This window comes from Populus trichocarpa, chromosome 1, assembly GCF_000002775.5.
Source record: "Populus trichocarpa isolate Nisqually-1 chromosome 1, P.trichocarpa_v4.1, whole genome shotgun sequence".
In the NCBI taxonomy this organism is placed as follows: Eukaryota; Viridiplantae; Streptophyta; class Magnoliopsida; order Malpighiales; family Salicaceae; genus Populus; species Populus trichocarpa.
In genome coordinates this window covers 988,348-1,125,866 of record NC_037285.2, presented here as the reverse complement: position 1 = coordinate 1,125,866, position 137,519 = coordinate 988,348, and the positions used below count along the sequence as shown (strand labels likewise).

At 34.3% G+C, this 137,519-nt stretch overlaps 9 protein-coding genes and 2 pseudogenes across 11 annotated transcripts; 1 reads left to right on the top strand and 10 right to left on the bottom strand.

Moving 5' to 3' along the window:
• Window positions 1-20,808: 20,808 nt before the first annotated feature.
• Window positions 20,809-25,706, bottom strand: LOC7496049 (linoleate 13S-lipoxygenase 2-1, chloroplastic). 2 transcript variants are annotated; one of them, XM_024607557.2, is made up of 10 exons: window positions 25,309-25,706; window positions 24,772-25,043; window positions 23,581-23,818; window positions 23,165-23,293; window positions 22,970-23,065; window positions 22,807-22,892; window positions 22,550-22,660; window positions 22,163-22,464; window positions 21,758-22,024; window positions 20,809-21,663 (listed from the first exon to the last, which is right to left on the bottom strand). In XM_024607557.2, exons 1-10 carry the CDS (start codon window positions 25,643-25,645, stop codon window positions 20,904-20,906), a joined length of 2,598 nt encoding a protein of 865 aa, XP_024463325.1. In that variant the 5' UTR covers window positions 25,646-25,706; the 3' UTR covers window positions 20,809-20,903. The 2 variants fall into 2 exon arrangements, with proteins under 2 accessions (XP_024463325.1, XP_002299250.1); XM_002299214.4 differs by having other exon boundaries at window positions 22,970-23,293.
• Window positions 25,707-46,877: 21,171 nt separating this feature from the next.
• On the bottom strand, window positions 46,878-51,524 carry LOC7487049 (beta-glucosidase 24). The gene is made up of 13 exons (XM_052445132.1): window positions 51,258-51,524; window positions 50,836-50,905; window positions 50,448-50,506; window positions 49,779-49,854; window positions 49,493-49,570; window positions 49,301-49,388; window positions 48,924-49,179; window positions 48,577-48,692; window positions 47,939-48,156; window positions 47,797-47,828; window positions 47,588-47,690; window positions 47,372-47,483; window positions 46,878-47,277 (listed from the first exon to the last, which is right to left on the bottom strand). Exons 1-13 carry the CDS (start codon window positions 51,465-51,467, stop codon window positions 47,100-47,102), a joined length of 1,596 nt encoding a protein of 531 aa, XP_052301092.1. The 5' UTR covers window positions 51,468-51,524; the 3' UTR covers window positions 46,878-47,099.
• A 12,844-nt stretch (window positions 51,525-64,368) lies between these two features.
• Window positions 64,369-66,682, bottom strand: LOC7487050 (uncharacterized). Its single transcript, XM_002299216.4, has 2 exons — window positions 66,274-66,682; window positions 64,369-65,086 (listed from the first exon to the last, which is right to left on the bottom strand). Exon 2 carries the CDS (start codon window positions 65,036-65,038, stop codon window positions 64,625-64,627), a length of 414 nt encoding a protein of 137 aa, XP_002299252.1. The 5' UTR covers window positions 65,039-65,086; window positions 66,274-66,682; the 3' UTR covers window positions 64,369-64,624.
• A 5,307-nt stretch (window positions 66,683-71,989) lies between these two features.
• On the bottom strand, window positions 71,990-74,693 carry LOC7487051 (pentatricopeptide repeat-containing protein At5g59600). Of its 2 annotated transcripts, none has more exons than XM_024607667.2 (2): window positions 72,814-74,693; window positions 71,990-72,334 (listed from the first exon to the last, which is right to left on the bottom strand). In XM_024607667.2, the coding sequence occupies exons 1-2, from the start codon at window positions 74,504-74,506 to the stop codon at window positions 72,330-72,332; spliced, it is 1,698 nt and encodes a 565-aa protein (XP_024463435.1). In that variant the 5' UTR covers window positions 74,507-74,693; the 3' UTR covers window positions 71,990-72,329. The 2 variants fall into 2 exon arrangements, with proteins under 2 accessions (XP_024463435.1, XP_024463430.1); XM_024607662.2 differs by lacking the exon at window positions 71,990-72,334 and adding an exon at window positions 72,354-72,625.
• A 1,507-nt stretch (window positions 74,694-76,200) lies between these two features.
• On the bottom strand, window positions 76,201-79,177 carry LOC18094300 (G-type lectin S-receptor-like serine/threonine-protein kinase LECRK1; annotated as a pseudogene).
• Window positions 79,178-79,499: 322 nt separating this feature from the next.
• LOC7487052 (G-type lectin S-receptor-like serine/threonine-protein kinase LECRK3) lies at window positions 79,500-82,311 on the bottom strand. Its single transcript, XM_002299218.3, has one exon. It carries the CDS (start codon window positions 82,273-82,275, stop codon window positions 79,837-79,839), a length of 2,439 nt encoding a protein of 812 aa, XP_002299254.1. The 5' UTR covers window positions 82,276-82,311; the 3' UTR covers window positions 79,500-79,836.
• Window positions 82,312-84,902: 2,591 nt separating this feature from the next.
• LOC18094299 (G-type lectin S-receptor-like serine/threonine-protein kinase RLK1) lies at window positions 84,903-130,225 on the bottom strand. Its single transcript, XM_024581529.2, has 2 exons — window positions 130,052-130,225; window positions 84,903-87,388 (listed from the first exon to the last, which is right to left on the bottom strand). The coding sequence occupies exons 1-2, from the start codon at window positions 130,139-130,141 to the stop codon at window positions 85,064-85,066; spliced, it is 2,415 nt and encodes an 804-aa protein (XP_024437297.2). The 5' UTR covers window positions 130,142-130,225; the 3' UTR covers window positions 84,903-85,063.
• On the bottom strand, window positions 90,535-91,726 carry LOC127905920 (probable cytokinin riboside 5'-monophosphate phosphoribohydrolase LOGL10). Its single transcript, XM_052456949.1, has one exon. The coding sequence runs from the start codon at window positions 91,614-91,616 to the stop codon at window positions 90,963-90,965; it is 654 nt and encodes a 217-aa protein (XP_052312909.1). The 5' UTR covers window positions 91,617-91,726; the 3' UTR covers window positions 90,535-90,962.
• On the bottom strand, window positions 103,236-109,844 carry LOC7487053 (G-type lectin S-receptor-like serine/threonine-protein kinase LECRK3; annotated as a pseudogene).
• Window positions 122,645-125,247, top strand: LOC112326474 (uncharacterized protein At2g29880). Its single transcript, XM_052456944.1, has 4 exons — window positions 122,645-123,195; window positions 123,283-123,508; window positions 123,597-124,601; window positions 124,704-125,247. Exons 3-4 carry the CDS (start codon window positions 124,269-124,271, stop codon window positions 125,223-125,225), a joined length of 855 nt encoding a protein of 284 aa, XP_052312904.1. The 5' UTR covers window positions 122,645-123,195; window positions 123,283-123,508; window positions 123,597-124,268; the 3' UTR covers window positions 125,226-125,247.
• LOC18094297 (G-type lectin S-receptor-like serine/threonine-protein kinase RLK1) lies at window positions 127,584-130,045 on the bottom strand. Its single transcript, XM_006368495.3, has one exon. The coding sequence runs from the start codon at window positions 130,028-130,030 to the stop codon at window positions 127,727-127,729; it is 2,304 nt and encodes a 767-aa protein (XP_006368557.2). The 5' UTR covers window positions 130,031-130,045; the 3' UTR covers window positions 127,584-127,726.
• Window positions 130,226-137,519: the final 7,294 nt, after the last annotated feature.

Here is a 137,519-nt window from a genome sequence, read left to right as displayed (position 1 = left end):
AATCTAAATTGCTATATTCAATTTATCTACTAAGTTTTTTTAACCTTCATTTTTGTTTCTCTCCTGTGTAAGACTTGCTAAGGTTTTATTTGCTATAGACTTGAAGCCAACTCTCATCAAATATATATTTGCATGAATATTTATTGAAAGAGTTTTTTGATGATTTGTGAACGAAAGAATCATGGCCATAATTTCCATGGATGAGTAGTTTAGGCAAAGGTAAATGAGTTATTGTAAAGTATCATTGGGTGATTAAGCTAAGGTTTCAGCATTGTTTGCTCATGAGAGGTGATAAAATTGGGTTGTGGTTTTTGAAGGCCTTTTGGGAGTGCTTTGTGTTGATACTATATGTGACTGTGAAATTAAATAGAGTAGGTCCAGTGATTAAGAGAGTTTATCGTTTTTTTTTTTATAAAAAAAATTAGATTCAAATCTTAGGGTTAATCTCAACTGACACACCAGCTGCTCTCAGAATATTCTTAACGTGGAATAAAAAATATATTTAAAAGCTGAGTACCAATTTATGTTCATTTATATTAGAGAGGATAGGCAATGGTTGATGTGTAATAGAATCCTTCAATTTCATTTATAAAGCATTGCATGTTTTATCATGGTTAATTTGCAACTTATATGTTACAAATTAATTATATGTTAGTAAATGAAAATTAATCATGCACATTTAATTGAAATGGAATAACAAAATTAAGAAAAAAACTAAATTCAACAAAATAATGCAAAAATTATTACAATAACAACAAAATTTGAACTCAATTATTTCTAAGTGATAATATTTTTAATCATAAATTTACAAAAATTTGTTCTAAATGGAATAAATACAAAGTAATTAATAATTAAAATTAAACCTACACATCTAATTGAAATTGAACAACAAATTTGAAAAAAAAAATAACTAGAACTCAACAAAATAATGCAAAAATTATTTCAATAACAACTAAAATTCATGTCATTTATTAATTCATAAAATTATTAAGAGCACAAAATTGAACAAAAATAATGACAAAAAAAAATAATGCAAAAAAAAAAAAAAACACAAAAAAGAATGAAAATGAATGAAAAATTATTACCTTAATTGTGTGCTTTATTTCAGCTCTTAATTAAAAAAAAACAAAAGAGAAGAAAAGACATTGTGAACAAACCAAAAAAATAAAATAAGAAGAAGAATGAAGAAAGACAACATACCTTAGGATGAGAAGAGAAGAGAATGCTTGATTTCGGGCCGGCGAGAAGGAGAGAGAAAGAAGAGAAGAGAAAGAGAGAGAAACGGGTGTGTGAGAGAAAAAGATAAAGCCCCGTCTATCATGATTCTGGTCTTTTAATACCCTCATGTTCTATACTCGGTCACCTCTATATTTTCAAGATAGTACAACATGTAGAAATTTTAACACGTGTCAATTTTTTGGTATCCTAGACCAATGACTTTCATCATGGACTTAGCATCATAGAAGTTTTCTTTTAGCCTATTCCCTTCACGTAAAATGCTTCTCGTCCATTCGACAATTCTATCATAACTAGCCTCACTCAACCCATGATCTGACTTGATGTTGAACACAAGTGCAACGACCGATAATTTACTGTGATTTGTGCAACCATCCTATAATGGTTTGTTAGAATCTTGCAAAAGATCAAAAAATTTGGTCGCGTCTCCATTAGGTTTTTCATCTATGATTGGACATTGACTAGCATGACCCTGATTCATTCTCATCGCATCCATAATCATATTCCTATAATGATTACTATTATCATATACAACTCCATGCACGTTGCTAGAACTAGAAGTGGACGCAACTATCCTTTCTACCGTGGTATCTCGAGGAACATATAGTTCTCCGTGTGCATACCAACACAGATGTTTATCCATGAACTCCTTTTGTAGAAGATGCATTGTTACAACATCTAAATTGAGGAACTTTTTATTTTTACACCTCTTGCATGGACATCTAAAATCTCATCCAACAATATTTCTCAGATTAGATAGTGTATAATCAATAAGACCCTAAACCCCATTACAATAATCCATCCTCCACAACCCTTGGGATGAATCTCTATACATCTATGAACGATCATCCATTACTTATGTTGTAACCTATTTTTGGGTCCCCACAAAATATATATAAAAATATATAGCCAAAAGAGGTTAGAAAAATAACAGGAGGAAAAAGCGCTCAGAAAATGGTTGGAAAATTGGTCAATGAGGTTAAAAATACAAAGATCGAATTTTTGATAATATATTCTTGAAGGAGGAGAGCCCTGTTGAGAAGGAAAATTTGAAATTTGAGGAGAAAAGCCCGAATTTGGATGTTTATGGACTTAATTGGATTTTTAAATGAATTTATAGGAGATTTGATTGGAAGAAAAATTGATTTTTAAGTCAATTTGAGCTTTAATTAGAAGAAATTTAAGTTCTGGGGCCAAAATATATTTTTTAGGAATTTATTAGGTCAAATCAGGGGCTTAATTGCATAAATATTGAAGTTTAAGGGCCAATTGGGGACTTAATTGAAGGAATCCGAAACCAAGGACCAAAGTAAAAAACGCGGCCAAATATAGGGACGGGGTTCGAATTCGGCAGGGATGCAATTGAAGGGACAAAAGATAATTGAGGGCTGCTTTGCAAATTGACGCGTTTTGGCGTCTTGCAGGATTTAAATGAAACGGCGCGTTTTATCCAAAACGACGCCGTTTCATCCATTCAAAAAAAAAAAAAAAGGAAAAGGGCAGAACGGTGTCGTTTTGAACGACACTGTTCATCTTTCTTCTTCCCCCCCGAACATGCAGCGGGGAAGAAGGGAAAAATGGTGCTTTTTTTTGAAATTTTTGCCGGCCCCTCTCTCTCGCCTGGAGCCCACCGACCGAACACAATGGCCGACCACCCACCGCGCACCTGCCAGAAAGCCGGGGAGGGGGGCCGAGCGTTGGCAGTCGCGCCCAATGGCCGACCGGCCGGCTGCTCCCCATGCTCCACAGCGAAAAGCCACTCACTTGGCTCTATAAATAACAACCAACACGACAGCAGAAAGGATGAGGGAGGAGAATTGACGGGGGGAAGCAGGAGAAAACGAAAAAACAGAGGAGAGAGAGAGGAACGGAGAAAACCGAAAGAGAGAGAAAGGGGAGAGGGAGAAGAGAACCGAAAGAAGGGAAAACAGGGGGAAAGAAAACCAAAGAAGGAGAAGAAAAGGGAAGGAAACAGAGGAGAAGGAAAGAGGAAGAATCCCTCTTTCCGCCGCTTGAGACAGCAGCGCCGCTGCTTGGAGTCGCCGCCAGGGAGCAGCGACACCGCTACCAGCCTCCACCACAGAACCGCCAGAAACGCAGCCAGCCACCGCTTCCGCCTCCGCGCCAGGTAACTTTTCTTCCCCTTCTCCCTCACGTTTATTTTCTCGTTTCATTCCCTGCATGCAGAACGAGTAGCGTTCTGCATGCAGGGGTGGGGGGAAAATAATTCCCCCCCCGCCCCGTTTTGGCTTGGGCCAGGCGGATCCTGGCCCAGCCCTGTCTTCTGGGCCGGGTCTGGCCCAGAAGATAATGTTTTTTTTTTGGGCCGAGATCGGCCCAACCCATTTTGGGCCGAGATCGGCCCAACAATTTTGGGTTGAGTCCGGCCCAGTGGTTTGGGCCGGCCCAGCCCGATTTAATATTATATTTTATATATATATATATATATATTATATTTTGTATTATTTATATATATATATATATACATGAAAAATTATAAAAAAAATTATGCAAAAATTATAGAAAAATATATGTGATTTTGTTGTAATTTTATTACTGTATTTTGATTAATATTGGTTGGTATTTTATACTGTAAAGATACAAATCCGGTATTAACATACCCGGTTTTCATCAAAACATCAAAGATTTTCAAAATAAAAAATGTCTTTTGCTTTCAAAATTTTTCTAAAATATCTTTGAAAATATTGTTGATTTTTCTGCATTTGCTTTATCAAAGTAGATTAATATTTGGTTGTATTTTTGTACCGCAAGGATACAAACCCAGTATTAAAATACCCGATTTGCGTCAAAACGTACAAAATACATATTTAAAAAATGTTTTGTTTTAAAATACGGCCTAGTCTCTCCAATATATATATATAAATATTATAACATCATATTTTCACACAACAAAAGAAATTTCAAAACAATATATGTATTAGCATGCATTTTGGCTTTAATAACCAGTTTATTCAAGCCATGAGAACTAGGCCAATATTCCAAAAATTCTAAAAAATCTTTTTGTCCTCTGTTAGTATATGGGATTACGAATTTATACGTAAAACGTATTCCTGAAATTAAAAATATGTTTTTTTACATAGACGCTAGAACGGTTAGGTTTTACCCGATAAAATAAGGACCTCCTTATTAAGGAGGACTTTTCTTGAACCATAGACGGACCAACAACTAGGAAACACAACGAAAACACCTTAAATTTTATCAGACAATTAAACGATGCAGCTTACCTTAGGTAGGGCGTATTTGGGGTGCTAATACCTTCCCTTTACGCAACCAGTCCCCGTACCTGATCTCTGAGACCAGTTAGGGTTCTTAGTGACCAAAATACTAGGTGGCGACTCCCACACCATTTTTCACTGCTAAGAGACAACGAATTCCTTGTCTCCCTACATTGACCAGATATATATCCCCCATATTACATTTTTTGTGGGTGGACGATCGCCGCGACGTCGCTCACGTGCGACAACTTATATCAAACCTATATAAAATAATGATGACAACATGCATTAATTAACTACGTTAACTAAATAATTTTCAAAAATATTGATTTAGCTTAAACGTATTCAATCTATTTTAATAGTACTCTTAATTCATTATCAATTATATACATAAATTCAAATTTCTACACATTACCAAAAATTTCAACTTGACAATAAAATTGACAAAATATAAAACAGACGCGTTAATAAGCCATTATTTATTTCATCACAAAACACCTAAGTAAAAAATTCAACATAAGTTTCATCAATTTACAAACAACTATAATTTTACAAAATCTAAAATAAACCCTAACATGTACAAATCATAAATCCATACAACAAATTTGTATGAGAAAAAACTATAAAACAACACCCAAACAAAATACATATACTACAAAAAATACGAAAAAAAATAAATATTTTAAAATTGAGTTCAAATAAAAAAAGGGTAGATTTACTAAAAGTGGAGTGTTGTTACCCATTTTGGCTCCTCACACAAAAAAGAGAAAAAAGAAAAAAAATCAAAAAACAATTGTCGGAAGAAAACAAAAAAATATATATAGCAATGAGCAGGGGACACAGGGATACCCAGAAAATGACCAAAGATTGGTTGAGAAAGTTCAAAAATACAAGGATTGAAATTTAACAGTATATTTTTGACTAATGAAGGCCCTATTGACAAAGAAAATTTAATTTGAGAAAGAAAAGTCCAAAATCATGTTTAAGGACTCAATTAGATTTTGTTGAAAGATTAATTGAGTTTATGAAGGGTTTGATTGTAAGAAAAATTGATTTTTAATTCAATTTAGGCTTTAATTGAAAGAAATTAAAGTTTAGGGGTCGAATTACAATTTTTAAGAGTAAATTTGGTCAAATCAAGGGCTTAATTCCATAAATATTGAAGTTTTATGGGCAATTAGGGATTTGATTGAAGAAATCCAAAACACTGGAAAAAGCACGTAAATAGGGCTGAAATTGGCTGAATGAGGGGTGAAATTGAAGAAATTGAAAGTTTGTTGATCAATTGAGAGTAAAAATGCACAAATTCAAAACCAAGGACCAAAATGGAAATGGCGGCCAACTTCAGGGATGACATTTTGATTTGGCAGGGATGCAATTGAATTGATTCTTAAAATCAAATCTCAATTGAGGACTTGATTGAATAAATTAAAAATTAAGGACTAATTTGGAAATAAACACTTTGGGTAGTCACCCATACAATGAGACCATCATTTTTCTTGGGTTAGTCACCCATACAATGAGACCATCATTTTTCCTGGGTAGGTCACCCATACAATGAGATCATTCTTCATCTTTTTTTTACCTGGGTAGGTCACCCATAATAATGAGGCCATTCTTCCCCCTGGGTAGGTCACCCATAATAATGAGACCACTCTTTCCTTTTCCCATTCGGGCAGGTCACCCGTCATAATGAGACCACATACGTGTTTTTGTATTTGGTTATGGGTAAAGGAATCGCCAGATGGGATTCCAAGTTGAATAAAGGAGATCGCCAGAAGGGATCTCGTATTTCGTTATTTGGAGGTCGCCAGATGGGACCTCGTATTACATGTTGGTTAAAAGGAATCGCCAGATGGGATTCCAAGTTGAAGGAGATCGCCAGAAGGGATCTCGTATTTCGCTATTTGGAGGTCGCCAGATGGGACCTCATATTTCGTTTGAATAAAAGGAATCGCCAGATGGGATTCCAAGTTGAAGGAGATCGCCAGAAGGGATCTCGTGTTTCACTATTTGGAGGTCGCCAGATGGGACCTCGTATTTCATGTTGGTTAAAAAAAAAGAAAAAAAAAGAAAAGAAAGGGAATCGCCAGATGGGATTCCAAGTTGAGTAAGCAACAATTATAGATTTTGGTTTAAAGAGATCGTCAGAAGGGATCTCAAGATGACTAAATTTTGATCATAGTTTTTTCGGGGCTGAGGAGGATTGCTGTAAAAAAAAAAAACAAGTTTCAGATCAATCAAGCTTCGACCAGATCAGTTTTGGGAGTTCCGTTTGGGGTTTATCTTTATAAAACTTACTATGCAAAAACCCTGCTCCGTAAGCATTATAAAGAGGGGGCATCTGTTGTAACCCATTTTTGGGTCCCCCCACAAAAATATAAATATATAGCCGGAAGAAATTAGAAAAATAATAAAAGGTGGGAGCGCTCAGAAAAGAATCAGAAAAATTGATGAAGGAGGTTCAGAAATACAAGGAGTGAAATTTTTTACAGCATATACTTGAATGATGAGAGCCCTGTTAGAAAAGAAAAATTAATTTTGAAGAGAAAAGGCCAAAATTGGATGTTTATGGACTCAATTGGATTTTATTGAAGGTTTAATTGAATTTATAGAGGATTTGATTGCAAGAAAAATTGATTTTTAAGTCAAATTAGGCTTTAATTGGAAGAAATTAAAGTTCTGGGGTCGAATTATAATTTTTGAGAGTTGATTTGGTTAAATCAGGGGTTAAATTGAAGAAATTGAAAGTTTGTTGATCAATTGAGGGTCAAATTGCATAAATCAGAGACCAAGGACCGAAGTGAAACACACGGCCAACTATGGGGGGCGGAGACCGAAATACTGTTCCTCTTTCTTCTTCCCCCGAACATGCAGCGGGGAAGAAGGAAAAATGAGCTTTTGTTTAAATTTTGTCGGGGCCTCTCTCGCCTGGAGCCCACCGACCAACCCGAGGCCCCATGCCGTTGGAGCCGAACCTTGACAGTAGCACCCAATGGCCGACCAGCCGCCGCTTGCCCTGCTCCCATGCGCAACGGTAAGAAGCCCCACTCACTTGGCTCTATAAATAGCACCCAACACAGCAGTACAGAGGGAGGGGGAAAACGGAAAAAAAAACAGAGGAGAGGGGGATTTTGGAGGGATGAGAGAGGGCTCTTTTGAAACTGAAAAGGGAGGGAGAGTTTGAACGAAAGAGAAAGGAGGAGGAAGGAAACACAGGAGGACAAGACAGATAGAAGAGGGGAGAGACAGACAGAGGGGGAGACGATAGAGACAGGAGGCAGGAGGGAAAGGAAAGCACAAAAAAAAAAAAATAAACAGAGAAAGACACAGAAGAAGGAACGAAAGCAGGGGAACCTTTGGAAAGTTGAACGAGAGAAAAGTGAATGGAGAGCAGAGAAGGAAAGGATTTCTGAAACAGAGGGAGGAAAAATACAAACGCACCAACACTGCTAGGGATATTCGTTTTCTTGCTCACCTGCTTCTCCCTCCCGCTGCAGCACCACAACACCACTGAAAAAAAAAGCAGCAACAGCACCTCTGCAAGGAGAAGAAGAACTGAGCCTCACTCCTGGAACCGCTGCCATTCCTCTTCATCAACACTGCCCACCTCCTTCCTCAGCTCATCATCTTCATCCCAACCGGCGCTGCACCATTGGAAGAAAAGGCGGCACTTGCTCTGCACGGGGAAGAAGAAGGAGTAAACAGCTGTTGTCCTCAACCTTCCCAGCCACTGTCATCTTCCTCCCACCCGTTGCTGCGCCATTTGAAGAAGGGCAGCGACCTGCACCTCTACTCAGACGAAGATAGCAGCAGCAAGACACTGCCAGACACCAACTCACCAAGGATAGCTCACCATCTTCATCCCAGCCATTCCCTACCACCTGCACCTCCATGAAGCTGCTGTAGAGAGGGAAGAACAGCGTTGACAGAGGAAACAAAGGAAACCAAGAGAAGGAGCAACGCCTCTGCAGAGGGGAAGAGAAAACAGCTGCTGTCCCCGGCTTCCACAGCCACCAACCAACATCCAAGCCACCCCCGGTCGGCCACCATCATCACCACCTCCAGCTGCCACCATTCTCTCAGTCGGCAACAGCACCATGAGAAATGGAAGGAGAAGACAGAAACAGAGGGAAACAGAGTAGAAAAAAAACACAGAGAAGAAAGGAAGAAAGGCCGACCACCCTCCCGGTCATCCTCCGGTCAGCAACTGCCAGCAACACCGCCTTCAGAGCCACCACAGGTCAGCCCTCTGACCCTTATCTCTGTTTACTGTTCATCGTCTTGCATGCAGAACGTGCACTGTGCACGTTCTGCAAGCAAGGAAATAATTACCCAGTTACTGTGTGCACAGTAACCGGCTAATTAATTAACGGGTTACTGTTCACCTGACTGTGTGTACAGTGAACAGTAACCAGCCATGTGGTTTTGGGCTGGGTTGAGTCCAGCCCTGTAGAAACCAGGCCCCAATTTATTTCGGGCCGATTTTGGCCCAGTTTCCTTTTGGGCCGGGTCTGGCCCGCTCGAACAAAAATTCTTCAAAAAATTATTTCAAAAAATGTGATTTTCTGTAATTTTATTACTGTATTTTGATCAATATCGATTTGTATTTTTATACTGTAAAGATACAAATCCGGTATTAAAATAATCGGTTTTTGTCAAGTTTTCAAAAAATGTTTTGTTTTCATGCATACGGCCTAGTCTCTCCAATATATATATATATAAATATTATAACATCTTATTTTCACACAACAAAGGAAATTTCAAAACAATATATGTATTAGCATGCATTTTGGCTTTAATAACCAGTTTATTCAAGCCATGAGAACTAGGCCAATATTTCAAAAATTCTAAAAAAACCTTTTTGTCTTCTTTTAGTATCTGGGATTATGAGTTTATACGTAAAACATAGTTTTTATATAGATGTTAGAACGGTTAGGTTTTACCCGATAAGATAAGGACCTCCTTATTGAGGAGGACTTTTCTTGAACCATAGACGGACCAACAACTAGGAAACACAACGAGACCTTGAATTTTATCAGACAAATAAACAATGCAGCTTACCTTAGGTAGGGCGTATTTGGGGTGCTAATACCTTTCCTTTACGCAACCAGTCCCCGTACCCAATCTCTGAGACCAGTTAGGGTTCCTAGTGACCAAAATACTAGGTGGCGACTCCCATTCCATCTTCCACCAATAAAAGACTAGATTTTCTTATCCCTCATATTGGCCAAATAAAGATAGATAAATAGGGACACACATCACATTTAGATTGAAGTGGAATCTTCGCCGCGACGTGCGGGTGACGTGCGACAGAATGGCGACTCCACTGGGGACCTTGTGGACTTAGCTTTGTTTTTGTCTGATCTATTGGTGTTTTCGTGTGTTTATTGTTAATATGCCTTTCCTTTTTTTTTCGTCTGCATATACGCTTTAATTCTTTACACATATTGTTCATGCATTTGTATAGAATTGTCTCATGCATCTTATATAAATGTCACATGCATCACATACTTTGATTTTGAGAAGCACACACAAGCTTTAAGCTAGGAGGGGGATTAGCGATCTGCCCTATGACTATTGGTCAGGGTTCAGATGCGTGAAACACCCAACTCATATCTGAGTGCCTGCTTGGTAATGGTGGGTATACGTACTTTAACCGTTCCTTGCAACGCCCCCATACTGTCTTTACGAAGAACGTCACTGGGCAGATATGAGACCCTTTTAAAGACCAGATAGAAAACCTACCCATTCTCACCTAATAAATAGAACTTGTCCTTAGGATATCTATCTTACGTTCATTTGCATCATGATTAATAATTCATCAATCCAGGTTTTTAAGCCGAAATCTTGCCTAAAGGATTACGAAAGTCATGAATCGACTTTAAGATATACATTTGCACGAGCATCATATTTTCATCACGCATTTGTTTTTAATTCATCATATGCAAGACAGATCGTGAAACATAGGTCCCACATCCAAAGTCCACAACACCCGGTCTAGATCGAGAATGGAGAACGAAGAAAGAGCTCACTTAGAGTCACATTATCAGACCGAGTTGGAGTCCGTAAAAAATGAAGTTTCTCGACTAACCGACTTACTCGAGCAACTTTTAAGAGCTAAGAATGGGGAGGGAACATCAGCACAACAGCCTGAAGGAGCGCCAGCAGCTCACATCCCTCAAGCATCTCAAAACAAGGGGGCAAACTCGGCCAATGAACAACATTTTGTGCCTGTCGCCCCTATCCAGCCAACTCATGCTCCAGTCACTGTGGACTTAACAGCGGAGGGAATCCCGGATAATAGGTCTCCCGGTTTGATGGACCCAGACAAGCTATCTGCTTTGGAAGAAAGATTACGGGCAATTGAGGGTAATGATTGGTTTGACCCTATGCGAGCAGCCGAAGTATGTTTAGTACCAAACATCGTGGTGCCAAAAGATTTTAGGATACCAGAGTTCATTAAGTATACTGGTTTGGAATGCCCAAACACTCACCTTCGATCCTACTGCAACAAAATGGCAGAAGTAATCCATGATGATAAATTACTAATCTATTTCTTTCAAGATAGCCTAGCAGGATCCGCTTTGAGCTGGTACATGAGGTTAGACAGTGTCAGGATCAGGAGCTGGAGAGACTTGGTGGAGGCTTTCCTTAAGCAGTACAAGTTTAACATGGAAATCGCTCCTGATCGAACAAGTCTAATGTCAATGGAGAAAAGGAGCCAAGAGTCGGTAAGGGCCTATGCGCAAAGATGGAGGGACGAGGCCACTCATGTGCAACCTCCTTTAATAGAAACGGAGATGGTGACTTTGTTCGCCAATACATTCAAGGCACCCTACTATGAGCATTTAATGGGTAGTTCAGCTCAGCATTTCTATGATGCTGTACGCATAGCTGAAAGAATAGAGCAAGGGATTAAAGCTGGACGTATAGCTGAGCCATTGGAGACAAAAGGTTTTATTGGAAGAAAAATGGAAGGTCACATTTACGACTTTGAAGGTGGGTCCAAGGGCAAGATAGTGGATTCGCTTAACCCACAAATACCTACCTCTCATGTTGCCCACATAAACTTTAACCAACCATTTTCCTCTAATCGAGCAAATAACCAGTCAAACAACCAAAACAACTACCAAAGACCAAATACAAGGTACATCTCAGAACAACTACCGCCATTACCCATGCCTTTGAAGGAAATGTATGCCAAACTATTGAGCATTGGACAAATAGCTCCTATCCCTACATTACCACTACAACCACCATTCCCCATCTGGTATAAGCCCGAGTTGACTTGCGAGTACCATGCTGGTATTCCCGGACATTGTCTTGAAACGTGCTACGCTTTCAAGAGCATGTTGTTGAAGCTCATCAAGATAGGATGGGTGTCGTTTGAAGACACACCCAATATCAATTCAAATCTATTGCCTAGTCATGACAAAAGTAATAGGGGATAAAGGGTTGGAAAACCTTGGTCAAGAATCGTCAATAATGAAGAAGGCGAGATCGAAAGAGTAGACAAGGAAACGCAAATGGGGAAGGAAGATGAAGCATTGCCTCGGTTGACTTTCCAGAACGGGTTGACCCAAGAACTTCTCGTAGTTTTCAAAATGTAAAACAACTTTATTTGCCTTAGCATGTTTTTGTCATTTGCTTTTGTCATTACTTTTATTTTCTCTATTGGGCAGTCAGGGCTCATGTTTTCAGCCATATTTTATGTTTGTCTTTGAGCCTACCTTTTTTTAATAAATGATGAGATTATGCACTTTTTGAACAAGTTTGAGTGGTTATAAAATGGTTTAATATGAAATTTAAGAAAAGCTAACCCTAAAGTACATCCCTACCTCTGATAGCGTAATGAATGATTAAGTAATCACTTTATAATCATCTGTAATTGTCTTTATCAACCATAACAATGTGCATTTTGAAAAAAAAAAAAATCATCATCCCTTCACGCACTAAAAAAGTTTATCATTGGCTGAATGAATTTCTTCTCTATAAAAGCCCAGACTAGGATCGCACCCCTACACTGGGGGCAAAATGAGTTGTTTTTTGAAAAGTTTTACGTGTTTAAAATTGGTTGGAAGCCCATAGATTTGAAAACCAAGCTAAAGCATTTGACAAAAGCATGACAAAGAGGCAAATACAAGTCATACATTTTGAGAAAAGGACTACTTGGAGAAAGTCGAAGACTTCTTCTCAAAGATATGAGAGGCAGCACGAGAAATGAATCCAGCATACGACTTCAAAAGCAAGCTCATATCAAGAGAGAGTTTCATGAAATAGAAGAAGATGATGGGGCCTATGTTTCAAAACCAGGTACAAATGCATGCATGGCATCTAATCATAAATCATTGCATATATGTTTTTTGGATCATTACAGGAGGAGACCTTAATGCATTCCAACAAAATTGGAGATGAAGAAAGAATCATTGAGTTGATTCTAGAACAACGAGAAGAGAAGATAATAATTTTCAAACCCTGCCATCAGGAAGAACGACATCGAGCAATCGGTTAAAGGGAATCGCCAGATGGGATTCCAGGTTGACCGATTTACAAAATAGATTTTTTGGTTTTTGATTAAAGAAGATCGCCAGAAGGGATCTCATTATTTCAGCTTCGAATAAAAGGAATCGCCAGATGGGATTCCAAGTTGTTTGAGATTGCCAGAAGGGATCTCGTATTTCGATATTGGTTAAAGGAGGTCGCCAGAAGGGACCTCATATTTCATATTGAATAAAAGGAATCGCCAGATGGGATTCCAAGTTGTTTGAGATCGCCAGAAGGGATCTCGTATTTCGATATTGGTCAAAGGAGGTCGCCAGAAGGGACCTCGTATTTCAGCTTTGAATAAAAGGAATCGCCAGATGGGATTCCAAGTTGATGAAGGTCGCCAGATGGAACCTCATATTTCATGTTGGTTAAAAGGAATCGCCAGATTGGGATTCCAAGTTGATTAAAGGAGATCGCCAGAAGGGATCTCGTGTTTCGCTATTTGGAGGTCGCTAGATGGGACCTCGTATTACATGTTGGTTAAAAGGAATCGCCAGATGGGATTCCAAGTTGTTTGGATAAAGGAGATCGCCAGAAGGGATCTTGTATTTCGATGAAGGTCGCCAGAAGGAACTTCATGTTTTAGCTTTAGTAAAAGGAATTGCCCGATGGGATTCCAAGTTATTTGAGATCGCCAGAAAGGATCTCGTACTTCGACATTCATCAAGGAAGGTCGCTAGAAGGGACCTCGTATTGAAACTATTTCTTAGAAAAGCATGGAGTTTACTAAGAATTCTTCCCCTGGGTAGGTCACCCATTATAATGAGACCGCACTTCACATTCTTTCCATTTGGGTAGGTCACCCATCATAATGAGACCGTTTTCCACATTATTTTTCTTGGGTTAGTCACCCATACAATGAGACCATCATTTTTCTTGGGTTAGTCACCCATACAATGAGACCATCATTTTTCCTGGGTTCGTCATCCATACAATGAGACCATCATTTTTCTTGGGTTAGTCACCCATACAATGAGACCATCTTTTTTCTTGGGTTAGTCACCCATACAATGAGACCATCATTTTTCCTGGGTAGGTCACCCATACAATGAGACCATTATTTTTCTTGGGTAGGTCACCCATACAATGAGACCATTTTTTTTCCTGGGTAGGTCACCCATAATAATGAGACCACTCTTTCCTTTTCCCATTCGGGCAGGTCACCCGTCATAATGAGACCACACACGTGTTTTTGTATTTGGTTATGGGTAAAGGAATCGCCAGATGAGATTCCAAGTTTTTGGGGTTAAAGGAGATCACCAGAAGGGATCTCGAGATGACTAAATTTTGATCATAGTTTTTGGGTTAAGGAGGATTGCTGTAAGGACAAAGTTTCAGAGCAATCGAGCTCCGACTAGATCAGTTTCGGGAGCTCAGTTTTGGTTTATCTTTATAAAACTTACTGCGCAAAACCTCTGCTCCGTAAGCATTATAAAGAGGGGGCATCTGTTGTAACCTATTTTTGGGTCCCCACAAAATATATATAAAAATATATAGCCAAAAGAGGTTAGAAAAATAACAGGAGGAAAAAGCGCTCAGAAAATGGTTGGAAAATTGGTCAATGAGGTTAAAAATACAAAGATCGAATTTTTGATAATATATTCTTGAAGGAGGAGAGCCCTGTTGAGAAGGAAAATTTGAAATTTGAGGAGAAAAGCCCGAATTTGGATGTTTATGGACTTAATTGGATTTTTAAATGAATTTATAGGAGATTTGATTGGAAGAAAAATTGATTTTTAAGTCAATTTGGGCTTTAATTAGAAGAAATTTAAGTTCTGGGGCCAAAATATATTTTTTAGGAATTTATTAGGTCAAATCAGGGGCTTAATTGCATAAATATTGAAGTTTAAGGGCCAATTGGGGACTTAATTGAAGGAATCCGAAACCAAGGACCAAAGTAAAAAACGCGGCCAAATATAGGGACTGGGTTCGAATTCGGCAGGGATGCAATTGAAGGGACAAAAGATAATTGAGGGCTGCTTTGCAAATTGACGCGTTTTGGCGTCTTGCAGGATTTAAATGAAACGGCGCGTTTTATCCAAAACGACGCCGTTTCATCCATTCAAAAAAAAAAAAAAAGGAAAAGGGCAGAACGGTGTCGTTTTGAACGACACTGTTCATCTTTCTTCTTCCCCCCCGAACATGCAGCGGGGAAGAAGGGAAAAATGGTGCTTTTTTTTGAAATTTTTGCCGGCCCCTCTCTCTCGCCTGGAGCCCACCGACCGAACACAATGGCCGACCACCCACCGCGCACCTGCCAGAAAGCCGGGGAGGGGGGCCGAGCGTTGGCAGTCGCGCCCAATGGCCGACCGGCCGGCTGCTCCCCATGCTCCACAGCGAAAAGCCACTCACTTGGCTCTATAAATAACAACCAACACGACAGCAGAAAGGATGAGGGAGGAGAACAGACGGGGGGAAGCAGGAGAAAACGAAAAAACAGAGGAGAGAGAGAGGAACGGAGAAAACCGAAAGAGAGAGAAAGGGGAGAGGGAGAAGAGAACCGAAAGAAGGGAAAACAGGGGGAAAGAAAACCAAAGAAGGAGAAGAAAAGGGAAGGAAACAGAGGAGAAGGAAAGAGGAAGAATCCCTCTTTCCGCCGCTTGAGACAGCAGCGCCGCTGCTTGGAGTCGCCGCCAGGGAGCAGCGACACCGCTACCAGCCTCCACCACAGAACCGCCAGAAACGCAGCCAGCCACCGCTTCCGCCTCCGCGCCAGGTAACTTTTCTTCCCCTTCTCCCTCACGTTTATTTTCTCGTTTCATTCCCTGCATGCAGAACGAGTAGCGTTCTGCATGCAGGGGTGGGGGGAAAATAATTCCCCCCCCGCCCCGTTTTGGCTTGGGCCAGGCGGATCCTGGCCCAGCCCTGTCTTCTGGGCCGGGTCTGGCCCAGAAGATAATGTTTTTTTTTTGGGCCGAGATCGGCCCAACCCATTTTGGGCCGAGATCGGCCCAACAATTTTGGGTTGAGTCCGGCCCAGTGGTTTGGGCCGGCCCAGCCCGATTTAATATTATATTTTATATATATATATATTATATTTTGTATTATTTATATATATATATATATATACATGAAAAATTATAAAAAAAATTATGCAAAAATTATAGAAAAATATATGTGATTTTGTTGTAATTTTATTACTGTATTTTGATTAATATTGGTTGGTATTTTATACTGTAAAGATACAAATCCGGTATTAACATACCCGGTTTTCATCAAAACATCAAAGATTTTCAAAATAAAAAATGTCTTTTGCTTTCAAAATTTTTCTAAAATATCTTTGAAAATATTGTTGATTTTTCTGCATTTGCTTTATCAAAGTAGATTAATATTTGGTTGTATTTTTGTACCGCAAGGATACAAACCCAGTATTAAAATACCCGATTTGCGTCAAAACGTACAAAATACATATTTAAAAAATGTTTTGTTTTAAAATACGGCCTAGTCTCTCCAATATATATATATAAATATTATAACATCATATTTTCACACAACAAAAGAAATTTCAAAACAATATATGTATTAGCATGCATTTTGGCTTTAATAACCAGTTTATTCAAGCCATGAGAACTAGGCCAATATTCCAAAAATTCTAAAAAATCTTTTTGTCCTCTGTTAGTATATGGGATTACGAATTTATACGTAAAACGTATTCCTGAAATTAAAAATATGTTTTTTTACATAGACGCTAGAACGGTTAGGTTTTACCCGATAAAATAAGGACCTCCTTATTAAGGAGGACTTTTCTTGAACCATAGACGGACCAACAACTAGGAAACACAACGAAAACACCTTAAATTTTATCAGACAATTAAACGATGCAGCTTACCTTAGGTAGGGCGTATTTGGGGTGCTAATACCTTCCCTTTACGCAACCAGTCCCCGTACCCGATCTCTGAGACCAGTTAGGGTTCTTAGTGACCAAAATACTAGGTGGCGACTCCCACACCATTTTTCACTGCTAAGAGACAACGAATTCCTTGTCTCCCTACATTGACCAGATATATATCCCCCATATTACATTTTTTGTGGGTGGACGATCGCCGCGACGTCGCTCACGTGCGACAACTTATATCAAACCTATATAAAATAATGATGACAACATGCATTAATTAACTACGTTAACTAAATAATTTTCAAAAATATTGATTTAGCTTAAACGTATTCAATCTATTTTAATAGTACTCTTAATTCATTATCAATTATATACATAAATTCAAATTTCTACACATTACCAAAAATTTCAACTTGACAATAAAATTGACAAAATATAAAACAGACGCGTTAATAAGCCATTATTTATTTCATCACAAAACACCTAAGTAAAAAATTCAACATAAGTTTCATCAATTTACAAACAACTATAATTTTACAAAATCTAAAATAAACCCTAACATGTACAAATCATAAATCCATACAACAAATTTGTATGAGAAAAAACTATAAAACAACACCCAAACAAAATACATATACTACAAAAAATACGAAAAAAAATAAATATTTTAAAATTGAGTTCAAATAAAAAAAGGGTAGATTTACTAAAAGTGGAGTGTTGTTACCCATTTTGGCTCCTCACACAAAAAAGAGAAAAAAGAAAAAAAATCAAAAAACAATTGTCGGAAGAAAACAAAAAAATATATATAGCAATGAGCAGGGGACACAGGGATACCCAGAAAATGACCAAAGATTGGTTGAGAAAGTTCAAAAATACAAGGATTGAAATTTAACAGTATATTTTTGACTAATGAAGGCCCTATTGACAAAGAAAATTTAATTTGAGAAAGAAAAGTCCAAAATCATGTTTAAGGACTCAATTAGATTTTGTTGAAAGATTAATTGAGTTTATGAAGGGTTTGATTGTAAGAAAAATTGATTTTTAATTCAATTTAGGCTTTAATTGAAAGAAATTAAAGTTTAGGGGTCGAATTACAATTTTTAAGAGTAAATTTGGTCAAATCAAGGGCTTAATTCCATAAATATTGAAGTTTTATGGGCAATTAGGGATTTGATTGAAGAAATCCAAAACACTGGAAAAAGCACGTAAATAGGGCTGAAATTGGCTGAATGAGGGGTGAAATTGAAGAAATTGAAAGTTTGTTGATCAATTGAGAGTAAAAATGCACAAATTCAAAACCAAGGACCAAAATGGAAATGGCGGCCAACTTCAGGGATGACATTTTGATTTGGCAGGGATGCAATTGAATTGATTCTTAAAATCAAATCTCAATTGAGGACTTGATTGAATAAATTAAAAATTAAGGACTAATTTGGAAATAAACACTTTTTGGCGCCTTTTTCTTTTAAATGAAATGACACATTTTGTACAAAAAAAATGTTGCTTCACTCATTGTTCATTACAAAAAAAAAAAAAAAGCAAACGGTGTAATTTTGACAGCACTATACACCCTTTTCTTCTCCTAAACGTGTAAAGGCAGGGGAATAAGGTTTTTCTTCCCCTAATTTGCAGAGCCTCTCTCTCTCTCTCCCTCTCCCTCACTTGCCCAGAAACCCTAACACAACCCACACCCCATCATGGCCTACCACCATGATGAAAGGGGCAAAGGAAATAAGCCCTGTGGTTGGCTCTAGGCGGCTGCACAATGACCGCCCCAGCCACCCTACCCCTTCGACATGTGATGAAGGGGTAGGGTGGCTCCCTCTACCCCTGTCCCTTATAAATACCCCCCTTCACTAGGCAGTGAGGAGGGGGAGGAGAGGATGAAAAAACAAAGAAAAGACAAATTAAAAAAATAGAGAAAAAAGGTAGGAAAAGAACGAAACAAGAAGAGAAACAAAGAGAGAGGAAAAAACAGGGGAAAACAAGGAAAGGAAATAAAGAAAGGGAAGGGAAGAAATAAAAAAATGATAGAAGAGAGAAGAGAAAACAGAGACAAATAAGAAAGAAAAAGAAGAAGTTTGTGCCTCCGCACAGGGAAGAAAAAGAATCGCAACAGTAGCCACCATTTTCTTTACATAACGCCTGGAACCACCGCCTACTTTCCTTGTCGCTGCCACCAGCATCACTGTGAGCCAACGTAGGTCAGGTTCCCCTTCTTCTGCCTTCTCCACTGTTTCTTGGTCAGACCAGTGATGGCCCAGACCAAAATGACTACGCTAGGTCCGACCCAATCACCTTAGAAGTAAAGGACTTGTTGGGCCGACCTTAGCCGAATTTCTTTTGGGCTGGTCTCGACCCAACCAGGGTGGGCTCAACCCATATAATTGGGTTCGGCCAATCCCGTTATATTATTATAATATAATAATATTATATAATATGATATTATATATTAATTAAAAACAAAACAAATTCCAAAAATCCTTTTAAAAAAATTGTGATTTTATCGTAGAATTTTCTACCAATTTTGATTAATACTGGTTTGTATTTTTATAGTGTAAAGATACAAATCTAGTATTAAAATACTCGATTTCTCCGAAATGTTGCCAAATAAAATATAGAAAAAACAAAAAAAAAATCTTGTTTTCATGCATATGGCCAAGTCTCTCAAAAATATAAAACATATTCATATCATATTTTCAAACAAAAAATTAAAAAAAATGTATTAACATGCATTTTGGACTTTAATAACTAGTTTATTAAAATCATGAGAATTAGGTCCATATTTCAAAAATACCAGAAAAATTATTTTGTTTTCTTTTAGTATCTAGGATTACAAACTTATGCGTAAGACGTATTCCTGATATTAAATAATTTTTTTATATATTGACATTAGAACAATTAGGCTTTTATTTGATAAAATAAGGATTTCCTTATTGAGGAGGACTTGTCTTCAACCTTAGACAGCCTAACAACCAGACAACTAGTTTAATAAAACAATTAAAAAATGCAATTTACTTTAGGTAAGGCGTACAAGGGGTGCTAATACTGTCCCTCTACATAACCCGTCCTCGTGCTTGATTTTTTAGACTAGTCAGGGTTCTTACTGACTAAATACCAGGTGACGACTCTCATTCCCTCTTTCCACTTATAATAAGACAAGAATTCTTTGTCTCCCCCATTTCTTGATACAATAGCATTAGGAGGACGATCGACGTGATGCCGCACCCGTGCGACATGGAGAATCCTCAATAAAACTTGAATCAAAACACAAATACTGACAAACTAAGTGTTGTAGTGGCCGAATTTGTTGTGGAAGGTTGAATTGTGTTGAAATTGGGGGGATGACGGCTATTTGTTACAGGAAAAAATGCATAAGGAAGGAGAAATGAAGGAGAGAGAAAGGAGAATCAATCGACAGGTCATAAATTAAGTATCAATGATGGCATTACCGGTGAAATTATTCTGTTAGTAACTCCATCAGTTATTTTGTCGGTAAAAATATCACGTCACTGCACGATTTGGTTTTTTTAATCCTACTGTAATACCCTTTGTCATTTCCTTGGTATACACTAAGAGAATTTTTCTGTCAGTGTTTACCGATGGATACGGATGAAAAACTTTGTCTGTAAAGGTCATTATAATATACCGATGTAATTTTTTCGTCAGTATTTCCGTTTGTATTTGTCAATTTTATGAAACAATGTAAAAAGATACGAGTTGTCATGCCTTCTTTTGATATTTCAAATGTACAAGGTGAGCTCAAATTTAAAACGCTGTAATCTGACTTCAAATGCATATGTACTTTTCGTTTTCTAGTTTTTAATTAAGTATTCCAATCATTTTTATCGAAAAGAAAACGATTATTTTACTTATTTGTTCTGCTAAATATGAAATGCTTGCTAGTTTGAGTTCATGTTTTAATGCTAAGGAAAAGTGATGACACAAAAGTGAAGTTCAGATATATCTGTTGTTAATTTCTCCAAATATTCTCATCAAACACAGAAATCTTATCAACATTAAGTGTAATCTAGTTTTAAAATATTTCAAATGGAAATACTATATGGAACACCCTTTCCTGTTACCCCTGGTTTAGAAAACGGTATCATGAGCTCATATGGCACAATTCCAGCTCCATTTCTGTTCTTTAATTCTGGGTTAGCATTCCTTTGATTGATTATTTGTTCTAACTCCTTCAACTTCCCATTGAACTTTTCAAAAGCTGTCTTTATAATTGGATCATCAGCCCATGATGCTTCTATATGCTCCCCAATATATTCCTCATAAGGAGAATGGTAGGACAACACATACAAAGAAGCAATTACTGTTGTTGCCTGAAGTTTTGAAGGGTAAGTTTCCAAAAGTACAGATTCCGGTTTTTCCAAGAAACGATTCCAGTCTTCATCCGTGGGGTCTTCAGTTGGCATTTTTATTCTAGCAATGGTAGGCCTGTTAAGAATGTAGCCTGCGTATGTATATTGCCCAAAGTTCACTGCCGCATGGTGACCTGAGGCCACCCAAATGATAGTGGTGAGGATATCGATAAGGTTATGTGGACTTCTGAGTTCTGGCCACCATGGTTCATCTTTCTTGTCTGCGTGGCCTACTGTCCGAATTTCTGTCCACCAAGCTTGGAGCTCTTCGTCAGAAGATACGAAGCTTGGATCAGGGTAGTAGTGATGAACATAGTCGCTAACCCATTGTTTGATGGCATCCCATAAGATTAAACCATCGTTGGCAAAAGGGTAGTCTTCGATTGTAAGTTTGAGGCCATGTGGAGCGGTTGGATCTTCTATAGCCATTCCTCTGGAAATTAAACAAAATAGATAATGAAATTATAACCTGAAGATATTGCTTCAGACAGTACAAAGATTTGAAACAAAAATCTTGGTGACGTTACCTGCTGATCAGGTCATTTGGTAGTGCCTCATTGTCAAACCGCCACAGCTGATCATAAGCAAAAGAGCAAATCTCCATGGAATACTTCCCAGGTGAGAATGAAGACTCAATGATACTACCAGCATTTATTAGAGATTCTCGAGCAAGAGCATTGATCGCCATTGTGTTGCGGAAATGAGGATGTAGAAGTCTAAAAATCGGATGCATAACGCTGAGCTGCCGATGTGTTGCAATTATGTAAGGTTCGGTCACACAATGCGTTCTTAACCTGCAAAAGTAAACATCTTAATGAGCTCTTTGTTAATGCAATAAAAAAACAACTCCAACGAACAAAACTGGTGTTACTGAAGTACTGTTGAACCTGGCCTAGTTTTGGTTAAATTAAAATGAATTTATAGGCGCGTACCAGTGACTAACAAGTTGATGATAACCAGAGTCATGAGCAAGCACGTGTGCTTTGGCCAGTATCCAAAGCCACAAACCAGTGGAATGGTCACATGGTGTAAATACCTGCTTCCATTGAGGCTTCCCATCAATCGGCGGGCGAGTCAGTTCAATAGCTAGTGGCCTTAATGTGCCCTCTGGGGTTAGGAAGAACAATGTTCTTGAACCATATAACGTTGTTCCTTCAATTTCTCTTACTTTGCTCACAAATGGTAACAAGAGATCATGGTAATCTAGGATGAACAACTTCCTTTGTTTTATGGCCTGAATATTGTCTCGTATGTATGACAGTGTATTAGAATGTAGAGCACAGTAGGATTTTTGTTATGATTTTGTAATCAGCACTTACCTCATGGACTTTAATTAATCCTCCAATCTGTGCCTCTATTAGTTCTGTAGTTAACATAGACTCTGGGGGTCCATAGATCTGAGGGTCAAGTTTACTATTTATTGGCCATTCCTGCACAAATTTATCCATTGCTGTAAGCAATTACGGATGAATATTGTTGCATGACCTTTTGCATCTTGTCAAACAAAGCTTGCAGTCGTCACGACGTAAATTAAACAAAAATATAAGTATATTGTATACATATTTATTTTGTATACCATGACCAATTTGATGCTAAATGGGTTGAGACCCGCAAGAATCTGTCGACCGAATTCTCCATCCCTAAGCCAACAGAATTTATCTCCTAAAAAATAAAAAAACCTCCATTACTGAGTGAGATTTATATGCAAGAAATCCAGGATAAGAAGAATGTGTTCATACTCTTCATTGTTTTAGGCATCTCAAAGCGCAACATATCTTCTCCGTTGGGGATATTGATAGCCTTGAAAAGTTGGGGCAACAATGTTTTCCACAACCCTTCATTTGGAAGGGGAGGCAATTCAAGTTCTTCATCGTAAAGGGATTCTATTGATGTAAAGTATTCGAATCCATGATCAGCACAGGTAATGGCATTACCTATAGAAGGCACGAATGCTTGGATTAATGAGACAGATGTCTTGGCATAGAATGTTATCTGCTTTACTTCTGAGGATGCTTCATCTCTAGGGATGTAGAAATCACCTTTCCTTATCTCTGATGTTGGATCTGTATGCATGATGGCAGCTGTTCATACCCTTTGAAATAAAATGACTAGTGGAAACACTAATTCCCACTTGCCTAAACTTGTATTAAAAAGATTAATAGAAGATAAGACTTTACAAATATTCCTGTAAGTTTCCTTCATTATGTTGAGCACTATAATGCAGATAAAGAACAAATTCCTAGCGATATTTTTTTTTTAATAGGGAATTATCAATTCAAAATTACCTCTATGCAAGCATGATATGCAGAAAATAATTATGAGAATTCAACTCGATCCGTATGTTTCTTACCTATCTCACTTCGAGGCCGGCCGGTTCGGCAACGTCTAGGGTAAGGGAGTTTTTTACCACCGAGTACCGGTCTTGCTAGTTCTGAACTTTTATCAGGATCACCAATATCATTATAAACATCATAGTCATATATTCTATCACCAGCTTGCTGTTTTCCTAGGCCATTGCCTCGCAAGATTATGATCTCTTCCTTTCTCAGTCTTCTTAAACCACTTGGTGTTTGTGATGGTACGTATGACTGTTTCACAAATCACACACACTAAATTGATCGTAAAAAATAAATTTATATTAAAATTTGAAATCAATAATATAAATCTTAGTACAATGGTGGCAGTAGTTTTTTATTTTTATTTTTTTTTGTGCAGAATTTGGGTGGCCTTTCACCATCATCTGGACTGGAGATTAGTCCAACAAATTTGTTTTTCACGTCTAGGATTACCCAAAATTTTGTCCCTAAAGAAGTTGAACTTTAAATGATCACGTGTAGTCTGTACCCGACGAGTAGTACACAGGTACTAGACGACTTCATAACTTTTTTTTTTTTTTAGTTTAACGTGAGTGTCCGGGCCAGCTTACGCGCACCTCGACTAATCCCACGGGCCCTGAAGTTAACAACCATGTAAGCCTCCAGTGGCCATCATATGAGCAACCACAGAGCTCGAACCTGAGACCACAGAGTAAACAAACCTCTTGGTCCCAAGCTATTATCACTGAGCCACCACTTAGATGGACTTCCTAACGTTTTTAGTTGACTGTAAAGAAAGATACCTTTACAAGCCCAGTAATTTCGGTACTTGAATAGCCTTACCTTTAAAACAAAAATTATAGAGTAATATAGAAAGGGTTCTAAGAAATAGCTATTGAACTTTCTAATATTCCAAAAAATAACATTTATATCACTTAAAAAAAAGCCATTTTTGCGATCGAATATTTGGTTACAAATAAGCAAATATCTGTGACAAATGTGTTTTGTTATGAAAAAATATAGCACTTATATATATATAGTGACGACTTAATTGTTTTGTTTTACCATCTTTTGACATTATTATGAATCCAAAATTGGGTGTGTATAAAATAAACCCAAAAAAAAAAAAGGAATTTGGATCATTCTTTGAAAAGATTTATGTGGCCATTAGAATGCAGAAAATTTAAGATTATGTACTTTTATGTATGCGACGGATGCATACTGACCTTGTTAGTGAAGAAGACTCTTTTCCGATTATTTTTATACTTGGAATGTATCCATGAGCCACAAGTTACATTGATGTTGCCTTGTGGTAAGCCATTAAGGACAATCTCTTGAAGGAACACCTCCGTATGGTACCCGTTTTCAACAGAAATAGCACCAACCTCTCCAAAATCCAGTGGAACCTCGAAGCCTGCTTCATATTTGACGTACTCATTTGCTTGGCTTAATCTCCGGTGTGCATACCCTTTAATTGTTGGCTTCTCTAGCTCACTCTCTTCCAAAAAAATGTGGAACCAAATTAATTGTGATATATAACTAAGCTTCATGTCTGTATCCCCACAAAATTAATTAGATCTCAAAATTCATGCATAGATTCTTTTCACAAAATTAATTAGATCTCAAAGTTCAATATTAATAATGATTTGTTTTTTTTTTGGATTAGAATGAAGTTCAGTATAAAAAAATGCATTTTTTTTTTGGATTGGAACGAAGGAAAAAGTAATTTTGAAATAATATTATGCTATGGCTTGAATACTTACTGGGATGAAGCTCGGCACTAATAAGCTCTAACAAGATTGTTTTCCCCAGCAAGTCTTGAATGTCATTCAGTCCTTGATCAATCCCTAGGCTTGTTAGAAGCCCACCAACATTTCGTTTCACCTTCACAATGGCTTTAACCTTAATTTTAGTATCCTGCGACAGACTTGCTATAGCTTTAGAACTTCTAGGTTTAAAGCCAGTTTTAAAGTGTTTTTGTGCTTTGGGTCTTGGTTTTAAATGGAAAGAAGAATGGTCATTTCCAGGGATGAATTGTTTGGTAAATCGCAAGAGAGCTCTTGTAGGGTTTGATTGTTGATAAACTTGAGGCTTCAACATTGCTGGTAGTTTTTGAAGTCCTGTTCTGTGAGTTGATTGCTTGGTTTAGGAGTGTCTTGGTGTTATATATATAGGCAATGGATAGTTAGAAGAACACCCATGTTATTTTCATTTTATTCATTGGTTCTTTCAATTTAAATGGTTATTTTGTATTTTTTTTATATATATAATAATCATGAGGATATATTATAATAGCTAGTGCCAGGAAGTTGATGGTGAACTAGCAAAGCAGAAACCATATAGTCTGAAATACAAAGGAGAAGGGTAAGCCATGAAAAGTCTAATCAAAACTTGTCTAAGCTAGAAAAGAGACAACACACTCTCTTAGAAGGGTGGTTGCTTATTTGTCAAATTCACTACACCTTCGGATCTATCCTCTGAACAAGTCCAAACCCGTGTACATAAAGTTTCCATCAACTGTCTTCATCAACCATAAAGCAAGACGATGTAAAACTAGCTCTATAATTGAATTCCAATCTGGCAAAGTTAAGAGATATAGGAGACAAGGTTTCTCAATATACTAGGAGGATGTGTTAATAGATAGCAGCCCTCCTCCTGAAAATATAGGATTCACAGATAAATAAGTAGCACTCAAATTATCACACCAAAAAACAGTCATAGGAGTAGGAGAAACCCGAAGATATAAAAGTGAAGCCACAAAATCTTAACAGTACCATCAACAAAAGCCTTATACTTTGGTTCAGTCGAAGACCGAGCCACTAATCTTTGCTTCACGAACTTCCATGAAATAGGTGTATTACCAAGATACATTAGTAACCACCGATGGATTCTGATTGAAGCTTTTCAGTTAAGTTATGTTGCACCCTAATTGATAGTACTTCCTCTACTAATGATAGAGTTTTTTAAGCCAACATTTGGATTAAAGAGGCCCCTTCGAAAGTTCAGGTGTTCCTCTAGTTGGCAGTTTAGGACAAAGTTAGTACAAGAGCTTTTCTCCTTCACCGGAATGTTTTGCCTACCACACAAGATTCGTGTATCTTTTGCAGCTCAGATTTGGAAACTTTAGAGCACCTTTTTATACATTGTAACTTTTCTAGGAGTGTTTGGATGAAATTTTTGGATTGGTGGGGTATCCAATGTTATTTACTGAGCATACTAGACTCGCTACTTCCACAGTGGCCTGGAATGGTGCAAGGAAAATTTCAAAGATTAGCTTGGAGACTAATCTCCAATAGTACTACTTGGGGTATTTGGTTGTTGAGAAACAAAATTGTTTTTGAGGAGGGAACTAGAAGCTTGTTTGATTGTTTCTTCACCATACTTCATCGGGTTGCTATTTGGTTGCATACTCTGGATTCAAACTTCACTTATACAAGAAATGACCTCTTAAGATCTTATAATGGCATCAAATTGTGGTGTAATAAGAAATCTTAGGTAGTTTATTTGTTTTTGTTGTACTAGATTATTATTTTTTATTTTTTAGTACACAACAATAGTAAGTACTAAACTCACAAAAACAAGCTTAACTCCAGGATTGAAAGTCTTTAAATAATTAATTCCTTCTTACTAAGTAAATCATCTCGCAACTAGACGAGTTTTATATCTTTTAATATTGCCATATGCTAGCCTCTTACTTTTATACACCTAACAACTATCAACAACATTCATAGATGGAAGATAAGGAACAAGAGTTCATGTACCATTTGAGTGGAAAGCCTTAATTTCATCTTGCATTGCTTACTGCTCTGCTAAATATTTGGCAGCTTCTTTGAAAGTAAAGGGTTCCTAATCAGGAGAAGATTTAAGCAAAAAATCTACAGGCATTGACATATTAAGGTTAGCATGTTTGGGTTGCCATATATGAAGGACCATGGGATGCAACCGAGAGGGCAACTGTGGAATGGAAGTACTGGCCGAAACCTGTTGAAGATTAAAGTTAGAAAAATCAACACTGGATTTAACCCAAGAGGAGACCTAGATGAGAGAGAACCCAATGTTGGACTAGACTATGGTATAAGAGATAATACAAATGAAGAATGTGACCTGAATTGGAGGGACACGGTACTTAAGAAGCAGAAACCATGTATAGAGAGTGATCAAGAAAAGAGGAGTAGATTAGAGATGAAACATTATGACTACTACTCATTGGAATAAACTGTGGAGGTAGTTACTACGGGGTTTGTCATAGTGTGAGAAGAGGTAGTGAGGTATTTTGATGGATTGTCCATGGGGATTCTCATAGTGTGAGGATAGGTGGAAGCCGTAGATGAGGGACTAGACTTGGGGTTTGTGTTTGGTGGAGACAATGTGGAAGCCATAAGTGATGGAAAGGATGTCAAAACTGGTAGGGATATGGTCACACATGAGGGAGGCATTGGTGTTGTCTATTCAGAATATGAAAAGGAAACACATTTCCATGAAAGTGAGTATGATGTGCAATGTATATTTAATTGGAAGACAAATTAAGACATCTATAACTCAAATGAGAGGTACTATAACCAAAAACATGCAAGGAGCATAACAAAAATACACGCAAGGAGCATAACAAAAATCTAGCTCATAAAACAAGACCTTTGCTTTTTGTAGATAAGTACTAACATAATCATCACCTTGGCATAGGTCTTGGAATGAGCCATGTATCATAATCCTTGTATGTGATGGTGAGGTAAAAGCCTTTTCAAGGGTCTTCCATATACTGTGTGATGTGTAACGATCAACCATAAGGTGTAGAATTTCAGTAACAAAGAAGAAAGAAAAGCACTCGTGCATGGTTACTTGATCATGCTGCTTCCATGAAATAAAATAAGGATTAAGCATAGAAGTTATTGTATCAATGGCAGCAACATTAGAAGAAGGACAAGAATAAGAACCATCAACAAATATAGACACTCCTTGACCCAACAAATAAGGTTTCATTTGCATTCTCTAGTACATATGAGAAACATTATTAGGAGGTTGTGTTAATAGATGGTATTATTAAGAAAATAGCTAAAAAGATAATAGCCTAGCTTACAGAAGATCTAGCTGAAAAGGAAAGAAAAAAGAAAGCAAAAAAGCTTTTAAGGTTTTGAAACATGGGAAGGAAATTATAGGGGAAAAGAAAAAAAAACAAATGAAATCAACTCCTCCTTTCTGCAGAACCGTTGGCATCATAGTTGTTATAAACATTCTCGCCAACGAGGTCCAAATAATTGGAATCAAGCATTAGCCATTATGAGAAACTTCGGAGGACCATGGAAAAACAACTTTGATGGTTTGGGGTAGCGCCATTAAAGACGTCATCATTTCGATGAAGCCAAAGATTCCACATAATGCAGGAGAAAAGAAGCTATCATGAGAGATTTTGTTGTTTGTCTTTCACTATGGAAAACCATTGGTAGCATATATCATTAAAAGATTTTGGGAAAACACTACTAATACCCCATTGTGAAAGGAATTTCATCCATATATTCCAAGCAAAGTTGCAATGGATGAAGAGGTGACTTGAAGATTTCAGGCTTTTATTGAAAAATACATATCTTGATTGCTAAAGGGTAAGGAAGTCATGTTGAAACAAGAAATCTCTAGTGGATACTTTGTATTGGATAAGAAGCCAAAGGAATAATTGCATTTTTGGTGGGGGCGTGTTATGTCCAAACTGAAGACCGGAATTACTGGGCACCACCGTAGAGTAGCCGATCCATTATATTGGAACACGATTTTACTTTTAAGATGCCATTTGTATTGAGTGTCCAAAATTTTCTTGTCCAGCCTGAAGCATAACATAGTCTTGTTCAAATTGGAACAAAGAGCGACGCCATTGCAGGGACCATGTCTAGATATTGATCCATCTACCCATGTCAGCCACCAAAGAAGATTTTGAGGAAGACAAAAGATATAGCCTAGGGAAGGTGGTTTTCAAAGGAAAATCTCCAATCCAATTGTCTAGCCAAAAGGATGTTAATTTTCCATTGCCCACAATGAACTTACAATGTTTTGTGAAGACATGATGCTCATCGGTTTGAAGAATGTTTATAATATCCCTTTAGATTTTGGAGGGGTGCTTATTGAAGATTAGAATCCCATTCTAAAAAACTGGATTGTACAAAGTAACAATAATGGTTTTCCATAAACCTGAACCCGAAGAGGAAAGTCTCTAAATCCATTTTAGCAATAAGGCTTTATTTTTTGACATAAGGGAGTCTACACCAAGGCCTTCTTGTTTCTTATCACGCATCACCAGTCTCTATTGGATCTTACAAAAATATCTTTGCTTGGTGCAGCCACACTATAAGAATCATCGTTGGATGGAGGAAAGTAATCTACATACCCCTTTCGACATCATGAATACTAACATAAAATCGATAAACAGGGAGTTGAGAACACTTTTGATGAGACATAAACACATAACCATGCTTAACAGCCTCCCTTTCCACTGATTAAGCCTTTTATAAAATTTGTCTATAACTAGTTTCTAGGTGGAGATGCGAGATGGATTGGCCCCTAGTGCCATGTTAAGATAATTGCATAGAAGAGAGTTAGGCCTTTAGAAAATAATCCTAGCCAAACTCAAACACAAATGATCTTCTACATTGATGTCAATATTAGAGCTTTTATAGAAATTAATGTGAAGGCATGAACTTAGAGCAAACCATCTCATAATTATTTTGACTTGAAGTAAATGGTCAATATCTATCGAGATAAAGACTAATGTGTCTTCTTTGTATTGCAAGTGACTGAGGAAAGGTCCTGAAACAGACTGTAGCCCTCTAAAAATGTTTCTCATAGATGCCCTATAAAAAAGAACCGAGAGGCCTTCAGCAGCTAAGTCAAAAAGAAAAGGGGATATCGGGTCTCCTTGATGTCGTCCTCGCAAAATAGAGAATTCTTTTGAATGAGATCCATTTATGAGAACCAAGAGTTCTGAGGAAGATAGACATTCATAAATCATGTTCCTCTATTTCCTGCCAACCCTATATAGCCCATGATATCATCTAGGTAATCCTAAGAGACTGAGTCGAAGGTCTTATGGAAATCAATCTTGAATATCAGACCTCAGCTTTTTGTTTTTTCAAATCACAGACTAGCTCATTTGCTATTATGAAGCCATTTGTTATATTGTTGTCTGCTATGAAAGCGAATTGGTTAATGCTAATGATGTCTTGCATAACTGACTTCAATCTAGACGCAAGAATTTTGGCATTGATTTTATAGATACTGTCGCACCCTCGCGACAGCTACACGTCGCGGCGACCCTTCCCGGAGTGGGGATTGATTCTGGGGTCTTTGTTTTGTGAAAAACGGAGTCGCCACCTAGTATTATGATCACTAGGAACCCTAACTGGTCTTTCATAGATTCTAAGGCAAGGGACTGGTTGCATAAAGGGAAGGTATTAGCACCCCTAGTACGCCTACCTAAGGTAAGCTGCTTGGTGTTTGGTTTGCCTTATAATTGCTATAGTGTTGGTGTTCTCTTAATTAGTTTTCCTAGGATAGGTTTGTTATGATGAATGGATTTGGGTTCAAAGTCTAAAAGCAAGAACCCTTGGCTAATATGGATCATACCTTTAGATATGTCTACAAAGTGCCAAGGAGAACCAATGCAGATCTCTTGAAATCTGTGTTTGATTCAAACTAAATTTATTAAGATAGAAATCCAAGGAGATTCCATGTGCTTTAAAAGCTCATTTTTTCCTTAGTATTTCAAGAGTTTGCAACTCGTAAATCATAAGGAGGAGGGACAAAAATTTAGAAATCTAAGGAAATTCAAGGCACTTTAAAAGTCTATTTTTGCCTTAGTGTTTCATACTCTCACGGCTCGTAAATCGTGGAGTCAAAAATTAAAATGCCCTCAATTATAATCAAGGCTTCTTTTAAGGATGTGTGATGACTTATTATTCCTAGAAATTTATTTTAGATATTTACCACTTAGGGTTTTTTTATCCAAATATTAACAGTGAATAATAACAAGTTATTCCCCATAATATTTTAGATATTCATCCCTTTGGGATTTCTTTATCCAAATATTAACGGTGAATAATAGATGAATTCCCCCCAAAATAAGATTTTTATATTTTTTGTAATATTGGCCAATACCTTTTGAAGTTTTACAAACATGTTGTAAAATCCAGAATGCAAGAAAATATTTTTTTGTGTTTAAGAAATCCATGCTAAAACACATTTTATTTTAAACTTCGAATATTTATTTTTTTTTAAATAAAAAACAAATTCGAAATATGTTAGGATATTGGCCTTATGCAGCATACAAGGAAAACATTTTTTTTTTTAAAGAACAAGTATCACAATGAAACACAATTAAAGACAACAAACCATGCACATATATTTTCAAAATTTGCAAGGAGAAAAAAAAATAATAATACACACACATCCACTTTTACTATGCTCCACTCACACATCATTTTTACATGATACAATTTAGAAATTGCAAAATAGACCCTCAAATATTCAGGAATTGCAGAGGAATACTCTTGGGAAGGCAAGAACAGTGGTAGCGCGTGGGTTCCACGCGCCACTACAATTGGCGGCGCGTGGGTTCACGTGCCACCACGAGGAAAACGCCATGAGATAGTGGGATCTGGAACGACTTCATCCCTTCTTCCCTTCCCTGCCGGCTGTGAGAACCAATGTCACTTACAAAAGAAAAGCAACACAAGCTAGTCGATTCATTTTATTTTTCATTTTTATATATGTTCTTGGTTCCCCTTTTCTTCTCCTTCGTAGACGGTTCTGCCGTAAAGAAAACCCTTTACTTTGGTGGTCGTGATCTGCTATGAACGAGGGTTACTCCATAGTGGCAGATTTGGTTGTTGGGTCCAAAGGTGGTGGCTTTCGGGCTACTATTTTGGTCGTTATTATTGAGGAGACCGGAGGAGGGTGGTGGCTCTACTGGTGCTTATCAGGAAAGAAGGCGTTACTGACGGGGAGCGGGCCGTCGCTGCTAGATAAAAAGGTGGGCAGCTCTAGCGGATGAGGAAGGGACGGCGTCTGTGGGCTATTGGGCGGAGAAGAGGAAGGCTTGTGTTGGTTCTCGGGAGCAAAAATCAAAAGCAGGGGGCGGCTCTAGTTCTTCTTTTTAAAGGGAGGGGGCGATTAGGAGAGGAAGATGGGGACGAGTGTAAAGGCAGTGAAAGGGAGTTGCAATCGGGGAGATGGAAGGGAGAGTATGCGGCTGCTGTGGTTTGGAGTTTACCTCTTGGTCTGTTTGGCTGGCGGCAGGGAAAAGAGAGTGCAAGAGAGCTCTTGTCAATTGAGAGGAGAAGGAAGAGGGCTTCCTTGGGCGGCGACTGCTTTTTTTTTTTGTTGTCAAAGGAGGGTAGATAGTCGGCTGGCTTGAAAGAGATGGGTTTAGGGTTTTGTGATTGCCCTAATTTTTTTTTGTCTTAAAATTGCTCCCCCTTCCTTTTGCATATGGCTGGAGGTTCATTTATATAGAAAATATCTACACGTGTTATTTAAGGAAATATTGCAATAATTATTACAGAGATTATCTTTTATAAATAGCACCAACAATTCTTATATCTATGGTCTTTTATATTGCAGTAATTATTTTCCATAACCAGCACCAATCAAATCATATATCTATGGTCTTTTATATTACAATAATTATATATGATTTAGTAATTATCTCCTTAACATATTGCTTCTTTAATATTAGCATTGATGCTCTATGTTATCGCCACATGTTCTCTCTTTTTTTTTTTTGAAAATTTATCAAAACATGAGTTAAAAATTAGATAGCAACAGATACCATGAATCATATTGATAGGCCGAAATTCTTTAAACTCAGAAGGGTTTTTTTTATCACTGATTAGCAGCCCTCCTCTTATATTTACATGTAGGGTTGTATATAGTAACAAGCATATAACGCACTGCACAACATTATGATCTTATACAAGGTAAGTATATGATATACAAGGTAATCCTATCATTCCTATAAAGCTTTCCATAATATGCAACTCTTCATGAAATATTAATTGATTTCTTGCCATCCAAATCCATCATTGATATTGGAACTTACCTTTTACCATCACACTTCACTGTATAAAAGCTTTCCTATAGTTCTCGGCATGCATTATAGTAAGCCTAATAAGCCTAACCAATAGCATAATTTGTTGTTTTGTTCCTATTTGTTATCCATGCTGGTCCAGTTGCCAAGATGTCCTTGTATGTAGCCTAACCAATAGCATAATTTGTTGTTTTGTTACTCTTTGTTATCCATGCTGGTCCAGTTGCCAAGATGTCCTTGTATTTCCATTGCATTATTGCTCGTGAAAAGTCAGGAAAATAATTTTCATGATTGCGTGAGACAATTAAGGATGTCGGTAGATAAATAATATATAGAATTGTGGGGGGACAAAGCCTTTAACTCAACAACGTTATTTTTATGTGCTTATCATGTTTTTTTATTCTATTCGTCTTGAACACCTTCCTATATGGCGCATTCATTCAAGGGATCGTCGATAACTTTTCTTTTTTTTTTCCTGTAAATTCATGTTTGACCCTCCGGGATGACAAATCATCCCTTAAGTTATTTTTCTTTTGATTTTATTCTTTATTTTTTTTAATTAATTTCTCAAATTTGATTTTGTTTTTAATTTCATCCTTCTTCAGTTAAAAATTAAAAAAAATTGATATTTTAATTAATGTTGATAATAATTAAAAAGAAAAATTATTTCGATTTCATCTTTCAATATTGGATTTTTTAGGAAATAGACTTCTCAAAGTGGTTTTTTTGCTTTGTATAGGGTTTTACAGTCTCAAACAAACATTTATTTTTTGGGTTAATGCTTGAAATTGCGAGCTTCTATTTTTTATCATATAATTAAGTAAAAAATAAATAAAAATAAAGTTATTAAACCAAGTTGAGTCTATGAACTGAGTTGCGGGATGACCGAGGTCATCCAATATGTCATCGTCTCAATACTTAAAAAAACTTTCATCCTAATGCTTTTTTATATACTAAGTCATGCTTTTATCGGTCATTCAGATTGCCTTTAAACCTATGAAAATCAATTGATTCACATTGAGTTAGCTCTAGTGCGGTTTAATCGAAAACTTATGCTAGGTAAAAAGTCGGGTCAGGGGGTTTCAAAACTTACCCGATTGCCCAGGTTTAATGAAATTGCTAAAAAAATCCCCTACTCTTTATATTTTTTTTTATATTTAAAAAACTTTGATCTGACCCGTAGCAGAGCATGGCCCAATGGACTAGTGATATCCAAGAAAGGAGAAAATTTGTGGTTTTTTTTTCTTTTAAAACTCAAGTATGCATCTTAATTCAAAATTGTAAATGGTTAGATAAAGTTATTATGGTTTTATATTACTCTTCAACTCCCTTCTTCAAATGAAATTTCTTCAGAGTTGAATCTTGTACAAGTTAATCATTATCTTATACATAATTTTTAATTTAATAAGAAAGAATGAAGATAATAATATTTAAACTAGTTTTCGTTTAATCAACTAAATTTTCATATCATATCAAATAAATATTTCAATAAAAAACTTAAATTATTAAGTAATGACATATAATGGTTTTATGTTAAATACTATAAAACAGTAAGAATGAGTCATTCAATTTAAAACTTAAATCTTTCTGATGAAATCTAATGTCAACTATCTCATTTCATATGGTATTAGAACCACAAGAAATGTTTACTGTTTGCAAATATCTTGAAATTCAGACATTAAAGAACACCAAAAAAATGAATTGCAATTGAAAGGGACTATCATTCAATGAAAAATGACTTTTTTACCGTTGCATCTTGGTGGATGTCGCGGCAATAAGCTGGTTTTGTGTAAAAAGGAAAAATATATGAATGAAAAGGTGTTGCCGACTAGTTTTATGTATTTGTACATTCATGAATTATCGAGTTTTTATACATTTATCTTATTTATTTGAAGTCTAGTTTAAGTGTCTTTTAGTCTATATAATAAATGAGTTTCATGTGTGGGTTAAATACATTTATCATGTTTTGATAAATGTACGTATATGATTTGACTTGCGATTTTTTTTATTTTTTCCCAGATTCGATTAGCAATTGAATCATCGTGAAATGCAAGAGGTGGAGCACGATATTTGTTGAGTGGTGGTGCTAATTAGTGACGTCGACATGATATTGCATTTCTTCTATTATTAATATAAAAGGTGCATATATATATATATATATATCTTCTTTTTTTTAAATCGTTATAGTAAAAGGAACTTGTGTTATACATGTCCTTGTTTTTTTTTTAATTACACCCTTCTAAATTAGAATTATAAAATCATATAATACAATTTGGTAATTATATATATCGATTATCATAATTCATAAGCAAGTTCATAATTAAAGATATTGATATGGTTTTTTTATTAAAAAAAAAAGACCTACCCCACAGATCGCATTCAACTAGCTTAGTAATAACATCTAGCCCGATTTTGAAATTGAATATATATATATAAAGTCTGACAAGCAAAATTAATATGATTAAGAGTACTGGAAATCAAAATGAACACAGAATGAATTAAACAGGGAAGTGCGGCTGGGGATAAGCTTTTGAAAAGCAAGGGAGAACAGATAGTTCTCCTTCTTAGAACACAACTTGTGGTAAGCAATGGCTGGGCGGTTTCCAAACAGTTTTCATGAGTAATGCGTTTGTGTGTTTTTACATGGACGTCGATAAAGGCAGGAGTCCTAACGTGTACGTTGCTGCGATGCAAGCAGTATTCTCAAAAGTAGCCCACCTGTACTCTACTTTTGACTAGAGTGCATTATTCGACGTCCATGTAAAAACACACAAACGCATTACTCATGAAAACTGTTTGGAAACCGCCCAGCCATTGCTTACCACAAGTTGTGTTCTAAGAAGGAGAACTATCTGTTCTCCCTTGCTTTTCAAAAGCTTATCCCCAGCCGCACTTCCCTGTTTAATTCATTCTGTGTTCATTTTGATTTCCAGTACTCTTAATCATATTAATTTTGCTTGTCAGACTTTATATATATATATATATTGGAATTGATAAATATTAATATTTTTTAGAGTACATGATGCTATCTCATTTTTTTATTTTATTTTTGAAAAAACTTGAAAAACAAAAAAAATAGCAAAAACAAAACAAAAAACCCAAAAAATATGTTCTTGATTTAGTTATGTCATTTTCAGCGTCTTTTCTAAAGAATTTTCAAAAGAAAAAAGAAAAAAAATCATTTATTATTTTAGTGATCTTTTTTATAATTGTGGAAGAGAGAGGATCAATTCTAAAATTAACAACTCTCTCACCAAGCAACTCAATTTCTAATCAAATGGTCCACAATCAATTCTTTTAATCCCAGGGTTATTTTTTCTTTGCTTTGCTTTCAAGTTAACAAATGAGTGGTAGAGATTTATTCTTGAAATCCAATGATTTGCTTTGCCTTCAAGCCACAAAATATTATACATATAAATAGGTGGTTACACACACACACACACACACGAGAGAGGGGAAAGGGGAGACCCAAAAAAATAAAGAAAAGCCAAAAAACCATCTTTCTCACATTCTTTCCCCACTCAAAAAAAAAAACACCCTAACCTATTTTCTTTACACCAATCATCACAAAATAAAGAAAGGGAAGAAGAGAAGAAGAAAAAAGAAGAGGACTAAACCTTTAACCAAGTAGATCTCTTTCCTCGTATGTTTGTATGTTTGTTTGTCTCACCATTAGTGTAGGAACAAAGAGGGGGAAGAGGAGTATCGGATCTATCAGTTCATCTCCTCTAGCAGCGGCTGTGCGTGAATCCACATGCCAACAGTGTTGGTGGCAAGTGGTACATGTGTCTCCACTATTCCAGCAGTCTTCCAGTATATATTTTAGTATACCTTCGATATTTTGAACACCTCGAAAGGTCGATTCATGATCTCTAATTATTTTTTGGACAAATTGCTATAACATTGTGATTTTTTGGAACCAAATGCTTACTATTTTGTATAATATTTGGATTGTTTGGACTATTAATTTGGTTTCATTTGTGTTTGGATTTTTGAAATAATTTGATTATTTGAGTTGAATTATGGGTTTATTTTTTGGGGTTGTGATTGCTTTGTGGACATTAAATACTGGCACAAGAGTTGTGTTGGGATCAGTGTTGATTTTTTGTATTAGCATGAAATTTGAACGAAATAGGTGACGTTAATAAACTATGTGTGGATGTTTGGCGTTGTTTGGGTTGATGAATGATAATTTGTTTTGAATTGATATCGTGGTTAAAATGGACATGATAAAAACATTTTATTTGCGTCTTGCCAAATACATCCTTCGTTAGTTTTTAATAATTTTTAAATGTTCGGAAGACAATTTTGCAATCAATTTTGATTTCCCAACCTTTTTTACCCCTCCAATATTTAATATTTAGAATTATGACCTACACATGAGATGCTTTTTTAATATTAAACGAATCGATTCCCTTCTATTATTACCTTTTTTTTGGGGTCCCTACACAAAAAGAAAGAGGGGAAAAAGAGAAAATAAAGAATTATTAGAAGAAAACCAAAAAAAATATATCATTGAGAAGAGGATATCGAAACGCCCAGAAAATAGTCAAAGATTGGTTGAGGAGGATCAAAAATATGAAGATTGAAATTTGATAGTATATTTTCGACTAATGAAGACCATAATGGCAAAGAAAATTTAATTTGAGGAAAAGAAATTCAAAATTGGATATTTAAGGACTCAGTTAGATTTTGTTGAAGGTTTAATTGAATTTATAGAGGGCTTTATTGCAAGAAACAATGATTTTTTAAGTCAATTTAGGCTTTAATTAGAAGAAATTAAAGTTTAAGGGTCGAATTGCAATTTGTAAGAGTTACTTTGGTCAAATCAGGGGCTTAATTGCATAAATATTGAAGTTCGATAGGCAATTAAGGACTTGATCAAAAAATCCAAAACCAAGGACCAAACTAGAAAAGCACATGAATGTAGGGATTGAAATTGACCGAATCAGGGTCAAATTAAAGAAATTAAAAGTTTGTTCATTAATTAAGGATCAAAATGCACAAATTCAAAACCAATGACCAAAATGAAAAAGGCGGCCAACTTTAGGGCTGACATTTAAGTTGGAAGGGATGAAATTGAACTGATTCTTAAAATTAAAATCTCAATTAAGAACTTAATTGAATAAATTAAAAATTGAGGATTGATTTAGAGACGAAGACTTCTAAGGTTATTTTTAAAACGCCAAAATGGCGTCGTTTCATTTAAATGAAATGACATGTTTTGTGTGAAACGACATCGTTTTGTTTATTGATATAAAAAAAATGAAACAACACCGTTTTGATGGTACTATGTACCATCTTCTTCCCCTGCACTGGTTTTACAGGCGGGGAGGATGGTTTTTCTTCCCTCCTTTACAGCATGCTTCAGCTCCCTCTCTCTCTCCTCCATGTCTCCATTCCACGACACAACTCACGTCCCTCTTATGGCCTGCTCGAAAGGAGTAGAGAAATAGGTCTTTTGAGTGGCCTTCAAGCAGCTGTAAAGTGACCACCCAGCCACCCTACCTTTCGGTGTGCTTTGGACAAGAATAGGGTGGTCAGCTCCCGCTCCCTCTTGCCCCTATATATAAATACCCCCCCTCACCAGGGTGGGGGGGAGAGGACAAAAAAAAAGAAACAGAGAAAAGAAGGAAGAAGCAAAAAAGAAAACAAAGAAGAGAGCAAAAAAAATTAAAAAGAAAGAAAAAGAAAATAGAAGCCCTTGGCTCTGCCTAGAGAAGAACAATGTCCTCCCCCTAGCTATAAAACCAGCTTCTCTCCTTCATTGTTTTGGCAGCGTCAGACACCCTCCAACGATCGTCGATACTAGTTTTGCTTCCACTAACAGCAGCAACTAATTCCTCCCAGTTGCCACCGCAGGCAACGCCATCGTGAGCCATCGCCAGTGTCACACGTATGCGGTGTCGTAGCGAAAAATCCACTCTCAAATCCTAGAATATTGGTATCCTGGTAAAATCAGGAAAAATGGGGTAGACAAGGATTTCTTGTCTTTTATTAGTGGATGGACATAATGGAATGGGAGTCGCCACCTAATATTTTGGTCACTAGGAACCCTAACTGGTCTTGGAGAGCAGGTACGGGGACTGGTTGCATAAAGGGAAGATATTAGCACCTCAAATACGCCCTACCTAAGGTAGGCTGCATTATTTAATTGTCTGATAAAATCTAAGGTCTTGTCGTGTTTTCTAGTTGTTGGTCCGTCTATGGTTTAAGAAAAGTCATCCTTGGTAAGGAGATCCTTATCTTATCAGGTTAAACCAAAACGTTCTAACATTAATAAAAGCACTACCTTTTTAATATCAAGAATACGCCTTATGTATAAGCGCGTAGTCCTTAATATTAAAAGAAAAAAAAATATTTTTTTTTGTTATTTTTGAAATCTTAGCCTAGTTCTCATGACTTTAATAAACTGGTTATTAAAGCCAAAATGCATGCTAAAACCCCTTTTTTTTATGAGAATACAATATGATTTTTTATATTTTTATCTTTGAGAAACTGGGCATATGTAAGAAAGCAAAACACATTTTTTTTATTTTGTAATGTTTTGACGAAAACCAGATATTTTAATACTTGATTTGTATCTTTACGGTATAAAAATACAAATCAGTGCTAAGCAATATTTAGTAAAACAATTTGCGAAAAATCACGGATTTTTTTGAAATAATTTTTAATTTTTTTTTGAATGGGCCAGACCCGGCCCAAAAAGAAACTGGGCACTGATTAGCCCAATAAAATGCAAACCACCACATAGACTGGGCTGAGTCAACCCGGACTGGTTACTGTGTAACCAGCCCCAAATACAATTACCCAGTTACTGTGCTCATGCACAGTAACAGGGTAATTATTTCTTCTTGCTTGCAGAAACGTGCACTGTGCACGTTTTGCATGCAAGAAGATGAAATGGGAAACTAAGACAAGGGGAAGAGAATTACCTGGAATGGAGGCGCTGTCGTTTACGGTGCTGGTGCCTCACAGTGGCGTTGGTGTTGCGGCAGTCGGCTGTGTGGAAGACGTTGATTCTCCGTCTTCTCTCCTCTGCTTCGCTATGCTGTCTTCTTCCTTTGTTTTTTGTTCCCCCTGTCAACGGTGTTCCTACCTCTCTGCAGTGGCTTCATGTAGATGCTGCTGGTGGCAGGGAAGAGAAAGACTGGCGGTGGTCCGCAGAGGACGCTGCTTCGGCTTCTCTGTATTTACTTCTTCTTCATCCTGCCTTCTGATTGTGGTTCGTTCACTCTCCTCTCTCTTTATCTCTTAGCTTTTCTTTCTTTTCCCTTCTGTTCTCCTCTATTCCCCCTCTCTCTTTTTCTCTTCTGTCCTCCCTTTCCCCTTCAATGTGTTTGGTCCCTCCTCTGGCTTTTATAGCTAGAGGATGCATGCGTTATTACAGGAACATAGTAACGGTCAGCGTGCATCATGGTGGCGAGGGATATCAGTTGTGAAACGTTCCCCATAATTGAAGCAATCTGCGGCTTTTGTTGCTGAAATGGTTCTCAGCCTTTACTACCAAAACGGGTTCTGAAGGAGATAGTGAATAGTGTTCAAGACAACGGCACCATTTTAACATTCAAAATGAACATTTCTGATTTTTTTTTGCAATTTTGTAATCAAGCCACCTGATAAATTGTAATTGAATTTCTTGATTTTAGTGCTATTTGCAAGACAGTTCTTGGTTCTAGATTCATGCGATTTGACCCTCAATTGATCAATAAACTTTTAATTTTTTCAATTTAGCTCTTGATTTGGTCAATTTCAGCTTCTCTTTTTATGCACCTTTTCCGGTTTAGTCCTTGGTTTTGGATTGCGTCAATCAAGTCTCTAATTGGCCATCAAACTTCAATAAACATGCAATTAAGCCCCTGATTTGACTAAATCAACTCTTAAAAATTATAATTTGACCCTAGAACTTTAATTTCTTCCAACAAAAGCCCAAATTGACTTTAAAATCAATTTTTCTTGCAATCAAACCCTCTATAAATTCAATTAAACCTTAGATAAAATTTAATGAAGTCCATAAACATCTGATTTTGAATATATGTTTTTCAAAATTGAATTTTCTTTGTCAATAGGGCTCTTATCAGCCGACGATATACTGTTAAATTTCAACCTTTTGTATTTTTGAACATCCTCAACCAATTTTTGGCCATTATTTGGCATTTCAGCATCCTTTTTCTCGCTCCTATTATTTTTTAGATTTCTTCTGAATATTTTTTTGATATATATATTTTTTGTATCTTCTCATTTTTTGTGGGAATCCAAAATGGGTAACAACAACCAGTGTCAGTGACCATCAACCTCTCATTCCAGGTAATCTTCTTCTTCCTTCTGTTAAGTCTGCATTTGTCTTTTGCTTCCTTTTGCTTGCATGCAGAACGTGATTAATTCACGTTCTACAACAAGTTAATTTTAATTAATTGATTACTGTGTTCAGCACAGTAACTAGTTAATCGGTATTTTGGGCTGGGCTAGGTCCATCCCCACCCCTAAAAAAATAAGGTTTTGTTAGGCCTTCGATAGGCCCAATTAGCTGGGTCGGGTTTGGGCCTCAAGCCCAACCAACCCAGCCCCTAGGCTAAGGATGTGTTTAGCATACACACCCTTATGTTTTTTCTTTAGTTTTAAACTTGCCTTTATCTTAAGATCTGGCCACACAAACCCTAAAAAAACCTAGAAATTTCCAAAAAAATTCATGGACCATTTTAAATCTATTTGTGGATCCCTCGAATGTTTTCCTTAATTTTATATTTCATATCGGGGCTATAGACTTATATTGTAAAATACTAACCCGATATTGAAGTATCTGTTTTTCGCTGAAATTTCAAGAAATACCAAAAAACTTCTCTGGAATTTTTCTCACTTAAAAAAAATACAAAATTTTGTTTTATGGGTGAGCATATGGCCAAGTCTCTCAAATATATATATATATAAAAGCATATTGTATTTCCATACAAAAACTCAAAAATACAAATTTGCATGCATTTTGGGATTTAATAACCAGTTTATTATAGCCATGAGAACTAGGTCTATATTTCAAAAATACCAAAAAATTATTTTGTTTTCTGTTAGTATCTGATATTAAGAACTTATACATAAGACGTATTCTTGATATTAAATGAAAATATAGTTTGTTTATTTTTATATTGACATTAGAACAGTTAGATTTTTAACCTTATAAGATAAGGATCTCCTTATTGAAGAAATTTTTTCTTAAACCTTAGACAGACCAATGATTAGAAAATACATCAATAATTTAATTATATCAAACAGATAAACAATGTAGCTTACCTCATGTAAGGCGTATTAGGGGTGCTAATACCTTCTCTTTATGCAATCAGTCACTTTTCTCATACTCTGAGACCAGTTAGGATTCCTAGTGACCAAAATACTAGATGACGACTCTCATTCCCTCTTTCTACTAATAAAAGACAAGAATTCCTTATCCTTTCTTCTCACACCATTCTCGACCATTCCTGATCAGGAGGGCAATAACCGCAACGCCGCACACATACGACACCTTCCATAAAAATAACAACAAAAATCTTTCTTTTAAAAAATACTATTTTGTATTTAAATTGCATATAATCAAGTCTCCCAAAAATAAATTATATCTGCATAATTTATCATATTATAAAAACACAAAAAATAGTCTTTTATTTTCGCATGCATTTTTTTGGATTTGATAACTAGTTTATTAAAGCCATTAGAACATGGCCTACATTTCAAAAATAACAAAAAATTATTTTTTTTTATTTTTAAGATATAGGATTGCAAATTTATATATAAGACGTATTTCCTATATTAAATTCAAAAATACCAAAAAAAATATTTTGTTTTCTATTAGTATCTAGGATTATGAACTTATACGTAAGATGTATTTACGATATTAAATAAAAAAATAGTTTATTTTATTTTTATATTAGCATTAGAACAATTAGGTTTTTAACCTGATAAGATAAGGATCTTCTTACTGAGGAGGACTTTTCTTCGACCTTGAACAGACCTGTCGCACGTGTGCGGCGTCGCGGCGAAAACATTCACCTCAAAAATTTTGTATTAATGTGGCAAATGTGGGGAGACAAGAAATTCTTATCTTTTATTAGTGGAAAAATGGAATGGGAGTCACCACCTAGTATTTTGGTCACTAGAAACCCTAACTGGTATCAGAGATCGGGTACGGGGACTGGTTGCGTAAAGGGAAGGTATTAGCACCCCAAATACACCCTACCTAAGGTAGGCTGCATTGTTTTATTGTCTGATAAAATCTAAGGTCTTGTCGTGTTTTCTAGTTATTGGTCCGTCTATGTTCTAAGAAAAGTTCTCTTCGGTAAGGAGGTCCTTGTCTTATCGGGTAAAACCTAACCGTTCTAACATCAATAAAAGAATTTTATATCCGGAATATGTCTTACGTATAAGGTCGTAACCCCAGATATTAAAAGAAAACAAAATAATTTTTTTGAAATTTTTGAAATATTGGCCGGTTCTCGTGACTTTAATAAACTGGTTATTAAAGCCAAAATGCATGCTAAAACCCTTTTTTTTTATGAAGATAAAATATGATTTTTTTTTAATTTTTTTTTAGAGAGACTTGGCCGTATGCATAAAAATATATTTTTGCTTTTTTCAATATTTTGACGAAAACCAAGTATTTCAATACCGGATTTGTATCTTTACAGTATAAAAATACAAAGCAATATTGATCAAAATGAAGTAAAAAATTTGCGGAAAATCACAGATTTTTTTGAAATAATTTTTGAAATTTTTTTTTCGAGCTGGGCCCAGCCCGGCCCATGTGGCTGGGCTGGACCCAGCAGGCCTAGCCGGGTCACTGGCTTGGGCCAGTGACCCGACTGCCTTTTAAACGCAAGCGTGCGTGAACAATTCACGCACGCCTACTACAGCCAAAATGTAATTAAATTGCACCTGCACAGTGTTTGTGCAATTATAAACGGAAGGAGAAGGAATGAAAAGCTTACCTGGTTCGCAGCCGCTGTTGGGAGAAATCCCTCCTGAGCTTGTCGCTGGGATTCTGGGAATAAGCTATGATGCCTCCCTGAGCGTGTCTTCTCCTCTCTCTGCGTCTGGTTCTCTCCTTCTCTCTGTTTCTTTTCTTAGTTCTTCTCCGGTTCTGCTCTATCGCCCTTTAATTTGATCTCTTCTGTTACTCTTCTCTGTTTTTATCTCATGTTCTGCTCACTCTCTGCCTCCTCTCTTCCCAGCTCATCTCTGTTTTTCCCCCTTACATTCCCCTCTTTCTGTCTTTTTCTCCTCCGTTTTCCCCCCTTCGAGTTCTTCTGCTTCTCCTGCTCTCCCCCTTTCTTTTCTTTCCCGTCTGTTGCCCCTCTTCCTCCCGTCTCCCTCTGCTTTTATTCTCCCTCTTCTCCCTGTTTTCCTCTCTTTTTCCCCCACTGTTTTCTTTTTCTGCTGTCTCCTCTCCTTCCCCCCCCCCCCCCCTTTTCTGCCTGGTCCCTCCTCTGGCTTTTATAGCCAGAGGATGCATGCGTTATGGCAGGCATATGGTTGCATTATGGTGGTGAGGAAATCAGCCGCGAGACATGCCCTTGATTGCAGCTCCACCGCTCCCGTTTTTACCGCAGAAACCGTTGCTTGAAGACAGTGAGCAGTGTGCAGTAATTCTTAATGCAACGGCGCCGTTTCAATTTCAAAATGATATTTCTGATTTGGTCCTTGGATGTTTTTACTATTTTGTAATCAAGCCCCCCCGGAAAAGTTTTAATTGGATCCTTTGATTTTAGCGTCTTTTCTGGTTTGGTCCTTGGCTTCGGATTGTTTCAATTAAATCCCTAATTGGCCATCAAACTTCAATAACTATGCAATTAAGCCCCTGATTTGGACCCCAGAACTTTAATTTCATCCCATAAAAGCCTAAATTGACTTAAAAATCTATTTTTCTTGCAATCAAACCCTCCATAAATTCAATTAAACCTTAGATAAAATTTAATTGAGTCTATAAACATCTGATTTTAGACTTTTTTTCTCAACTTGAATTTTCTTTGTCAACAAGACTCTTATAATGTCAAATTTCAATTCTTGTATTTCTGAACCTCCTCAACCAATTCCTAGCTATTTTATGGGAGTTTCAGCATCCTTTTCTCACTCCTATTTTTTTATTCCTTCCGAATATATTTTTTTATATATGTATTTTTTTTTATTTTATTTATTTTTTGTGGGGAACCTAAAAATGGGTAACAACAAGACCAACAATTAGAAAACATAATATTTTCTTAGTTTATATCAGACAAACAAATAATGTAGCTTACCTCAGGTAAGGTGTATTAAGAGTGACACATCCTTTCTATACACAATCAATTCTTTTATCTAGACTCTAAGATCAAAATATTATGTGGCGACTCTTATTCTCTCTTTTTATTGATAAAGGACAATTCCTTTCTACTACATCATTCCTGACCATCCCGATCTGAAAAAATAATCGTTACAACGCCGCACACGTGTGACATTGAAAATAATAATTGCCCCACTCTTTTGATATGAAGGATATTTAGTTTCATTAAAACCCTCTATAAAACACCATGGCTTAGAAACACTACCTTTAAATGACTTAAGATAGCTCTTAAATCTTTCTTTAAAGAATTCTAATTAGGGACATACACCACTGTCTCCACACAATCAAAATCATATTGTGCAAAATTACCTTGAACATGAATTGCCCTGCCATTCATGGCGATAGAAGCATTATGAACATTAAAAGCAGATGAATTCTAGACAAAGAGCAAACCCCGAGATAAATCCTCAGAAGGAACAACATACCATAATCTAGAATTACCACTCCAAATGGGATTGACAATCTCCTCATCAACTACCACCTTTTTTGTTTCCACCTCACATAATAAATCAAGTTTATTATATCTCACCGATTGTCTCAGAGCTCTCTTCTTATCTCTATTCCCAATATCACATACATTTCATGCAATAATACTACCCATAAAAAATATATGAACACTCATACCTTAACATAGGCATCACAGATGCTCCCTCCTAAGAACACTCATACCTATAGGAAGTAGTACGTAGTTGTCCCGCCCATTCTGATTTTCTTTTCTTTTTTGGTTTATTGGAGTTATGATGAGCCATGTGCTATATAATGAGAGTGATTCTTCCTTCATCACTAAATCACATCTCTTTCTACTTAAGATTTGAGTCAGAAATCTTCTAGGTTGGAGTTGTCACTTTATAGATACAGATTTGTGTAGTTGGAAAGAGCACGTGTATAAATAAGGAAAAGTAGGGTTCGGGAAATAACATCAATTTTTTATTGAAGAAAAACTATTAAGCTAATTATTCGAATTCTGAAGTCATAGGATGTAGCAGAGACAACAATACAGCGAATAGCTAAAGGCCTCTCTGCCTACAAAACTTATTCTTGGAAAATAAATTAAAGGAAAAAAGAAGCACACAAGCTTCTTAAACCAGCGAGAAATTTTATTGCTCATTCTTGTAAAGAACAAGTGATCATGCCTTCTTTTTCTCGAGGAAGTTCTTGAACCACCGAGCTGAGAGTTTTGGGATTCTCTTCAATCCATTTTTATAATCAATGTAGATGATACCAAATCTTACGGTGTAACCAGAATTCCATTCGAAGTCATCCAAAAATGACCATGCGAAGTATCCCTTCACCTTGACACCCTCACTATAAAAAAAAGAAAATTTAATTAACACTGTAATTTTTTATATTAATTATGAACTTGGTAAAGAGACACAAATATTAATTAAGAAGTACTTACGCCATTGCTAATCTCAAGAAAGAGAGATGGCTACGGTAGTAATCGATCCTCATGGTGTCATTTAGTTGTTGCTTAAGCGTTAATTTGCCTTCATTATTTACCTCACTTACGCCTAAAACAAGAGATACATTAATTTCGTGCGAAATGGGCTTTTAACAAAGATTGGAATGGCACATCAAGTAGTTAATTATGATAATTAAGAAGTTAATTGATCACCATTCTCAGTGATGTAAATAACTGGATCATTGTATTTCCTCTTGGTGTAGAGCAAAAGTTTACGAATTCCTTTAGGATAAACATGGAGCCAAGTTGATCCTGCCTGCATTATTTTATAATTAAAGAAAAATATTGAATTAAGTAGTGACTTTAGAGAATTCGACTTGATTATAAGTAAATTAACGTTGTTTTATTTAGTTGATACACACCTGTGGACCAATAAGAACACCATTACGATCACCTATAATCACAAGAAAGAAAAACAAAAGATGATTGTTAACATTTAGCAATTAATCTACTCAAAAGAAGCATCAATCCTCAATTGTCTTTAAGTTTTTATTCTGTGCTTACTCCTACTGGTGGCAAGACTATCCGTCAAGGAGCTTGGATGTGAAATATTTGATATAGGCAAATTTTCCGCATAGAAAGCAGTGTAGTAATTCAACCCAATAAAATCAAATGATCCCTTTATAAATGCAGATTCCTCCTTGGTGAATTTGGGTAATCTTTTCCCAACAAGAGACCTCATTGAACTTGGATAATCACCGAAAACTACTGGATCCATGTACCTGTAAAAATACCATAAAAAAGTTTGGTCATTTCTTCAACAATGGGATTAAAATATGATTTCTTAAATTTCTTATTTCTTTTTTATAATAAAAAATGTTAGAACCCTGAACTTCTTAATAGAAGAACTTGTTAGGTGGTCTTGGGCCTATCTCCTTCTCAAAAACTAGCTTGTCCTCGAACTTTTGAACTTTTCATTATCCCCTTCTACAATCGATGTGTGATAATTTTTTATCAAAACCTTTCTTGTTACTAGCTTGTGATAAATTCTTAGATGTTCTTGGACCTATCTCCCCCTCAAAAGCTAGCTTGTGATAAATTCCTCACGTTCCTCCCACAACCATTGTGTGGTAACCTCAACAGAGCTATGAGCAATAAATCTAGGGAGACTTAAGTCAAGAGAAAACAACCGCAACACATACCATCCATACAAGAAATCCAGGGACCGTTGTGCAGCAGCTTTGTCCTGTGTAGAATTAGAGTATGGCAAAAACCAGTGGGATGCTACTGTGATCCCTATTATGCCCTTTTGAGTTGCCTGCAAGCACAAAATACTTGGTAACCTATATCATGCCCGAAAATCATTTTTGTGAAAATTAAGTTTGATCTTTTGAGTTTATAATCCAAGTTATTAGTCAACCTTCTTTGTTTGAAGATTTTAATGATTGACAAGTAGTCTTAAGTTTGTCCTTGCTTTGTTCCTAGTATTTAATTCACTCATTAATAATAATAAAAACATGATAACGTAGGATTCTAATTAGTGTTGTACCTGGTATTTTGCCTTGTATAATCTTACAGCAGCAGCATGAGATTTAATCAGATTGTGTCCTACCACATATGGTTCTGTTGATGAATCTCCACCAGTACAATTTAAATTCTGCCAAGCTGAACATCTATTTGGTGCACCACCACCAGAAGCATAGCCTCCCGAAGTAAAGATATTTGGTTCATTCAATGTGATCCAGTGCTTAACTCTATCTCCAAATTCTCTAAAGCAAACATCTACATAGTCCTCGAAGTCTTTCCTGTAAGATAATCAGTGATAGGTTTTGGTTATTTACACTATCATATACAGAGAAACTCAGATTATTAAGTCAAAAGAACTTTAAAAAAAAAAAAACAGAGAAACTTAATCAAGTTACTTACACAATCCTAGTACTTAGAAAACTCCCATACTCAGAATCTAAGGCTTGAGGAGTGTCCCAATGGAAAAGAGTCACCAGGGGTTTTAAGCCTGAACATGATAGCAATGAACAAATTGAATTTACTTGTCCACATGGTGTGTAATGTAAACTTAAATCATGCAATTAATTATTATAAGATTGAATCATAATTAACCATTTGCTACGAGCTCATTAATGAGGTTGTTGTAGTATTTGATTCCTGCTTTATTCACTCCCCCACTCAGCTTTCCTTCTGAAGTAATTAAAAACAAAAGATGCCATGTTAAAACATAACAATTTTGCAAAGAGAAATTACATGTGGATATATATATATATAGAGAGAGAGAGAGAGAGAGAGAGAGAGAGAGAGAGAGAGAGAGGGAGGGAGGGAGGGAGGGAGAGAGAGGAAAGAGATGATAGTGTGGATGGATATTGCGAGTGGTTTATACAGAAGATCTTACTTGGCAATATTCTAGGCCATGAGATTGAAAATCTGTAGGAGTCTAAGCCCATGTCTTTCATGATCTTAACATCTTCCTGTGACATTTAATATTGGAAAATAAATAAGAATTTCACCCATCTCACTAAAAAATATTTGTTTTTTCCCAATTATATATGATTTTCAATGTGCTTAACATTTAAAAAAAATATTTAGTTATTATAACATAAAAAAATTATCAAACAGATATCAAGAACCATAATGTATGAATATATTAAAAAAATTAATTATGCAAAGTTTTAACCCTAGATCTTATATTTAATTTGTACCAAAAAAACCACGTGCTTTTAATTAATTATAAAGAAAATAATTTGAAAGAGAAACACCACTAATACTAGCTGGACTAACTTTAGGCAATAACCTCACTAGAAGTTTAGACAGTATTCAAAAGTATACGAACACTAATAATCTGTGTATTGGAGTTATTCAGATTCATTGTGTTTAAATTTTTAGTGGCTAGTCATTTAATAGCTATTTGGGTTTTTTTATGTTTTTTTTTTTCAATTTTTACTCTGTTTTTAGCAATCTCCAGGTGATGTAACAAATAATTTTTCATTCTTCTGCTTTGATTATTCTCTGAATGGCTATTTTAATATATTTATTAATTATTAAGCTATAATTATTTAGTTACCTTGTAACGATGATATTGATCATCAGCCACGTCTCCATTGCTACGATCAGCTATTTTTTCTGCATTTCACCGTACATATATTAATTTCATTGCCTTAATACTAAACAGGTTATATATATCAATAAATATCTTGATTATTACAAGGTTTTTTCAATTAAAATTTATTAAAATAATCTTTTTTTAGATTTTTTATATCAGAATATAAAAATCATCAATAAACACCTAAAATAATAATTTGATATTTTTAAAATAAAAAATAACTTTAAAATATTTTAAAAAACAAGTCCAGTCATGTTACTAAACACAAAAGTCCCTAATACAATACAAGTCGATCTAAAAGTTTATCCGACAAACACCATGAAGGAGAATTTCTAAGAGAAAGAGAAACCAGGAAATTTATGCGTAAATGTATCCCATATGCTTAGTCCTTTGCCATCTTGGAAAGCTGCACCTTCGTACTGAAAAAATATACGACATAGTAGGATTTAACATTCTATGAAGTACGTAATCAAAAAAAAAAATCGAACTCGAGATTTCTTGAAACTGAAATAGAGGTGCCAATTCAATTATAAATCTATTGGCTCTCATGAATTAATTAAACGTGAAGTAAAATCACTATAATTGTGGTGTAATAAGAAATCTTAGGTAGTTTTTTTGTTGTTTGCTATAGTAGATCAGTTTTTTTTTTTTTTCATATCACTTGTATTTTTCTTTGGCTATTGGTTTTATGATCTTCTTAATATACTCTCTCGATGATTATCAAAAAAAAAAAATCACTATAATTGATGGCAAGCTAAGACTAGAAATGACCTGGTAAGCTGCTGATGCTGCCCCAAAAATGAAACCTGGTGGAAAACTCTGACGATTAAAAGAATGAATCTCATGGCTAGGTGTAGTAGAGGCTACAATATTACTGGCTACCAAGCCAAGAATGAGAATACACAACACATAGCTTTGAGTTGCCATGGTTGTTAACAACGGTAACTGATATCTGAGTGGTGTGCAAATCAAGGGTGGCATGTGCCCTTTATATAGAGAAGTCGAGCACGAGGAAACGCGCCATGGGAAACTCTAAAGATAATGTATCTGTATTAATCAAAACCCACGCTAGTATATTTAAAGTTCTTGCTTGTTGGCATTTATATTTATATTAAAAACAAGTTGGTGTCACGTACTTTTTTTCTAGTTTTTGTAGGAGATTTGTATTGACTTTGACTAATTCGACTTAATTATGCGTGTACGGGATTTGTATTTTATTACTTGGGTTAAAGATGAAAACATCATGCGATCGTAGCATTTGCAAGATAAATTTAATGATATCTCCACTGCTTGTAATCCCTTTCCTTCTGTGTTTTTTGAGCATGTTCATAATAAGAAGAATCGTTTTGCTGATAATTTGACCGAATGAGTTTCTTAACAAGCTAATTTAGTTGCATGGTTTTAGGTTTTTTAACAAGCTAATAATCAAAGTCACCGAACTAGATTAAATATAAATCCAAGTTAATTACTTCATAAAATTTGGTACATTGATCCAAATTAATTGCTCAAACTGGCCAATAATTAAATTCTTTGAATAAGTAAGTTTTGTTGTTCTAAGAAATGTAAAGTTTCTTGATATAATTTTTGATTTTTTACAGCAAGATTAGAAATTGTTAATGATCATCTCCATTCCCGAGAAGAAATTAATATTACTATATAAAGTTATTGTACATTCTTTTTTTCTTTTTTTTCAAACCCAAGAACTTTGAGACACGAATGGAAGTTAACTTGAATTCAATGCATACTGATCCAAATTTTAGTAAAAGAGAAGCAGATTACTAATAAGTTAATGGCAAGCTAGGTGGTAGGTAAAAAGAGTTCTGAACAAGGGAGAAAGAAACATAGCAAAATCAAAGGCAGGAATACAAGAGCAAAAACTATATATACAAGCCAACATTAATTAGATCATAGTAGAATGCTTTCAGGACTTCTTACCATATGTGTGTGTGTGTGCATGTGTTGTATTAACATTGAAGTATGAACTTATTAAATTAGATTTAAAAAATATAAATAGTACTTTAGGATAATAAATAATTGAATGGATACAGTAGAATATGATGGAAGGGAGACTCATTGTTATTCTTACTTGGAAACCTAAAATAATGTACTTCATGATCATTTCAACATAGAGTAATATAATTGACCATGCATTATGTAACTTTCTTACCAGTTAGGTTTTTTTTTTTTTTTTACCGATTTTAAGGATGCATCCCCTCACATAGATTTGGTACTTTTAGAGAAAATTAATATATAAAATATCTCCAGTGTTTGAATCCACTAAATTAATCAGGGAAGTGAGCAAACTGTCTTAACCATTAATTCAACCCCTTCAAGTTAAAATCCTTAATTTTTAATTAAGATTTGGTCAGCAATTTAATTAGAAAGCACCTTCCTTATCCGCCACCTCAGTCATTGACAGAAACTCTCTAATTGCCAAATAAATATGGCTTGTTAATGAAACTCTTGACTTAGTCGTTTTATATGTGGGTTTTCGGCGTCTTCTTCTATCCATTTTTGTAATTATAGTTTCATCAAAATTATTATTGTTCCTAATATTAGCTAACACCAGTGGCGGAGAAGGGGGCGCAATTGCCCCCTTAATTGTTTTTTTATTTTAAAATATTAATATAATAGTTTTGTAAATAGTTGATAAATGAAAGAAAGTTATTATTGGTAACTTATATCTTAATATAATATATAATATATATGTCCAGCTCATTATCTCATATTTTTTTTCTTTTCTTTCTTTTTCTTTTCCTAACTATCCGAGAGGTTTTTTTTTTTTTTTTTAGCTGTTGTTCCCTACCTCTCTTCCTTATACAAATTTCTCTTCAAGTACAATTAAACAATTAACCTCTTTTGTTTTTTGCTTTATGCTTTAAGTAAATTTTCTTTATCTTTTTTATTTGTTTCATTGTCTAATTTTAGTTTTATTCTTTTATAATTAATTATTAAAAATATTAGAGTTTATGATAATTTAGGGGTTTTGATATGAATATGTTCAAAATAAATGTTTGAATCTGCTAATTAAATCAATTAAATATTTCTTTTCTTATTATAAAGGAATAAATTAATATTCATGCAAAACTACTATTCTTGGTATCTCTTGTATTGGCAGAGTAGTTTATTGAAATTTAATATTTTCACATGATTTGTTTGTAAGTAAAATATCAAGTAGAAAGCATGTTTTTCAAGCATTGTTCCTCTTACACAGACACTAAGCATTGTTCCTCTTACACAGACACTAAGTAAAATATCAGTTGTGGCCGACTCACACCTGATTGCTCAGAATCACCCGTTCTCACAAACTCAACTACATCATTAATGATTAATGATGTAGTTGGGCTTACCTTGTATACAACAAGCTATGTATTCTATTTTAGTTGTTGTTGACAAATTCTCGAAGACAAGTTCTCTCCAACCTGTGGAGAATGAATTAATTGGTGGATTAAATTGGGTTGAATTGAATTAATTGAAAAATTAGATTAAATTGGTATTTAATTGGACTGAAATGATTAGAAAGAAACAACTAGGACTGAAGTGAAATTATTTAAATAGTCAAGTGGTTCTTGGAATATTTCCCTCTTTTCATTACAGTCCTTGATTTTTGAATTTTTTTCAATTTAATTCTATTAGGGCTTTAAATCAGGAATTCTCTCTCAATTTAATCCCTAAATCAAATCTTTCCATTTTAGTCTCTTTAATTTAGTCCTTGTTTCTTAATCTCTTGTGGTTTCAACTGAATTTTGTCATAAATCCCTATTTTCTATTCAATTACACCCTTAATTTGATCAATCTAGACCTCTAAATTTAATCACTTGCTGCAAATTCATCCTTGATTCTCAAACAAAAATTCCCAAACTCAAATTTTTACTCGTGACACTCGATTATTGACCCAATTTCAAACCCCGGCTGTTTTTGTATTATTTTTAATTGTTTATTGTATTTTTGCATTTTGTATTTTTTTTATGATCTTCAAGATGTTTGGACTCCCAAAAAATTAATAGAAATGAAAAAATAACAAAATGATTAAAATAGCTAAAATTATTGAAAAGACATATTTTTTGGATTTTTCTAATTTTCTCAAAAAATATTCAAAAAATAGAAATCCAAAAATAGATTACAACAGTGCTAATAGTGTGTGTAAAGTTGTAACTACGTTTGTGGTGGTGCCTAGTGTAGAGTTGGATGATTCCTTATTAGTAGTTTTTCTTTTCATGCTCTCTGTTGCATTTTGCCTTGAATAAAGAAACAGAAACGTCATGCAAACACTTGCCATGGCTAACTTTTTTTTTTCTTCATTCCTTATTTATGATGTTATTCTCAAGTACTGCAGTCTAAGAATGGTTAATGTGTTGTCCCATATTTTTGGTTCATATTCTCATTCAGAAAAAAAAACAAAAAAACAAAAAATAAAATGAATAGTAATGATTTTAGAATATAATGAAAAAGACAATGACTTGAATATTTTTGTTTCTTCTCTCACCAATCGTTGCATTTAAATTATTGGTGTAGGTAACTCTTTGGTATTTGTTATTAAATCTAATTTAGTAGGTCAGTTTTCAAACATTTTAGTTTGACTTCTAGACTAGTTGAATTTAAATTGAAACTGTGGAAATGTTTGGTATTTGTTATTAAATCTAATTTAGTTGGTTAGTTGTCAAACATTTTAGTTTGACTTCTAGACTAGCTTGAACTAAAATTTAAACTGTGGAGAAGTTATCCTGACATGAATCATACTCAACCAACCTGTGAAAAAGATTTGAGGATAAAATTAAAAAGAAAAAAATAAAATTGACAAAAAAAACCTCTCAGTCCAACTCTTTTTTCAATTCAAGTTTAAATTTAAATAGTGTAAAAGTTGTTTCAAAGTGATCTAATCGACTTGGTTAGCTCAAAAATAACTTGGATGAGTGTTAAAAAAAGTTGAGGAAATTAAAAAAAAAACTATTAAAAAAAGTTGAGGAAATTAAAAAAAATAAAAAACCTTAAGTGTTCCACGAAGAATCCAATTTATTTATTATAGAAAGTAATACCGAGGTGTTTTAATTTTCATGCATAACATAAGAATATGGATGAACAACTAACTAATTCAATTTTTTTTTAGGAAAGAAATATTTTTTTATGATAATATATTCTTACAAGGGGTGGTTAACTAAGGCCCCGTTTGTTTGTTGGAAAGTAGTTTTCTTTTGGAAAGTGAATTCCGGAAAAGTAAATTCCGAGAAAGTGAATTATTTTCTGATGTTTGGTAGTGTAATGGAAAATAAGTTGAAAAACATTTTCCAGTGTTTGGTTATGTCATGGAAAATGAGCTAGAAAATAACTTATTAATGTTTTATTTTTCTCAAATTTATTAAAATAATGAGGAACAAATATTACAAATTAAAAAGTTGAATGAGAATGAAATTGAAAAAAAAATATAATTTCATAGATTATCTCAAATAAAATAAATAACAATCAAAATAATAGATATCAAATCTAAAAAATTAAAAAAAATGAAAGATGAAGAAATTAAAATAATAATAATTAACATTTCATAAATTATTTCAAATAAAAAACAAATGAGGATCAAATTTGATAGATAAAAAAATTCAATAAAAAAATGAAAAGGAAAAAACAAATAACAATTATAAAAATGAGGACCAAAATTAATATAAAAATTAAATTTTAAGAGATGAAATTGAAAAATAAATATTCAAAAACAAAACATATATAGCAATCAAAAGTTTGAGGATCAAATTTGATATATCAGCAAATAATATGACATTTCTAAATTTTTTAAAACTTCCGGAAAGTGTTTTCCGCCTAAATTTTCTAGAAAAACACTTTTCTGAAAACCAAGCCAAATTTTTCTTTGACTGGAAAGTGTTTTCCTTTGACCAACTTTTCTAATGACAAATAAATACAGGAAAGTTTAAAAGTGATTTTCCGAAAACTAAACAAACATAGCTTAAGAGAAAAGTTAAGGAAAAAAAAAAATTTGTGCACCTTTTCCTGCCAAAGTTTAGACTCTATTCTTTAGAGCAGAGCCTAAGATTTCAAATCCTACTCGCCCTGTGTGGTAAGATTATATAAATATATCTTAGTCTATTCATATATTATATGAAATAACATTTCTTTTAAATCAATCGATGAGCTTAAACTTTGATATTCTTGACTGTATGTAGACTGGGACTGATACCGCGTGATTGAATTACCAAATAAAATAATTTTTTTAATCCATGACGTGCATGGAAATCAGGGAAAAATCACTGGGCAAGTGGTCATTGCATGCATATTAAAATGTTACATCACGAGACTATTATGGCCGCATTGAAAATTCAAATAGACAAATTTCCAATAAAATATGAGCAAACCATGAGATCTGAGCTTGCATTTAAGTTGTATGCTAAACTATTGTTTTAATTTGTATCCCTTCAAGAATTGTGTGTTTATACGACTCAAGTGGCTTAAATTAAAGATGAGTTCCGCACGGCTAATCGCATGAGATTGCTTGATGTCCCTTTAAGAATTGTGTGTCTATACATGAGATTGCTTGAAAAATATTAGTGTAAGGTGTAGAGACAAAGACAGCTTTCCTAAAAAAAAAAAAAAAAAAAGAAACAAAGTAAAACGTGCAGACTAGCAGGAGATACACGAGGGTTGATCACCAGAAGATGTATTTTTTTATATTAATTTGGATTGCTTTAATAATAAGCTAAGTGTATGGTATTGTTTCGATCTACCATATACATATTAATTATAAGTGGTGCTCTGGCTAGGAAATCAAGAAAATGAATAATATAACTTTTAGAGGGATGACTAACTTGGAGAAATCTTGAATAGAAGAAAAATCTCTTGCACGTGTTTCCTGGCTTATAATTTCCTGGCCATTAATAAAAAATATTATTCCTGGATACAAAATAATAGACTTTTTAACTGATCGAAAATTTTAATTCCACTTGCCCCATCCATGAAGCTTAGATTCTATAGAAATTAATCATTCCCGAGTGATTGCATATTTAACTCTTGGAAGCTTAGCCAAGTTCATGTAATTAAGTGGATATGTACCCGGCTAAATTCAAGGTTCGAATTCCACTGAGATCGGAAGCAAATATATATATACACCCACAAGTGTCTAATTATTATATGATTATGATAATAAATTTATTAAAAATGAAGTAGGATGGGGACGTGTATATACACAAGTGTTTTTTTTTTACAATAAATATATTATCACGTTAGTTTATGCATTAATTAGTAAAATTAAATTTTTATCATTTATTTTTGTATTCGAAACTGTGATTGAGTGTATTTTTAAAGTGTATTGATTTGAAAATGTATCAAATTAATATTTTTTTTTAATATGTTGATGTAAAAAATAGATAAATAAATAAATTATTTTAATATATTTTTAAATAAAAATCACTTTTAAAAAACAATTTTGCACCACAACACCAAACACATATTTATTCTCAAAAAATTTTAAAGTTGCATTCTTCGTATTAAACTATGCTTTCAAAGAATTTTCATAAATTTTTCTGAATGCTAGTCTTAAATATAAATATATATATATATATATACACACACAAAGAGAAGAAATAAATTTGTAACCAAAAGGGAATTCGAATAAGATCCTAAATATCATGGGGCAGCATCCCACGTATCAAGGCCCAGAGTGATAAATTACAGCGCATCATTTAATTATTTATAGTATCTGAAAATACTTCGATGGATAAAATGTTTTTTTTTTCCCACTCTCTAGACGTATCAGATCTTGGTGTGGCACCCTTTCACATTGAGTTAATGTTTTTAGAAGAATGAATTATTTTGAATGATAACTTCAATAAATCAAAGTAAAACCTCAGTATATAAGAGCTGATAAACCAATTAGCCTTTATTTTTATTAAACTGGAATTGTTTTTCTAAAAAATACTGAAAGAATCTCTACAAGTAAACATATTAATTCTTTTTAGATGATAAGAGCATTAATTGTGATTAAATCTTTTATTAATTTGATACATTGAGATGAATTTAATAAATTTCTCTCGAGATTCGAACATAATTAAAAAGTTAAGAAAAAAGAATCTCCTTGCTGCCGAGACAATTCTTAAATGTAACAGTTTTTTTCATGGATTGAAGATTTTATGTGCTCTAATCTATAGATAAGATGCGACGGGTCGAAACAAGGACACTTACAAGAGACCAAACCCAATCCTATGAGCCCAGCCAACCAGTTCGTTCACCCCATTTGTGAATATCCAGGTTTTCGTCATATTTTTTTAGTTCACAGACGAACCCTAAACATAGTTTTAAAACTCAGTTAGGTTTAAAAAAAATAAAAAAAAAATTAAAAACTCAGGTAATCTAGTTGATCAGGTAGATCCGGTCACAAATCTGGTTGCAACTCGGTGATTTTTTTAACTAAAATGATATCATGTTGATTTATAAAAAAAAATAGAGTTTACATGAGTAATCCGATCAAAACCTGTTAACTTGGGTCTTGAACTGGGTCGACCAACTAGTCGGATTTAAAAATTATTTAGCTCCATACACAGAATTACATCAATATATATAGCACACAGGCATCAATATCCACCCCCATTTGTCACGCTTACAATGGCACATCAGCAATTAATTTCTTGGTTCAGAAATTCTATTGTTCTTCAGTTATTGCTAGTAGCTGTATCTTATACCAGCTAGCCTAAGAATTTTTTAGGCATGTTGAATTAAAGAAAGAAAGAATGAATGAATCAATGAAGAACATGAAAGAATGAAAATACGAAAAATAGCTAGAAAAAAAAGAAGAAGAAAGGCTTCATAAGATAATAATAATAATAATAATAATAAAGGCTCTTGGAAGTTCTAGGAGAGGTTAAAGAACTTGGATTAAGAATAGAGAGTTGACTCGTAAAATTACGAGTTCATATTTAACAGGATTATAACTCATGAAAAACTCAATTTCTACATGAGATTTCAACTTGTAATTAATCCATCCATTTGTCTTTTTATATATTAGGTTTATTTCATAATGTGTTCCAAAGCTTTAAAATTAATTAATTATGTTTATATATATATATATATATATATATATATATATATATATATATATATATATATATATATTCTCACATATTATTCAAAAGGTTCCTTTTCACATTTTCTCACATAAATGACGGTGAATCCATGAAGCCCAAATGACTATGAGTTTATAAGACTTCAAAAATAATAATCACAATTGGCCCATAATATATAAAAAACAAGAAGCTCTTGGCCCATAACGCCAAGCTTCTTTTGCTCCTCTTCTACTTGAGAGTTTCCATATCATTTCTCAATTGATGCCATTTCTCTAGCTAAAATCACCATCACATATCTATTAACATAGAACCAAATACTTTTGAGATATATTCAAAGTGGTGTTATTAAATCTAACTTGGTTGATGGTAATTCATTGATTTAAGACTTAATTTGTTATGAGTTTTAAATTAAATTATGTAGTAATTTACTTAGTCAAAACTTGGTTTAATTTTAAAAAAATCAAAACAATATTATTATAATTTTTTTAAAAAAATCTTGAAACAATATTATTTAATAGTAATTTAAGTCAATTCAAGTTAATTTACCTAATTTATAATTGTGTCGGTTTAATAACTTTGCTAGAATCAACTATTTAACAATTATGAAAACATGAAATTGTGTAATATTTATTATTCTTTCAAAAATCAATTTATAAAAAAATCGCATAATCTCATGTATTCAATAATTGTAGAATAATCTTCATTCTTATAAAAATCTCATATCAATAAGAGTGGACCCCACAAATTTCAATGGTTTTGGATTTGTATTTTTTTATAAATTTAGTATCATTCCAAAGTCCAACCAAAGTGCCTTTTTTAGTTTGGGATTGTTTACTTTTCGGTAATTTAAGTCAACAATGAGCTTCTACTTAGTTTTTTTTCTGGTGATATACTGCAAGTTAGATTTTTTTTAATTTTTAAAAATATAAAAATATTAAGATGTTGAAACTTATATTAAAATAAATTGGTTATTCTAATTATATTGAACCAAATATTGAAAGTTGAAAGTGAAAAAAAATTTTAATTAAAATAAAACAAAAAAAATAACTTGAGTAAACTTATATCGGTGGCCGACATAACACCGCGGGTCGGGCCAGATGTTTTTGAACATAAGAAAAAAGTTCAGGCAACATTAAGATTTCTAAAGAAGTAAAACAAAAATTGAGACTAGGGTCATTGAGTCGACTGGGTTTAATAAGTTTGGTTAATTTAACAATATATAAAATAAGGCAGCCCTAATTCAATAATATGAAAAACCAAGCAAGCCTAAACAAATCTCATAGGCCTAGGTTAATTTTCTAAAATTACAACTAGTGGAATCATAGACATGAACTCAATTAAAAAACACAATTCCAAACCAATTTAATATTGAAGGATAAAATTTTAAAAAAAAATCAATCTAAAAAACTTGTCAAAGAAAAAAATAGTAATAAAAAGAATGAGAATCAAACCCGATAGAAAATAAATAGAGGATAAAATCACACAAAAAAGAATGAATAGGTTAATATCACAAAAAAAAAATCAATTTTAGAAACCATCTCAAATAAAAAAAATAACAATTAAAAAAATGGGGACCAAATCCTAAAAAAAAAAATTTGGAGGATGAAGTAGAAAATAATTTCTAATTTGAAATAATTTTTCAAATACAAAATTACAATTAAAAAAATATGAACTAAATTCAAAGAAAAGAGAAACTGGATGGTGGTTGTGAATTTTTTGAGGGACAATGTGCAAATCAAGCTGGAGGAGAGGAAAAAAAAAAAACTTGTGCCAATTGGATGGAATCACCATCTACACGCTACTTAGAGAGGTTGGCTCCATTAAGACCAATCACAAAACACCAAAGAAAACTATTTTTGCCGTTGTAAACCACCATACACATAACCTGAACACGGAGGGGCAATTATTTTTTAATTGTTATTGATATCAATTAAAAGATCAAATTAACATAAGATCAATTGATTATAATGAAAATTTCAATATGAGATTATGAATAAGCCTCTAAAGTCAAGCCTTATAAATTTTAATTTTAAGAGCAATAGAGTAATTACACTAAGCCTAATTTAAGTGTTGTTTTTTTTTAGGGGTATTATAATAAAAATCTCAATTGTTAACCAATTTAATGTTAAAGGATGAAATCGAAAAAAAAAAATCAATTTAAAAAATTTACCAAAGCAAAAAAAAAAAAAAAACAATAAAAAAATGGGCATTAGATCCGAAAGAAAAAAAATGAAAGATAGTGAAATTGAAAAAAAAAACTCAAACTCAAATACAACATATTAACAAATTGAAACATGATAACATTGAAAATAAAATTCAATTTTAGAAATTAATTAAAATACAACACATAAAAAAAAGGAGGGATCAAATCCAAAGAAAAAACATTTGAAGGGCTAATCTTCAAATCTAGAGGGTCATACATGAATTTCTAGGAGGAGAAAAAAGAAGGGGGGAAAGGTTGTCGGTGTCAAAATGAAGGTCTCTTGATCACATACACCGTCTAGAGAGGAAGAGAACGTCGAAACGAATTAAATGACATGGCGGAACAACAGTTTCTACTACTAGAGCTAGTCGAGTGTGCTGCCTGTAGGCAACAAAGCGACCAACACAACTTTTTTTAATTTTTATTTATTAAAATACCACATTGCCTCTATAACCAAATAATTATTATGAAAAAATCATTGTGAGATTAAGAATAATTCCTTGGAGTAAAGTTTTGAGAATTTTGATTTTAATTATATTGTGCTTAAAAAGTGAAATATAAAAAATAGCCCTGAACCATAGTTAAGTATTTTTTTTCTTTTAAAAACAATCAATTAATTTAATTTTGCAAAAAAATAATAATAGAAAAAGACTGAAATTTAATTTTGTCCCTAAACAATTCTAGAATGAGAAATTAACCCTCTAAAAAGGCCACTTTACCTCCGAAGCCAGTTCTTTATGTTTTTTTTTTTTAATGGAAAAACCATGTATCCAATATTTCAATCCACAATGATTCACAGCATTTATACAATGGTTTTCCCACGTGTTAATTGATATTATTTTGCACAATTAATCATTTTAATTGATGTAAAAAAGGATGGTAAATGGGCTGTTGAAAGCAGTTGGCAGTCAGAACATCTGCTCTTTGTATTGGTAGCTGCTCAACAAAAGTCTACGAAGGGCAACCCACCCACCCACCCACCCACCTAAATAGTATCATGCTTGGAGTTTCTTGCAGGTTGCAATTGTGCAAGCCAGAAAAGAATGCAATATCTTACATTCACATGGACTCCAATGAAACATGAATTACGCAAGAAAACTACAACAAGGACAAATTATATTACCAACAATAAACAAGAAAATACATTGTTGGCAATGTTATTATTAAACCTAGCCTGCCATATCTTATGACCTACGGACTCATAACCTAATACTTTCAAAATAAATTATGTATGATGGTTAAATTTGATTAATCCGATTAAAATATAGTTTGATTTTTTTAAAATAATGTTGTTTTTTTTAATCTTAAAACGATGCTATTTTAAATTGATATGACTTGACTCGGATTAACTTATCCAATCCTACCCAGCTTATGATTAAGATCTTGAATTAGGTCATGGGTCTGACCAAGTTTAATAACATTAATAGACTAGACCACAATGTAATTTTTTAGAAAACAATGTTATTTTAACTTTTAAAAAAAAAATTAAAATAACAATTTTTTATATCGATTCAATTCAATCAAACCCAACCTATTACCAAGTCGATTGGACTGATTCATAGACCAGACATGGTTTAATAACTTTGATAAATATTACTAGGATTTTCAAGCCGATTGCAACAAAACAAGATGAATCTCAACGAAAGAAACAAGTCTGACAGGAGCTAGGAATCGCAGGATCCAAGCCACAAGGCTGCTCAGTAAAGATTTCTTCTCTAGCTTCATCTTCTGGCACCCTACAAACTTCTACAACTTATGAATCATAAGTGCAGGTCAGACACTTCCACCAAAGGTCAGAATTCATTGTACATTCGGCAAAATTATTTGTATTAGCTCTGTCATGCTGTGCTTCTCTTCAAGATGATAATGTTTTTAAATGGGAGTAATGGCAATCGATAGGAAGTTCAAAACTTCTGGTTAGATGCTTTTAGGGTTTTCAAGTGATCCATTCAAACTTCCCAGATTCACTGTCACTAATAACTGACTTTCAAGGAAGCTTCTCATGGACAATCTCTAACCTTTTGTCTTTAACCAACACTACTGCATAAAGTAATCTTCCACTAAGGACAAACTTGAGCTGATTCCTGAAGACAAAAGCAGACGGCCAACAGTCATATCTACATCATCTCTTTTGCTGAGGCAAGGTATATGTATCAATGAAACGTAATTAAGAAGCTAGAGACCTGGTAAAGTAAAACACAACTGCACAACTGACCTAGAAGGCAAGGAAAGAAATACAAAATACACATGCAAAGCATGTGAGCCTACCATTCGAGACCACAATAAAAGGCAGATGCAAAACTCGGCTACTCGCCACAATCTGATACGCTATTCCAGTGATAGTAAAACTCTTAACTCCAACCAGCTAAACGAAATGGCATGACAGGAGGTGCACCAGTTTGAGAGGTTTTTCCAGATCATATGCATAACAATTAAGAACTAAGAAAGAACAGCATAAACTTTATATGAACAGACTTCACTGTTGTTGCAACTTCTCGACAGAGTTTGACCAGCAGCAGTGTGATTATATGTGTTATGATGATGTCCAAATTACAAGTCGCAAGAAAGAAGATACTGTTGTAGAAAGAAATCACGACAGTTCGAAGGAATGAAGAGGACATTTCAACAGGCCAAGCAGGTTTGCAAATCATATGATAGATGAACCAAGTGATGGTATGAAACATAAAAGCATTATAAAAATTACAGGAAGTACAAAACTCCCAATTAAAGTGAAAAGGGATTGGCAAAAAGATTACCAAAATGATAAACCAAAAAATTCAAATGAAACTGGAGATCTTACTAGGCCTCATTTCCTATATAATTTATCTGGAAAGTCATCAAAAGAAGAGACCCGCTGCAAAAGCCAGCGATTGCCTTCACTTACATTCCACACCTGCTTCAGCAGCACGACGAGGCTTGTTTTTCCGCCTACTTCTGTTATGCCGAAAACCATTAGACTTGGTTGAGTCATCAGTACTTGATCTGGTTCCAACACCATTTTCTTCCTTTACAGAATCAGGTTTCTCCTTTGCCTGTGAATATCGCTTCCTCTTCTTTCCATTTTCTGCTGCCGTTGGACTTTTTGTCTCTTTGCTTGTGATACCAGTTTTTCCATTCTCCACCTCTTCATCTTCAATTTTTTCAACTTCTTCCTCATCAATGTCATCTTTCAGTGGTTTTTGTGGCCGTCCCCTTCTCTTCTGCGCTGGAATTTTCTCTTCCTCGCCACTTCCAGTATCATCATGATTGCTTACAGTCAACTTCTTTCCCTTACCTCTGCCTCTACCCATAATTCTATAACTCCGTAAAAGAAAAACTCATACAGATGAAGAATATTTCTGCCAAATGAAAGAAACAAAAGTTAAGCTTTTGATCACAAAAATTCAAAGGCAAGCAGCACAGCCCACGATTTCGCAAGGAACCATCTGAGCAGAGTTCACATATCATGCTAACCAGAAGCAAAAATTACAAAGCTTAAAAAGATTTCCATTCTCAGATCAGTGGTGCTTGATAAATGAATAATTTTAAGACGAACTAGCCCACCTCCACTGCTGTCACTAAAAGAAAACATTGCGTCTACATCCAGAGATGTTTTTAAAGATGACTTCACACTACCTTCCAAATACTTTTAAGTAATAAATGCATGACATCATTTTTAAGATTCCAAATGCCTAAATGGTTTCACTTATCTTAATGCATAGGCTACTATGATAACTCCCTCTCCATCAATGGCCTATTATACAAAATGGATCACTCAAAGAGGCCAGATGCCATTTTCTCAGCTCAGAACCCCCAAACAAGAACAGAACTACAGATATGAAGCTGAAAATTCATTTCATGATAAAACATATACTTTACCCTGAGCAACACAATTACAAATCAGTTTTTCTTCCTATCAAATGTCTGCTCATTAGCTGAAACAATCAAATTCTTAAAGATACTCTAAAGAATCAATTGAGTAACTAACAGCCTAGTTTTTTCATGCCCATTAATAATAAATCATATGACTCTCTCTTTTTTCCTATATTTCCACAGCAGCTAAATGCAGCATCAGGAAACATCCATCTCTAAATCCAAATCAGAAATATGCAAAAGCAAACAAAACTTGACGTATTTAAGACAAAAAGATTGAAACAGATACCGCATAGCTTGCAATAGCTAGAAACGCAATAACATAAACAACAGTGAAAGTGAAATCAAGAAAAAAAGACACATCTATGTAGTATTAACTCAAAATTAAGGGTCACTACTTTGATACCTTGAAAAGCGATCAATCAAAGAATCCAAACACAGTAACTCACAATACTTTCAAAAACCACATAAATCTCCTTAAACGATTTCAAAGTAAGATCCATCAGAAGCATAAAAATCTGAACTTTCACAATATATAGACATAGTAGAGCTAAACTAATCATCAAAAACAATCTCTAAGTAGCTCCCCAAAGCCCACAAACATCAAAAACTAAAAAACCAATACCAAAAAGCAAGCATGTCCAAGAAAACAAAAGAGCTAAACGAAACTAACCTGATATTGAACAAACCTTATTTGCAACTTTATCAAGAAACCCATCACTTCGAATCTGTTAAAGAAAGCAAAGGCGCACAAAAAAGACCAAAACCCAGATGGGTTTTTCTCTGATAGAGACAAAAGCAAAGATTTTTAACACTAAACTATGATCTAAAGAAGAAATACTTGATACCCAGATCAAGAAACATTGAGATTCCAAGATTTGCAAGACAAAAGTACAACTATAAGTCTGTGTCTCAAAAACAAACGTCGCCCAAATGGAAGACAAGGAGAAGGGGAGATAGAGAACAGTTGATAGATATTTGTTGATTGGTTCCTTAGTCTGTGTGTGATGTAATCTGTGTATAGGGAGGTGAGTGTAAGAAAATTGAAGGACAAGGGTATTGTGGTAAAGGTGGATCGAATGTCGCTATGTTAGTGGCATCCTTTTGTGTACTTTTTTACTAATACTATGAAACTTCTGTCTGTTGTTTTAGTAGTTCAAACTTTGAAAACATGGAGCTTTTGTCCATGTTACCCATCTCTTTGCATGAGTTTGTTTCCAAAGAAATCTACACAACCCATTCAAATTCTTTTGATTCTCCGTCCTTTTTTACATTTTAAGAAATTAGTGTATGGATACTGAACAAATATAGTAAAAGCAAATAATGTATTCGTATACTTTCTTTTTTTAAATACAAGATTCTGATATACATGACGGAAACAGAGAAGAGACTACATGATTTTTTGTATTTCATGTTTTAAAAATATAAAATTTCATTTTAAAATTAAAAATTATACTGAAAAGAATTTATTTTATATTTATATATTTATCTTTTTAACTAAACAAATTTCTTTTATATTTATAATATTATCACAAACTAATCAAACACAACCAAATTTTTTAAGTTGGTTCATATTGTCAAAAGAAGATTTATTTAGCATTAATTTCTTAGTGGGTATGTGATAACTTTTACGCTTGTGATTTAAAAAATAGGCTTAAAAAATTATAAATTATAGTTTTATTTAATTAATATTTTAAGAGAGTTTTCTGTGATACCATTCAAAATTATGGTGTATATTAATTAATCAAATACTTTAAAAATTATGATTAGAACAAAACACAAATCGCACCATAGAAACAAACATAATCTTAAGTTTCTGATTTTTTTAGTAGATGATATATTTATAATTTTTATTGGTCTTTTTACTTAAAAAGATATTTTAAATTTTGATGTTAATATAAAATAAAATAAAACTTTTCAAATATGTGTCAACATACAAATAAATAAATAAACAAACAAACGAGAAAAAAAATAATTTTCTTCAAAAGATTTGTTAAAATGTCTCCATGTTAAAATAATTTTAATTTCCTTCAAATCATGGAGATTAAATTTATATTAAATAAAGTTTTAAACATTTTATCTCTATCTAATTAAATGGAAATATTCAAGTGAATTCTTTTCTTCCAACCTTCTCTTAGATTTTTTGTTTTTGTTTTTTGAACTATCCTTCTCTTAGATTGGATATCAGAACAACAAAATACCACCTTGTAAAGAACATATCTATGGCATTACTTCTAGTAGATTGATCATCTGCAGTTTTATTTGAAGGTATTTCAGTTCGAAACATTAATGGTTTCAATTGTTTTTGTTTTTTTCCCTCCGCTGCAGTAAATTATTATTATAGAAATTCGACTAATATCATTGTCTCATATTATTCTGACCCTAGGTATAAAATAAAACATGGAATTTTAGAAATAATTAAAACAATTTCGATTCAAGTGTTTTTTTTTATATATAAAAAACATGGATTTATCAAGGTAAACCCGCTTTACTTGTGATTATGTTTTATATTGACTTTCATATTATATTTTATAATTATAATTATCACTATTATAGCCTGACCAAGAAAGAGAAAAGAATCGAGAAATAAAATTGAAAGTAAGAATGAGATATAATGATGTTTATAAAATGTAAAAAACTTTTTTTTAATATTTGCTTGAAGATGAAGTCATAATTTGTCATAATTATTAAAGCCTTTTGATAGATTAAGAAACCAAGATGATTGCTATCCCCTTACAAACTATCTCTCATTCTCCCCATTAATGCAACTTCAAGTAATTTAATTCTATAAGCAATATTTAGTGAGCAAATGTTTTAATTAAGAGATTATTGATTGGTAGATATTGTTGTGGTGAGATAACAATAATAATATTAAATTAAATATGCGATGATATGTTTCCAAGGAGATTAAAACATAAATTTTTTTCTTGAAGAATTCATTTATTTTTGTGTTTCAAAAACATTTTAAAAAAATTTATTTTTTATTTATTTTAAATTAAATTTTTTTATATTTTTGAATCGTTTTAATATGCTAATATTAAAAATATTTTTTTAAAAAAAATATTATTTTAATATATATTTTTTAAAAAAAACACTTTCTTAACAAACTATTACTGCAATCTAAAAAATCCCCTACAAGTCTTGGGTTTAAACTATTGGAGGATGAGGTGAAATTTCATGACAGGGGAAAGAGACGTATCTCTTAAAAAGTTGTGTATGTTGATTTTAAATAAGATTAACGTTAAAATTATCGCCATGTATAAGAATATATATGCCCTCCAAATCAAGCTGATATAAAATTTTCTGTTTTTTTACACGTATGGTAACCTCAAGATTAAAATGGAAGAAAATTAAAGAAAGGAGTAAATCTTTTTAATCAAATTTTATCTTGAGCAGCTATTAATCTCGAGTGCAGCCAACCAACATGAAAACACCATATTAATGTATGGTGACTGCAAGTTACCACAAGAACTTTAAGAATTAATTAAAATTATTATATCCCATCATGTTCAAGTCTTATAGTTATTAATATGATAGTAATTAAAGATTTAGATAATAATTAATTTTAAAACTCGTAAGATTAGTTACGTTACGTGCAAACTTATCTGGATAATCATATTAATAAAAAAAATTCTTCAATCCCAAGCGAAGATTAATTTGTCAAAATTGAGCTATCCAAACAAAGCCACAAATTTTAGTCGTGTTTAGCAGACAAAGTCTGAACCTAGCTAGCTTGACATTTCAAGTAATGGATGACAACCGAATTTGTCCAGACATTGATGAAGAAAGTCATAAATCTTGACATCTTTTTCACATTACGTAAGGGGGCATGCATTTCCTATCTCATACTAATTTCAATATGGATTTCTTACTCAAGCTTGACTTTCTTTTAAGCACTAAAAAATGATTACTTATCTTGTAAAACATGCCTGTGATCTCTTAATTCAATCCAATTATGAGTTTTAATAAGATTTCATGTTTAAGATTATATTAAGTGTCGGTGATTGAATTTTAAATCTCTAAAACCCATATAAAAATAAATTAGGTTTAATGTTAAAATAAGGTTTCTCAAAATATCCATCCACCCATTTGTTTTTTTAAGAGACTTTTTAAAAAATAAGATAAAGATGATGAGAATAATATAAAAAACAAAATGAATTGAATTTATTATTAATTTATGAATTGAATTCAAATTAAACACCACAATTAAATTCAATTATAATAAAAAAAAATCGATTCTGAACAAATTGTATAGAATCAAGGAAGATAAGTAATTCAAGAAAACTCGTGTGGAGAAAATGAGAAAAATCTGCCTTGGGCACGTAGATCATTTTTCTTAATTTTTCTTATTTATGTATTCTAATTTTTAATCTATTTAATAAAGTATATACTATAGTATATGGTAGCATTTATTTGCTGATTCAATATAAAAAAGATAAAGATAGTGAAGACAAATAAAACATGTTTTTATATATTTTTTTTATTTTGAAATAACATAAATTTATTCAAAAACTATTCTAGAGATATATTTTTAATATCTTTATCTCTATCCCTCCAACTAAACACATTTTTATTGCTTCTGTATTTGTCTTTTTTGCCTTCAAATACTAACCAAATGCTATAACTCGAAACACTTCATTGAAAGTAATAAAAATTTGGAATTGCGTTAACAAAAAGCAAGAATCCACATTTTCCTTCAACCAAAAAAAGGAAAAAGGAAAAAAAAACACTTTGGTTATTTGTCCACACAACATCAAGTCATCATAAATATTGAAATTTCATCAATAAAATGTCCTTTTTTCTTCTATATTAAGGACAATAAATTTTGGGAACATTTTATGCTTGTGGACCCACTACAAGAAATAATGCACATACTATAAAATGGTCCAAGGAAAACCACTAATATATGGACCCCTACTGCCTTAGAGCACATTGATAAACACATGATCTCCAAGTCGAAATTTGACTACACAGGCTCTAGTCTTGTGTTTTGTCAAATAATCTTTTTTTAAAAAGAATTTGATTCATATAAATCATGGGTATGATTACAAGACGAATGCCAATATGATGCTACAGCTTTAATTTTTCATACATGATATGTATTGTATAATGCTTTTACTCAAACATCATAATGAACCGGTTCTGATTGTTTAATTTAGCAAAGTTATATATATATATATATATATATATATATATAAATCCAAGCTGGTTCGAGTCCTAGTTTAACCGGTTAAAGTTTAATAACATTAGTTAGAACTATACAAGATGCTTGTACCATTTTTCAGTCCAGATTTCCCTTTCAATTTCTTCTTTTTCCCCGTGTCTTATGTCTAACAATTCGTTACCAACAAATCGTGTTAAATTTCTTGAGCCCTACTTGACCGTGACTTCACACAAATAACAACTATATTTTTTCCTTTTCTACTTTATAGCATATTCGGTGAAAAGTGGCATGCTTTACAAAGCGACATAAATATTTTGTTCGATTGATTTAACAATATAATTATAGAGGGATTTAGAAATAGTATATGAATATTTGCCTCATATAAAAAAAATATTAAACCTAGTCCTACATAACTTGAACAGGATAGATAAATTATATAAAATAATATTATTTTAAAAAAATCTCTATTCGAGTTGAAAGGTGAGAGCAGCTCGACGTTGTGAATCATGGCTGTAAAAATGAGGGGAAAAAAAGAAGATAAAGATTGATCGATGTTAAATGGGTGGTCGCTGGTCAATCTGTCATTGATTAAACACTCTGGTTTATGTACCAAATACAACCAGAGTTTATTGCTCAATGAGAACTTCGGCCTAGAATTGTTTGGAATTGAATTTTGAATTTTTTTTAATTAAAATTTAATTTTTTAATTTTAAATTATTTTTTAATATTTTTTATAATTTTAATGTGCTAATAATATCACAAATAAATTTTAAAAATTTTAAAAAAATAATATTATTTTAATATATTTCAAGTAAAATACATTTTGAAAAGCAATATCAAATACCCTTTACTCTCATATCTTCATCTCTAGTTCTATGACCCAACCTATACTATCACCCACCCACAGGTTGAGCTGGCTGACCTGCAGCGTTGGCTTTAAGCTGAGTCAGACTCCTAACCAGGTATTATAATTATGTTTTTTACTATTAATGAGTGTATTAATGAGTGTTTAGTATTGGGGTCTATAATAGTTTTCACTTGAAAATATATTAAAATAACTTTTTATATATTAATATATTAAAATCATCCAAAAACATTTAAAAAAATTAATTAAATTAATTTGATATTTTTTCAAGCGAAAAACAAGCTGTAAACACTCTCTAGTATTATTTGCATTACTAGCTTTTGCTTACCAAGACTAACTCTTAGTAAAAATTACCAGGTATTTTTGGCTGGTAAAAACTGAACTACATGAAAGATTACAATAAAACATTCAAGGCCTTCCTGATCAGATGTTCAAAGGAAAGATTACAAACTGCAAGGTATATGAAATTTCAAGTAATTAAAGAATCATGAGAAATACAAAACCCTAAAAAAAATGCTTTGGTTATTAGTTATGGCTCAGTAGTTTCTAGAAAGATTTGTTACTTACAAAGGCTACATTTGGATGTTCAGAAACACTGACCCTATTAACTTCCACCAAACATTAGGAATCAATGCCAGTATATATCCCAACTCCATCTCTGTGTACTTCTTTAGAGTCTTCATCAGCTTCCTCTGCTCCTCTAACCTGCTCCGCACACAAGGAACATGTATCAGAACTACACAAGGTTCAGGCGCAAAGTCTCAGAAACTGTTAGATGAATGTGAAATCAACAATGTGTTTTCCTTCTTTAGATAAGCTGCTCTTTAGTCAACTACATGTATTGAAATTAGAGTTTGTTCAGTTTCTTGGTAGTCAGTTGAATCTGCTCTTTAAATTCAAGTGATTGACCAAAAAAAACTGGAACTCAGAAGTTACCACCATTTGTATAAGCTGAAATGCTGAATTCCAAAAATTTACGTGTGTGTGATCAAGTCACTGGCCACAAACAACATGAATTTATAAGAATATACTTCAGAAATTCTAGCTTTACACTTGAGTTGAATGCTACTTTGAAAGCTGTCTGTGAAAAGGGTTACCAGGTACAATGATTAAGAAACTTAATCCTAACGCGATAGAGTTGTATTCGATGACTATTATATATTATATAACATTGGAGAAAATACCTGCTTTAATGCTCACTTCATTATTTTCTTTCTCTATTTCAACTCCAACAAACTCATCCTTCTCCTCAACCTGACTACAGGCAGGCTCCTTCTGCGCTTTCCTTTCTTTCACGATCTTCTTCATGGTATTGCGAACCTCTTTCCTTTCTCCACTGGTAGCATAAATAGCTGACAGCATCGCAAATGATCCAGGTTTTTTCAAGTCCCCTCTTGTAACATCATCTATCATCTTTTCAGCCAAATCTCTTCTTCCATGGATCATACATCCATTGAAGAAAGCTCCAGCAATTGATTTTGTGACTTCTATTGGCATTTCCTTCACTAATTCATAGGCATCTACCAGCCTCCCAGAACGAGACAACATATCAACAACACAAGCATAATGCTCTTTCTTGCGATCAACCATGTACCTCTCTTTCATGGACCAAAAAATTTCCAACCCTTTCTCAACATAACCACTGTGGCTACAAGCAGAAAGAACACAAAGCAAAGTCACATCATTTGCCTGAATTCCTTCTCCATGCATTCTCTCAAACAACTGTATTGACGTGTTCACCATGCCATGCTTGCCGTAGCATCCAATCATAGCATTCCATGATGCAACATTTTTGTTATGTATCTTCTCAAATACAGTTCTAGCTTCTTTGAAACTGCCACACTCTGAGTACATGTCAATAAGAGCACTAGCAATAAATGCATTACTAATATCAAACTCCAATCTATATACCAGTCCATGAATCGCTCTACCTCTTTGTATTGAACTAACCATCCCACATGCTGGTAGCAATCCTGCAACGGTCACAAGGTTAGGCTTAACCCCTAAAACCAACATGTCCTGAAACAACTTAAAAGCATCACCAGCTCTCTCCCCCTGAACAAAACCTGCAATCATTGCATTCCAAGTAACCAAATCAGGAACCAACCCTTCTCTAGTCATCTTCGACAAAAGTGAAAATGCTCCATCACTGTCTCCTCTCCTAGCATAACCGGAAATCAAAGCATTCCACGTGAAATCATTCGGTTCCAATCCCTCCAACTTCATTCTCTCAAACAAAACAAGAGCTTCCTCAATCTTCCCTACATTACAATAACCAGAAATCATCGAAGTCCAAGAAACAATATCTCTCTTCGCCATTCTATCAAACACTGTACGTGCATAACCAATACACCCACATTTACTATACATATCCACCAAAGCATTAGCCACACAAACATCACTTTCAAAACCCAATTGTTTGACCATAGAATGAACCTCCTTTCCTTTATTCAAATCCAATAAACCAACAAAAGCTTTCAAAACAATGGAGAAAGTATACTTATTGTAAATAAAAACTGAATCTTTCATTGAACAAAAGTACCCTATAGCCTCTTTGTAATACCCTTCAAATGCAGAGGCTAAAACCATCCAATTCAACGCAAAAACATTTGGGTTTCGGATCCTCTTAAAGACTAAAGTTGCAGACTTTACGTCTCCACAGCTTGCATACATGCCAACAAGCTTTGAATTCAGTGACAATATTCTCAAATCAGTCCCTCTAGTAACTAACCAAGCATGAACTTGCTTCCCGCCTCTTAAAGTTTTAAACTTTAAGCACTGTTTTAGCAAACCAGCAATAGGGTCTAATGAAATGTTGCTTCTTGACACCAAAAATGGGGTTTGCATTATCATGTATAATCTTTGATTAATCCCCATTTTAAGACCAAACCCATGAATCTATTTAGCAAGTGAAAACATAGTATGATCAACATAAGACAAAGGGCAGTGTATACACTAATTTAAACTACAACTTGTGTCGTAAAGAGGCACACCATTGATGAAGTGCTTTCATGAAAGCAATAGCCAAGTTCTTTGATGGTGAGGGATTAGTATTTAGTAGATTGGTAGTGGTCAGGATTTGGAAAATCATACTGTAGGTAAACTTTATTTTGACCTTTATAGTTTTACCAATGTTTCAATTCTATCTCTATAATTTAAAATGTCACAATCCTACCCCTGTATTTTTTTGAAAAAGTTTAGAATTTTCAATTTATTGTTGATTAATTACTAATAAAAGCTAGCGTTTATTCATATTGATTTTAAATTTTATTAGTTTTATTTAATAATTTCCTTTTAAAAGCCATATATAAACACACTTAACATTTTTTCAAAAACATAATTCAAAAGGTAGGCCGTATGATGGAAAGGGTAACGATTGAATCTTTTATAAAATAGAAGGCTGAAATTGGGAATTTCTAAGGTAAGGGGTATAAGTGGAATATCAACGCATCCTAAGGGACAACAATAAAGCTTACCCTATTGCTATCTACTATAGGGACATTTATTAGATTGATTTAATAATCTGAGCAAAGAGAGATTGGAATTGGTACCTGAAATCAGTCCTCGATTCTGGATGATATAGACCGGTTTGGATTAAATAAATAAAAAATATATTAACTTAATAAAAAACCAACTCTAAATTCATTAAATTTAACCAACTCTAAATTCATTAAATTTTCTGGTTAGGGGCCAAATACAACAATTGGTGTTAATTGCTCAAGCTTAATCAAAACTTGGTCTTACAGGCTCAGGTACATCTCCAATCCCGTTCTGTGCCCCCAACACAAGCTAGTGTCAAATCACTTGGGTTTTTGTAGTTATGACAACTCATAGCCTGAATTTAATTGAATTAATCAAGTTTAATTTATTTTTAATTAAAATAAAGTTATTTTTAATTTTTTTAAAAAACCACATTGTTTTAATTTAAAAAATTTAAAAAATATTATTTTAATAAAAAAAATCTATTTGAATTAAAACTTAATCTTGATTATGTTCTGGATTGACAAGTTATTAATTTGATCCAGTTAGATTTTATAAATAGAGGATACTTTGATTTTATGTATTATTGTAGAATATTTATTAATGAATTTATGTATTCTTGGAAATTTTCTTTCTTCAGTGTTTTTTAAGATTCAAATATGAATAATAATATAGATAAAAAAAATCTATACATGACCTTAAAATTATTATTATTATTTGTATAAATACATGATACTTTGATTTTATGCATCATTGTGGAATATTAGGATTAACTTTTGTATTGGATTATAAATGAATTTGTGTATTCTTGAGAATTTTCTTTCTATGGTGTTTTTTAAGACTCAAATATGAATAATAACATAAATAAAAAATCTATACATTGTCTTAAAAATTATTATTATTTGAGATCGAGTTAGTCATGTAATGATTTATTAAACACTTATTTTTATAAATAAATTTAATTTTACTTATTATATGTTTATTAAAAATAAAATTTTGAATTTGAGTTTTTGTTGATTTTTTTTTAACATAATTAATGTTTTTTCTTGTATTATTTCCGTATGCATCACCTTAATTAACATCTCCTAACATTATTTCATTCCAGGTCTGAAAGATGGATCTTCTTGAATGCACCAAATTACTACCATCACAAACCTCTCCACCCTTTTCATGTCTTCCATTGCCTCTTCATCTTGTTCTACTAAAAGGTGTAACTTTCCTTCTTTAAAGCAATCATATGCCTAGTCTGCAAGAACTGTCTGATCTTCTTCCATTACATCAAGCTCAAAGTTCTTTCTACAGCAAACTAGTTCTAGCAATAGAATGCCAAAGCTGTAAATATCTACTTTGGTTGTTACAGGCAGGTTTTTGAACTATCCAGGTGCTACATACCCTTTGGTTCCTCTGATTGCTGTAGTTGTTTTGTGTGGTCTGTCTTCAACAGCTTGGCTAGTCCAAAATCAGAAATTCTTGCCTTCAGAGTTTCTTCGAGGATGAAATTTTGAGGCTTGGTATCACAACGGATTATCTGGGAGCTGCATTCTTCATGGAGGTAAAGGAGACCTCTGGCTACGCCGAAAGCAATTTGCATTATTTGGCACCAGTTGGGCCTCGAATCTCCAAACAGAAAGTTTGCCAAGGGGCCATTGCTCATGTATTCGTAGACTAGAAGGAGATGTTACAGAATCCAATAAGTTGGACCGAGTTCTTGTGATTTGTTCTGCCAATAACCCTCACTTCTGTTTTGAATTCCTGTTCGCCTTCTCTGGCTATCTTTCCTAACTTCTTTACTGGACTGAGGGGTGTATGATCTTCATTGGCTAGCCCCGTGGTAAACAGTTCCAAAAGCACCACCTCCCAGTTCTTCCTTGAAGCCTCCTGTAGCTGTTTCGTGTTCGTTGCAAGTAAAAACTTACCGAATTCATGTCTAGCAATATGGCATTGTGTAGATGAATTTTTTTTTTGTTTTTGTTTTTATTTGTTCAATCCAGAAAAGATAACATAGATTCCTAGCAGAGAGAGAACATTCAGAGAAATGGAGCTACCTAAAAGCACTGATCAGCCTGTTATGATCAAAGTTGATCGATCATTCGTCTTTAAGATTGAACCAGCAGTCGAGGTTCCTTTCTTTACTTTTATCTTTGATCATCTCCTAATCTGCAATAACTCTTGTAACCACAACCTCCACTGCCTGCGTCTCCCCCTCCCTTAACACTCAAGGCAGATATTTGATGGTATGACAGACAAAGTATTCCAGTCCATAGCCCAGTTTCTGCTACTAGAAGCATTCTTTGGGTAGAGATAGTGCCTAAAAACTCCACCATACATAGTCTAGGGTTGCCCTCTGGTAGAAATCTTGCATTGATGCCGAATCAGAGAATACAGAATTAAGTATAGTACCATTTCTTGATGTAAGATACATATAGACAGACTGGTTAAAGATCACTTGATAACCAAAGCCTACAGAACTTTGGGTGGATCAATAAGGAGAATAATTGGTAGTTGATGGATAATTTGCGGTGTATAGGAGGAGATTCCCATCAGGTTGTAGAATAAACATGAATCTTCCAGCTGAATAATTCTTTTCCAGGTAAGGAGCAATTAGCTGACCACCTTGATTCAGATCCTGTGTGGGCAACATTCGATCTGTTGGTTGAACAAAACTCTGCCACAAATTGACACCAGCTGGGCTTGCTAGCACAAAGTTTCCTGCGTCAAGCATGGCTGCTCCTCTATATTTGTCTCCCTGACTGGTCATTTAGGACCAACTGACCATCCGTGGTAGGTTGTACTCTTGATCCCCTCTGAACTAGATTATTTCTGTTAGCTGATCAGACTATGGTTCTTTCATGTATTTTGTTGAACCCAGCTTCATCAACTTGTTGGAATCCAAAAGCAAAATCTCCAGATGCATGGTGAAGTCCATGAAGAGTTGTCATTTGCAACAGTGAGAGACGAGCCCAAAGATACGTTTCTTGGTGGAAAATTCCAACTAGCATATTTAAGTCTTCTGCAGCCCTGAATAAAGAAATGAAGGACTTTGAAATCCTACTATACTGATTGCATATATATATATATATATATATATATATATGATACTTAAAGGATAAATTAATGGTAATCTAAACAAACTATTCAAGTGAAATATGTCGGAGAGTAATTATTCCGGGGTCTTCTTAATAACTTTTTAAGTTGAAATTGTTATTTAATATGATATTAGATTTTTTAATAATTAAATGATTATAAATTTAAATCTCATCATTTTTTTAATTAAATTAATAACATTAAGTATAAAGTTTTTTTTCAAAAAAATATTAAGATATAATATATAATTATTTTTGAAATTTCATTTAATAACTTAATGTTTTAAATTAAGATAATTTGTTGACAAAATACGGCCAGCAGCCTCGTAAAGCAAACTAGAAAGGGATGTGTGCTTGGCCCTTGCAATAAAGAATCTCTTTAATTAAAGATGATCAATTTTGATCCTACACATTAATTAATATATAACTATTATTAAGGTCTTATTTAATAACAGACGGTTTTTTTTATCATAATATAATAGTCTTAACAATGAAGTAATCAATAATTTAAATCTTATCATCTAATTTTTTCTTGAGAGTAATATATAATTACTCTAGGGACCTCGTTCAATAGCTTCAAATTTTACATTGAGATGACTGGCTGACAAAATACAGCAGCCCTATATGCTTACTTTACGCTAGATTACATTGCAGTCATTCGAGGTTGTTTGTCATCGAGTACCAACTGACCATCTGTGGAGCTGCACTCTCTTGATCCCCTTTGAGCTGGATTATTTCTATCAGCTGACCAGACTATGGTTCTTTCAGGTATTTTGTTGAACCATATAGCTAGTAAGAAGCCAGCATCACCAGCTTGTTGGAATCCAAAAGCAAAATGCCCAGACGGCGAAGACCACGAAGAGCTATTATTATCAGCATTGAGAGACGAGCCCAGATATATGTTTTTGTAAGTCTGACCATCGGTGGGAAATAGCAGCAGAAGAAGAAGAAAAAAGGAAAAACAACATGGTAGTGAAAAACCCATGCTGTAGAAATTTTGTTCTTTATGAAATTGCAGGACTTCAAGCCAAAAACCTTTTCTCCATTTATGATGAGAATTGCAGCTGGCAGAAATGATTCCCCGTCCATCCACAAGTCAAATGAAGAAGGCGAAAACTTTCTTTCTTTCTTGATGATATTTCGAGGTGGAAAATTCCAACTAGCATTGAATCTTCTGCAGTCCCGACTAAACAAATTCTAAAATACCACCCTTAAAGACTATAAACTCTATCAGGTTAGCTAGATTTGGCCAGCTCAATATCTTATCCAATTCAACTAGATTCTCTACCCGAGTTAGGCTTCAAGTGTTAGATTTCCTAGATCAACCAGTTTAACCAACTATGTTCTGTTGTCTTACTTTAGGTGCTTGTAAATTTCAGTTTTCATAATTTTCCTATCTTGATTTGAAAAGCATTTAAGAAAGATTTCTCTACAAAGTCAACTTAATTTTGTCCAAGTCTTCGGCTACCTCTTTAATTAAAGTGTGATCAGTTTTGGTCAGGTTTGCATCGTTTTGATGCAACAAATGATAAAAGAAAGAAAGAAAGAAAGATTACTTATTTTCTTAAGCATTATACTGTCTAACTAGATTACTATAGCAGTCCAACTAATTTAAAAACTGGAGATCAATGATGTACACCTATCTCAAAACGATTCGATTGAGCTAATAAACGAGGATGGATCCGGAGGAGCAGAAACTTCAACAGTTCCTTCCAGCATCAGGGTGACTTTCTTCATAGTAGGTCTCAGTGATGGATCCTCCTGAATGCACCAGATTGCAATCATCACAAACTTCACCACTCTCTTCATGTCAAGCACTGCATCATCATCATTTGCCACGAGCAGGCCTGCTTTCCCATCTCTGTAGCAGTCATATGCCCAGTAAGCCAGAACCATCTGATCTTCATTCTTCACTTCTGGTTCAAAATTTTTCCTGCAACAAATGAGCTCTAGCAACAAAATTCCAAAGCTGTAGACATCTACCTTGACAGTAACAGGCAGGTTCTTAAACCATTCGGGGGCCAAATATCCTTTAGTTCCTCTAATCGCAGTCGAAGTTCGAGTCTGGTCTGCCTTCAATAGCTTGGCTATTCCAAAGTCAGAAATTATAGCTCTGAAAGATTCATCAAGAAGAATGTTTTGAGGTTTTATATCACAATGTATGATCTGTGTGCTGCATTCTTCATGCAAGTAAAAGAGTCCTCTTGCAACTCCAAAAGCAATCTGCATTCTTTTGAACCAATTAAGTCTTGGATTTCCAAATAGGAAATTTGCCAAGTTGCCATTTCTTATGAGCTCATAAACCAGAAGGCGATGTTCCCCTTCGTTGCAGAATCCTAGTAGTTTCACTAAATTCTTGTGATTTGTTCTCCCAATTGCATTCACTTCAGCTTTGAATTCTTTCTCACAGTCTCTCACCATCTTGTCCAAATTCTTAACTGCGACAAAAGTTCTTTCGTCGAAATCTAGAGTCCCTTTGTAAACTGTTGCAAAAGCTCCACTACCAAGTTCTTCCTCGAAATTACCTGTGGCCTTTTCTAGTTCACTGAATGTGAAACTTCGAAGAGTTACACCTGGATCGGTTGGCTCTAAGTAACGCTTCTTTGTTTTCTCATAGCCAAATTGGAGAACATCCAGAAAAGCTCTTAGGATGAAGAGAAAGTTAAGAGACACAGAACTAATTACCAACAGTGATCCAATGATGATTATAGTCGAACGGCTTTTGTTTTTTGGAACATCATCATCTGCAGGGTTCAAAGTAGAATTATCTTGCCGTATTTTTATCAACGCTCTTCCTCCAACGCTGGGATCAAACCTCCCATTAGACAACGGAATTTTCTTCTTCCAACAATTCCCATCTCTGAAAATTGCAACAGCACAAAAACAATCACTCAAGCAAGCCTTCCTGCACCACTCCTCAGTTACTGTACTAAAGTGTTCAGAATCAGACAGTGGCCAGTCTGTATTTTCCTTCTGCTCCAAGTAGAAAAGTTCTGTTTCTTGTGACGCTTCTTCACAATTCTGCGAAACAAAGTTTTGCTTGCATCCCTTCATCACATCATTCGGATCCAAGAAGGTATACCCCGGTGGACAGCTGCACTTTGGTTTCTGGTCATTTCCAAGACTGCAGTAGCTGTTGAATCCGCAAGCTCCACAACCATTATTTTCTCGAATACTCGTGCAGATGTTTGGAGGTATGAAGGAGGAGGTCAGGGGAGACCATCTCAGAGGCCAGCCAGCGGCACCAGGATTCATGCTCTTCGGGTAGACATAATGCCTAAAAACCCCATCATACTCAAGAATTGCTCTATGATAAAAGTCACTAGTTGGTGGAGGATCTGATGAAAGCATGACTAGCATCCTTCCATTTTTTGCTGCAAGGTAAATGTTGCCAGACTGGTTGAAGCTCAAAAGAAACCCATTGCCTTCAGTTTTAGATGACCAGTAGGGAGAATTAACAGAACCTATTGGGAAAGCTAGGGTGTAAAGCACAAGATTCCCATCAGATTGTAGAGTGAACTGATATCTTCCAGTTGAGCGATTCATGCTGGAGTAACCAGCAACAAGTTTGCTCCCTTGACTGAAAGTTTGTGTAGGCAATAGAGTGTCAGTCGGTTCCCGGAAGCTCTCCCACAAATTGACTGAATCGTGTCTTGCCAGGACAAAGTTTCCACTGTCAAGCATAGCTGCATAGGCCACCCTGCTACCAGCAGTATCAGCACGCCATATCTGTTTGCCTTTTCGGTCATTAAGCACTAATTGGCCATCTTTCATGAGCTTAACTTTATCCCCTCTTTGCACTAGATTATTTCTGTTGGCTGACCAAAGGATGGTTTTTTCAGGTATTTTGTCGAACCAGATTGCTAGTAAGAAGCCATCAACTGCCACCTGCTGGAAACCGAACGCAAATTCACCAGATGGCGATTGCCAGGAATCGTTGTTCGATGCGGTGAGAGATAAGCCTAAAGTTATTTTCTTGTAAGATTCAGCAGTGGCAGGAAATGGTTGTGGCAGTATAACAAGAAACAAAAGACAGGAAGAATATGGTACCAGAAAAGCCATCACATGAAAGACAACTTTCATTGAAACCTTAAAGATTGATATAAGAACTTAACTGAGAGTCTGAGACCACACATATCAATGGAACCAGGGTTTTATAATTGTGATAGAACACAGTAATCAACCTACATTCCTGACGGGGCAATCTATAAAAGTCATGTCTCGAACGTTTTCAAGGAAACTGCTGAAGGTTTCTGGTCAAGGATTATTGCAGTATAATGTTGGTATCCAGTCCTGCTCAAGAAAATAGAACTGAAATTGATAGACAGATGAATGGTCTATGTTAACAGATAGAGCTTTCCAAAAAAAAAAAACAATTAACAAAATAATACTTTTTTAACCTATCTACTTTTTTTTATAAAAAAAAATTAACCTGCCCTCCAACACGCTGATTAAACCTTACCTCGAGTCAATTTTCAATTTGAATTTTATGATTATACTTTTGATTTTAAAAAAAGACAATTAAGATAACCATATACATTCTAAGATATGCCATTCAGATTCCAAGATGCTTAGTCAAGGATCAGCACAAATTCTTAAAGTGTGTTATAAGTTGGAGATGATTGCGGAAACACTTGTTAGAGGGATGGAACTTCACGTTGCTTGGGTCAATTTCTGTGTGTGGAAAGACATGGAGTCATCTCCTTGCTGAAAAATGAAAAGGGAATGGTCGTCTAATGTTAATTTCTATACATTTAGGGTAGAAATTTCTTTCTTATTCTTTGAAACATGGAAGCTTCGAAAACACTACAAATCATGTTCGGAGTCATCATATTATTGATGTTTTTTAATTATATATTTAGATAGTGTTTGATTATTATTTTTTAATTTTATTATTATTAAATTTAGAAGAAATGAGAATTTGAAGTTCTAGATTTAAAAAGCCTAAAATTTAATATGAGTGTTGATTAGTTGTTAAAAGTGGTTAATGTTAAATTTATGCTTATAATATTGAGTTGAGTGTTTTCATGTTTTTTTTTTTTTTTATGAAAAATAAAGCTAAAAATTAATGTGTTTTAGATAGCCTCGGAGTTTACTGGAATATGATAATAAAATTTAGAAATAGACAAGAGACTGGAGAAGACAATGATAAACAATGAATTATTCCGTTAATTTTTTCAGATTCAAGTATTTGGGTTGTATTCTAGCCTAGGTGTTTTGGTTTCTATCCAAGCCTAGTAGTGATTGGCTTGGTTCCGAGCCTATATATTTAATTTACTTATTTTTAAAATTTTTTTAAGGATGTAAATGAATTAAAAGTTTGGTTTTTTCATTTCATCAAAATTAATATGAAAAAATTATTTGTTCAAAATAAACAATAAATTATTTTATACAATTTTTTAATAGTTTGTACCAATTGAAAAAATAAATTAATTTTTTATATAAATTAAATAAGATTATTAATGAAAAATGATTTTTATTAAGATATATAAGAAGAATTCTTTTTTTTTTTACCTAATGATTGAGTTTTTTTTTTAACAAACTAAATGAATATCATTATTAAAAATGAATATAATAATTAATTTACTATCCAAGCCTAGTAGTGATTGGCTTGGTTCCGAGCCTATATATTTAATTTACTTATTTTTAAATTTTTTTTAAGGATGTAAATGAATTAAAAGTTTGGTTTTTTCATTTCATCAAAATTAATATGAAAAAATTATTTGTTCAAAATAAACAATAAATTATTTTATACAATTTTTTAATAGTTTGTACCAATTGAAAAAATAAATTAATTTTTATATAAATTAAATAAGATTATTAATGAAAAATGATTTTTATTAAGATATATAAGAAGAATTCTTTTTTTTTACCTAATGATTGAGTTTTTTTTTTAACAAACTAAATGAATATCATTATTAAAAATGAATATAATAATTAAAACATATATAATGCAAGGAAGTGAAAATTGGTCATTGGTCATGCTCTTAAAGGAATTGGATTTAACGATGAAGACGTGGAGAGTGAAAGATAATCAAAATTATGAATTTATGAAATTATTATCTTAACTTTTTAATTGTGTTAGATTTTAAATTGGCGTGGATGCAGATATTTTATTTAATATATAATTGAATTGATTATTTATTTTATTATTGAGTAAATCATTATTTAATTATATTATCTTCTTAATTAGCAATGAATTATCTATTTTACAATGATTACAAATACTTTATTAACATAATTTTGATGAGCGAGAAATTATCATTTTAAATTAGTTAAAAAAATTAAATTTATTATAAATTAAAATGAAAATAATAATATTTATTTATTACTTTAAACATGTTAAAATTGATTTTTATGCATGTTATGTTATTATGTCTTGCTCTCCGTCTCTTTCATCTGTTCTCTTTCTTCCCAATTATCTCCATCTCTCCCGTAAAAAAAGAGACAGAAAATTAACTCAAAATTATTCCCGATACAGAGACAAAAATCTCCACAACACAACATCCCAGGATACTAAACAAACGCTAGTACCTTAAGGACTTGTATTTTTTTCCCCGCAATTTAAGGACTTGGTCTTTTTCTTTGCTGCAATCCTGTTTACGGCCTCCACTTTTAAGATTCTACTTTGCTGGAAATCCACATATAGTTTTTCCTTATACTGAAATATTAGGAAAACTTTGCATTTTCTTGGAATCTATCAACAGCTTGTTGAGAGTCTTTTAAAACACTGAAACCACATACATTCTAATTTTGATGCGAAAAGGCAACAAATTGAAATTACAAATACGTTGTGCGATTATTATTGATTGACTACTGAAGAAAACTGCTGCCATGGAAAATATTTTTTCCGAACAATAAAACTTGGTTTTCAGCTTATTATGCCACTGAATGAACATGGACATGGTGGGATGGCAACTTGAACAATTCCTTCCAGCATCAGCATAACCTTTTTCATGGTAGGCCTCAGAGAGGGGTCTTCCTGGATGCACCAAAGGGCAATCATCACATATTTCTCTAGTCTTTTCATATCACTTGTGGCCTCTGGATCATCTTCAACTAAAGCATCAAGTGTGCCTCTGTGAAAGCAATCATAAGCCCAGTCTGTCAGAATTTCTCTATCATTCTCGCCTGTTTCAATACCAACACTTCTTCGGCAAGAAATGATCTCGAGCAGCATGACTCCAAAACTGTACACGTCAATCTTTACAGTGATTGGTTTAGACCTGAACCATTCAGGTGCATCATAACCTTTTGTGCCTCTAATGTTGGTTTTTGTATGTGTCTGATTGATCATCAAAAGCTTTGCCAACCCGAAGTCAGAAATTCCAGCATTGTAGGAGCCATCAAGAAGGATGTTTTGTGGCTTTATGTCGCAGTGGATGATTTGGGTGCTGCATTCTTCATGCAAGTACAAGAGGCCTTTCCCAGTCCCCAAGGCGATTTGAGCCCTCTGGTGCCAACTGGGTTTCAAGTCTCCAAAGAGTAAGCTCGCCAAAGTACCATTGCTCAAGAACTCATAAACCAGCAACCTGTTCTGTCCTTCATTACAATACCCTAGCAGTCGAACAAGATTCTTGTGATGTGTTTGGCCAATCACTTCGACTTCAGTTTTGAATTCCTCATCGCCGTCTTTAACTAATCTGTCTAACTTCTTGACTGCAATGGAAATAGGGACTGTCGAACCAGTTTCTATTACCCCTTTATAGACAATTCCGAAAGATCCTCTTCCCAGTTCTTCATTGAATCCATTTGTAGCATCCTCTAGCTCTTTGTAGGTTAAACACCGCAAATTCATTCCCATGGAACTTTCTTGTTGTTGATTTTCTTTGTGCTTCTTGTGATAGAAGAAAGAACCTGAACATAAGAGGCCAGCCAATAAGAATATGACAATCACCGAGCCACCTAAAAGCACCGACACGATAATGATCAAACTGTCCTGGTTATTCTCGGCAATTGGAGGTTTCTGCAATGTGGAATTAGCTTTACTTACTTTAAGAAAAGCCATAGAACTAACTAGATTATCTTTTCTCCCATTGGAGAGAGGTAACTTCTTCTTCCAACAGTTATCATCTTTTGACACAGCCGCAGCACAAAAACAATCCTGCATACAAGATTTTCTGCAGTCTTCTTGACTACAAGGCTGAATCAACTCGTAATCAGATGGTGGCCAGTCGGTGTTTTGAAGTTCCACCGAGGTGTATAAATCTTCCTGAGGTCTCTGCCCATCTACTTCACAGCCTTGAAGGAAATCAGGTTTGCAGCTTCCATATTTATCATCTGGATCGACTAATGAGTAACCAGGTGGGCATTCACATGTTGGCCTTTGATCATCCTTGAGTTTGCAGACATTGTTGAAGCCGCAAATCCCACTTCCCCGTGGTCCGTTGAGTTCTAAACAAATGTTTGTCGGTATGGTCGTAATGACTGTCCAGGTCTCATTACTCGAGGAATTCTTTGGATGATGAGATATTGTGAAGACTCCATCAAAATTGAGGGTTGCTTTGTGATAATAACCCTTTACTGGAACCATCTCATGTGGTGTAAGATTGAACCTTTCATCATTTCTTTTTCGTACGTACAAGTAGCCTAACTCATCAAAGACCACTTGGATACCAGCATTTGATGAATTTGCAGCGTCCCGAGTACCTGTGGTATAGTATTGATCATATGGGTATTTGGTGGGCAGGTTTATTGGATTGAGGACTGCACTTCCAGTTCTTAGCAAACGGAACTGGAACCTTCCTTGAGAGAAGTTGGTTTCTGATTTCCTAGAAGAAAGCATCCCTTCTATCTCCATTGTCTGAGTAGGCAACAAAGTGTCATTAGGATAGCTAAAGCTCTGCCATACCGCTTGAGATCCAGAGCTTACATTGAAAAGCACAAAGTTGCCTGTATCATTCATTACACCATGGGTGACTGTGCCTACGTTGAAACCTGATCTCCATATCTCTGAGTCTCGAGGATCTTTAAGCACTAGCCCACGGTCTGCAGTTAGCTCAACCTTCGATCCTCTCGGTGCAGGATTTCCTCCGTTAGCATACCAAACTACGGTTCTGTCAGGAATTTTATAATACCATATGGCAAGCAAGAAGAAATCATCATTCTCGCTTATTTGGCGGAATCCAAATGCAAAATCATTGGAAGGAGAAAGCCATGGAGGATTCTGACCCATGGCAGTGAGGGATTCGCCCACCTTAACAGTACCGCTCGTTTGACACATGACAGAATGCAGGGACACGAGGAAGTAGAACAGAAGACATGAGAAGGCAAATTTAGAGTCCATTGCTAGTAACAATTGGATGGATTTAGCTGAATGAACAAGAAACTTGGTAATATATACATATAGGAGTGAGGCTAGTTCCGCGTAATGGAAATTAGACGTTGACGGTTCCAAGCTGCTAAGATTTCTAGTCACCAAAACTTGACCAACACTCCAGACAAGTTATGGAAATTAGAAAGAAGGTGGTCATACTTTTTCCACAAGGGTTTTGAAATTGCACGCCTCATTGTTTCTAACCCTAACCTAGCAAAGCCTGATGCGCTGTTCTGTCCCTTAGGAGTAGAGGCTACTTGATTTAAGCTATGATCAATGCATCTCATTCTCATAGATCAGAAGAAAAATTGCAGCTGTCTTGGAGAATAATGTATAACGAAAAAGAATAATTGAAAGGAAAGCAGAATGTATTAAAAAAAATAGTGTTTTTATTAGGTATAAGGTGTGAATTGTATCAAAGTTTCAACGAAAGATTTCATAACCCAAATTTTGACGCTAAATTCCAAAAAAATTTAAAACAATCTAAAAAATACATAAAATTCCAAAATAACATGTTTTTAGCCAAAGGCGAGTACGGAAATTTTGTCAAGATTTAACAGTACATATTTTCTTAGTGAGTCTTGGTAGATGACACGATCAAAGAGTTGATGTCTTATCCCAAGTGCAGGAGTGTCAAAGTAATAAATAACCCGGCAAGACCGGAGTTGAACCACAGAGAGGTGAATTGTATAAATTACAAATAAAGAGAAAGATTTGAAGATAATAATAACAAAAAAGGAGTTGAAGAGAGTTTTGAGAAATGATATTGATGTAAGGATTAAACAATAATAAAACAGATGTCAAGGTTAGAGGATTTACTAATGGTATTTTAAATAAATATAATATAAACTCTTTTTATTACTCAATTGGAAACCACACACAAAGGAGGTTCCAATCGGATGATTTATCGTTATTAGCTCATTATAAATTATTAACATGATCATATTAATCATCTTATCTAAATAACACCATACTTATAACTATCATCAGACATTCATGTTGCTAGCTTATGTTAACAACAAATCAAGTTCCTATCATAACAACGATGTCGTCCGAAAACTATGAAGGATCAAGTATTTGATGTACCAAGTGTTATACAACACAAATCTAGATTAACCATTTAACAAGCAAGGTATTAAGAATTAGTAAGATAAAAAGATAAAACATGTTAATAACAAACTTTCTTGGATATAAACATGGAAGTCCATGTTGAGTTTATATTATATCTATTCTAACACCATTAGTAAAACCTTTTCACCTTGACATAATTAACTTAGCTAAACATAATGAAGAAGAAAAACATAAATAAACAACATAAGAACATAAACATGATATAAGTTAACTAATTATAGGAAAGGAAATGAAAAAGCATAAACAAGAGATTAATATAGCATGAAAGAAAACTTGAACATTACAAAGATATAAAGAGAGAAAGCAAGAACATGATTTTGATCTGAAAAATAATATGACTAAATACATGGCAAATGCCTCCTTTTATAGGCTAAGATTCAGAACTATTGATTGGTAGGCTACCATTGATTTGGTGGCTGGTTTTTGACATTATTGGCTGCTAGTTCTTGATATTGTTGGCAGATTTTTGATATTGTTGGCTGCTGGTTCTTGATATTGTTGGCTGATTTTTGATATTGTTGGCTGGCTAAAACATCATTGCTAACATCAGAATTTGAGCCCTTTGTTCCATGAAAGCTATGGGCAATTGTCTCAGCTTTCCAACAAAAAAAACCAGAGCTCATTTGGACTTCTAGAACTCAAGATATGAGCTGAAAACCGAACAGTGTTTGAGCTGCAGGACAGGTTCCGACTTCTCCGTTGTTGCTAAGATTTGAACTTGAAAATGGCAGAATTGAGTCTTGGACTCCACATGAAAGTTTTAGGTCTATGTCTTATCTTTCCATCCATATAAAGTGGACCTAAATCCAAGTTCTACAACTCCAGTTTTGATCAAATAACCGAATGGTGTTCCAGTTTGGAATTGAACCAGCATCTCTTCTCCTAGCCTAGTCCTCCTTTTGTCTCTTTTACTTTCAATAGTTAATCACATCAATCAATCCTTTGAATTGTGAGATATATCTGCATTCAAAACAAGCATTTACCATAAATTAAAGATATATTATATTATTAGACTTGTTATTATAAAACATGTTTTAGTTAGGGAATTTAACGATACTTTAGTGCAATACGATGATATAAAGCCTTAATGAGAATGCACTTTTAAATAATAATCACACCCCTCAACCAGCTTATTACTAGTCCCTAGTAATCAAAGCGTTAAAATACAAAAACAATTTGCAAGTTCCACAAAGCAAGGCATTCATCATTTAACTTCCATTAATCTATCCAAATAAACAAACTCTCATTAAATTTATATATCTGCTTCATACTTCTTAAACAAGATATTAATAAACCTTCTTTTTATGCTCAGTAAATCAAAACATAGCTATGGAGCTTTTCATGGAAGAAAACAAAATTTTGTTCCAATGTTTAAGGTTAACTTCCTTGGGTTGAGATTATTATCTTTGTTTTTTTTTTTTTGAAAGCATGAATTTATAATACAATGTATCTTGAACCCATGTAACGAGCTTTCAGCTAATGACTCCCAGACCAGTTGATCTTAGGGCATCAAGTGTTGAGACACCCCTACGAGCTTAGTAACTCGAGTTGCAGATACTGATACATAGATAGTGCAATGTTTGATTCCCTTAAGCTTTTCTCCTTAACCCATGTAACAAGCACTGGGCCAATAGCTCCCAAGTCAGTTGACTTTAGGGTACTAGGTGTTAAAACACCCCTTCGGGCTTAATTGCTTAAGTCAAGGAGGCTACGAAACCAAACTTATCTACTTTTTATTTATTTATTATTTTTTTTTGTTTTTGTTTTGTTTTTGTTTTTTTTTTTGCATATTATATATTATCCCTTTCCCCTAGTTGTTACCTTTAAAAAAAGAACATAAATAATGTAATAATCCAATATGCAACCCACAATCATATGTTAAAGTGTGTGTGAAAATGAAGGTTTAAGAATACTTGTTAAATGAGTATATGAGCAGAATTAAGTGATAACAATGCGAGAGTTTGTAAACGTGAATATTTCAAGAAGTATTATGATAGACCTTGTTAAGAATGTTTACTAAGATGCGTCTCAAGAGTCACTAAAGTTCCTCCTTTACTCTGCCATCCTAGTAACAACAGGTTTTTGCAAATGGTTGTAACAATAGAAAACACAATTAGTTAATTTTTTTTTTAATATCAACTACTACCCTCTCCCCCCAACCAAAACGAGACATTGTCCTCAATGTTCCAAGACAGAAAGATAGAGTATAGAAGACATCACCTGAAACAGCGACTACTGACAAACCTGAAACACACTTAAACAAATATAAGAAACAACAAAACACAAATATTATACCATTAATAAAACCAAAAGACACAAGTTGTCACAGACTAAGGCTCAAATCCAATCTAAGCTTTTTACGGCGTTCCGTGATTGAACAATTGAGTCGACTCATAGAGGAATCAACTACAGGGATGAAAGATTGAAGGTCATCAATCAATTGCTCAGCAGTAGCAGCAGAGATGAGGATTTGTTGCGCTAAAAATGTAAGAAATTGTTGTTCCACAGCATGATCAAGAAAAGACAGTAAAGTATTATAAAAACCATTAACATTTAGCAAACCTATAGGTTTCTGGTGAATGTTCAGCTGAGCCCAAGAGGAAATATGAAATATCTCTTCTAAAGTTCCCAAACCACCTGGTAAAGCAATAAAGGCGTCAGCATGGTTAAACATTACAGACAGTCGTTCAGACATTGTGGAGACCTGTAGTTCCTCTCCGACTGTTTTTCCAATGATGTCCCCTTCGGCCAAAGCTTTGGGGATGACCCCCAAAACTTGACTGTCTCCTAAAAATACAGCTATTGAAACACTCCCCATTAACCCAAGGCTGCCTCCCCCATACACTAAATGAATCTTTCTCTCAGCTAGTACCCGATCAAGATGATTTGCTGATTCTAAAAACTCTCTTTCTTTCCCAGGACTGGATCCACAAAAAACACAAATATTTTTTATTTTAGGAATAGAGGAACTGGCCATTTCTACACACGTCTATATTTGTTGAATGTATGGGTTGAGTAGAAATGAAGGGAAGGAAGAGAAGATTTTATAGATGAGAAATTGAAAATGCAATCATACCACTTATATGTAGGCTAGCTGGAGTCTCTCTCTCTCTCTCTCTCTCTCTCTTTGTTTTTTTTTGTTTTTTTTTTGAAAAAGCATGTGTATGTACAAGCAGCTGTGATTGTGGCTCACATCTTGCCTTGGTTTTACGTCCAAGAACGGCTTAAACACCCTCTATGGGTCAGGGATAGGCTTCCCATCCAGTTTTCTTAAAAACTGACAAACAGGGTCTTTTTTAGTCAGATTCCCAAGACTAAGTCGATCATGTTCTTTATGAAAATGAGGCCATAAATTATGAATTGCACGATGCACATCTCCACTAGGATGCGTCTCAAGAGTTAATAGAAGATTATCTAAAGACTCCTTACTTAGTCCATCCTTAATGAATTGTATTTTATCTTCATGGTTTATAGATACCATTCCTAAAGAATGACATTTTGCATTACAAGTCCATCTGGCACATCGGTGACAGACTTTCAGTCGTTTTGCACGACGTTTCTTAGCAAAAATGCTTTTACCTGTTCCAGGCATGTATGAAATAAAAGTATTGGAAGACTCACCTGATAATCGGACCTTTGCTTCAATCATCCAGCGAATATCTTCAGGAATTCCATGGTTCATTAACAACCTCAATCTTTCACACCTAGCATGGTAAATTTTTGTAATCGCATTCTGAGGCAGAGCGGGAAAATACTTTTTTAATTTTTTCAAGAGTGGTGTCCATTTTTCAAAAGAGAAGTGGAGAAGAGAGGCAAAGAAAAGAGAAGGAACAAGGAATTGAACAAATATATACACATATATCAGTTATCATGGGAAACTGAAAGAACCGACTTAAGAGTCACGGAGTACCGTTATCCGCCATTTGACCGGGGTTGGAGAAAGACTAGCAAAACAAGAGTCACATAAAAAAGAAACACAAAAATAATATGAGAAAAACAATATAATCAACCTTTATATACAGGATCATTCAAACCAATGGATTCAATTTCACTAGGAAAATTATCAAAGTAAGCTTTCAAACGATGTCCATTTACCTTAAAAACATTGCCATTCTTTGGATTCTCAATATCAAAGGCCCCATAAGGATACACATGTTTCATAATAAATGGACTGCTCCATCTTGATCTTAGCTTTCCAGGAAATAAATGGAGTCGAGAATTATAAAGCAAAACTTTTTGACCAACATCAAATGTTTTTCTTAAGATTCTCTTATCATGAAACTCTTTGATTCTTGCTTTATGAATTTTTGAATTTTCATATGCATCATTTCTTATTTCCTCAAGCTCATTTATTTGCAACTTACGCAGCTGGCTAGCATCATCTAGGTTTGAATTGAAAGCTTTAATAGCCCAATAAGCTTTGTGTTCAAGTTCCACAGGCAAATGACATGGATTTTCATAAACCAACCTATAAGGTGACATACCTAATGATGTTTTAAAAGCAGTGCGATAAGCCCAAAGTGCATCATTAAGTCTTAAAGACCAGTCCTTCCGATTAGGGTTCACTGTTTTTTCCAAGATTTGTTTGATCTTCCTATTAGCAAGTTCTACTTGTCCATTTGTCTGAGGGTGATAAGGGGTGACAACTTTGTGTGTGATTCCATATTTCTTCATTAAAGACTCAAATGACTTGTTACAGAAATGTGTTCCACCATCACTTATCATGACCCGAGGGATTCCAAATCGACTCAAAATATTTTCTTTCAAAAACTTGATCATTGTTTTAAGATCATTGTTACGACTTGGAATTGCTTCTATCCATTTTGAAACATAGTCTACTACGACTAACATGTACACAAAACCAAATGATGGAGGAAATGGACCCATAAAATCTATACCCCAACAGTCAAATATTTCAATGACAAGAATAGTATTTAAAGGTATCATGTGATGTTTTGAAATAGATCCTAGCTTTTGACAATTCTCACAAGTTTTGCAGAATGCATGCGTGTCTTTGAACATGGTGGGCCAATAAAATCCACATTGTAAGATTTTTGTAGTTGTCTTTCTTGATGAGAAATGACCCCCACATGCCTCAGAATGACAAAATTTAATGACACTACTTACCTCATTGTCGGGAATGCATATTCGAAATATTTGATCAGGACAATATTTGAATAAGTAAGGGTCATCCCAATAAAAGTTCTTCACTTCGTTCAAGAATTTTCTTTTGTCTTGGGTACTCCAATGAGCTGGCAAATGTCCTGAAACAAGAAAATTAACAATATTAGCAAACCAAGGCATTATAGAGACAGAAAGTAAAGATTCATCAGGAAAGTAGTCATTGATTTGTGTGATGTCAGATCTCGAATCAGTTGTCAATCTTGACAAATGATCCGCGACAATATTTTCGGTGCCTTTCTTATCCTTGATTATGATATTGAATTCTTGAAGTAACAAAATCCACCGCACCAATCTAGCCTTAGAATCCTTCTTAGAAAGAAGATATTTCAACGCTGCATGATCGCTAAAAACAATAACAGGTGAGCCAACAAGATAAGATCTGAATTTTTCACATGCAAATACTACTGCAAGTAATTCCTTTTCAGTGGTAGTGTAATTCATTTGAGCACTATTTAAAGTTTTACTTGCATAGTAAATCACATAGGATTTCTTATCTTTTCTTTGTCCTAAAACAGCACCCACGACATAATCACTAGCATCACACATTATTTCAAAAGGTAATGACCAATCAGGAGGTTGAATGACAGGAGCAGAAGTAAGCAAGTTTTTAAGTTTAACAAAGGCTTCTTCACAATGTTCAGTCCATTCAAAAACATTATCCTTTGTTAGAAGGTTACACAATGGCTTAGATATTACACTAAAATCTTTGATGAACCTTCTATAAAAACCAGCATGTCCTAAGAATGATCTAACATTTCTAACAGATTTCGGTGTTGGCAAGTTAGCAATTAACTCTATTTTAGATTTGTCAACCTCAATTCCTATTGATGAAACAATGTGACCTAGTACAATGCCGTTTGTTACCATAAAATGACATTTTTCCCAATTCAGCACAAGATTCTTCTCTTCACACCTGTTCAAAACCTTTTCCAAGTTAGTTAAACATTCATCAAATGAATCACCAAAAACAGAAAAATCATCCATAAAAATCTCAAGAAAACGTTCAACCATATCACTGAATATGCTAAGCATGCATCTTTGAAATGTGGCTGGTGCATTACATAATCCAAACGGCATCCTACGGTATGCAAATGTACCAAATGGACATGTGAAAGTAGTTTTCTCTTGATCTTCAAATGCAATTTCAATTTGGTTATAACCTGAATAACCATCTAGAAAACAATAAAATTCATGACCTGCAACTCTTTCTAGAATTTGATCCATGAAAGGTAAAGGAAAATGATCTTTTCTAGTCATTGAATTAAGTTTCCTATAGTCAATGCACATGCGTCAAGCAGTAATAGTCCTAGTTGGAATTAAGTCATTCTTCTCATTTGTTATCACAGTAACTCCAGACTTTTTAGGTACAACTTGGTTAGGACTTACCCATTTGCTGTCAGAAATAGGATAAATGATTCCATTATCTAGAAGCTTAATGACTTCATTCCTCACTACTTCTTTCATGTTAGGATTAAGCCTTCGTTGCATTTCTTTAGAGGGTTTAGCATTTTCCTCCAAATAAATCTTGTGTGTGCAAATCAAAGGACTAATTCCTTTTATGTCAGCTATGGTCCATCCTAATGCATTTTTGTGCATTTTCAGAGTTTGTAATAACTTACCTTATTGATGAACATTAAGTTTGGAGGAAATTATTACCGGAAAAGTTTCATTTTCTCCCAAAAATGAGTATTTGAGATTAAATGGTAATGGCTTCAAATCGGGTTTTGGTGATTGAACACTTGAAGGTATGAACTCAATTGATCGTGGTGGCAATTCCTCAATTTTTGGTCTCCAACTATTTGCCTTTGATTCTTCCTGAAAATAAACCATTTGCAAATCATCAGATTCATTAAACTCAATTTCACTGGAAGTATTTTCAAATTGATCATAAATTAATTTTTCAATAAAATCTACTTCCTGTAAATCATTATCATCTCCAGGTTACTTGTAAATGTTAAAAACATTCATCTCCAATGTCATGTTTCCAAAAGATAACTTCATCACTCCATTCCTACAATTAATCAATGCATTAGAAATTGCAAGAAATGGACGTCCTAAAATAACAGGAATTGAATTGCATGCTTCAATAGGTTGTGTATCCAAGACAATAAAATCCACAGGAAAGATGAATTTATCAACTTGTACTAACACATCTTCAACTATTCCTCTAGGCACTTTTACAGATCTATCAGCAAGTAAAAGAGTTACAGAAGTAGGTTTTAACTCACCTAGATTGAGACTTTCAAAAACCGAATATGGAAGTAAATTCACAATAGCTCCAAGATCAAGTAAAGCTCTATCAATTTTATGTTCTCCAATAAAGCAAGAAATTGTAGGACAACCAGGGTCTTTATATTTCAAAGCATTATCGTTAAGAATGGCACTTACTTGTTCGGCTAAAAAGGCTTTCTTTTTCACATTCAGTTTTCTCTTCTCAGTGCACAGATCTTTCAAAAATTTAGCATAAGACGGTACCTGTTTAATAGCATCTAACAAAGGTATATTGATCCTTACCTGTTTGAAAGTTTCAAAGATTTCAGAATTGTGATTGACTTTCCTTTGTTTGGTCATGGCATGAGGAAATGGAAGTGTTGGTGGGGAATCAGTCTCCTCATTGCAGTGTTCAGGTCCAACCCTTTCCTTACCCTCAGAGACTAACTCATCTTCTTTCTCACAAGGTTCAAGAACGGGTTTTTCAATAACCTTACCATTGCGGAGAGTAGTGACTGATTTGACTTGATCCATATGTTGGCTTCCGGAACCACTTGCACTTGAGTTGTATTGCCCTTTGGGATTTTGCTGTGGTTGAGATGGAAACTTACCTTTCTCCTGAAAACTAAGAGCAGATGTGAACTTTGCAAGAGTATCTTTTAGATTTGCCATGGTTTGAGCATTTTGAGTGTTGATTGTCTCTTGCTTTTCAATGAATGCATGCAGTGTTTCCTCAAGATTTCTTCTAGGAGGGGGAACATAAGGAGGTGCATATCCATGAGAATTTTGAAAATTATGTTGTGCTTGAAATGGTGGCTGTGAAGTTTGTGCATTATTGTTACCACTCTTCCAACTGAAATTTGGGTGATTTCTCCAACCAGGGTTGTACGTTTGCGAGTATAGGTTATGACTTGGCCTTTGGAAACTATTTAAAGCATTGGCTTGTTCATGGAGACATTCCTTAAAAGAAGGCAAAGTTGGACAATTATTGGTTGAGTGTTCATTAGTTTCACAAATTTGACACACAATTTCTTGGACAGATTTTATTTGACCACTCTTTTTTAATCCTAGTGCCTCAACTTTTCTAGCTAAAGATGCAAATTTGGTTTGGAGGTCATGATCTTCCCTAAGGTTGTACATGCCTCCATTAGATGTATGAAGTTGAGTTTTACCTGGTGCCTCACACGTACCTGTGGTGTCCTAATTTTGAGCATTTTCAGCTAGCAAGTCTAGGTACTCCATTGCTTCATCAGGGTTTTTATCTTCAAAAGTTCCATTACACATCAATTCCACCATTTGCCTATCTTTAGGTGTTAACCCTTCATAAAATTATGAGACCAATCTCCATGTTTCAAAACCATGATGAGGATAGGTATTAAGCAAGTCTTTATATCTATCCCAACACTTGTAAAATGTTTCTCCTGGTTTTTGAGTGAAAGTGGTGATTTGTCTTTTGAAAGAGTTTGTTCTGTGAGACAGGAAAAAACTTCTTTAAAAATTGTTGTTGCATTTCATCCCAAGCACGAATGGATCCTGACCTAATATTTTATAGCCATGTTTTAGCTTTATCTTTTAATGAAAAAGGAAAAAGCTTTAATCTGATGGTGTTCATGCTACAATTTAAGTCATTATAGGTGTTACAAACTTCTTCAAATTCTCTTAAATGCAAGTATGGATTTTCTAATTCTAAGCCATGAAAAGTGGGTAAAAGTTGAATAATACCTGGCTTAAAATTAAAATGAGATGCATCAGGAGGAAAAACAATACATGATGGTGCACTTGTTCTTGTTGGATTCATGTGATCTCTAAGTGTTCTCACATGATTATTCTTATTATTCTCATTATGAATTGACTGGTTATCTTCTTCGGCCATGTTTTCTAAAGAAAATGAGGATTTCCTAGAAAGTCTACCACTTAATGTACGTGTCCAAACTCTCATGCAAGTGCAAAAGAAAAGAAAAGAAAACGAAAAAGAAAAGAAAAAGAAAAAGAACAAAATTAGAAAAACAAATAAAAGTAAAAACAAAAGAAAATAAAAGAAATATAAAATTTATTCAATACTTACCTCCCCGGCAATGGCGCCAAAAACTTGACACGATCAAAGAGTTAATGTCTTATCCCAAGTGCAGGAGTGTCAAAGTAATAAATAACCCGGCAAGACCGGAGTTGAACCACAGAGAGGTGAATTGTATAAATTACAAATAAAGAGAAAGATTTGAAGATAATAATAACAAAAAAGGAGTTGAAGAGAGTTTTGAGAAATGATATTGATGTAAGGATTAAACAATAATAAAACAGATGTCAAGGTTAGAGAATTCACTAATGGTATTTTAAATAAATATAATATAAACTCTTTTTATTACTCAATTGGAAACCACACACAAAGGAGGTTCCAATCGGATGATTTATCGTTATTAGCTCATTATAAATTATTAACATGATCATATTAATCATCTTATCTAAATAACACCATACTTATAAATATCATCAGACATTCATGTTGCTAGCTTATGTTAACAACAAATCAAGTTCCTATCATAACAACGATGTCGGCCGAAAACTATGAAGGATCAAGCATTTGATGTACCAAGTGTTATACAACACAAATCTAGATTAACCATTTAACAAGCAAGGTATTAAGAATTAGTAAGATAAAAAGATAAAACATGTTAATAACAAACTTTCTTGGATATAAACATGGAAGTCCATGTTGAGTTTATATTATATCTATTCTAACACCATTAGTAAAACCTTTTCACCTTGACATAATTAACTTAGCTAAACATAATGAAGAAGAAAAACATAAATAAACAACATAAGAACATAAACATGATATAAGTTAACTAATTATAGGAAAGGAAATGAAAAAGCATAAACAAGAGATTAATATAGCATGAAAGAAAACTTGAACATTAAAAAGATATAAAGAGAGAAAGCAAGAACATGATTTTGATCTGAAAAATAATATGACTAAATACATGGCAAATGCCTCCTTTTATAGGCTAAGATTCAGAACTATTGATTGGTAGGCTACCATTGATTTGGTGGCTGGTTTTTGACATTATTGGCTGCTAGTTCTTGATATTGTTGGCAGATTTTTGATATTGTTGGCTGCTGGTTCTTGATATTGTTGGCTGATTTTTGATATTGTTGGCTGGCTAAAACATCATTGCTAACATCAGAATTTGAGCCCTTTGTTCCATGAAAGCTATGGGCAATTGTCTCAGCTTTCCAACAAAAAAAACCAGAGCTCATTTGGACTTCTAGAACTCAAGATATGAGCTGAAAACCGAACAGTGTTTGAGCTGCAGGACAGGTTCCGACTTCTCCGTTGTTGCTAAGATTTGAACTTGAAAATGGCAGAATTGAGTCTTGGACTCCACATGAAAGTTTTAGGTCTATGTCTTATCTTTCCATCCATATAAAGTGGACCTAAATCCAAGTTCTACAACTCCATTTTTGATCAAATAACCGAATGGTGTTCCAGTTTGGAATTGAACCAGCATCTCTTCTCCTAGCCTAGTCCTCCTTTTGTCTCTTCACTTTCAATAGTTAATCACATCAATCAATCCTTTGAATTGTGAGATATTTCGCATTCAAAACAAGCATTTACCATAAATTAAAGATATATTATATTATTAGACTTGTTATTATAAAACATGTTTTAGTTAGAGAATTTAACGATATTTTAGTGCAATACGATGATATAAAGCTTTAATGAGAATGCACTTTTAAGTAATAATCAGTAGACTTGGTGACCATGCTTGTTCATTAGCGAGAGATTAATTCTGTCAAGATTCTAACAGAGACGACAACCTTCCACTGAACCATATTGTTGCTTCCACGAAGTTTCGAGTATTACACATTTTTCCGGAGAGTATAAAGGATGAATACATGATTTTTAATACCTTTTATAAGATATTTGTCATTGAAATAGACCTGCAACAGAACCTGCTTTAATTTAATTTCCCCTTTCCCTTCATTAAACAAAAAACTTATCCGAAATAGGAATTAGCTAAACTCACTTTTAATGCATCAAACCCGCGTTTTGGAAATTCTACTAGCACAGTTAATTGGCCGACGATGGGAATGCCTTTAAATTCTTAAAGTGTGTTATAAGTTGGTGGAGGATCTGATGAAAGCATGACTAGCATCCTTCCATTTTTTGCTGCAAGGTAAATGTTGCCAGACTGGTTGAAGCTCAAAAGAAACCCATTGCCTTCAGTTTTAGATGACCAGTAGGGAGAATTAACAGAACCTATTGGGAAAGCTAGGGTGTAAAGCACAAGATTCCCATCAGATTGTAGAGTGAACTGATATCTTCCAGTTGAGCGATTCATGCTGGAGTAACCAGCAACAAGTTTGCTCCCTTGACTGAAAGTTTGTGTAGGCAATAGAGTGTCAGTCGGTTCCCGGAAGCTCTCCCACAAATTGACTGAATCGTGTCTTGCCAGGACAAAGTTTCCACTGTCAAGCATAGCTGCATAGGCCACCCTGCTACCAGCAGTATCAGCACGCCATATCTGTTTGCCTTTTCGGTCATTAAGCACTAATTGGCCATCTTTCATGAGCTTAACTTTATCCCCTCTTTGCACTAGATTATTTCTGTTGGCTGACCAAAGGATGGTTTTTTCAGGTATTTTGTCGAACCAGATTGCTAGTAAGAAGCCATCATCTGCCACCTGCTGGAAACCGAACGCAAATTCACCAGATGGCGATTGCCAGGAATCGTTGTTCGATGCGGTGAGAGATAAGCCTAAAGTTATTTTCTTGTAAGATTCAGCAGTGGCAGGAAATGGTTGTGGCAGTATAACAAGAAACAAAAGACAGGAAGAATATGGTACCAGAAAAGCCATCACATGAAAGACAACTTTCATTGAAACCTTAAAGATTGATATAAGAACTTAACTGAGAGTCTGAGACCACACATATCAATGGAACCAGGGTTTTATAATTGTGATAGAACACAGTAATCAACCTACATTCCTGACGGGGCAATCTATAAAAGTCATGTCTCGAACGTTTTCAAGGAAACTGCTGAAGGTTTCTGGTCAAGGATTATTGCAGTATAATGTTGGTATCCAGTCCTGCTCAAGAAAATAGAACTGAAATTGATAGACAGATGAATGGTCTATGTTAACAGATAGAGCTTTCCAAAAAAAAAAAACAATTAACAAAATAATACTTTTTTAACCTATCTACTTTTTTTTATAAAAAAAAATTAACCTGCCCTCCAACACGCTGATTAAACCTTACCTCGAGTCAATTTTCAATTTGAATTTTATGATTATACTTTTGATTTTAAAAAAAGACAATTAAGATAACCATATACATTCTAAGATATGCCATTCAGATTCCAAGATGCTTAGTCAAGGATCAGCACAAATTCTTAAAGTGTGTTATAAGTTGGAGATGATTGCGGAAACACTTGTTAGAGGGATGGAACTTCACGTTGCTTGGGTCAATTTCTGTGTGTGGAAAGACATGGAGTCATCTCCTTGCTGAAAAATGAAAAGGGAATGGTCGTCTAATGTTAATTTCTATACATTTAGGGTAGAAATTTCTTTCTTATTCTTTGAAACATGGAAGCTTCATTGTGTCCTTTTCCATGTGAGAGAAAGGGAGAACAATATTTAAATGACATATTGACATAGAAGATTGTCATGATTACTTATGGTGGAATTAAAATGTTTTTTAATCATATATTTAGATAGCATTCGGTTGCTATTTCTTAATAAAAAAAAACAGAAAAAAAATTAGGACATAAATATGTTTTGTCGTTAAAACAAAGATAAAAATAGATTTTAGTCTTTATCTTATAAATGTTTTTTAGCCAATTTTTTTGTCTTTTTAAAAAAGAAGTTAGATGTGATATAGACAAAATCAAGTTTTTTTTTTTTTTCATAAATGTTTATTTAAACATTTTACAATCTCAATCTTAATTACCTTGGTATCAGATATATCTTGACCATTGAATTTAATTTAATTAATTTTTACTATTAGATCTGAAAACTAGAAAATATAAATGCAAAAATCATTAAAAATATATGAAAAATATAAATAAAATAGAGAAAATGTTGACAAGACAGAATCTAGCTAAATTATCGAACAAGCCTATCTAGTAGTGATCGGCTTGGTTCCAAGCCTATATATTTATTTATTTTTAATTTACTCATTTTCAAATATTTTAGAATATTTTTTATGGATGTAAATGTATTAAAATTAAGTTTGGTTTTTTCATTTCATCAAAATTAATATGAAAAAATTATTTATTCAAAATAAACAATACATTATTTTGTACAATTTTTTAATATTTCGTAACAATTAAAAAATAGATTAATTAGATTAAGTAGTTAATTTTTATATAAATTAAATAAAAGAATTAATGAAAAATGATTTTTAATAAAAGTAAATTAATTTTTATATAAATTAAATAAGATTATTAATGACAAATGATATTTATTAAGAGATATAAGAAGAGTTTTAATTTTTTTACCACGTTAGTGAGTATTTTATTAACAAACTAAATGAATATCATTATTAAAAATGAATTTAATAATTAAAATTAACATATATAATATAAAGAAGTGAAAATTGGTCATTGGTTATGCTCTTAAAAGAATTGGATTTAATGATGAAGATGTGGAGAGTGAAAGATAATCAAAATTATGAATTTATAATGAAATTATTATCTTAACTTTTCAAATATGTTAGATTTTAAATTGGTGGGGATGCAAATATTTTATTTAATATATAATTAAATTGATTATTTATTTTATTGTTGAGTAAATCATTATCTAATTATATTATCTTCTTAGCAATAAATTATATTTTTTACAATTGCTTTATTAACATGATTTTGATGAGCGGAGAAATTATCATTTTAAATTAGTTAAAAAAATTAATATTCATTACAAATTAAAGTGAAAATAATGATATCTATATATTATTTTAAACATATTAAAATAGATCTCTCTGCATGTTGTTACAAATTAAAGTGAAAAAAATGATATTATTAACATGATTTTGATGTGTGAAGGCAGGTGGGTGCCGCCGGTCAATGGTTGGTGGCTGGACCTTCTGAATTGAATTTACTATAACAAATTCTTCAAGAAACCGAAACACTAGCCCGAGATGTTTTTAGTATAATGATGAAGGACAAGACCTGAAATCAGTGTATTCTGAGGTTTTGAGCAAAACCTAGCAATGCTTATTCTGTAATATTACTGGTTGTTAGATACTAGCTGCAACCTGCTTTCTGCAGAGAATCAGCTGGTGTAATCTGCAGAGCTTTAGAGCTGGTAATATCTAACATAGAAAATTAGGATTACCTGGAAAATAACTTATATTCAGAGCATAGCCCTTGAGTTTTAGATCATTGGGGAAACATTTATGTTAAAGTTACAGTTCTATAAGCAGCTCTTTAACGTCATACAGCAAAAAGAAAACATCATCTCGACCCCGAGAAGCGTAAACTAACCTGAAATGGGTGTAAAAGCACAAGGCAGTTGCAATCTATAATGAATTCATGATAATGGCTGTGATTCTGAGGAGCTGGTTTCAACTAGCTATACTAAATGGGCTTGGACATGGTGGAACAGGAACTTGAATTATGCCTTCGAGCATCAGCATAACCATCTTCATGGTTGGTCTCAGGTTGGGGTCTTCCTGAATGCACCAAATTGCAACCATCACAAACCTCTCGAGCTTCTTCATATCATTCAAGGCCTCCTCATCGCTTTCAACCAAAGCATGCATCATGCCTTCTTGATAGCAATCATAAGCCCAGTCTGTTAGAATTGCTCTCTCCTCTCCTACTTCTGTATCTACACTTCTTCGACAACAGATAATCTCCAACAACAAGACACCAAAATTGTACACATCCACCTTCACTGTGATCAGCATGTTCCTAAACCATTCTGGTGCCACATACCCTTTAGTTCCTTTATGTTGGGGATTCCGGCTCCCCATGCACGAACCGGTGGTGTACTGATAGTTGCTCACAGGAGGCTAAGCACACTGACACAATATTTTACGTGATTCGGCAAATCACCTACATCCACGGGAGATGTTCATTTTATTAGAGATAGAGAAAGGATACAATAAATACATGGAGGAGAAGGATTACATCCACTCTACTCAACTCCCAGCTCACTTCTGTTGCAGCTCTTCTCCCTTTCTCTCTATTCTCTTCACACACTCACGTTGTCTCTCACACTCTCACTTTGCTCTCACAAACATGTCTCTTTTATAGGCAAACATGGTGAGCTTCTCCAGCACATGGAGGGGACAATAAAGCCATAATACATGGCATGAATTATGCCGTAATTCATGCTTCCACTTGCTTGGTGGTGGGGTATTGCCACAAATGGCAATATCCTAACAATCACCCCCTTTGCCATTTGTGTGGGCAATTGTCCTCTTGCTTCTTCAGCACAAGCTTGCATTCTGCAGCTCTTCCAAGCTTACCATTTTGAGAGCGTCTTTAACACAACATTTCCCTTCGAGCGTATCAACCATGCTCGGTCCGGAATGATTTTTCAAGCCTTACACCAAGGCTTATAACACCCCCTCAAACGAATATTCCCAAGTGCGACAGTCATTGAGTATTTCAATATGATCACAAGCTCACCACTCTTCCAAGAGTCTACTCATCTAGGAGTTGCGCTTGCCCTCTGTTCCACCCTAGGAACCACGCCTTACTTCTCCGTGAGTCTCTCGCTCTTAGTCTTAAGAGTCCAGGTAGCTCTCCACCTTTAACTATGGGGGCAGCCCATTAAAGGTTGATCCATATCTGTCTTCATACTCTGAGTAGTACAATGCCATTACCGAGCTCACCACCTTGACAAGAGTCAACTCGTTCCCGGAACCTGCGCATGCCCTCTGCTCCTTCATAGCAGCCGCGTCTTAATGCTCCACAAGTCACCCACTTATTGTCCAAGGCAAATGTCTTCTAGCTCATTGATCTTTAGCATGGGGGCAATATCCATGAAAGTCAATCCTGCATTTGTCTCCATACTCATCATAGCCAATTCATTGGCTATCCATACACCTATCCACTCTATATAGCCATCACATTGGCTCTGGGGCGTTCTGAACTAGGCTCATATTGTGGCCCTCACACCTTCTCTAAGGTGTCTTCGCTCGTCGTCATGCGGCGGTCTGAAATGAGGCTCCTCTCATGGCCCTCACACCTTCTCTCTAAGGTGTCTTCACCTGTTATCAGAAGGCGGTCTGAATTGGGGCTCCTATCATGGCCCTCACACCTTCTCTCTGAGGTGTCTTCGCCTGTTGTCATGGGGGCGGTCGCATCCTCCTTCAGCTGAGATGCTTCAAAGTGGCTCTAAAATTCTCTACCACCATGTGCACTATGGGAGATCATTGCCACTGATTACATAGAAAGAGAAACTTGTGGTATACTCCTCGCAATCCTCCACCTCGATTTCTATGTTTGGAGCTTCTATGCCTTTCTGCTTGACAGCTCCACCTACACCAACTCTCTTTGGTGTCTTCGCCTTTCATCATAGGCGGTCGCCTTTTATCATAGGCATTTGCACCCCCTCAATTAGGTGCCTCTGCAACAGCTCTCTTTCCATCCTTGCATGCATTGGAAAGGTATTCGCCTGTTGTCTTCATCAAGAGCACAAGAGACTTCTTGTTGTACAAACTTTAACAGTCTCTGCTCTGAGCTTCATCTGGGAACTCTTCTTCTCCTTGCACCTGTTGTCTCATTACAGTACCTCATTGGATCCTACGGGTACTCCTGCATAATCTCCGTGTGCCCTCGTGCAATTTCTGCTCTCCAGATTTCTCCCTATTCCTTGCTTATGTTTGACAGCAGCTCATCCTGTCACAACACCTGTCCAAGCCAAAATAGGGTGCCAATCTTTATCTCCTTACTGTATTTCTCTTCCATTATCAGGGTCTTCATCAATTCTCCCATCGAGAAATCACAGTCACTGAATCTAACTTCTTTGGAGAAATCACCACTTCATTAGATTCTTGATCATACAGAACTCAACTGTTCCCTTGTGCCGTCATCCTGCTAGTCTTCAATCGTTTCATTACAAACTGCTATATATACGAAAATAGTACTGTATGGATAATCTTTCCACTAAGCAAGTTCCCAGGAAAGATTGGAGGGGTCACACTGGTCTCGCTTAAAACCCAATCTCCTAGACAGAACTTCTTAGGCCATATCTATCCGTCGTACTGTCTTTCCGTATATACAACCATTTGCTAGCTTTGTTGCGGCTTTCCTTTACATGTGATCTGGAATATAATGGTTTAATACATGATTTCTCAACATCTAGCGAGACTACAAGTTCTTAGATTCATCAAGATTGGTCTTCGTCAATTTTCACTCTACACCTCTAATTGTCCACTTGATCGGGTGTCTAGAGTGTCCCAATTTTGCCTTCCATCAAGGCAACTGAAAAAATTATCCCCACTTAACAGTTCAGCACATGTAATTGGGTAAACATGTGCACCTTCTTCTTCTTCATCTCCATCGACCACCATGATGACCTTCAGATGCCTTTTAATCGGGCAATCTCTTTTGTTAATTCACCACCACCACTTTCGGTCTCAAATTTCAACGATCGAACTGTACCATTGCATCTGGAACGATCAAATTAGCTGGAAACAAGTCTGAAATCGTCCAAATCGCATTTCAGACGGCTAAATTTTGATCAAAACAATTCTGGCCTAATGAACGGCCCAGATTCAATCTCAGATCCGGTTGCACGTAGACTCCGTTGCACAGAATCTTATCCCTCGGCTCGGCGCGACTCGGCTCGAGACTAATGACGTGGCAGGTGGGTCCCCTTTGATGACGTGGCAGATGACTGGACGCTGACATGGCGTGCCAACTGGGCATGCTGACGCTATGATTACGTCATGATGACGTCATCCTTATCCGGGTCTGGCACGTGGGTCGGGTTGTCTAGTATTCGGGTCGGGTCAGCCCATCCCGGTGAAGAAGACGCGTGCGACGCGTGGCGCGCGTCTGTGCGCGTGGCCAGCCACCTCGCCGGCGCGTGCGGACGTTTACGACGTCTGATTTCGACGCGGTTTTCAACAGTGGCTTCGTCTCTGCCTCCTCTACACAGTGGTATGGTCAAAACACAATTTTGACAACTTTTATTTTTGAGCAAAAATCAAACACCACTTTAAACTATGTGCTCTGATACCAATTGTTGGGGATTCCGGCTCCCCATGCACGGACCGGTGGTGTACTGATAGTTGCTCACAGGAGGCTAAGCACACTGACACAATATTTTACGTGGTTCAGCAAATCACCTACATCCACGGGAGAGATTCATTTTATTAGAGATAGAGAAAGGATACAATAAATACATGGAGGAGAAGGATTACATCCACTCTACTCAACTCCCAGCTCACTTCTGTTGCAGCTGCTGCAATGACAGCAAGGCTGCTGCCATTGCAGCTCTTCTCCCTTTCTCTCTATTCTCTTCACACACTCACGTTGTCTCTCACACTCTCACTTTGCTCTCACAAACATGCCTCTTTTATAGGCAAACATGGTGAGCTTCTCCAGCACATGGAGGGGACAATAAAGCCATAATACATGGCATGAATTATGCCGTAATTCACGCTTCCACTTGCTTGGTGGTGGGGTATTGCCACAAATGGCAATATCCTAACACTCTAATGGCAGAAAATGTTTGGCTCTAATCTAGAGACAAGAGTTTTGCCAATCCAAAATCAGCAATCCTGGCATCGTAATGTTCATCGAGCAGAATGTTTTGAGGCTTTATATCGCAATGGATGATCTGGGTACTGCACTCGTCATGAAGGTACAGAAGTCCTCTTGCAATTCCAAATGCTATTTGTGTCCTCTGGTTCCAACTGAGTTTTACATCTCCAAAGAGGAAGCTTGCTAGGGCACCATTGCTCAAGAACTCGTATACCAACATACGGTGCTGTCCTTCATCACAAAACCCAATCACATCAACTTCAGTCTTGAATTCCTTGTCGCTTTCTTTAACAAACCTGTCTACCTTCTTAATAGCAACAGGAACTCCAGAACCTATTTGTGTTAGCCCTTTGTAAACGATGCCGAAAGCTCCCCTTCCTAGTTCTTCCTTGAACCCATTTGTTGCTTCCATAAGCTCTTTGTAACTAAAGCAGCGCAGATTGGATTGCACAGCTCTTTCAACTTGAGGAGTCCTAGTGAACTTGTTGTGATAGATGAAGAAAAATGCAAAACTAACCACACCAACCAATACGAAGTTGAAAAACACTGAACCACCTAAGAGCACTGAGACTACTAGGACTCAACTATCACGGTTCTTCTTCGGGATTGGAGGAGGTCCTGGTAGTGTGTAATTACCTTTTCTCACTTTCATAAATGACGCTCCATTTACGCTCTCACCTTGCCTCCCATTTGAGAGTGGGAGCCTCTTCTTCCAACAGGTTCCTTCTCCAAACACAATTACATTACAGAAGAAATCTTGTAGGCAAGCCTTTTTACAGTCTTCAATATTATAAGGAGTGTACATCTCATAATCTGATTCTGGCCAATCAATATTGGTGAGCGGAACCAATTCATAATCTTCTGGGGCATTTGGCACTTCTTCTGCACAGACCTGTGTCGGAAAATCTGGTTTGCAGCCTCCGTATGGATCATCAGGATCGAGTAGAGAAAATCTCTGTGGACATCTGCAGATTGCCCTCTTATCTGTACTGATTGTGCAGACACCATTATATCCGCAAGGTCCTGAACCTTTCAGTCCACGAACAACAGTGCAAATATTTTCTGGCATGGTGCGAACGACAGACCAGTTTTCATTACCAGGAGAATTCTTCGGGTGGGAGTACAGGACGAAAACTCCATCAAAATGTAAAGTTGCTCTATGATAATTTTCAGTAGCTGGGACTACTCTTCCTAGTGTCAATGCCTCTCTCGTATTGTTTGCTCTCAAAACATACAAGTATCCGGACTCATTGAAGACAACTTGATATCCAGCATTTGATGAGTTAGAATCTACTGTTTTGCTCCAAAAGTAGGCTTCATATGGAAACCCAGTTGGCAAATTGATGGTATTAAGCACAGCATTTCCGTCCGGAATCAAACGGAACTGGAACCTGCCTTGTGAAAAGTTGGTCTCTGATAGTCTAGAAGAAAGAATCCCCCCCTTTTCCATTATCTGTGTAGGCAACAGGGTATCAGTAAGCAACTCAAAACTCTGCCACAACTTTTCTCCATTTGCATTTGCAACCAGAAAGTTGCCTGTGTCATTCATGAAACCATACGCTGCCTCACCGTTACCAGGACCAGATTTCCAGATTTCTCCACCTTGAGGATTGTTAAGCACTACTCCAAGTTCAGCAGTTAACTTCACCGTGGACTTTTTTGGCGCAGGTCTATCTCCATTTGCATACCAAACTATGGTTTTGTCTGGGATTTTGTTGTACCATATGGCAAGCAAGTAGAGATCCTTTTTGTCTAGCTGACGAAACCCAAAAGCGAAATCCTCAGCAGGAGAAAGCCACAGTGTTGCCTCATCGCCTGCAGTGAGGGAGTCTCCCACCGTTGCATTTCCATTCCTTTGAGCTACCAAAGAACTTGGGAACAGCAAAAAGAAGAAGTATAGAATACAAGGAAGATCAAATGCCATTTCTTTCAAAAACTTGCACAGACTATACCATGGAAAGAAGAACACATATAGAACATATAAAAGGAGACCCCGAGACTGTTAAAACTCATGAGAGTTTGCCTTTGAAGTTTGAAAAAGTCTTAGTTAGACTTGGTCTTTGTTATTGTTTCATGTCAGATTCTTGCTCTGTAATTAATTTTCTCTTTTCAGTTGGTAGAAATATGTTGGGAAAGTTGGATAAAGTGTGGTAGCTATTTATAAAAATAAATACAAGAATAAAGTTAAAGAATAAGAAGAATAATAAGAGAAATGATATTTTTTATTATGCTTGAATTTGGTCAAGAAATTCTACAAGCACAGCGAATTGGCCGATGATGGAATGCCTTTAAATTAGGCCTAGAAAATTTTATTTTTTTCAGTTTTAGTTTATTTTTCCTTTTTAATTTTGGAATTTAACACTTAATTTTTTCTATCTAATTGGGATATTCTTGATGTACTTTCTTGTAATGGTCGGTTTTATACTTATTTAAACAGTAATAGTCCTTATGTTCAGGGGATTTTTTTGGCAGAATAATCATTTGAACAAGAATAGAACCGCTAGGGTTCTTGTTTGACCCTTCTCGCGATTTCTTGTTATCTTCTTGTTCTTTTGATTCGTAATCTGACTAAAAGTTATTCCTCGTCACCAAAACTGAATCAACACTCCAGACATATTATGGAAATTAAACAAAAGGTGATTTTACTATTTACCATAGCAAGACTTTTCAACCACCCATTATGGGAGTAGTTTCCTGTCATTCTGCCTGGGGACGATCCTTTCAATACAACAGTCAAAGACCGGTAGGAGCATTCATTAAGAAATCAGTGCACATTTATTTGGAAAAAGTAGAATGAATCCTCGAGTAGACAATGTCTATCCACAAATCTACAAACTGCCCTCCAACTATACAAGTTGTTTCGATTTTGCTACAAAATAAGTTCTTGCATCAATTTTACTCTCAAACCTTTAAAAAATCTTAATAAAAAATTTCCATCTCTTTTAAAGTTTTGTCATTCATATTTTCATCCACCTTTAAAAATTATCAATTAAGAACTTTCGTCTGTTTTTAAAGTTTTTCATCAATATTTTCATCTAAATTATATTTTTATTGTAAGAAACAACGTCATTTTATAAGAAATTTAACATTTTCCCTGTTACGTGATTCATATAAAAGTTCCCAGTTGAGAAATCAAGATTTGAGAATAAAATGGTTACAAACGATGAATTGAATTAGTTAAAGAACATTCCAACGTCGTACAGTGTTGGAAAAGTCTTGCCTGAAATTTAACCCAGTTTAAGGTTCAGTTTCTGAAAATATCATCATGCATACAGCTGTAAGAACAGGATCCTGATGAAGTGACATTGAAGGGAAGTGAAATGGAAACAGGTTAATTACGACTTCAGCACTCTCATTTCTGAATTTGAAAAGTCTTTTACGTTGAATGAGCGGTCTAAACGTTTCTAGGGCCTGTGACAGTGAAAATTTAGCTTCAGTGACAAATAATTGAATGAAGTGATGCTGATGAGTTCTACATTTATCAGCTATACTGATAGAACCCCATTTAAAAGATTCATTGGAATATCCATTCCTATATTTCATTATTTAGGGTGTTTAGGAGTGCATTTGTATCTGTTTTTTGTGCTTTTTAAAAGTGTTTTTTGTTTGAAAATATATCAAATTTATATTATTTTTTTTAGCATTTTCTGATGGTTTTGATGTCCTAATATAAAAAAAATCTAAAAAAAAAATCTGTTAATATATTTTCAAGTGAAAAATTATTTTAAAAAACAATCTGCATCATAATCTCAACACACACTTATTCTTACATTAGCTTGTTTGGAAGTGTGGTTGCGGTTGTTTTTCAAAATATTTTTCATGCCGAAATGCATCAAAATAATATATTTTTTTATTTTTTTAAAATTATTTTTAAGATTAGCGCATCAAAACGATCCAAAACATATAAAAAAATTAATTTTTAGCAAAACAAATTGAAAAATTTTGAAAGCACAAGTACGACAGCGTTTCCAAAAGCTCTCATAGGGTTGCGTTTACAAATATTGGTTCATTGTTATACTTTTATTTATGCTATCAAGAGTAAGTGATTGGGTAGATTGAAAAATAATATTGCTATTACACTGTAAACACTACTAGGGGCTGGCGGAAAATTAGTTCATTGTTTTATTTTTGTTAGTGCTACCCATAGTAAGTGATTGGGTATATTTTAAAAATAATATTACAATTACATTGCAAGCATTAAAAAGAGTAAGTGATTGCAATCACACTGTAATCATTAGAAAGCATGCGAAAAAATGATATTTTCCTCATCTAGTCTTTAAGTTTGTGTTATATCAATAAATTTGCAAGTTAATTCCTTTTATATATTGACTAGTATATTGGCCTGTGTTTATTAATTTAAAAAAAAAATATTAAGAGTACGGAGAATTTTTTAATATTGTTATTAAACCTAACCAGGTAGATTAATTTTGAAACCTTTCGACTTAACTCTTTATCTTACTCAAGTTTTTAATTAAATTCTATGAGAACTAGCTTGATTTAAATCGATCGATTTGATAGGTCTAAATATAATTTTGATGATCGATAAAAACATGATTTAGCTTTAAAAAAACTTCAAGATGATAATTTTTTTTAAAAAAATATTAAGACTATGATAGATTGGATTAACCCTCCCCCGACCCAGGTCATGGACTCTATTGGGTTTAATAACTTTTTTATATTTTTTATTATAATTATATGATAAAAACATATGCTCATAAAATTGAACAGCAATCTAAAAATAGACACTTGCTTGAAACAATTATCTCTAGAAAGTAAACAAAAATCAATAATGTAGTTCGTTTTCCAACCAATTTAATATTAAATGAGGAAATCAAAAAGGAATAAATTAAAAACAATTAAAAGACTACAAACAAAACAAAAAAATATCATATCGATGGGTAAACTTGTTAAACCTGTGAATCGGGTAAGTCGGGCTTATACACCAAACCTGTGAACTGAGTTATGGACTCCACTAAGATTATAATTTATTTTTTTAATCTATTTTGTATTTAACTACATGATAACAAAAATAGATAATTGCGAAATCAAAACCAATCCAATACCAAGGTTTTTTTAGATCATGATAACCTTATAAAATAAGAAACAAAATTAATTATGAAATTGAATTCTCTATTGACTAGTATCTAAGGATGAAAAAAATAATTTAAAAGTTAAATTTCAATAAATTGATATTTACCTCAATCTATTCTTTAAGTTCATATTATATCAACAAATTTGCAAGTTAAATTTCTTTTATATATTGATTTACATATGTGTTTAGTTGTATAAGTAGAAGTCAGATCATTTATTAGAGGATAACAAGAAAATGCGAGGACTAAACTTTTTGGGGCCTGCGATAATGGAAATTTAACATTAGTGACAAATAATTGAGTGAAGTGATGCTGATGAGTTCTGCATTTATCATCTATATGATTATTTTGATAGAACCTCATCCAATAGATTCGTGAAATTTATAATGAATCCATAAATATGAAGTTGGGGTGCAATTACTAGCCTTTTCCAATCAGAATATTTACAATAATGGTTGAAAAAACACTTTTTATATATATTTTTATCATTTGATGCCACAATATTTTAATATAATTAATTAAGTACTGTATATTTTAATTTTAATTCTAAGAGAACTCTCATGATTATCATTTTCTATCACTGACTATAAAGGAATATTTTACTGCAGCAATAATCCACGGTATCTATTTTCTTTTTTTGTACTTAAATTTATTTCAATTGCATTTTTTTATTAATTTAATCATCAAACAAAACTGTAAAACAAGAAGAATTCGAGTGGCCAATCTCATAATCGCATGAAAAGGTTCTTTCTAGTCCACATGTTTTTCGTTTTTTTCCTTTACAATACCTATAGTTTTTGGAATTTTATTTTTTATCAAAAAGTTTATTTTATTTATTTTTCGATCCCTAGGTTAATGGATAAGAGAGAAAGTCGCTATAAAATAAAATATGAGAAAGAAAGTTATCAATTTGGTATATTTTGACAACAAGAAAAAGTCATTATTGGTGTCAACGGGTTGTATTTGACAAAAAAAGTTTCAATGATATGTTTTTTACCCTTCATCTTGCTAAAAAGGTAAGTCGGGATTCAAAGAGAATTTGTATTTTTTTGACAAATTTAGGAGTGTTTTGATTTAAGAGATTGGTTTATTGATAATTATAAGTGTCGATACACGACGTCGGGCGACGGCTCCCACTTTTTGTTTATTTAACAAAAAGGGTTTTTTCTCGATTGGTGGAAATAAAGATTTTATTGGAGTCGCCATCTAGTAATTTGAGGGAACTAGAAATCCCAAATTAGACATTGGTCCCAGAGATTTGGGTACGGGGTTAGTTATGATTAAGAGAAGGTAGACACCACCCTTAAAACATCCTTTCAAAAGAAAGGTTACCCTTACTTGTGTGTTTTTTATTTGATTCAAATGCGATTATATTTTGGGCTTATTTGTAATTCTTTTTTAAAATGATTAACGTCGGTCCCTAAAAATAGGAGACACGTTAAAAATGACATCAGTCCCTAAAAATTAGAAGACTCGTCTAAAATATTGACGTTTGTCCCTAAAAAGGAGAGTTACGTCTGGGTTACCAAAAGAAATAATGGATATAATCCATTATATTTTGGGTTTATTGGTAATTTGTTTTTTTTTAAAACAATGGTTAACGTCGGTCCCTAAAAATAGGAGACGCGTTAAAAATATTATCAGTCCCTAAAAATTAGGAGACTCGTCTAAAATATGACGTTTTAACCCTAAAAGGAGAATTACGTCTGGGTTACCAAAAGAAATAATGGACATAATCCATATTTGGTATTTATATTTTTGACATCGGTCCTTTAAAAAAAAAAAGAGACGTGTCGACTTTGGTTTTTGTATTTTTTACAACATGCAAGAAAATTTACAAGCATTTATATATATAAAAAATATCAAAAATACCAGTAGAAACCCCAAAAAATTACCTGAGTGCCACTGTATAGGCAAAATAATGAAATACCCTTGAATTTCTCCGAAATTTACGAAAATGCCACTGGCGGCGCGTGTGGCCCACGCGCGGTTACTGTTGGAGGCGGTGAAATTTTCTGGCGAGATTTCCGGCCAAAAAATGGTTGCTTCTGGTAGATCTGAGGGCGAGGATTCTGATGGCGGTGGTCTCGACGGCCGTTGATGGCTGACGAAAATCGCGGCCCTTTTCCGGCCAGATGGGGAGGAGAAAACGCTGAAAACGGCCGAGTTTTTGCTTTATATGAGGATAGAAACCTTTCTGTGGTGGTTCGGAAGCTTCAAGCGGCCGGAGATGGGAGATCGGAGGAGAGAGAGAGATTCGCCGGCGAGAGGAGAGAGGGGCTCTGGGTTATACTACGGTGTGAACGCCAGCACGGTACACCGATGCAGCTGAATCCTGTGAGCCGTTGGATCTCTGATGAAAAGATCGTGCGGCTGTGATTGGCTCGATCTGCAGGTTGATCGGACGGTCCAGATGAGTAGATTTGTTATCTGGTGTGACGCGGTGTACCGAGAGCTTGGTACACCGAGTGACGTGGCGCCACCGGATCTAAAGGCAAATTGTTTTAAGGGCTGAGATTGATTTGGGTTTTAATTGGGTGTGGTAAGCCCTATTGTATCCTATTAAATTAACGGTTCATATCTAAATATTATTAGATCTAATGGTTAGGATATTTTTGGTTTTTTTCAGATTATTAGATCAAAATTAATATCTTACTCGCATGAAGAAATAGTAAAAAAACATGAATAGTGATATATCATATCGTCTCTCTATTCTTCTCTCCCTCTTTTTCTTCTTTTTTGTTTCTGGCGAACTGTCACTGGCTATTTATAGCCAAATGACAGGGGACATCAAAATCACCCACCGATCTGCTTTAAAGAAAAAATGGATCACCTGCTTTCGGCGCAACTGCCCGCTGACAAATTGTATTACTTTTGTTTTTATTATGTATAATAATAAATATTTATATAGGTAAAGTTAAAAACTCAAATCAGTTATTAGAAAAAGCCTGACTCAACCGCTAAAAATCAATTTTAATTACCAAAAATTATGTTGAAACATAAAAAAAAACTTTCAATGGATATAAAACCGGTGGACCGGGTTTTGACCAAAAAAATAACAGTTTTGACCCAAAACGGCACGAAACTCATTTTTTATCCTGGTCGACATAGTTTGACCCGTATTGACCCGGTGAACTCGGTTTTGGTCAAAAATGACGGTTTTAACCCGAAACGGCCCGAAACTCATTTTTTACCCTAGTCGATATGGTTTGACCCGTATTGACCTGGTGAACTCGGTTTTGACCAAAAATGACGGTTTTGACCCGAAACTCATTTTTTACCCTGGTCGACATGGTTTGACCCGTATTGACCTGGTGGACTCGGTTTTGACGGAAAGATGCGGTTGACTCGAGAAAAATATATTTTTGAATTTTCTATTTTCTTAATTTTTTTGGATTTTTATAAATAATAATAGAAATAAAATAACATTCAAGAAAATCTTGGTGAATCCAAAATTGGGTTACAACAATAAGGATGATTATTAGGTTTTTTTTCTAGTGAAAATATATCAAAAATAGGTTTTTAGACTTTTAAAACTGATATTCTGATTTGCCGACCACTAGAGATGACCTTAAAATATTTCAAAAAATGACAACTTGTCTAACCATTGTAAAGAAAACAAAATAAAAAAAATAGAATGAACGATGCGTTATCCGCTCCATCAAAATAAAATAGCATAGATGCATCGACTTGGGTTTATAGGCCCAAGCGTGCCTTGGCAATAGGTATCTAGTGAGGCTATTGATATATTTTTTAATTTTATTCAATATCTTTTTTTATATATATTTTTTACTTTACATTAATTTTTATCTAAATTTAAAGTAATATTTGCTCTTTTTGATTGTTAAAACAGTTTAGTTCACCTTAGTCATTTTTTTAATTATTTGGTGTTTTTATAATGTTTCAAAGAGATTATTATAATTTAATTTTTAATTTTTTTCTTTTATATTTGATATAAATAAACTTTAATTTCATAATATATTTATAAAAATAAAATTCATTTACTCTTGGTAATAAAAAAAACTTCTCCCCTTCTTTCTTTTCATTTAGAATAGTGGTTCTCCGTTAATTTTTTTTCTTTTTTATTTCTTTAAGAAAGATTTAGAGTTCATTCTACTCCCCATATAAATTTCTTCTTTCGCATTCAACCCTACTCTTTTTTTCTTTTACAATTTCAGTCTTCCCTGCTTTTATTTATTTTTTTGAGCCTTCAAAGAAAACACTATTTATTTTATATTATTCTTCTTATAATAAAAACTTGGGGTTTTACATTCGGAGTACTGACTTTGTACATGGGTATCACAATGGCGTGAGCGACCCTTTGATGGACTCTCAGGAATATCATTTTGTCTTGTCTCCTCTGGATAATATAATCGTCTACAGGCTCTTGATACAGTCAGTGGCCATAGTGCTAGGGCATTGTGTGTTACTGAAGGTATCAAGACTTGTTGGGGTGGCAATGTCTTATTTTACCATTAGGTTGCCAGCAAGGTCTGAGTAAGGAGTTGCACCTAATTAGTGAATTGTTGAAGGTCTAGTTAGGTAGAAGTGCATGTGGTAACGGGTAAATTTATTATATGTCCTAACCCAGGTGTATCTTGGTTGTGTGTCATGAAATGGCTTGGAAATGTCATTATAATTATATGTTCATCTCTTAGTTCAAGCAATCTCATCTATTCTCCATAACCAAGATGTTTGGTGGCTTCATATGGAAAGCCCAAGTGATTTGTAGTTAGTAGCTTATGGTGTCTGGTAAGCTAATGTGACTGGTATATGGTATTTGCAAAAGGTCCCTTTTGATAGATATGAGGACTCTCAAATGCTTAAGTTATTAACTTTATAGAAAGAAAGTGCAATTATATATATATATATTTTAAAGAGAAAAACTCTGAAAATATATATACTAAAAATGTTAAGAATGAAGAGATTTTGAGCCTTGAGTTTGAATTATTCATGGTGTATTTATAGTTCATGAGTCTTTTTTTTTTTTTTGGAGAGAATGAGCTAAAGTGTAATTTCACCATTATGATATTTTTAGTGTATTCTACTCAAAATAATACATTAAATTTAATATGTATGTTGATTAGTTGTTAAAAGTGGTTAATGTTAAATTTATGCTTATAATATTGAGTTGAGTGTTTTCATGTCTTCTTTTATGAAAAATGAAGATAAAAATTAATGTGTTTATAGATAGCCTATGAGTTGACCGGAATCTGATAATAATATCTAGAAATCGACAAGAGACTGGAGAAGACAATGACAAACAATGAATCATTCCGTTAATTTTTTCAGACTCAAGTGTTTGGCTTGGTTCCAAGCCTATATATTTAATTTTCTTTAATTTACTCATTTTCAAATATTTTTTTAAGGATATAAATGAATTAAAAGTTTGGTTTTTTCATTTCATCAAAATTAATATGAAAAAAGTATTTGTTCAAAATAAACAATAAATTATTTTATACAAATTTTTAATAGTTTGTAACAATTAAAGAAATAAATTAATTTTTATATAAATTAAATAAGATTATTAATGAAAAATGATTTTTATTAAGAGATATAAGAAGAATTTATTTTTTTTTTACCAAATGATTGAGTTTTTTTTAACAAACTAAATGAATATCATTATTAAAAATGAATATAATAATTAGAACATATATAATGTAAAGAAGTGAAAATTGGTCATGCTCTTAAAGGAATTGGATTTAACGATGAAGATGTGGAGAGTGAAAGATAATCAAAATTATAAATTTATGAAATTATTATCTTAACTTTTTAACTATGTTAGATTTTAAATTGGCGTGCACATAGGCTAACTGATGCCTCTCTCACCAGCTACGTATACAGAATACTACGTGCATATAGGCTAACGACTCTCCGTTAGCATGGAGTTACTGACAAGTCCTATATCAAGGCATAATAGATATTCACAGAATCATCAAAGAAATGTATATCATATCAAATAGAATTTAGTTTGATAGATTGCGAGTGCAAATTCAAGAATAAATGAGCACTCGGAAAATAAAGCAACATATATAAGTATTCAAGAAATTAACTAGTTATACTCATTGTATAATCAACATACATATTTATTTATAATATATGCATATTAAATATTATCTCACTCACCTGAAAAAATATAGATTAAAAGGAACATCAGATGAAAGACCCGAAAAACCTATTGAGGATCGTTAGGAGAACCTATAATAAATATACAAAATATACTCAAAAGCAACTCAAAACAACACAAATAAAAGATTCCAATGCATAAAAGAAAATCAGGTTTAGTCTCCTAGGTTTAGGGACTCAAACAAAAATTTTCCAAAATAGGGACCAAAACGTAATTTTATCAAAACTGGACCAAATTGTAAATACATAACCATACTAAAATTTCACCCATAAACCATCCTCAATTCCGTCCAGAATGACACCGGGACCAAACTGTAAATTTTTTAAAAGTTCAAGGACTAAAATGTAAATCCCTAAAATTAAGGGACCAAACTGAAAATATTCAAAATCAATTATCAAACTAATATTCCTCATCCTTAACCTCATAGTAACACTGTATAGAACCTCAAAATACATTTAGGGGTCAATTTATAATTTTTCCAAAGTTTAGGGACTAAACTGTAGTTTTCATAAATCAATGACCAAAATAAAATTTTGTCATCTTCAACCTCAAGACCATTCTGTCCAGATTTTCCAGCAAGGTTGAAATGAATTTCTTAACCCATAAAAATCAATTTACACAAATCAACTCACAAATTCTTATTTCTAACAACATACTCAAAATCAATCACTTAACATTAAACCCTTAATAATCATGAATCATTTTTAACAACATGAAATTCAAATCCTTACAAACCCTAATCTCTTATTTAATCCTTTCATAAACATACCATAATCAAAAGTAATATGAGAGAGAATGACTTACTTGCTACTTCCACCATTCTTGAACCCAAAACTCAAGATAAAAAACTGAAATCCTTGGTTTGATGAGGGGAGGGTCACGACAACCACAAGAATTGAAAGAGAAAAAAGTAATTATCTTGCAACTTTTTTTTATATACCTAAATTAACTTAGGTTGGGTTTGGGCTTACATGGGTTTTGGTTTGCACTAAAAGTCTGGATCTTAAGAATTCTTTGAGTGAGAGTACAGGACAAAAACTCCATCAAAATGTAAAGTTGCTCTATAATAATTTTCAGTATCTGGGACTACTCTTCCTGGTGTCAATACCTCTCACTTATTGCTTGCTCTCAAAACATACAAGTATCCGGACTCATTGAAGACAACTTGATATCCAGCATTTGATGAGTTAGAATCTACTGTGTTGCTCCAAAAGTAGGCTTCATATGGAAACCCAGTTGGCAAATTGATGGTATTAAGCACAGCATTTCCGTCCTGAATCAAACGGAACTGGAACCTGCCTTGTGAAAAGTTGGTCTCTGATAGTCTAGAAGAAAGAATCCCCCCCTTTTCCATTATCTGTGTAGGCAACAGGGTATCAGTAAGCAACTCAAAACTCTGCCACAACTTTTCTCCATTTGCATTTGCAACCAGAAAGTTGCCTGTATCATTCATGAAACCATACGCTGCCTCTCCGTTACTAGGACCAGATTTCCAGATTTCTCCACCTTGAGGATTGTTAAGCACTACTCCAAGTTCAGCAGTTAACTTCACCGTGGACTTTTTGGCGCAGGTCTATCTCCATTTGCATACCAAACTATGGTTTTGTCTGGGATTTTGTTGTACCATATGGCAAGCAAGTAGAGATCCTTTTTGTCTAGCTGACGAAACCCAAAAGCGAAATCCTCAGCAGGAGAAAGCCACAGTGTTGCCTCATCGCCTGCAATTAGGGAGTCTCCCACCGTTGCATTTCCATTCCTTTGAGCTACCAAAGAACTTGGGAACAGCAAAAAGAAGAAGAAGTATAGAATACAAGGAAGATCGGATGCCATTTCTTTCAAAAACTTGCACAGACTATACCATGGAAAGAAGAACACATACAGAACATATAAAAGGAGACCCCGAGACTGTTAAAACTCATGAGAGTTTGCCTTTGAAGTTTAAAAAGTCTTAGGCCCCGTTTGTTTCCAGGAATTCACTTTCCTGGAAACCATTTTCCTCACTTTCCCATGTTTGGCAACTACATGGAAAGTTAGTCAACGGAAATGAAATTCTGGTCAAAGAGAAATGTTAACTTTAACAGCCGGAAAGTGTTTTCCCCTTTTTATTTTTGGTAAACACTTTCCTTTCCTTTTTCACTTACGAATGAAACAAATCTCTCCGAAGCTTTACAACTGATCTCTTCAAAAAATTACTGTGTGGCTGTAAATCTCCCTTTCTCATATCTCATTATTGGAACAAAAAATCATCTTTCTCAAACGGGGCTTATTTCTTCAGGTAATTATTTTCCTCAAATATTTCTATATATTATCTGTCTTTTTGTTTCCTGTTTTTTATTTGGATTTTTATTGTGATTGTGGTATAAATCTTGTGAGCTTGTTAATTCTTGAGAAAAAATCAGAACAATTTCATGCTCTGTTTTGTATAAGATCTGAGATCTTGCTTGCTTGTTTAATGTGCGTGTTGATAATCTTTAGCTTTTCATCCCATCGCCACATTTCTGCTCTACCACACTTTTTCAATCTTTAGCTTTCTGTTAATAGAATTCAAAACTCAACAACTTAGGCCCCATTCTTTCTGGGTATTGGTCTGAGAAGAGATAGCGTGGCTTCTATCTCTGTTCCATGCCCCAAGACTGTCTTGATTGACAATACGTATAGTCTAGGCAGTAGAGGGAGTTATGGCTATTGCCTGGAGAAGGAAAATTGCTTTGACGTGGAGGGAACCCATTGCCTTGGCACAATAAACTTTTTTCTTTAGTTTATCCCCTTCAGCATGGTGAAGACAGCTAGAGAACCATTGATATTTTGAAGGGGGGGAGAAGTCATGAGAGAGGAAAGGGGTGAAGAAGGTTGTTGTTAGGGATTGATAGTAAGGGACACGGAGAAATTGAGGTGGGGATTGAGAGGAGGAGAGTTGTTGCAGTCACGAGACATGACATGGGGCTTCAATGTTTCATGGAGAGAAAGGATTGAGAGGAAGCTAACGTGAAGAGAAGGAAAGGGAAAAAATCTGAGCAATGTTTGGGGTTATTTATGGATGAAGAGGTGATTAGAAGTTAGAAGAACAGTACTAGAGAAGGCGCCGATCAGGCTTTGAGGAGAGATTATTGAGAGAGTTTTTGTGTTGTTGATTTGGTTCGGACAAGGGAGAAAAAGACAGAGTGAGAAGAGAATAATTTATTTATTTAAAACAAAAGAAGCCCAGCAGCCAAACAGGAAATTGTTGAACCGAAAATTTGAAGTAGGGAGTCAGAGTCTGCTTTAACTTTCTTTTAGCTTGTTTGGACCGAAAATTGTAAGTCAAGTTGATCTGTCAAAACTTTCATACTTCCATAAATTCATAGGTCCTAGATTGTTCAAGTAGCACTACGACTTTGTGTCCACACTTTCCAAAGGGTCCATAATTCTGCTACTTGATAGGCTGGAGCTGGAATAGAACAGTTAAGTATGATTCAGAACCCTTGATTCCTTGCGAAATGCTTATCTAATTGCTGGAGAGCTAAGGCAACTTAAGAAATGCCATGAGCTGACAATAAACAAGAAAATAATAAAAGTGACCCATCTAGAATTACAAGTATTTCTAGCTATCCAAATATATCCAAATATATATTGATTGTGTCAGTTTGATCATAATTTCTTATATTGATTGTGTAATTATTTGATATGCTTTTTGAATGTTTATTTCTCCATACTTTTTAGGTTTCATTATCAGAAAACTTCACTTTCTTATCATGGATAGTAAGATTAATCATGCAACATGTATGGGAGCAGCTGTAACTGTCATAGCTGCAGGAGTAGCTATTATTGAACGAGAAAGAAGTAGAATTTATATACCAAGAGAACCACGTATAAATGCAATTGCTCAACGAGAATTCTATATTGATAGCATTTTGAATCGAGGTGATAGACATTGCGTCGAACAAATTCGTATGAAACCAATTGTGTTATATAATTTGTGTGATGTTCTCACAAGTCGTAAGCTATTACGATCAACTCAAAATGTGTCTATTAGGGAGCAAGTAATTGTGTTCTTACAAATTATAGGTCGAAACCAAGATTTCGTTTTATTAGTGGTATATACTATAGGTCTGTTGAAACTATCCATCGTTACTTTAGAATTGTATTAAAAGCAGTTCTTAAGTTATACAAACACCTTATCAAAGACCCAGGGGATACAGTTCCCGCGGAGATAATGAATAATTGCAGATTCTATCCTTATTTTAAGGTATGAGAACAATATCAATATTTTTATACATTAATTAATTACATCTAGAAGAAAATGTTATAAATTATTTTTTTCATGTTTATATAGGATTGTGTGGGAGCAATTGATGGTACCCATGTTCCTGCAAATGTTCCTGTTGAAATTCAGGGAAAGTTTCGAGGTCGAAAAGAGGGAACAACACAAAATGTTTTAGCAGCTATAACTTTTGATTTGAAGTTTATATGTGTTTTAGCTGGATGGGAAGGAAGTGCACACGATTCCCGGGTTTTAGGTGATGCACTATCAAGACCTAATGGACTAAAAATTCCAGAAGGTATAATTTAAATATTTACAATATGCAGTAAACATGTAAATTGTCTAATTAGATAAAGATAATAATAGGTTTTATTTCTTATTTGTAGGGAAATATTATCTTGGTGATGCTGGTTATGGTATTCGAAAAGGAATCATTACTCCTTTTCGTGGAGTTCGATACCACTTGAATGAGTTTACAGAACATTCACCGGAAAATGAAAAGGAGTTATTTAATCTTCGACACTCTTCATTACGAACCGCTATTGAGCGAGGGTTTGGTATTTTGAAGAGTCGTTTTAGATCAATTGATGGAAAACCTTTTTGGTCTTATGAAACACAAGTGAATGTTGTGCTTGCATGCTGTATTATTCATAATCACATAATGGGAGTTGATCCTCATGACTTTCTTATGGAAGAAATATGTACGGAAAGTGAACCAATTAGAAGAACAATCAGCTTAAGCCAACGGGAGGAGAGGGAAGAGAATAGGGAGTGGATAACAAAAAGAGAAATGATTGCATCAACCATGTGGAATGATTATAACACTCAAAGAAACTAGTAATTGAGTGTTAATTATATGTGTTTGTTCTTATTATGTCTTTCTTGAGTTTGTATTGTCTTTGTTATATATTTGGATTGTTTGTTGACTTTATTATAATTTATTACGTATTTCATGTGTTCTTCTTTAAATAGTAGTTGTATTTTTTTTGTATAAAATTAGTTCAATCTAAATATTGTATAATTTTATTTTGTATAAATTTGTGGATTTTTTTGTAGAAATGAATACTGCGAAGAATGAAAAATGCAAAGGTAAGCACTTCACATGGTCTAAGCCTATGTCTCACATGCTACTTGAGATATTAGTCGAGGAGGCACTTAAAGGAAACAAGTCTTCTTCCACCTTCAAAGCGGAATCTTTTGCAAAGGTAGCTACAGAAATTAGTCAAAAGTTCAACGTGCAATGCGAGCCGAAGCATGTGGACAATCATCTCAAAACTGTGAAAAAAGAATGGGGAATAATAACCCAAAATAAAAATAAAAGTGGTTTTGGTTGGGGTGATTGTTTGAAGATGATTACGGTTTCGAAAGATGTATATGATGAAGAAGTAAAGGTATGATAAATAGTGTATTGTATGTAATTTTTATATTTACTTTTGTTTCCAAAACTTTATACAAGGAACTGGAAATTGTATATTCTAATTTTTTATGAACAGGCACATCCGAATCATGACAAGTATCTCAACAAAAAACTTGATATGTACGAGGCAATGACGATTGTTGTTGGAAAAGACATGGCAACTGGAAATTATGCCAAATCATATGCTGATATCAACCTGGAAGAGAACATTGAAGTGCAGTCTATTTCAAATGAAAATGAAGGAGAATATGAAGAAACTTTAAAAGGTAAAGAGACATCTTCCTCTAATACCCAAAAGAGGCAACATAAGAAGAGATATCGAACGTATGAAGATGATAGTGTTGAAAAGTTGTCTAAAAAGATTGGAGATGTAGCGTTTGCAATTCAAAGCCTAAGCAAAAATCAACTTGATGTTAATGAGCTATATACAGAAGTGATGAAAGTTGAAGGCTTTGAGGAGATCGCTCTTGGTGATGCTTTTGATCACTTAGTCCAAAATGAAATGTTGGCAAAAGCATTTATGGCAAAAAATGCTAATTTGAGGAAAATTTGGGTTCATAATTTTGTGAACCAACACTGCTACAGGCCTGATTGCTAGATGATTTCACTATGATAATCCAGTTTATGTTTGTTATTTGACAAGTATGTTTACTTGTTTAATTCGGTCTAGCATGTTTATGTTTGTTAATTTGAACTAATATGTATGAGTATTACATTAAAACTTAATATTTATGCATGACTATGTTTGATGTAAGATATTTATATTTATTTCTTAATGCTTCTTTGATATATATTAAAGGGATATTACAGAGATAATTGTCTATACCCGTAAAAAAAAAAAAGCAATCTTTATCCAACAAATCTATCAAAATATTTTTGTATTTATTTATCTTTTAAAAAAATCTTCATACCGAAAGACCCAAATATCAAACTTTTACTTGGTTAAAAAAATCTTAATACCATAAAATAATTTGGCTTTTTTCATATGAAAAAAACATATTTTAAGCTTTTAAAATTGAAAAAAAAATTAATAGGTTTTATTTATGAAAAATTTCACAAGGTTATATCTCTATAATATTATATGACATATATAGTTATATTTTATAAAATAAGCTATATATGAATATAAGATATAATAAAAAAAAATCATCATTACACTTTTTAGATTTTATTCTTTTATTGTAAGTGATTAAATATTTATATTTAATATTTTTCATATATTAGATAAATTTGAAAAAAATATTTAATTCATTAATAAATTATTTTCCAGTTCATTTTCCATAACATTACCAAACACTGGAAAGTGTTTTCCAGTTCATTTTCCATTACACTACCAAACATCGGAAAATACTTTCCCAGAATTCACTTTCCTGCAATTCACTTTCCCCGGAATTCACTTTTCAAAAGGAAACTACTTTCCTGCAAACAAACGGGGCCTTAGTTAGACTTAGTCTTTGTTATTGTTTCATGTCAGATTCTTGCTCTGTAATTTTCTGTTTTCAGTTGGTAGAAATATGCTGGGAAAGAAGTACGGGTGTAGTAGATTATTTATAAAAATAAGCTTCAGGATGTCAGGAACAAAGTTAAAGAAGAAGAAGAATGAGAGAAATGATATTTTTTATTAAGAGTTTTTTGTTAAATACATATTTTTAGTTATTTTTTATATTTTTTTTATACTCATGTATTATGCTTCTGATTACAAGGTTATTTAGAGGCCTCAAGTCCTAAATAATCAAGGACTTAAACTACTTAAGGAAAATTATAATCTAATAAAGAATCTAATATTCTAATTAAATAAGAAATTTAATAAATGAATCTAATACAAATTTTTTTTCATCAAGGATTCATACATTAACTATAATTCCTTTTTTAACTAATATTAAAACTCTTACAAACTCTAAATCCTAAAATATATTTTTACTTGGATTATTTAAATTGTTTTAATATAATCTCTTATGCTTGTCCAAAATTATCTAAAACCATCAAATTAATTTTTATATAAATTAAATAAGATTATTAATGAAAAATGATTTTTATTAAGAGATATAAGAAGAATTTATTTTTTTTACCAAATGATTGAGTTTTTTTTTTAACAAACTAAATGAATATCATTATTAAAAATGAATACAATAATTAAAACATATATAATGTAAAGAAGTGAAAATTGATCATTGGTCATGCTCTTAAGGGAATTGGATTTAACGATGAAGATGTGGAGAGTGAAAGATAATCAAAATTATGAATTTATGAAATTATTATCTTAACATTTTAACTGTGTTAGATTTTAAATTGGCGTAGATGCAAATATTTTATTTAATATATAATTGAATTGATTATTTATTATATTGTTGAATAAATCATTATTTAATTGTTATCTTTTTAGCAATGAATATTTATCTTTTTTACAATGATTACAAATATTTTTATTAGCATGATTTTGATAAGCGGAGAAATTATCATTTTAAATTAGTTAAAAAAAATTAAATACATTACAAATTAAAGTTAAAAAAATAATATCTATTTATTATTTTAAACATATTAAAACAAATCTTTATGCACGTTGTTATGTCTTGTCCTTCATCAACTAAATAAAATATATATAGAAACATTCGTTATATTTTATTTACTATTACCAAACATAACTTTGTCTTGACTTTTGTTTTATCTTGTCTCTTTCATCCCAATTATCTCCATCTCTCCCGTAAAAAGAGACAGAAAATTAACTCAAAATTATTCCCGAGACAGAGACAAAATTGAAATTTAAGGACTTGTATTTTTTTCCCCGCAATTTAAGGACTTGGTCTTTTTCTTTGCTGCAATCCTGTTTACGGCCTCCACTTTTAAGATTCTACTTTGCTGGAAATCCACATATAGTTTTTCCTTATACTGAAATATTAGGAAAACTTGTTTGCATTTTCTTGGAATCTATCAACATCTTGTTGAGAGTCTTTTAAAACACTGAAACCACATACATTCTAATTTTGATGCGAAAAGGCAACAAATTGAAATTACAAATACGTTGTCCGATTATTATTGATTGACTACTGAAGAAAACTCCTGCCATGGAAAATATTTTTTCCGAACAATAAAACTTGGTTTTCAGCTTATTATGCCACTGAATGAACATGGACATGGTGGGATGGCAACTTGAACAATTCCTTCCAGCATCAGCATAACCTTTTTCATGGTAGGCCTCAGAGAGGGGTCTTCCTGGATGCACCAAAGGGCAATCATTACATATTTCTCTAGTCTTTCCATATCACTTGTGGCCTCTGGATCATCATCAACTAAAGCATCAAGTGTGCCTCTGTGAAAGCAATCATAAGCCCAGTCTGTCAGAATTTCTCTATCATTCTCGCCTGTTTCAATGCCAACACTTCTTCGGCAAGAAATGATCTCGAGCAGCATGACTCCAAAACTGTACACGTCAACCTTTACAGTGATTGGTTTAGACCTGAACCATTCAGGTGCAACATACCCTCTTGTGCCTCTAATGTTGGTTTTCGTATGTGTCTGATTGATCATCAAAAGCTTTGCCAACCCGAAGTCAGAAATTCGAGCATTGTAGGAGCCATCAAGAAGTATGTTTTGTGGCTTTATGTCGCAGTGGATGATTTGGGTGCTGCATTCTTCATGCAAGTACAAGAGGCCTTTCCCAGTCCCCAAGGCGATTTGAGTCCTCTGGTGCCAACCGGGTTTCAAGTCTCCAAAGAGTAAGCTTGCCAAAGTACCATTGCTCAAGAACTCATAAACCAGCAACCTGTTCTGTCCTTCATTACAATACCCTAGCAGTCGAACAAGATTCTTGTGATGTGTTTGGCCAATCACTTTGACTTCAGTTTTGAATTCCTCGTCGCCGTCTTTAACTAATCTGTCTAACTTCTTGACTGCAATGGAAATAGGGACTGTCGAACCAGTTTCTATTACCCCTTTATAGACAATTCCGAAAGATCCTCTTCCCAGTTCTTCATTGAATCCATTTGTAGCATCCTCTAGCTCTTTGTAGGTTAAACACCGCAAATTCATTCCCATGGAACTTTCTTGTTGGTGATTCTCTGCGTGCTTCTTGTGATAGAAGAAAGAACCTGAACATAAGAGGCCAGCCAATACGAAGATGACAATCACCGAGCCACCTAAAAGCACCGACACGATAATGATCAAACTGTCCTGGTTATTCTCGGCAATTGGAGGTTTCTGCAATGTGGAATTAGCTTTACTTACTTTAAGAAAAGCCATAGAACTAACTTCATTATGTTCTCTCCCATTGGAGAGAGGTAACTTCTTCTTCCAACAGTTATCATCTTTTGACACAGCCGCAGCACAAAAACAATCCTGCATACAAGATTTTCTGCAGTCTTCTTGACTACAAGGCTTAATCAACTCGTAATCAGATGGTGGCCAGTCGGTGTTTTGAAGTTCCACCGAGGTGTATAAATCTTCCTGAGGTCTCTGCCCATCTACTTCACAGCCTCGAAGGAAATCAGGTTTGCAGCTTCCATATTTATCATCTGGATCGACTAATGAGTAACCAGGTGGGCATTCACATGTTGGCCTTTGATCATCCTTGAGTTTGCAGACATTGTTGAAGCCGCAAATCCCACTTCCCTGTGGTCCGTTGAGTTCTAAACAAATTTTTTTCGGTATGGTCGTAATGACTGTCCAGGTCTCATTACTCGAGAAATTCTTTGGATGACGAGATATTGTGAAGACTCCATCAAAATTGAGGGTTGCTTTGTGATAATAACCCGTTACTGGAACCATCTCATCTGGTGTAAGATTGAACCTTTCATCATTTCTTTTTCGTACGTACAAGTAGCCTAACTCATCAAAGACCACTTGGATACCAGCATTTGATGAATTTGCAGCGTCCTGAGTACCTGTGGTATAGTACGGATCATATTGGTGTTTGGAGGGCAGGTTTATTGGATTGAGGACTGCAATTCCATTTGTTTGCAAACGGAACTGGAACCTTCCTTGAGAGAAGTTGGTTTCTGATTTCCTAGAAGAAAGCATCCCTTCTATCTTCATTGTCTGAGTAGGCAACAAAGTGTCATTAGGATAGCTAAAGCTCTGCCATACCGCTTGAGATCCAGAGCTTACATTGAAAAGCACAAAGTTGCCTGTATCATTCATTACACCATGGGTGACTGTGCCTCCGCTGAAACCTGATCTCCATATCTCTGAGTCTCGAGGATCTTTAAGCACTAGCCCACGGTCTGCAGTTAGCTCAACCTTCGATCCTCTCGGTGCAGGATTTCCTCCGTTAGCATACCAAACTACGGTTTTGTCAGGAATTTTATAATACCATATGGCAAGCAAGAAGAAATCATCATTCTTGCTAATTTGGTGGAATCCAAATGCAAAATCATTGGAAGGAGAAAGCCATGGAGGATTCTGAACCATGGCAGTGAGGGATTCGCCCACATTAACAGTACCGCTCGTTTGACTTATGACAGAATGCAGGGACACGAGGAAGGAGAACAGAAGACATGAGAAGGCAAATTTAGAGTCCATTGCTAGTAACAGTTGGATGGATTTAGCTGAATGAACAGAAACTTGGTAATATATACATATAGGAGTGGGGCTAGTTCCGCGTTATGGAAATTAGACGTTGACGATTCCAAGCTGCTAAGATTTCTAGTCACCAAAACTTGATCAACACTCCAGACATGTTATGGAAATTAGAAAGAAGGTGCTCATACTTTTTCCACAAGGGTTTTGAAATTGCACGCCTCATTGTTTCTAACCCTAACCTAGCAAAGCCTGATGCGCTGTTCTGTCCCTTAGGAGTAGAGGCTACTTGATTTAAGCTATGATCAATGCATCTCATTCTCATAGATCAGAAGAAAAATTGCAGCTGTCTTGGAGAATAATGTATAAGGAAAAAAAATAATTGAAAGGAAAGCAAAATGTATTAAAAAAATAGTGTTTTTATTAGGTATATAAGTTGAGAATAATTGGGAGGCTTAACCTAATGGTTAGCCAACCCTTCCTATATATATGTGTAGAGCAATATATAATAGTAATGGTGGGGTTGTACTTATATAGGAAATATTGATATAGGAAATATTGTAGACATACTCTTGTGTGGTAACCTCCACCATTACTATTGTATATTGCCATATATATATATATAGAAAGGGTTGGCTAACCAATAGGTTAAGCCTCCCAATTATTCTCAACTTGGTTTCAGAGCCTTTCAAGACCTTCGGCAAGGTGACTCATCGGTTAGTCTATACATGCAGCAAGCCAAATTGTTATTTGACGAATTGGCTGCTACTAGTCGCCCCATGTCTCTTGAAGATTTCAATCTTTATGTGTTTCGTGGCCTTCGTGGTGAGTTCAAAGACTTGGTAATGAGTCTCATAACCAAGGCAGAACCGCTATCCTATGCTGATCTTCACAACCACCTTCTTACCCATGAATTTCTGCACAAGAACTCTTTCCATTCCATGGTTGCCGCTCCCTCTCTGCTGTCTTCTTCTTCTCTGCCGCAGCAGCCACCTCTACAGCCAACACCACAGTTTTCTGCACACCATGCTATGTCTCATCACAGCCCCAACTTCAACCGCAACAGGGGTCGCTCTAGAGGTAATTGGCGTCCCCACAGCAACCGTTCCACTCCCCAGAACAGGGGCCAAACTGCTGCAGATTGGTGGCCAAACCACTAGCAACAAACCAGGCGCAATTCCAGTGCTAGGCAGTGGTTTGGACAGCAACATGTACGCTGCCAATTGTGCTCCGGTTTTGGGCACACAGCTCCCTATTATTCCCAGTTTCGTAGCAGCTCTCCGCAGCCCTCTACTCATCTTGATGTTGGGAATATTTCTGCTGCGACTTGGTTCCCCGACACCGGCGCAAATCAACACATCACACCTGATCTTGGAACTCTGACCGATTCTGCACCCTATCTTAGTAATGATTATTTGCATGTTGGTGACGGTAAGGGCCTTGACATATCCTATATTGGACATACTAAATTACATTCCCCAAAACGCATGTTTACATTATCTAATGTTCTCCATGTGCCTCACATTACCAAACCGTTGTTATCTGTTCAAAAATTCTGTCGTGATAATCATGTTTATTTTAAATTTCACGCTTCTATGTTTTATGTGAAGGATCTCGTCACCAAGGAAGTTCTCCTTTCCGGTCAGAGTCATGATGGTCTTTATGTCCTCTCAGAGTCTTCTGCCACGTCAGTTCCTCAAGCTTTTTGGTCTCCTTGCATCTCCGCGATTGCCGACCTGTGGCATCGCCGTTTGGGTCATCCAACCCCTTGCATTTTCAATTTGTTAGTTTCCGGCAATAAAATCGTATGTACTTCTAGACCTTCTCTTCCTCAGTGTCAAGCTTGTCCTTTAGGAAAGTCGTCCTGTTTGTCATTACGACCTACGGGTCACAAAACTTCTGCCCCACTTGAATTAATTTTTAGTGATGTTTGGGGTCCTGCCCCTATGTTTTCTTCTGATGGCTTCCGCTATTTTGTTATTTTTGTCGATGCGCATACCAAACATATATGGTATTATCCGCTTGTTGCGAAATCTGATGTTTTTTCCACTTTTCAACGTTTTCAAACACTTGTTGAGCGTCAGTTTTCTCTTAAAATTAAATTTGTTCAAACTGATTGGGGCGGTGAATATCGTAAATTAAATAAATTTTTTCAGACCATTGGTATTCATCATCGGTTAATTTGTCCTCATACTCATGAACAAAATGGCATTGTTGAACGTCGTCATCGACATATTGTCGAAACTGGCCTAACCTTTTTAGGCCAGTGTAGTGCCCCATTGCGATTTTGGAACTATGCTTTTGAATCATCGGTCTACCTTATTAATTGCATGTCTATTCTTGTTCTCCAAAATACATCTCCGTTTGAGTGTCTGTTTCAACGCACTCCTGATTATAACTTCCTATGTACTTTTGGGTGTCTTTGTTTTCCCTTTTTGCGTCCATATCATGCTCATAAATTAGATTTCCGGTCTTCTTCTTGTGTGTTTTTAGGTTATAGCTCATCCCATCTTGGTTATCGTTGTCTTGACTTAGAGTCTGATCGTATTTATGTCTCCCATCATGTTCGTTTTCATGAAAATGTCTTTTCTTTTGCGAAGTCTGAACAGGTAACATCCTCACTGGTACCTCCCACCCCACCTACCTATCTTCCATCCTTAAACCCTCCTCCATCCTTTCAGCCTACTACTTACCAAACCGGCCCCAACCACAACCCAATTCTGCCCTCTACCGCACCCCACCAGACTACCCCTTTGCCTATAGATTCTGCCACCCCTTCATCACCATCCCACACTGTCATATTGTCACCATATGCTTGTCTTTCCAATGATCATTGTGCAGGAACATGTTCTCCATCACCGGATGCGCATGTTCTTAGGTCTGCTGCAACAGAGCAGCCCGGTTCTGCAGCAGCCTCACCAGTGTCTGTAGTGCCGACCAGTCCCTCCCCTGCTTCTCCAGCTGGTCTGCAGCTCTGTGTAGACCTCTCCTCATATCCTCTTCAGCATCTTCCAGGTACAGGTCACACTTCTCCATGCCCAGCTGCTCGTCAACATCCCATGGTTCGAGTTTTGGTCAACCTTGGTGATCTTGCTTGTTCATTAGCAAGAGATTAATTCTGTCAAGATTCTAACAGAGACGACAACCTTCCAATGAACCATATTGTTGCTTCCACGAAGTTTCAAGTATTGCACATATTTCCGGATGAATACATGATTTTTAATACCTTTTATAAGACATTTGTCATTGAAATAGACGTACAACAGAACCTGCTTTAATTTAATTATCCTTTTCCCTTCATTAAACAAAAAACTTATCTGAAATAGAAATTAGCTAAACTCACTTTTCATGCATCAAACCCGCGTTTTGGAAATTCTACTAGCATAGTTAATTGGCCGACGATGGGAATGCCTTTAAATTAGGCCTAGAAAATTTTATTTTTTTCAGTTTCAGTTTATTTTTCCTTTTTAATTTTGGAATTTAACACTTTTATTTTTTCTATCTAATTGGGATCTTGATGTACTTTCTTGTAATGGTCGGTTTTATACTTATTTAAACAGTAATAGTCCTTTTGTTCAGGGGATTTTTTTGGCAGAATAGAACCGCTAGGGTTCTTGTTTGACCCTTCTCGCGATTTCTTGTTATCTTCTTGTTCTTTGATTCGTAATCTAAATAAAAGTTATGCCTCTTCACCAAAACTGAATCAACACTCCAGACATATTATGGAAATTAAACAAAAGGTGATTTTTACTATTTACCATAGCAAGACTTTTCAACCACCCATTTATGGGAGTAGTTTCCTGTCATTCTGCTTGGGGACGATCCCTTTCAATACAACAGTCAAAGACCGGTAGGAGCATTCATTAAGAAATCAACACACATTTACTTGGAAAAAGTAGAATGAATCCTCGAGTAGACAATGTCTATCCACAAATCTACAAAATGCCCTCCAACTATACAAGTTGTTTCGATTTTGCTACAAAATAATTTTTTGCATCAATTTTACTCTCAAACCTCTAAAAAATCTTGATAAAAAACTTCCATCTATTTTAAAGGTTTGTCATTCATATTTTCATCTACCTTTAAAAATTATCAATTAAGAACTTTCGTCTGTTTTTAAAGTTTTTCATCAATATTTTCATCTAAATCATATTTTTATTGTAAGAAACAACGTCATTTTATAAGAAATTTAACCCATTTTAAGGTTCAGTTTCTGAAAATATCATCATGCATACAGCTGTAAGAACAGGATCCTGATGAAGTGACAGTGAAGGGAAGTGAAATGGAAACAGGTTAATTACGACTTCAGCACTCTAATTTCTGAATTTGAAAAGTCTTCTACGTTGAACATGATAGAAAATGAGCGGTCTAAACGTTTCTAGGGCCTGTGACAGTGAAAATTTAACTTCAGTGACAAATAATTGAATGAAGTGATGCTGATGAGTTCTACATTAATTTATCAGCTATATTCGTATTCTATAGAACCTCATTCAAAAGATTCATGCATGGGAATATCCATTCCTATATTTCAATATTTAGGGTGATTAGGAGTGCATTTGTAACTATGTTTTGTGCTTTTCAAAATTGTTTTTGGTTTGAATATACATTAAAATTATATTTTTTTAGTATTTTTTGATGATTTTAATATATTTTTAAATGAAAAATTATTTTCAAAAATAATCTACATCATAATCTCAAACACACACTTAATCTTGTTATTACATCTACTTTCAACAGGGTTGCGTTTACAAATATTGGTTCATTGTTTTACTTATTTATGCTATCAAGAGCAAGTGATTGGGTAGATTGTAAAATAATATTGCAATTATACTATAAAGACTACTAGGGGTTGGCGGAAATTAGTTCATTTTTTTATTTTTGTTAGTGCTGCCCATAGTAAGTGATATATTGGGTATATTTTAAAAATAATATTGCAATTACATTGCAAGCGTCAGAAAGAGTAAGTGATTGAGTATATTTTAAAAATGATATTGCAATCACACTGTAATCATTAGAAAGCATGCGAAGAAATGATATTTTCCTCATCTAGTCTTTAAGTTTGTGTTATATCACTAAATTTGCAAGCTAATTCCTTTTATATATTGAGTAGTAAATTAGATCATGCTTCATTGTCAGTTAATATTAATTTAAAAAAAAAAATATAAAAAAGTATTAAGAGTACAGAGAAATTTTTAATTGTGTTATTAAACCTAACTAAATGAGTTAATTTTGAAACCTTCCGACTTAACTTTTTGTCTAACTCAAGTTTTTAATTAAATTGTGTGAGAGCTAGCTCGACTTAAGTCGATCGATTTTATAGGTTCAAATGCAATCTTGATGATCGATAAAAACATGATTTAGCTTTTTAAAAAACTTCAAGATGATAATTTTTTAAAAAAAATATTAAGACGATGACAGATTGGATTGACCCCCCGACCCAGGTCATGGACTCTATTGGGTTTAATAACTTTTTTATATTTTTTATTATAATTATATGATAAAAATAAATGCTCATAAAATTGAGCAGCAATCTAAAAATAGACACTTGCTTGAAACAATTATCTCTAGAAAGCAAACAAAAATCAATAATGTAGTCCATTTTCCAACCAATCTAATATTAAATGATGAAATCAAAAAGGAATAAATTAAAAACAATTAAAAGACTAAAAACAAAAAAAAAAAAAACATTATATCGATGGGTAAACTTGTTAAACATGTCGGGTAAGTCGGGCTAGTACACCAAACCTGTGAATTGGGTTATAGACTCCACTGAGATTATAATTTATTTATTTAATTTATTTTTTATTTAACTACATGATAATAAAAATAGATGATTGCGAAATCAAAACCAACTCAATACTGAGGTTTTTTTAAGATCATGATAATCTTATAAAATACGAAACAAAATTAATTATAAAACTGAATTCTTAATTAACCAGTATCTAGGATGAAAAAAAAAATTAAAAGTTAAATTTCAATAAATTGATATTTACCTCAATCTATCCTATAAGTTTATATTATATCAACAAATTTGTAAGTTAAATTTCTTTTATATATTGATTTACATATGTGTTTAGTTGTATAAGTAGAAGTCAGATCATTTATTAGAGGATAACAAGAAAATGAGAGGACTAAACTTTTTGCGGCCTGTGATGCTGATGAGTTCTGCATTTATCATCTATATGATTATTTTGATAGAACCTCATCCAATAGATTCGTAAAATTTATAATGAATCCATAAATATGAAGTTGGGGTGCAATTATTAGCCTTTTCCAATCAGAATATTTATAATAATGATTGAAAAATCATTTTTTATATATATTTTTATCATTTGATGCCACAATATTTTAATATAATTAATTAACTGTATATTTTAATTTTAATTCTAAGAGAACTCTCATGATTACCATTTTGTATCACTGACTATAAACTAAAAGTCAATAGGTATTTACTGCACCAATAATCCATGGTATATATTTTTTTATTTTTGTACTTAAATTTATTTTCAGTTGCATTTTTTTATTAATTTAATCATCAATTTCTTATAATTTATAGTAGAAACATAAAATTAAAAGAAAAGGAACAAAACTGTAAAACAAGAAGAATTCGTGTGGCCAATCTCATAATCACATGAAAAGGTTCTTTTTAGTCCACATGTTTTTTTGTTTTTTTTTTCTTTTACAATACCTATAGTTTTTGAAATTTTAGTTTTTATACAAAAGTTTATTTTATTTATTTTTTGATCTATATGTTGAGGGATGAGAGAGAAAATCGCTAGAAAACAAAATATGAGAGAGAAAGTTATCAGTTTGGCATATTTTGACAACAAGAAAAAGTCATTCTTGGTGTTAACGGGTTATATTTGACAAGAGAAATTTCAATGATGTGTGTTTTTTACCCTTCAACTTGCTGAAAAGGTAGATCGATATTGAAAGAGAATTTGTATTTTTTTTCTTTTTTACAAATTTAGAGGTGTTTTGATTTAAGAGATTGGTTTATTGATATTATAAGGATGATTATTAGGCTTTTTTGGTGAAAATATATCGAAAATAGATTTTTAGACTCTTAAAACTCATATCCTGATTTGTCGGCCACTAGAGATGACCATAAAATATTTCAAAAAATGACAAGTTGTTTAATTGTTGTAAAGAAAAAAAATAAAAAAAAAATAGAATGAACGATGCGTCATCCATTCCATCAAAATAAAATAGCATAGATGCATCAACTTGGGTTTATAGGCCCAAGCGTGTCTTGGCAATAGATAGCTAGTGAGACTATTGATAATTTTCTTAATTTTATCCAATACCCTTCTTTTTATATATTTTTTACTTCACATTAATTTTTATCTAAATTTAAATTAATATCCACTCTCTCTAATTT

Coding starts and splice junctions, on each gene's coding strand:
- LOC7496049 (XM_002299214.4), bottom strand. CDS start 25,645: ATGTTGAAGCCTCAAGTTTATCAACAATCAAACCCTACAAGAGCTCTC. Junction 23,819..24,771: donor GAGTCTTCTTCACTAACAAG/GTCAGTATGCAT, acceptor TTTGTGAAACAG/TCATACGTACCATCACAAAC. Junction 23,294..23,580: donor CCGGCCTCGAAGTGAGATAG/GTAAGAAACATA, acceptor TCATGCATACAG/ATCCAACATCAGAGATAAGG.
- LOC7487049 (XM_052445132.1), bottom strand. CDS start 51,467: ATGCCACCCTTGATTTGCACACCACTCAGATATCAGTTACCGTTGTTA. Junction 50,906..51,257: donor CAGCATCAGCAGCTTACCAG/GTCATTTCTAGT, acceptor ATATTTTTTCAG/TACGAAGGTGCAGCTTTCCA. Junction 47,829..47,938: donor TAGTCTTGCCACCAGTAGGA/GTAAGCACAGAA, acceptor TTGTGATTATAG/GTGATCGTAATGGTGTTCTT.
- LOC7487050 (XM_002299216.4), bottom strand. CDS start 65,038: ATGGGTAGAGGCAGAGGTAAGGGAAAGAAGTTGACTGTAAGCAATCAT.
- LOC7487051 (XM_024607662.2), bottom strand. CDS start 74,506: ATGGGGATTAATCAAAGATTATACATGATAATGCAAACCCCATTTTTG.
- LOC7487052 (XM_002299218.3), bottom strand. CDS start 82,275: ATGAAAGTTGTCTTTCATGTGATGGCTTTTCTGGTACCATATTCTTCC.
- LOC127905920 (XM_052456949.1), bottom strand. CDS start 91,616: ATGGCCAGTTCCTCTATTCCTAAAATAAAAAATATTTGTGTTTTTTGT.
- LOC112326474 (XM_052456944.1), top strand. CDS start 124,269: ATGAATACTGCGAAGAATGAAAAATGCAAAGGTAAGCACTTCACATGG. Junction 124,602..124,703: donor TATATGATGAAGAAGTAAAG/GTATGATAAATA, acceptor TTTTATGAACAG/GCACATCCGAATCATGACAA.
- LOC18094297 (XM_006368495.3), bottom strand. CDS start 130,030: ATGGTTCAGAATCCTCCATGGCTTTCTCCTTCCAATGATTTTGCATTT.
- LOC18094299 (XM_024581529.2), bottom strand. CDS start 130,141: ATGGACTCTAAATTTGCCTTCTCATGTCTTCTGTTCTCCTTCCTCGTG. Junction 87,389..130,051: donor AAACGAGCGGTACTGTTAAT/GTGGGCGAATCC, acceptor GGTACTGTTAAG/GTGGGCGAATCCCTCACTGC.